General features: G+C 37.9%; 3 protein-coding genes across 31 annotated transcripts; 2 read left to right on the top strand and 1 right to left on the bottom strand.

Annotated features, from left to right (window-relative positions):
* The first annotated feature begins 15,302 nt into the window (after positions 1 to 15,302).
* Positions 15,303 to 24,338, top strand: LOC127383488 (histone PARylation factor 1). Its single transcript, XM_051616489.1, has 8 exons — positions 15,303 to 15,395; positions 16,522 to 16,681; positions 18,259 to 18,445; positions 18,938 to 19,036; positions 20,067 to 20,217; positions 21,627 to 21,714; positions 22,295 to 22,467; positions 24,127 to 24,338. Exons 1-8 carry the CDS (start codon positions 15,342 to 15,344, stop codon positions 24,256 to 24,258), a joined length of 1,044 nt encoding a protein of 347 aa, XP_051472449.1. The 5' UTR covers positions 15,303 to 15,341; the 3' UTR covers positions 24,259 to 24,338.
* A 1,835-nt stretch (positions 24,339 to 26,173) lies between these two features.
* Positions 26,174 to 92,358, bottom strand: CLCN3 (chloride voltage-gated channel 3). 7 transcript variants are annotated; one of them, XM_051616476.1, is made up of 15 exons: positions 92,263 to 92,358; positions 77,554 to 77,729; positions 51,230 to 51,387; positions 50,719 to 50,818; positions 47,641 to 47,828; positions 46,835 to 46,957; positions 45,399 to 45,605; positions 43,002 to 43,082; positions 41,282 to 41,827; positions 37,039 to 37,225; positions 35,330 to 35,728; positions 33,414 to 33,630; positions 30,941 to 31,016; positions 29,138 to 29,266; positions 26,174 to 27,092 (listed from the first exon to the last, which is right to left on the bottom strand). In XM_051616476.1, exons 2-15 carry the CDS (start codon positions 77,711 to 77,713, stop codon positions 27,030 to 27,032), a joined length of 2,634 nt encoding a protein of 877 aa, XP_051472436.1. In that variant the 5' UTR covers positions 77,714 to 77,729; positions 92,263 to 92,358; the 3' UTR covers positions 26,174 to 27,029. The 7 variants fall into 7 exon arrangements, with proteins under 7 accessions (XP_051472436.1, XP_051472435.1, XP_051472437.1 ...); XM_051616475.1 differs by lacking the exon at positions 92,263 to 92,358 and adding an exon at positions 91,677 to 91,789; XM_051616477.1 differs by lacking the exon at positions 92,263 to 92,358 and adding an exon at positions 91,677 to 91,789 and having other exon boundaries at positions 26,174 to 29,266.
* NEK1 (NIMA related kinase 1) lies at positions 91,881 to 139,936 on the top strand. 23 transcript variants are annotated; one of them, XM_051616451.1, is made up of 35 exons: positions 91,881 to 92,111; positions 94,655 to 94,803; positions 94,879 to 94,975; positions 96,312 to 96,409; positions 97,960 to 98,043; positions 98,506 to 98,573; positions 98,694 to 98,780; positions 99,879 to 99,933; positions 101,175 to 101,375; positions 103,937 to 103,997; positions 105,102 to 105,259; positions 107,292 to 107,351; positions 107,587 to 107,646; positions 107,793 to 107,840; positions 107,933 to 108,031; positions 111,599 to 111,774; positions 111,856 to 111,987; positions 114,740 to 114,842; positions 116,620 to 116,703; positions 117,241 to 117,324; positions 119,718 to 119,795; positions 120,831 to 120,926; positions 121,737 to 121,910; positions 123,499 to 123,564; positions 123,648 to 123,879; positions 124,966 to 125,121; positions 126,930 to 127,121; positions 127,705 to 127,825; positions 128,035 to 128,117; positions 129,049 to 129,266; positions 131,567 to 131,721; positions 132,540 to 132,751; positions 134,950 to 135,083; positions 135,335 to 135,467; positions 137,281 to 139,936. In XM_051616451.1, the coding sequence occupies exons 2-35, from the start codon at positions 94,687 to 94,689 to the stop codon at positions 137,292 to 137,294; spliced, it is 3,936 nt and encodes a 1,311-aa protein (XP_051472411.1). In that variant the 5' UTR covers positions 91,881 to 92,111; positions 94,655 to 94,686; the 3' UTR covers positions 137,295 to 139,936. The 23 variants fall into 23 exon arrangements, 21 of the variants coding, with proteins under 21 accessions (XP_051472411.1, XP_051472415.1, XP_051472414.1 ...); XM_051616455.1 differs by having other exon boundaries at positions 91,881 to 92,221; positions 107,933 to 108,007; positions 124,969 to 125,121; XM_051616454.1 differs by having other exon boundaries at positions 91,881 to 92,221; positions 107,933 to 108,007.
* Positions 139,937 to 144,179: the final 4,243 nt, after the last annotated feature.

The following is a 144,179-nucleotide window of genomic DNA, read 5'->3' as shown; positions in this document are numbered from 1 at the left end:
CTACTGAAGGAAGACTTCTACGGTTCCTTAAGCAGATCAGTCTTTTATGCAATGGTATAAACTGCTTTTCACAGCATTTGTTAAAAAGGCTCTTTCCTTAAAAAATAAGTACCCTTGAAATGTTAACTGAATAATAGATTCTCTATTCAAGAAAAACTGAAAGAGAAGGGACAGAACTCAGATTTCTTAACAAAGTTTTCTTTCTCCTTCCCTCCTCCCTTATCAGTCCATGAAGACACAAATAAGAGTAATTCATACTTTGAAAAGAGTAATAACTTTGGTGTGAAGGCAGAATCTTTCTAGCTCTGCAATTTGAACTAAACTACAAGACAGAATTCATGGACTGAACACTCAAAAATAGGTAATTAAATATGTCCATAGTATAAGCTTTCCTTTCTGCTGCTTAATAGCATGGAAATGGGAAAAGTTAGAGAAAACCATCACACACTTGGTTCACTGCACAAAGTTAGATGATGTCAAAAATGCTATCCTGACAAGTAACAGCCTAGTATTACAACAGAATTAAAACACTATTGTTTTAAATTCAAAGACCATTTGCAAGGCTTCACCACCATCTTTTACAATATTTACTGATAAAAATAATCCATCCTTTTCAACATCAGAAAAGAAGGAAAAGGCAAATTACGCTGCAGTTAAAATCATTCATTAGCTGGTCTGTCCTGGGGGACGTTTACCTCACAGCTGGGCTGCTGCAACAATTTATGTAGCATACATACCAGCTTTTAGTTCATTCAGATAACAAAACACTGTTTAAACAAGCTTTTTATCTGACACAACCATCCGTTCTAACACCCAAGCCTTTCATATTCCAGACTCAACACTGTACTGAACTGCTAATTTAAGGCTCTGATAAGAGTAATAAGATATCACCGCACAAACTCTTTTGTCCTCCAAGGAGCACATATTTGAATAAGGATAGCACAAAACAGATTCAATATTGATCCTGAGTTAAAGATCAATATGCAGGAATCCAATCCATCTGTAGGTGAAGCCAAGTCTTAAACTTCCCTTTGATTCTGTAAATACATAGGGGTCTTAGACATACTTTAAACACCCACTTAGACTACCTCTGCTGTTCAGAGAGACAAACACTTCCATACACAGGCCTCTGCTCTCAGAAGACAGACAATTTGGCTGAGTTTGTGACTGTAGATTTACTTTACACCCAACCTTCACACAGGCTGTTCCATGGATTGGTTTCCTTCTGCATAAAAAATTATGTAGGGAAGCAAACGCAGACCCTTTCCTCACACTTCCTCAGCATCTGTGCAAAAATGATCCTCCACTCTAGTATTTTCTCTTTGCACATTTTTTCACTAATATTACAGAATCACAGAATGTTAGGGGTTGGAAGGGACCTCAAAAGATCATCTAGTCTAAATCCCCTGCCAGAGCAGGATCACCTAGAGCACATCACACAGGAACGTGTCCAGGCGGGTTTTGAATGTCTCCAGTGAAGGAGACTCCACAAACTCTCTGGGCAGCCTGTTCCAGTGCTCTGTCACTCTCACAGGAAAGAAGTTTTTCCTTATGTTTACATGGAACTTCACATGCTCCAGCTTGCACCATTGGACATCACTGAGAAGAGCCTGGCTCTGTCCTCCTGACACTTGCCCTTTACGTATTTGTAAACAAGAATGAGGTCACCCCTCAGTCTCCTCTTTTCCAAGCTAAAGAGACCCAGCTCCCTCAGCCTTTCCTCATAAGGGAGATGTTCCACTCCCTTAATCATCTTTGTGGCTTTGTGCTGGACTCTTTCAAGCAGTTCCCTGTCCTTCCTGAACTGAGGGGCCCAGAACTGGACACAATATTCCAGATGTGGTCTCTCCAAGGCAGAAGAGAGGGGGAGGAGAACTTCTCTTGACCTACTAACCACAACCCCCCAAAACACCCCAGGATGTCATTTGCCTTCCTCGCCACAAGGGCACATTGCTGGCTCATGGTCATCCTTCTGTCCACCAGGACCCCCATGTCCCTTTCCCCTACACTACTCTCCAGCAGGTCAGCCTCCAGCCTACACTGGTACATGGGGTTGTTCTTTCCCAGCTGGAAGACTCTTGCCCTTGTTGTTTTTCATTAAATGTCTCTCCACTCAACTCTCTAGCCTGTCCAGGTCTCGCTGAATGGCAGCACAGCCTGCTGGTGTGTCAGCCACTCCTCCCAGTTTAGTGCCATCAGCAAACTTGCTGACAGTGCGCTCTCTTCCCTCACCCATTGATGAATATATTGAATAGTACTGGTCCCAGTACCAATCCCTCAGGGACTCCACTAGATACAGGCCTCCAACTAGACTCTGTCCCACTGACCACAACTCTCTGACTTCTTTGCTTCAACCAATTCACAATCTACCTCACTACCCCATCATCTAGACCACACTTCCTCAGTTTAGCTGGGAGGATGCTGTGGGATGCTGTCAAATGCTTTATTGAAATCAAGATAAACCACATCTACTGCTCTTCCATCATCTGTCCACCTGGTTATGTCCTCATAAAAGGCTATCAGCTTGGTTAAACATGACTTCCCCTTGCTAAAACCATGCCAACTGCTCCTAATGACCCTCTTATCCTTGATACGTCTCGAGACAGCACCGAGGATAAGTTGTTCCACCACCTTTCCAGCGATGGAGGTGAGGCTGACCAGTCTATAGTTAGCCAGGTCTTCCTTCTTGCCCTTTTTGAAGACTAGAGAGACATTTGCAGTTCTCCAGTCCTCAGGCACCTCTCCTGTTCCCCATGACTTAGCAAAGATGATGGAGAGTGGCCTAGGAATTACTTCAACCAGCTCCCTCAGAACCTGCAGGTGCATCCCCTCAGGACCCATGGATTTAGGGATGTCCAGATTGTTTAATTGACCCCTAACGCAGTCCTCATCAACCAAGGCAAACTCCTCCTTTATCCTGACTTTCTCTGGGGCCTCCGGGGTCAGTAAAGACAGAGAAGGCATTCAGTAACTCTACTTCTTTGTATCCTGAAATAAAATTTAAAGGAATGATATCTAGGGAGTTTGACAGAGTATAAGCCACTTGATTGGATTCACTGATGTGCCTCATGCATGCAGATATTTGACCAAAATTGCTAACAAGCATTAGCTTTGGAGACAGGAAAAAGGGAGTCCATCCTTTTGAAAGCCTCAATACACCTATATTTTTAGTGTTTTTACTTCCAGAAGGAAGGACAGATTTACCAGGGGGAACCAAAAGGAACTACAGGTCCTGCTGGACCCCATTTGCTCTGCACAGATTGATGTGCTCTCCAAGTCATGTGACAGGGAATGCATTGTTCTGTTCAATAGCACCCTTATTCACATCCTGGCTGCATCCAGCCTTGATGTATAGCAGTACTGTGTGAACAGATTGCTTTCATGACAGTTTTGAAACTCATAAGGAGCCACTTTGAATTGCAATTTTATTTTTAACCACCCTACAAGTGAAGAAATATAATATACAACTATCTCCAACATGGTACCAGTGTAAATAAGTGGACAGTTCTGAATGGTTGTCTTATGTACCTTTAAAGGGCAAGCCTCGACCCAGGAGAGATTCAGAGTCCTAGTAACAAATTAGCAAATAATCTTGCCATTTCTTTTTGCTTCCCACCATCTTTCTATTGTGGTAACTACATAAAAATGTGATGAATTCAGGAAACTGCTACAAAAACTAGATCAAGGACACACGTACAGCTTGAATTCTGGATTCCTGGATAACCAGAACAGTATCATTTGGAAGACTCGATAAGCTTTCCAATCATCTTTTCCACAAAAGTACTTCAAGTACTTTTTTAAACATTTCCAACTACAATTGCATTATTATTTTAGCACCTTTGCACTTACACTGTGAATTACTCAAATTAAACAAGAGCAATTACACATATTCTTTATCTCAAGTGCTATAATTGGCACTTTGGTTATGTATACACTGTGTAATGCAGTCTAAAAGAGATACCCAAGCTAACAGGAAAGAACATGATTGTGATAATTATTCAGAGCATAGACAATGTTGAAGGGAGGAGAACTTGGAACAAAACTATCTTCCAGATCAAAACCTTCTTTAGCTTCTACATTTGGGCTCCTCTAAACAGCTTTAGAATATTTTTACCAGTCATGAAATCAAAGTGCCATGCAGTAATTGTCTGTGATAGACTAGGAAAAAATGTTTGTATTGCATTATTGGATCCTACTAGAGCAGCTTTCCTTCAATCAACCATTTCCATGCTCCTTTAGGAGACAAAAGCCCAAGCCTTCCAGAATAAATGGCCACCTGATTACAGTTCCTTGCCCTGCTTGGATAGTAATTATCCCATCAGTGTTCCCATGACAACTTTCTATGCTCACAATGGACCCCAAGTAAACCTATTCATTTAAAGTGATAGGACACATTTTGGTTCAAAGCTAGATGCAATGAATTTTCACTTTCCATCTTACTCTGTCTACTCTGACAGAATACTCACAAGGCATTCCCAGCTTCTTTAGCCACATGTTGTATTCTCCACTAGGTTAAGGCTCCTGCAAAGTGCAAACCACTCTTCACTTGTGGAACAGTTCAATGAAATCCAAAGCTCCTGTAAGGACCAAATAGAAGAGAGGAAATAAGCAAATCATGTGGAGTTTAGATTACATGCACTGACTACATGCACGTAAGAAGTGCCAGATACCATATGATTTACCTACTTTTTCAAAAAGGCATGTGGACTCATTCAACAGCTGTGCAGAATCCCATTAAGAGGCACTGTAATACAGGCAGAAAGAATAATCAGCCTGGGGAAGGACTTCTGAGAAATGCAAGGAGTTAGCAATTAGTGACAAATTGCTTACTTAATTAACGAATAATAAAATTATGACACTAATTAATCTTATGATAATAGATTAAGAATTGCTGATAAGTACTATTATTAGTCAGAAATGCTGTCATATAATAGTATTTAATTTGCTTTTTAAAAGCTGAAATTGTAAGAGATTAATGTTCTCTCAGATTTATAAAAATTTAACTGTTTGCCTCCTGTGGCCACTAGCAGCCATGTGGTTAAATCACCTTGATTATTCTAAAGAAAAAAAAATATGTTTTTAATTATTTAAATTCTTACTTTCTCTCACAACAAAAATCTCTGTTTTGTGGACATTTTGGATTTTGTTTCACACTACAAAATCCACTTGATTATCCATATCATACTATCCGTATAGTTGCTGATACAATGAGTGTGCAGTGAACAGTAGGGTGAAGACAACTGTTCAGTTTTGTGCTTTAAAGCTCTTTTCAAGTGTACTACATACCATAATAAGCATGCAATAATTCTGCCTACTTAAAATTATGTTTCTGCTGGCTTAGTTGACTCCTGGATTTTTAATTCCACACCCACCCCCCCAGAAATGAAGTAAATTTAAAAACTGTTTTACAGAGAAAGTCAACCTAAATGTTCTGAAGTTACACATTTTGGGAGTGGAGAGGAGGAAATAAATATTACTAGCAGCACAGAGCAAAGCTAATGTATTAATGGTGAATACGAGAGAAGAAAACAGCAAAGTTAAACAATAGCTTGTTACAAAGTAGAGGTACAATTTTACACAATTTATTTACACATTTAGCAGAGGGTCAGCTCTTACATAAAGGACTAAGCACAAATCTTGCTTTGCATAGGAGTGCCTGCCTGCTCTATGAAGTTCAATTCAAAGAAATACTGAGAAGAAACTTAATGTAAATAGCAACATTTCCATGGAGAGCCCATTCCATAGATCTTTAATTTTCTTGCTGTTCTGAGACTCACTATGCAGACTGGGATGCACCAGCTACCACAAAGCTCTTAGCAGCCAGCACGCCCTCAGGACCAAGGTGAGGCCTACAAAATGGAAATCTTCTAAAAGCTTTAATGAGGTAGATTAGTTTCAAGTGGGTACTTCCCTCCACTTTCAACTCCCACCTGAACTGCAAGTCTGTATTTCTATGTTCTCCTTGGTATTGACCTACTTAGGAAATAATGCACTGCAGTTTTCTCAGTCCCATCTCTCTCCTTTGTATTCTTGGTTATCAGCCCAATTGATATTTTCATCAGAATTTGGTCCACAACAGTAAATATTGTCCTAGTAAAAAGTCTGTATAGCATTAAGAGTACTAATCTGCAATCTTTTTTTAGGAAACAAGCCTCATTGAACCAGTCCTCTTTGAAAGCAAAAAAAAATTATTGATCTTTCATTTAAAAAGACATAGAGAGCAAATGCTTTTCTGTGGGGTTTCTGAGATGTTATTATACAATTATACATAACCGTGGTGTTTGACAAAAATCATAATTTATTTCATTCAAAGGCTTAATGCTATCTGGTCAGATAAACTCACAAGAGTCTCTACACAACAGAACAACGGGTCTTCCTACAATCTCTAAAAAGTACAGGTGACTACATTTTTTCTTAGATAATTAAAAGTTAGTGATGCTAACATGTCACAATAAAGTATATAGTACAGCATTTTAAAATATGCTAGTATTAACTATCACTACTCAATGCATCTTTCTGGGATGTCTTATGACATTGCATGGACTCAAAACGTGGGCTCTGGAATATCTTATTTCTGGATGTGGCAATGATCTTTGGAACAATTTCTTGTTTAAGTGTACTTAAGTCCCTCTACTTAACTTCTTCAATTGCATGAAGCCTTTAACAACTTTCTATCATACATCCACAACATATTTATGCATACTTTTTGCAGTTCACATTTTGCCATGAACTTCTGAAGTCACTGGTTTGAAACTATTTAAGGCATCAATTATGTTATAGTTCACCATTACAGAGGATATCCCTTCCCTGTGTGCTCACAGCAGTGTTTTGATGATGGTCAGGGAAGTAAGTTCATGGAAGTCTTTCAGCAAAATATTATGCAGAGAAAACAGTCTTAGCATTTTGAATTCTGATAGGAGGCACGACCCTTCAGAACTAAGCTATTCAGACATCACAGTGATCAAAGTGTAATGAAAAATAATCACGTTTCAATGTTATTTTTTACTATTGAGGTCCCTGCCCAGCTTCTTTCTTTTCTTCTTCAGAGGGAATTTTACAACTGTTAACTCTTCTGATGGCCAATATAAAGGAGAAAGGATAAGTAAAAATGCTGGATTAAGTAAGGAAAAAGTATGGAAATTATGTAGGAAAACAGCAGCTATGGCAAGTTATGCTGTTATTTTGTAGGCACTGCAAATGCCTTAATCTATGTCCTGCTAAACAATCCAAAATCATAAATCTCCTTTTTCCAGTTACATCTGCTGAAAAGTGGAACCAGAAATGCAAGGGTTAAATGACCAGGTAGCAGGTACAGCTGAGACCCTGCAACCCATCAGCCAATGATGATACCTTGCTAATAGCACATCTACATAAGAGAACAACCCATAGCAACTTTGCTTCAGTCTCTTGATAAGAAGTTGCTTTGCTTTTCTTACAGTCACTGATTTTGGTAGTACTTTGGATTTTTTTTGCCCTGCAATGGTAAGAAGTTTCATTTAGAGTTGTTTGTTCTTTTCATCTGCTGAGATAAGTAACTTAATGTGAGGTTTTATTTCTTTTTGCTCTGAGAGTAGGAGAACTGAAGAGCTTGTCTAACGATAGCTGGTACTTTTATTTTCCTGCTGAGAAAGCAAGGAGTGCTGATTGGTAAAGAGAGGTGCTAGCTAGGTTGTGTTGAGATTAAGTGCTAGTCTAACTTCACTATGAAGTATGGAAAAAAAAAATACTTAAATTGTGAGGGAGCTGAGTTATAAGAACTAAGTTGCCTAGCTAAACTGTAGCAATTTGGCTCTAAATAGTAAAAAAATTGTCTTATGCATGAAAGCTTTTTTGTATATAGTGTTTTTGTGCTTACAAAACACTTTTTAAAAATAAAAAGGCTAATTATCAAATAGTTTTCTTGCTGCAAATACAGAATAAGAAGTAAAGGGAGTAAAGAGATGCAACCGTGTTAACTCTTCACCAAGGCAACTTGGAGATTCTCTTGCTGTTTGTTGCAAAAAGTGGAATTTATCAACTTAAGATATTTGGCTGATAGACTGGAAAACTGATCTCTCTGCATGCAAAGACTTGTATTTGTGTAATACCTGGATGAGACTCTTTATGATCTTGGCTTTTTGTGTGATAGTGCTTGTTTAGGATAGTTTATTTTTGGGTTAGTTTGAGACTTTTTAATGCTTTTTTTTGCTTGTTTGTTTTGGAATGTTGAGGGGTTTTCTTTTGAGAGGGTATTTTCTTTAAACCCATCTTGGCTGGCTGGTACTTTTTAACTCTGGAGTCCCTAGGAAGGGTTCCACACTAGCTTTCAAAACAAGAGACACATCTGTGGGTTTTTTGCAAATATATTATGAGAAAAAAAAAAAAGTTTAAAGCTTGTATTGTGCTGGTAATGAAGTTGGTGGCTTACAAAGCTGTTGTATTATTATGGGTAGGTGATGAACTGCAGTTTTAGCGTATCTCTGAATATCCCTAAGAACTGTGGGCGTTTGTACTTTTATACTTCAACATTAAAACTATGGCTAAGTTACTAACTTTTTTTTTTTTATCTGCACAAAGAGAATTGAAGTTACATAAGAAATATGTTGTCTCCTTGAAGATGAGGAAGTGTCAGTCTCTTCTTGTGGTGTGAAGGCCTGGTCTCCTAGGCATATTGTATTTGTAGCTTCCCAGTGGAGTCTGTAGTAATTCAGTTACTGTGCTGAAGACAGATTCAGCTCTGATGTGAAAGGGGTGGCAAGCCCCAGACTTGCCTTAGCTGGCAGGTGCCCACTAAGAATGGATGTCAGGCTCAACAGTCTTCTGCCACCATACTGATGAGAAGAGGGCTGTCTCCTGTTACTGGGTGTAAGCCTGTCCTGTCTCTGAATAACTAGGGGGGAAGGCTTTAAACATATTTCCCTCCATTGGCACTTGTTTATGGTAGCTTATAGTACCAAGACAGATGGAAATGGGATCACATAAAACAGAGCTGGACATATTGTTAGTGCTACTTCTGCTGTGCAGTGGCACAGCATAGCAACTCCAGGTAAGCATCATACTTGACTGGTTCTAGAACTGGAAACAGTAGAGCTGTGTCAAGCACACTACTGCACCTGAATGAATTAGTCATTAGACAGAAACCTAACTTATTTGGGAACAGACTGTGCTAACACTGTGAAGCTCTAGGCACTGAAGCTGTTAGCTGGAAGTGGCACACAGTGACAGTGTGCCAGGCTCTGTATTACTAGCTAGGAGAGGTCTGCAGCAGAAGTCAATGGTACTGTTGAGCTAGAAGCCACATGGAACGGAAACATCCAAGCATGTTTGAGCCAAGGAAAGAACCTTAAATATGAACACAATTCCAAAGTCAATATTATACTCTAGCACTGCCTCTAAAATTTATGCTAAATGAAGCTTCAGTTCCTTTTAACGTTTTGTGGTTGCCAGGGTGCCCAGAAAAATGCAAGAAGAAACATTTCTTACAGAAGCTGCTAAACAGAATTGGATTATTCACTCTAAGCCATATACTAAATCTTCAGATTTAGGGACTCTCATAGCAGTAATGACTACACAAGTTACTATTTGGTTTATCTGAAAAAGTAAACAACTGCCTCTCAGGATGTTAACGGATTTACCTGTTCCTAAAGGTGTCTTGCCAGCAAGCTACATCCAGGAAATTTCTGTCTCTGAAGACCAGACAACAGGAACATGATCAATTCACCTAGTTTTAGACTCTGAATAAAAAGGACAGAAGGAATTATATTGAGTTGTTTGGCTCCTGACTTGCTCTAGCCTAAGCCAAAATTACCTGGAGCTGCTATTTTCCACCCCCTCACCCCATTATCTTTTGGGGGAGGGGAGGAAACCAAGGTGTATGTACTAGATGAAATGCTCTAATCAGTGAACACTTAGTGAGTATGTATCTTCATTATCTGCATTGATTGTCTCCCTAACATCTGGTGACTGCAGAATGTGAGTTGCTCTGTATGCTAACCTGTTCCACAAAAACAGGTTCCAAATCTGAATATTGGGAGTAGTGTGTATAAACAGAAGTAAATATGAAAGAAGTTGCTAATGGTGAAGCAATGTATGCAGGGTTTGTCTTGATGGTAAGAATGTTTATCAAGTGATTCTTTTTTCATAATAAATATGTGAGGCCTCACAATGGGATTTCTACTAACAAGCCATTAAAAAAACTGCTGTTAGGCTACATTTTTTTTAAGGTGTAGGACCAGGTCTGGGTGGTTCTTCATCTGCTGCCTCCAGTGGCACCTGTTCAACCTTATACATTTTCTTTTCCTCAGCTGTATTTTGTACATAAGCAGGGAAAGGCTTAAAGTGAAAAGCTACAGGTTAAGAGAAGCACAATACCTACCCATAAGTGACAAAAGAGCATAACTGGAAAAAAAACTAATCTTGTACCTAGATTGCCTGGCTCAGAAAACCATCCTACTAGAAAGAAAATTGGATTAGAGGTTCTACCTCAGTGGTTCTACTTTTGTTGAGGAAAACACTTTTTTTGATAGGTCTTCACATTGGGAGCTCTTTATAGAAATAGATTCCTATGGGAAGATGCTGAACTTCGTGGGTTAATCCACTCAGCTGAACTGTGCCTTACTGCTGCTTTGCACATACACAGCTGTGCTTCCAACTTACTATGTCTATGACTATCTGCAAAACTTAACTGGTAGGTATGGCAAAGGGCCTTACCTAAACTGCAGTTCTGTACACAGAACTAAAAAGTAACTTAAACACAGAATAGCACAGATGCAGGGCTAAGTGTTTCAAGCACTAATATATTTGATCAGAATGTCTTCCCTATGTTCAAAACAGAGCTGAAAGACTGGCTTGCAGTAAAATACTATTGCTACCTTAAAATAATAGTCTACTGCTAGCTGCCATATCTAAATAAAGAGTGGTTAAAAATGCTGGATTACAGCAGCACAAAGCTGTGAGTTTATGTTCTTGTCGAAAGCAGTTATCACAAGGCTCATTGAATTGATGCCAAAATAATATTAGTCATTGTACTAAAATGTATATCTAACTTTAAGACTTTCACAGGAAGACTACTGTGTGTCTTCAGTATTGTATTTTTAACATTCACAATACAAAATAACATGACACCTCCAGGATTTCTTAGGAAATATATGTCCTGCAGTATCCTGATGAGTTTTCTTCCAGTGACACAAACTTCCGCACTCCCCCTCCCACGGCGTTTTCCCCCTTCATTCATGCTGATGTATATAGTCTTAAATTGCAGACCTACGAGGGGAGCTGTCAGGGATTTAGGACAACCTGTCAGCAGGGGCAGCAGTGAGGGGGTGACTCAGCAGAGACACTGTGTGTCTTTGCAGTCTGCTGCAGCACTGCCCACTCGCAACCTTCCTGAAGGCGAATCTAGTCCTTGACATTGAATGTGTTCACGATTTCTGCTCATCCTTAGTTTGATGGAAGGGAGGACATGGTCCTCCTCTGGACCTGAAAACACAGAGCTGTGCTACAGAAGATAATAACCCAAGGAACAGAGATCTGAGGATTATTTGAGATGTAATCTAAAAAGGCAGCTGGCAACTCATTAAGAACCAGATCTTCACTTCAACAGCAGTGTTAAAACTATTTTAAAATAGCATAATTTCAATGTATTTGTGCCACACGGCATTCTGTGCAACCTCAACATAACAACTGACATGCACAAAAATCCAGCATACTTGATACATATGCTGGGATTACTTAGAATAAGACTGAACTATCTGGTGTTTAGAAACAAGATGTCTCCTTTTAAGAGCTGTATTGAATGGTACAAAAGGACATCAATGTGGCCAGTCGTACTATTTTTTTTGTCTTTGTTCTTCGAACATCTTTTTTTTTTTTTTTATGACAAGCGTTTAAATGGCTCCCTCTTGTGGCAAGAAAAATCAAGTATTACGTTATTTGGCGCAAATCAACCCTGGAAATTGGAATTTACATTTATATTGCAGAATCTAGTAATCGGTATGTTGTGGTGACTGATGAGACTGCACACACCTATTCCTCGATGCTTAGGTACTCCTGAAACTACCTGAAAAAATACATATGCATAACTTACACAACTGAAAGGTAACAGTTTGTGCTGAAGGGTAGAGAAAAAGGGACTGTGAACCATATGTAATTGTCCCTCATCTAACCTGCTAATGCAGACTAGACTGTTGTCTGACAGAGAACTCCGTCCATAAATAGAAATTTCTGCAACATCTCAGCACAATATCTGGATAAAATAGCTTAATTTATTTCTGATGTTTTTCACAGGTGAGCAAATCTGAACCTTTTAAGGGGTGGGAGGAAAGCAATTAACTCTGACTCATTTATGCTCACTGCTTTCCTCCAGTGAATGGCAGCAAGGAAGCATAAATAGGATTTCAACAACCCTGCAAGTCATCTCTCCTTTTCAGTATCTACTAGCAGATAAAGCTTTCACCTAGGCAGTTAACTCATCTAGGCTTTCTTCACAATAATAGCTCTAAAACTCTGAAATGAAGAACTGAAATTTTGTTATAGCATGGAGTATGTTCTGGTAACTTAGGACATTAAGCAATAATCTTGAAAGTAGACACAGAAAAGAAAAAATTCTAGTGAAATACATCAAGGTCTTTATGAGCTCACGGGGCAAATTAAATGTTTATACAGCAAGCATTTAACGTAGCTTTTGAGAAAACAGGTCTGAAAAGTTTTGATTTCAAGACAACAGATCACAGTCTTGCAGTTTTTCAAAATATAGTTATGACTTAAAATATATAAGCTCACTAAAGAGTAGGACTAATCATAAATGGCTTTAAAGCTACTTTTTTGATTAGTTAGATAATGGCCATTTATGCTGATTCAGAAGTCTAATGGTACGAACAGGAGGCTATGTTTAATAGTACAAAGGAAGGGAATTGAAAATACTATATTGTAAACTGTATTCTGGTTGCTTATCCTTCTTTGTAAGAGTTCTTCCATGCTACAGCTTTACAGGTTCTTAACAGAATGAATAACAATATGCCTACCAATATCAAATTATGTATGGCTACTAAACCTGGGACTTGAGAAGTTAAATTATTTGGATGTAGATATACACAAAAGGAGTTACTATTTGTTCACAGAGAGGAAAAATTCCCATGCTGAACTGAATTATTATTTAATGTCTTACAGTTTTTATTTCAAGGGCTTGCATGGTGGCACTTCACACACTCCAGAGAAGAAATGGTGGGGATAGGCTTAACTGAATAATAACAGAGATGGTTTATCAAAACTAAAGTGTGTATTTAAGATCAGAAATGCTGTTCTGAAAACATCAGGTACCACATGGGACTAGATACAACCTCAAAAATACCCCTTATAATCTATCCAGCCATGCAAAGTTAGTCTTCTGAACATAACCACCTAACCACCATCACGATCTTAATGGAACCAAGCTTGCTGCTTTATATTCCAAGCCTGATGGGATAGGATGAAAGCATGCTTGGGCTATCCTTCCCATGTCACGTTTGCATTCAACTCGGTAAAACTGTAATGGTGAAACTGAAAATGGTTATGTGAAGGGTTTCTCTCACTAAAAGCAGTGAACAGGAGGGCATTGTAAACATCTGCAAAGCCATAGGCTTCCCTTGCAACAGGGGAAAAGCTTATCCTGAAATAGCAATGGGTGACAGAACTTAGCATTTTTTAGCTTTCATACTGAAAAGGGAAATATTGGTGCCTTTGGTGTCACTGAACCAATTTGCTTTGTGAGGCTGCAATTTGGGTAAACTAAGCTTGGGTGTAAAATGGACTTATAATGGGGGTTGGAGAAGGTATGCCTTTATTCTAAAGTGACCTACAATACTTTCCACCAAGCTCCTGAGGAAAATGTCACTGCTTTGGGTGACATTTTGTCTAGCATCCACTACAGTTAAAGTTTTGTGTACTAGAAGTTATGGAGTGAGGTTAATATTAGAAAGCATTTCCCAAAGAAACCTCAGGGCAGTACTCTTCATCCTCTTTGGGAGGAAAATTAGGTTTGTGGTTCGTTAGTGAGCTTTTGTACCCTGTTTCTGCTTAACTTCAGGTTATGAAACATAATTAATCCCTTAAGGTTTGGGTTTTGAAATTTAATATTCCTTCCTTATGTGTGCAGGACTTTATCAGCAAACAATTTAATGCATAAACTCATTAAGACCATTTTTCCAGCTGAAGGTTTGACAGTGATGGTCCTGGATCAGTAAGATAAACCCATGGTTTCTGTGAAGCACCTACTTGTTTTCCCATACAGGATTATTTACTGGTCAGAATTGAGCCTCCTGTGATGTTGCATAAAACTCCTGAATAGTGAATGGGGTAGACAGACTTAAAATCATCAGTTAGTTGGATGTCCATGTCATATGTGGTTGAAATGCACTGCAGCTTGGACCTAAACTTAAGTATTTACTGTGGTATAGATTATTATAACTTTAATAGATGGCAAGATAAAAACCCTACTGGATTTATGTCATATATGCATCTTCACTGAGCATACCGCACACCAGAAAATTCCTGTGGCTACTACGTTATTCTTGAAACCACTGCAATCTGACTTATAAACCTTCCCTTTTTTATATATATATATATATAACCAGCTTCCCATGGCCTCCTTCTGTGGTATGTTTTCTAGGCCTTTTTCTAGGTGAAGCATTTCAGCAATATACTTTAAAAAGTCGATATTGCATGTAACTGTGTTGTTCTGAACTGAGAAATGTGCCCCACGCTGCTGCCTTGATTCCTAACTTGAAGAGAAATTATGATTTTATATTGCTGGCAGGTCAAACGTTAAAGCAGATGCTCAAGAGATTGTTGTGATTTTTTTTTTTCTCTTTCTGTGTACTGAAAACTAGTATTACTTCGTCGATCTTATGTTTTTAACTCTGAAGGGAAAGACCACATTTGATTCAGGGAAGCTTTTTTTTTTCCCTATCTCATACCAATATACTACTTTAACTTGTATTACCGGAATTTGCACCTCTGTGCAATTAGGGTTTACATGTATTATTATTATTTTTTAAAGCCCGGGAGCCGTACACCGGCAGTGCCGGGTGAGCTGTCCTACCGCCGAGGAAACGCGGCTCTAAGCTGCCCGATGTCACCCGGCGCACGCAGCTCCAGCCACCGCCGCTCCCGCCACCGAGGGTTAATCGCGCCTGTTCTCCCGCCGCTCCCCCCCGCGGCCCGGGCACCCGCCCCGCCCCGCGCCCGCCTCCGAGGCCCCTCCCGCCGGCGACACGCGCGGACGGCTCGCGCCCGGCCCCGCCCACCGGCCGCTGCGGGGGGGAGGGCGGGAGGGGGCGGGGCGCGGAAGCGGCGGGGCGCGCGGGCGCGATGCGGCCGGCGGGAGCATGGCAGGTGGCGCGAGGCGGCGGCCGCGCGCGCCGGCCCCGGCCGGGGAGCAGGTGGCGTCACCGGGCGCGCGGGGCCGGGGGGGGGATCGCTGCGCGTGGGGGAGCGGGACCGTTGGGGCGGCCGGGGGGGGGCGGGGCGGGTCGGGTCGGGCTGCCAGGGCCGCTGTCGTGGTTCCCCCCTAGGCCCGGCTCGGCGCGCGTACCTTGTGGCGGGGCCGGGCCCGCGCCTCCGGGCCTCTCGATCTGGTTTGCTGCGTAGCTCTGAGGAAATACCCTGGGCCCCCTGTCCCCCGGTGCGGGAGCCTCTGCCCGGTACCCGCGCGTTTCCCCAGCGGCCGCCGCGTCCCGGCGGTGCTGGCAGCAGCAGCAGCGGCAGCGCGGGCTGCTCATCCCCGCCGGGGGCCCGCTGCGGGCAGCGGGGCTCGCGGGGCACCCCTCCGCCTCAGGCGTCATCTGTCTGCCCGGCTGCCTTTTCCTGACTGGATGAGAGAGCCCGCGCATCTTTAGCCGTACTCTTCTTCCTTAAGACAAAGGGGCGACGATTCCTCCCAGTGCTCGGAGGACCCTCCTGTGAGAACGAGGACGTTGCGGTTCCTCGTTGCGGAGCGTGCGGGATCGTTTCCTACTTAGCCTGTCTCTCCGTGTTACATCACTTTTTGAGACGAGCGTTAAGGTACTTCTCAAACGCCGTGCTGTGGTCTGCACCAGCTCGGGTGTTGAGTAGCAGAGCCGTTCAGGTAGTAGGGACTTGCAGGATTCTTGCTGTGTCGTTTAAGCAGGCACGACAAAATAGCATCCCTGCTTCCGAGTGTCCACAAAACACAGGAGTTTCTGGCATGCAAGCTGCTGTGTGATGGGGAATGTTAATTTGAAAATACGGTGGAACTTAGATTAAACTTTGATGCACTAGTAAAAGTGCTTCTGTTGGTTTGATTGACCCATTAATATCAAAGTAGTACTTTCCCATATCATGCGTGGTTATTAGCCCTTCTCTCCGAGAATGCACTTTTAAGCGATTCTGTTGAAAACAGATGTTCTAATTGATACATACTGGTTAAAGTAACAAGCATGACTTAATGGTCTTAGTCGTTGTTCCTCCATTGATACAGAAACTCTGTAAAATCCTTCAGTAGAACTGGCAGGAAGCAACTAAACAAAGTCGTTTTTTCTTCTGCAGTGTGAAAAAAATGGAGGTACCAAGAAGAGAAGGTCAGATCAGGCAGGTATCCCTGATAATCTTCGTCGAGAAGCAGAAACGTGCTATCGGCTTAGACTGCCTGAAGACTTCTATCAATTTTGGAAGTTTTGTGAGGAACTAGATCCTGAGAAACCAAGTGGTGGGTTTTTCAATGTTGTTTGCCTTTTCTAACTTTGATTCCCAAAAACAGCCTGAAGGCAGGCAAGCTGGAGGTGGTCAGGTATGTTCTAATGCTGCTTTAGTTTTCAGTTAAGATGCAGGACACTTACATGAGTGCAAGCAAGAATACTGGAGATAGTAAGTGTTGGTACACTTCAGGCTTTCTCAAATAAAATTAGTTAAATCATGTAAAACAAAATGACTAAGTGTTGTCCAAATGTGTCTTTTTTTGCAAGTACATTTAAAATGTTTAGCATGGAACTGAAGTTTCCTCATATCAATCCAGGTTTTGGCTTCTTCAAATTTATTATATAACAGAATGTGGCATCCCTGGATGCTCTAGAAATTATAATTTCTTTTTAGAATCATAGAATGTTTTGGGTTGAAAGAGACCTTTAAAGGTCATCCAATCCAGCCTTCATTGCAATGAGTAGGGACATCTTCAACTAGATCAGGTTGCTCAAAGCACTGTCCAACCTGACCTTGAATGTTTCCAGGGATGGGGCATCTACCACCTCTTTGGAAAACCCGTTCCAGTGTCTCAGCACCCTCATCATAAAAAAACTTCTTCCTTATATCTGGTCTAAATCTATGCTCTTTTAGTTTAAAACTCCTTGTCCTGTCACTACATGTCCCTGTAAAAAGCCCCTCCCCCGCTTTCCTGCAGGCCCCTTCAGGTACTAGAGGGCTGCTCTAAAGTCTTATGGAGCCTTCTCTTCTCCAGGCTGAATAGCCCCAACTCTCTCAGCCTGTCCTTACAGGAGGGGTGCTCCAGCCCTCTGCTCATCTTTGTGGCCCTCTTCTAGACTCGCTCCAATAGGTCCCTGTTTTTCCTGTGCTGAGGACTCCAGAGCTGAACACATTACTCCAGGTAGGGTTTGACTAGAGGAGGAGAGTCACTTCCTTGTCCCTGCTGGCCACACTTCTTTTGATGCAGCCCAGGCCACAGTTGGCTCTAGACTGCAACTGCACATTGCTGGCTCATGTTGAGCTTATCATTAGACATCACCCCCTAGTCCTTCTCCACAGCACTGTGCCCAATCCCCTTGTGTCCCAGCCTGTATTGATACTGGGGGTTGCCTCGACCCAAGTGCAGGGTCTTGCACTTAGCCTTCTTGAACCTCACAAGGTTCACGTAAACCCACTTCTCAAGCTTGTTTGGATCTCTGGATAGCATTCTGTTCCTCAGGTGTGTCCATGACTCCACTTGGCTTGGTATTGTCTGCAAACCTGCTGAGGATGCACTTGATCCCCCTGACTGTGTCACTGATGAAGACATTAAGTAGTACTGGTTGCAATGTGGATCCCCCAAGGGGCACCACTTGTTACCCGTCTCCATCTGGCCATTGAGGTGTTGACTTCGACTTAGGAGAAGTATAATAACCAAACTCCTGAATGAAAACTATCCAAACAAAAGAATGTCTCAGCTTTCTTTGTCTGGTAAACAATGTTTTACTGTTTGAATTTGTGGAAGCTTTTCATCTCTGAAAGACACAAACTTCTTGGCTTAGATATGCACCCACCAGAAAGTAAACCAGTTTATGCTTTGCTTTTCAGATGCACTTGTGTCAAGTGTTGGACTGAAGCTGGTTGGACCATACGACATCCTTGATGGAAAACACAAAAAAGCAAAATCAACAGAACTGAACTTCAATCTTCATTGGAGATTCTTCTATGATCCCCCAGAATTCCAGACTATACTTGTTGGGGATAGCAAAACACAGTATCACATGGGCTATTTCAGGTATTTAATATATGCTCTTGCTGGACTATAGTTATATGTAGCTTTTTCTCCTCTGTTTCCACAAGACGGAATTTGAGAACTGTGCACTACTGCCAAACAGGAATCTTTCCCTTCTGTAATACAATATTAATGGATGGGTTAGTACCTTTTATTAAAAGAGGTCAAAGATATTAGAGTTTAAGCCTAGATTTAAATATGTATTAAACTACCTCCCCCAACCATTCAGAGCACCTTCACTTATTAATCCTTAATGTTTGCCACAATATTTAAAGACAAGCCTTGTGAAATAAAGGGAATGTGTATTCTCTTTGCACGTATCAGTACAGGCTCCTTTCAAAGCTATGCTGTAAGATTTTAGAGCTTTGGATGTAGGGGTGTTTCTTGCTAGGTTTCTGAAGAAGATGGATGCATGGTTAGGTGGCAAATTAATTTAACATGGAAATAGAGAAATTGACACATCTTGACTATTTGTATGTACTTTTTCATTAACAGGGATGTGCCAGATGAGCTTCCAGTGTGGGTTGGTGCAAATGAAGCTAAGAAGGGCTGTGTGATTTCACAAGTTGGTGATAATGTCTTTGCTGCAGTCAAGTAAGCTTCATATTTATTTCTAAAAAGTAGAGTAGAAGAGAAACTATTAATTGGGAGATGCAGTGTGGAAATAATGCAGCTGACTTACTGTGGATTTCTTTCTTAAGGAACCTACACTTATTTTCTGTTCCTGCTAACAAATTTTAAGGTACTTTAAAAAGCCTTAAGGCTTCTTGACAGTATTTTACAAGTAAAATAGCCAAGTGTTAATTATATAATTATTTACATTTATTGGCAGGGTTAGGCTCTATAGAGGAAAAAATGCCCACTGAGTATGTCAAAATGCTTTACAAGTAAAGAAAGGACACCTCAAACAGTGGTGAAGAAATCTGAATATTGTACTAAATGAGTAAAATCTAATTGATGTTCTTGCCTACATAAAAATACATTATTTTGTACATAATGAATAACCACAAGGATTACCATTTCTGACCTGGGGCAGGCTAACATTTGTATGCATGTGTAATTCAGTGTATGTGAAGCTTTACGTGGTCCTGCATCAGGAAGGCAAACAACTGATTTCATGACCTGTCAGTTAGAAATGGAAAGCTCGGAATGACAGATGCATGTCAGTAAGTGAAAGCATACTGAAGAAAAGCTGCTTCAGTAGAAGAGCCACTGTGTAGTGCAGTTAAAGGAGGACATCTGTTTTGAAAGCACCACGATTAAACTTATAAATATTTATTTATGTGAATGACTTGGATGACAATGGTGTATACAGCACTAAAGCTGCAAACCGATTTCTTACGATAGAAAGATCAAAAGCTACCTAGTCCAGGAGAATCTTGGGCACCCATGGATTGCATAAGCTATATTGTAATGCATGTACAGATAGGAAATGCCAAAGTACTGCCTGCCAGACTTTTTTATTTGTTGTTGCTAAAAAGCTTGCATTCCCAAGGCTGTGTGTGTAAATAAACCTATGACTGCTAATCTTCATTATAAGATTTGGAGGTTTAGTGATCAGAAGCCTGTCCATTTCTTTGCTTTCTGTTAAGCTTTTTTTAAAACATATTTCTTCCATTTGCAGATTATTTTTGTCAAAAAAACTTAAGGAAGTGACCGATAAAAAGAAAATGGCTATTTTGAAAGACGTAGATGAAAAACTAACAAGAAAAGCAAAAGAACTGGGTTATTCTTTGGACCAAAAAACTGCAAAGATGAAACAAAGAGATAAGAAAGTATGACTTTCCTGATCCACTGGAGAGAACTAAGTTCTGTTAAATTTTTCGTTTATTTGCCTGTTTCTTTTATTTTTCATTTCTCCTCCTCCTAGTCAGTAAAGATCCTTCATTTAGGAATTTCCTGAGCTAATCGGTTCTCTCTATAAGACTTCAGGAGAAGGGAGATTGTACAGTATGTGTTACTCAGTGTCGCAGTGGAGGCAAGTGACAAGTGGTGATCCTCAGGTGAACTGGGACTTGTGCTGTTCAACATCTTTGTTGGAGACATGGACAGTGGGATTGAGTGTATCCTCACAAATTTGCTGACAATACCAAGCTGTGTGCTGTGGTTGACACCCTAGAGGGAAGGGATGCCATCCAGAGGGACCTTGACAGGCTGGAGAGGTGGGCCAGTGCCAACCTCATGAAGTTCAGTGAGGCCAGCGAAGGGCCATGAAGATGATCAAAGGGCTGAAGCTCCTCTGCTATGAAGACGGGCTGAGAGAGTTGGGGCTGTTCAGCCTGGAGAAGAGAAGGCTCTGGGGAGACCTTATAGCAGCCTTCCAGTACCGGAAGGGGCTACAGGAAAGCTGGGGAGGGACTCTTCCCCAGAGAGGGTAGTGATAGGGCAAGGGTTACAAGTTTTAAACTGAAAGGGGAGATTTTAGGGTAGACATCAGAAGAAATTCTTCACCATGGGGGTGGTAAGGTGCTGGAATAGTTGCCCATGGAGGTTGTGGAAGCCCCCTCCCTGGAGGTGTTCAAGGCCAGGTTGGATGAGGCTTTGTGCAGCCTGGCCTAGTGTGAGGTGTCCCTGCTGATAGCCAGGAGGTTGGAACCTGATGATCTTTAAGGTCCCTTCCAACCTTAACCATTCTATGATTCTATGAATACAAGTGTGTGAGATTAAAACAAAATGCTTTACTCTTGTAAACCATAGCTTGGCAGTAAGTTACGGGGGAAAAAAATGAAATTAGTCAACAAAGTAAAAGAAATGTGGAGTATTGGAGAAAAACTTCTTGCAAGTGAAGATTTATGGAAATGGTTGGCTTGGAATCCTAGGATTCTAGGATTTACTGGAAACGGGAACATTAAGGATGATCTCTATTAGTCATATAGGTTTTTTTGAATGCCTGTCAGAAATAATTATGGGAGGGGTGACTAAACAAATGTACTGCAGTACTATACAAGTGACTACAACAATTCTTGGATTTCAGAACTTGACTGAAATGGAGTTGCCAATGATTTTCAACTTCAGTACTTGAAAGTAACTGCTGTGTAACTTTTAACTAGGTTGATGTCCTGGAGCCTGGACACTTGTTAGGTTTGACCACCAGCAGTAGAGTGTTAATGTCATTTAGTGAGGTGCGTGGGTTTAGGTGACAATATTGACTTACAGTGCTATATTAAATTTTCTGTCTGTTTAGGTGGTGACCAAAGCATTTCATGGAGCAGGCCTAGTTGTTCCTGTAGACAAAAATGATGTTGGATACAGAGAACTTCCTGAAACAAATGGTATCTATCTCGTTTACTATATTCTCTTTTATTCAGTCATGGAGCTACTCTGCAAAAACCAACCAGCATTCTTATTTCCTACTTGAAGTGTATGAGTGGTGGGAATAAAAGTCTTAAGCATCACACTTGAGCTCAGTATGATAATTAAATAAACCAGATGAGAATCAATGAAACATGCTAAATCTGAAACAGTAATTCCTTAGTAGTGGTTTAGATGACCACCTCTCTTGTACTGGTGCAGTCTTGCAGGAAGTAGATGGAAAAAAAAATGACCTACATTTAGGGATTTGTGGGTTTATTTCTTATCCGTCCTCTTCTCCCAGTGTTGTTCTAACCCAGGTTGGTTCCTTGTTGCAAATTCACCACAGAAATGCTTGTCTTTGTTTGGGGAACTGAGACCAATGGGAATGGGGCAGGAATGAGTAGCAAAGGGGGAAGGCTTTTTCACCACCAAGTTAGGGTGTCCCTGCTTATGTCATCATGTAAGTGTGACGTACACGTTTTTTTGCCATAGACTACTTCTGTACAATATTAATTTTCTCTGTTAACATCTGAATATTTCTGCTTTTGTTTTTTCCAGCTAATCTTAAAAAAATTTGCAAGGCCATTGTTGATGCTCCTACTGATGATGAGAGACTGAAGGCCTTTGCACCCATTCAAGAAATGCTCACCTTTGTGCAGTTTGCTAATGATGAATGTGACTATGGAATGGGATATGAACTGGGTATAGACCTGTTTTGCTATGGATCACATGTGAGTACTGCAAAATTATGCATTATTTTATGCATGGACTAGGAGTTGTCCTGTATTCGCTGCTAGAATTCACTATCACAGAATTCTCTCTAGGACTCATGAAAGTCTGAGGATGTTCTTAATTCATGAAGACTGTTAAAAAGTCACACGACACTATTCCACGTTGAATTTAAAATGCCTTGTGTGAAAGCACAATCCTGAATTTGGAAGCATTTTAAGCTGAAAAAGTTTGAACCTAGCTACCTGTATGGCTGCAAAAAAGGCCTCTATGCCAGTGTCTCTTCCTGGTTGTGTGTTAACAACAAATCCTAAATAAGCTGCTTGACTTGCTAACGCTGACTCACATACAAAGATTCTACTTAGCACTTTTTGTTCTGTATTTGCCACTTTCCTCTTGGCCAAAAGGGTCATCTCTATCATTTAGTATCTGTGGCTAGGAAATATTATATAAAGAAGCTTCAGTATGAATGGATGATCATAGAAACACCCATGCAAAATAGCTGCCTTTAGTAAAAGCAGTATTGTCTAAGGGGTGCTCCAGTGCATCATGTAGAACGATAAAAATACTAAATATAGGCTCAGAAAAGTTGTGCTAAACATTCGTTCAAATGTTTAGCTGCTGAAATGAAGAAACACTCACTGCTCTGTTCCTACACTGGTAAATTGCTAATGTATAATTATAAATTGCTAATGCATATTGTATAAAATCTTCAATTTCCTGCCCTGATCTCTTGAAGGCCATACAGCTTCTGAGAATGTGTTTGTGTTTTCCCCAATACCCTGCTTATTAGGACCCTCTATGCTGCTTCAGCTGCTTAATCCCTTTCCAGATCTGGAAGGCCAGTGAAAGGAAATGGCCCACTTCCAGTTGGCTGAGTAGGGAGAGGCAAACCCCCATTTTTGATGCTTTGTGCTTCTCAGCATATGAGATTAACCCCAGACAAAGCCCTGCAATGAGTAATCATGTCTTTACAAGGCTGTGACATGTCCTGATCTGTCTTATGCAGCTATTTGAAACAGCTGTAATTTTGCAGCTGTGTTCTAAAAATAGAAACCTTACTTCACATTCCAGTGTAGTAAACAGCAAAAGAGTGGCTTTGCACATAAATTACGCCAGGATTTGTTCCTTGTATTTTTGCTTGTCCGTAGATGCTTTGAGCTTCTTTCTGGTTCCGAGTAGCCTGGCTGTCCCCTGGCTTACAGAGCCAGAACCAATGCTGACACTTCAGTTGTTGTCCCAGACCTGAAAAATTACTTACATCTCTTCCTCTTCCTAGGGGAGATATAATGGGCCTATGTGTACCCGAGCCATCACAAATGCTAGATACTGAGTTTTTTGTATGTTTGAAGCAGGCAAATGGTGACTTAAAAGTACCATGACAAATCTCTTGAGCTGTGGTGTGACAGGACACATGACCTGAACCGCAGGCTGGATGTCTGTGCCTCAACACTCGTTCTCTCTTGCACTGCTGAGAATGGGTGTCCATCCTGCAGCAGCAGTGCGGGTGTCCCCGCCTGGCCTTGCTGTGGCGGGGCAGGGGCGGGGGCTCAGGCCTGCCGGGGGTGGCTGTCGGAGCTCTGCGAGTGGGTCAGAGCCCGGAGCCTGGGCTGCTCCTGCTGCATCCACGGGGCTGCTCACGTTTTCCCTCTCTCCCGCAGTACTTCCACAAGACGGTGGGCCAGCTCCTGCCCCTGGCGTACAGCCTGCTGCAGAGGAACCTCTTCGCGGAGATCATCGAGGCCCACCTGGCCAACCGCCGGCAGGACGGGCTGGACCAGCTGCCCGCCTGAGCGGGACCGCGGCCCTCCCCGCTCCTCCCCGCGTCCTCCTGCGGGGGCGCCCCCGCGCTCAGTAAAGCTTTTCTAAGGACGCACCCGCCTCCGCCCCCTGCCTGCGCGCGCCCGCCGCGGGGGTCACGCGCCGCTGCTGCGGCAAGCGGGGGGCGGGAATCGGCGCGGGGGGGGCGGGGCCCGGTCTCCCCGCAGCACCGGCGGGCGCGGGGCCTTCCCTGGGGGCCGGGCACGGGCAGGTGCGGGTGCTGCCCTGGCTGCCGGGCTGCAGCGCCGCGCTGGGGCTGTTCTCTCTGCTCCTCTCCGTGGCTCAGCCTGGAGCTGGAGCAGGCGCTGTGTGCGCACTGTAGCTTGACACGGAAAGGGCGGGTCACTCTTCTGCACGCCTGTGTGAGAACCTGTAGGCACTGGGGAAGTGATTGAGTCGTGGGCTTGTTTAGTGTAGCTGAGTTGCAACCAACTTCTTACTTACACCTACCCAACTCCATCTCCTTGGCTGTTTTACTGACTTTCTGCATTTCCTCAGGTCGGTCCCACCACGTGGGTAAAAAAGCAGCTAAAGCAGCGCTTCCCCGTTTGCATTGCAACTGCATCTTGTCTTAACCTTGTGGATCTGGCTGACTTAACCAGAAACAAATAGGATTAAAACCCAGCTAACTGACATTATAAGATAAATTACAAAATCCCCTGCACTTCCTTCTTTATTAGATGAAGTCTGGACTTAAAAAAAATAGCAAAGGGATTTTTGTTAAAAGATGCAAATTGTTTTCAAGTTCATTGGTCCACTGCTCTATTACACTAAAATTTTTTTCTTTCTCAGGCAAGGCAACTGCTTGAAACAACAGTCCAGAAAGCCATGGAAAACAACAGTTGCTTTTACCAGGCTTCCCACTGTACAGTGGCTTGACTTCTACTGTAGTAATTAGTGTCATTACTAATGACAACTGTACCGCTAAGAAACACTATAGGCCACTAGCAAGATGCTCAAATCTCTAAGCTGTCCCTACCTTTTAGTAAAGGTCCCTTCCAGCATGAACCATCTTGCCATGTAAATCAGTGTGCTTCAGAAGTTTATCTCTAGTTTTTAAATCAAAACAGCATTTGCAATTCACAGAATCCTATGCCACATCTTTTGTAAATGTGACACCTCTCTCCCCCTTTTAGGCAGCATATGTATGTTTCATTGATTCAAACATAGGCACAAGCATACAGTGACTTTTTCATGGGACCAGAACTTTCTTTTACACATAAAAGAGGTAGCTTCTTGAAAATTCAGTCTCATTTGCTTTTGCTTCTTAGGTTCCACATGGAAGAGACGTTCATATTAATGCCCTGTAAATCGTATAAGTAACAAAATATTCACGTCTCACACTAATTTAAATTATGAACTTAAATCTGCAAAAAATGGGGACCTTAATGTAGTTTTTTAAGTCTTATCTATTAACCTGTAACTGAGCAGGAAAACTAACACCAACTAAAAAAATACTGAAGTGCTGTACATCATTAATACACAGTATCAAAACATCTCTAACTTCCCTTTTTTTTTTTTTCAATCCAGAAGTATTAAAAATGTATTGTGTAGGAACTATATATTCCTGGCTTTTAAACACTAAAAGCATAATCTACTTCTAAATCAGAAAGCCAACTATTCCATAATTATACCATTAAAACAGTTTTTAAACTTTGGAAAAGTATCTGCTACTGGTCTGTGTGGGCTGATTTGGCTAGATTTGTAGCCAAATACAAATGTGGCTAAATGGAGGCAATATGAAGACTGCATCTCCGAAAATTAATTATTTTCTTTGTTATCTGCTTACTAGTGCATATCAAATCCCTAGGTGTTTATTTTCTCTCAGGGAAAAGAAATACAAAAATGAACACATTTTGAAAACAATGAGAAAATGTGACAACAATAAATGGTCATACAGAAGTTTTTAATGTTTGATTAAATCATCACAGTAATCAGAATTTTTACTGTAATGATAGGCAGCTCTACCACACTATTATAAAGAAAAACATTAAGATCAATATTAAATACAGCTCTAGGCAACATCACAGATTAACAAAGATGCATTCTTCATGAACCAGTAATTGAATGATTTCTTTATTTTTAAAAAAGAAAATAAAAATGCTGACACTTCCCCCTCCCATCACCACTTTTTTTTTTTCAAATTAGTCACTTGAGTAAGGCGCTGGATGTTTCACGTTAGAAATTTTTTGTTTCACAGCACAGGCACACATACTTCATTATCAGAACCTCTAATGTATTTTTACCAGAAGACATTTTAAATGTCAATAGGGAAAGCTTAGCAGGTAAGAAGAGCCAACAGCTGCACCCACAACTTGTATGTAGCACTCGGGATCCATACTGAAATAAAAAACCACAGCAGGGTTGTGAACTGTATTTTAATTCAGATGGTACAGGCTGTAGAAGTTGGTGCAAGTTAATACAGTACACACAACAGTGGATTATGACAATATTAGAAAGGGCAGGGTTTCAAACTAATGTAAAGCCATTTTATATATGTCGTGCATTTATATTCTTCCACTACAGAAATAAATTAGACAACAGAAATCACAATCACAACTTCCAAAGCTGTCTTCTGTAAATGGGCCAAATCCTGCTCTCTGTGAAGTTTCTTCAGGCTTACACAAATAAACAACAAATTTTCAGCCACTAGCACCAACCTTTCATGGAGGAATACAGCTAGATGCTGCAACACTCTCATCTTAACACAGCCCAAGTCCCTGTTCCAGTTCCAAACCTGTTTTTAATACAGGGGCTGATCACCTGGAGCCCATTGGCACCTTTTGCTTTCTACTGGTTCCAGTTGCTGCAAGAGATGAGATGATGAGATGTGGGTGGCAGTTTGATACTTGGAAAAATCAGTAAAAATTCAGCAGAGCATTTAAGCACAGACATGACTTTGGAGCTTGCCCGAAGTATCAGATTTTTAAGATAAAAACATACTGAGTACTTGGTGAATGAAGACATTTGAGGTAACAATCATGAATGCCTTAGAGATACCTAGTATTATTATCTTAGACTTTTAGCATTTATATTTTTGCAGTCCTGTGGGGATAATGCTTGAAAGAAGGAAATTGTATCTAACCTCATATTAGAAAGCATGACTTTTTGTCAGCCAGATTGCTAAATATTTTTCCATCCAAACCGTAGGCTTATAGCATTTTGCCTTTTTTTTCCTCTACATGTGTTTGTAGTGGTTTGATAAAATGAATATGAAACAAATAAGTGACTGCAAAGAAAAAATTAAAGTAGTAATGGATTTGTCAGTTCACTTCCTAGCACATATGCTGCTGCTGAATTTTCAAATCCTGCCAACTCTTCAAGTACTGGATTTGCTTCTGCCCTGCTGCTCATCTTATATGGCTATGTATCATTTACACCCCTATATACTTGAAAAAAAAAAAAAAAAAGTTGTCAAAAGCAATCTAATAAGTAGAGTAGCTTTCTTTCTCTTTATTTTTAAAACCCCACAATTTTTTTAAAACAATTTCAATATTACTGTTCCAGTTATTTGCTTGTACAGGAAAAAGTAAATCTCAAGGTAATGGCAGTGAAAGTTGCATTTGAAAATGATCTTGTATGCATGTTGGATCACAAAAAAACCATTTTGTTTAAACCCTTCATCTAGTTGTAAACATTTGCTAATCCTCCATTACTTGCAGAGGATTATGAATTATTTTATAAAATCACATTAAAAAGGTAATTAGTTATGTGAGATATTAACTGATTCACATTTAATAGATTTTTTTAATCCATACAAATATAAATAAAGAATGGTAAAACCTCAAGAAAAATAATATACATTTAGTGCAAGTTATGAATTACATTTCTTCCTACCATGTCAGCAGTGGAACGTCTTTTGTGGAGAAGAAAAAATAAAAATTACCATTCTCAAATTTTACAGAGGCGGGGGGGAAAGATCTCCAGTGTTGTAGCATGCAGTTTTTACCAGATACACGTATACAGAATTGTTCCAGCTCTTAACTAGTAGAATAGCAGTATTTGTCCTTGTACTGCACAACATTGGTATATATCATAGTGTTTTCAATAATACAAAAATTGCATAAGACCAGGTCACATTATTGATATTTCCTGCAGCAAACTCATCTTTTTCTTTGAAACCCTAGTTTCATCTGATTTTAGTTTTTCTCATATTATGACAGCACATGGGCTGAAACAAGTCTCACATGGTTCTTGCACAGTATTACCTGTTGAATCTGTTTTTGTCGCAGTGGATCTGTACCGCCCTAAGCATTTCATGATGTACACACATGTTTAATGGCACAAGAAAAATCTCCCTTCTTGTGATCAAACCTCAGTAATTCACAGTACATCTCAATATGAGAAACAACTGCTTCAAAAGGGCACACCAATTTTAAAGAGGCTTTGTTACGGCTCAGGAGAGAGAGAAATAAAGCTCTTCTGGAATGTAGGAAGGTGACGTGTGATAATTAAAGGTTTCATGAGTTAACACAACAGTTTTCAATGGTAAAAAGGACAAGACCTTTCTTTCAGTCTCCATAAGATGGCTCAGTTCAGAGTAATCCCTCCAGAAACAGGGACTAATACCACACCTCTTCAATGCTGAAGTACCAGGCTGGGGCTGGAGAACTGCGCCACCTCGCAGGGCTCGCCCACTGCACTATCATGGCAGACCTGACGTCTCGGGACGCATCCAGTGCAGGACAGCAGCTCTCCCTTCCCACGTTCCCATCAACCTTCCTCCTTGCCACATATTCCCCCAAACCAGCTCCTGATTCCAGCAGCACTGTTACGCAAAAAACCCAGCTCTTGTCTCTGCTTTTAGAAGTGTCCCCCAGACTAAAGTGTTGTGCTATTCAACAAACGAACCTCTTCTTCTGTTTCCTCTCTCTCCTCAGCTATGGGTTTCAATTGAACATTATTGAGGCGGGGTCTTGGTTTGCCGTCTGGGCCATATGCCGGAGGATATCTTTTTTTGTTATAATGCCAAGGAGGCGCCTGCAAAGGATAAACGCAAGACCGAGATTAGTCCAAGCTGGAAGATCATAAAGCAGAACAAATCTGTAGCCAAGTCCTTTTTGTTGACAGGAATAGAGCAAAAGTAAACAGCCTGATTTTCTTATTTAAACAAAAACATTTTATTAATAAAAATATTGAGGAACCTCCAGTTTATTAAGACAGCAATGCTGAGACACCGTACTGGATGGTCTCTGACAGCTGCAGTCCATTTTAATGAAATACAAGTAATACAAGTAGAGCCCGTGACAATTTTTATTTAACTTTTTGTTTCTACAAAAATGAAATTTTGATTAGCGTATGCCAACAAAAAAGTAACAAAGAGGGACAAAGAAAAAAGAGGTATGAAAAAGAAGTGATATTGATCCCGTTTCATAGGGGAGGCATGTTCCAACCTAGCCATCAGAAGTGACGTACCGCTTGATGGCCCAAAATCCTAACAGCAAATCAAACTCCCCTTCGTTTTCAAATCTTAAGGATCCTTCCAGTCTGACACACTGGCTCAGGCTGAATGTATTCATAGGAGCACACTGTATTGGCCATGAAACTTTTGTTGAATGAACGATAGTTGACTAGTTTTTGGAGTTCACAGCTTTAAAAAACAAATAACTAATAATAAAATATTTTTGTTATTTTCCAGTTTAGATACTGTGCTCTTATGACAGGGTCTTCATGGCTTTTAAAGTTATAACTCTGTGAAATAACAAAAAGGGTGAGACTGTCCAAAAGGATAATATCACAGGAGAAGCAAAGAGCAGAATGAATGAGCTGCTGCCTTTGTTATTCTGGTTAGTACATTTCATTTGGTCTTATTAAAGGACGCATGAAATACTTGTGAAATATTAGCATAAAATGAGAACATAATTAGCATGTTTTGCACATGAGCAGCTAAAGTTGGTGGGTAGGTTTAGTAGAAGTAACTAGCAACCCATGTCCAAATTAAGACAAAGTCTACCCTCTATCTAAGGTTAGTTCACAACATCATGGTTAAAACAGTATCTAGATGCTGAAGTCAATATTCAACATAGCAGTGTGCCACGTGGTGGCTTCGGGTATCACTGATCGTTTTGTAAAGGAGCACATTAACTGCTGTAGGTAACAGCAGCAGCAATCAATGTAAAATCACAGGACATTTTACTAAGAGTAGTTTTAAAAAATCACATTAATAAAGAGGCATTACAGGGAAGATCTAATGCTGTGATACATTAAAAACATGCTTGGCTTTGCTTCTCAAAAGACGTGATACTTACTTTGCTATATAACAGCTATTTAAAGCTGTTGAGATCAGAAAAGGAAATTGGCATATATTAAAATCTTAATTTGCATTAGGAGGGGAAAACATATTTCTAGCCACGTGTTTTCCCATCTGGGGAAATCAGCAGGTCAACTAGATGAATCTGTGTGATCTCCAGAACAAAAATATCACAAAGTCCACTGTTTACTTTCCTTTAATGTTGTGACTAACAGTTCATCCATATTAACAGTCTAATTTATACTAAAGGTTTTTGCACATACTGTTTTATGGTTTAATATAATTTTTTAGCATAAGATGATTTCATTGTTCAGCCCATGTCATAAAAGCCCTGAACAGTTCACAAGTTTCATGCTTCCTGACTTCTAATGTGTCTAATTATGAGATCTGATATATCTAATCACCAAGGGTTCGACGTGCTGCTTTAGTTGCTCGAGATGCTCTAATATGTTCTTCTTTGTGATGATCCCCAAGACAATCCTGAAACAGATCATGTTATGCTAATAACTGTGTGTGAAATCAAATAAAAAAAAAGTTCTAATCATAATGAAAAAGGATTAGAGCAGAGCAAAACTAAAAATAATGAAAAAATGGTTGCAGGAAAGGTAGTGAGGTAAGTAAATGAAAAACTATTTCCAAGTCTGTACCCTTTCTCAGACATTGCCTTTTTTCCTTTTCTCCCAAAATGCTGAACACAATTGGATCTTCAGCCACCACAGAGCAGTATGTTTCTCATTTCAAGTACACATCAGGGAAGCATACTTCAATTCCTTCTCCCCATATTCATGTGTCTTCAGGTTTTAGAAGCACTGAAACTAAAATCTACTTTATTTGCTTTGTTTAATATTTATTTCTTCTCACACATACAGATCATGATTCACATTTTAACAAGCCACAGTAGATGAACAAAGTAATTACTGTGTAAAGTCACAGCAATTGAGGTTTGAGGTTGCACTGCAGAGCAGGGTTATCTGGTGTCCCTAGAAACAGTAAAATTCAGACAAATTTCTCATTCATGACAGTGTAAATCAAGAGCAACTCCCTGGAATGGATACTCTGGTGCAAATTAGGAGGAGTGAGGCTCAGTCTTTACATAGCTCTGCATTTGTCATGAGGACCAGTTTCTGCACACTTCCTATTCCAATCTGCAATGGAACCAGGAAATCAACATGTGTGTTGATGCGAGTATACTCAATTTGCAGGAAATTTGTCAAAATACTGATTAGACCATAATGTCCACATGGCTATATGCCATGGCTAAATACCACCAGTACTAGTATCCACTGTCTGATCTTTTTGTAATGGACAGTGTGCTCATGGAATATGACAAGTTTATAAATTGAAGTAGGACAACAAATATGAATGTCTGAAAATAGCGAATGATTAAAGCCATCCATCCATAATTGCTTCTGCTTTATAATAAAATACATAAAAATATAGAGTACAGTTTGATATAGTTTTGCACTATTAAGCTTTCTTAATTGAATTTTTAAAAATTTAAAATGTCTAAGTTTATTTTTATATCCATATAAATGTTTGAGTACTGAACCACAACAGAAATCCTCATAGTAAATCTTCTTCATTGAAGTTCTATCAGTTCAAATTTCCCTCCCAAAACAAGAATACTTGCATGCCTGCACTGACTTCTAAGGGTCAGATCATTATGTCCTTTCCCCATCAGAGAAAGTTTTTTAGAGTTATTTACACTTCTGAAAACATCTACTTGCTGTTCAATACGGGGATGCAATGTAGGAAAAAAGGCAGGAGAATGTTTCAATTTTTATTTTTTTTTTAAATACATCTGGAAAAATAAACTTTTAAACCAATGAGATATTTAAATATTTGCCACTTATAGCAGCAGTCCTTCTGACCATAGCAAAACACAGTCATTTCCACTCCTTTTTCAGGTTTCTTGGGTTTTGTCCCATGGACATTGATCCTAAATAACATGGATTAGCAGACAATGTTTCACTCCCCAGGTGCCTTAAAAGACACACTAAAGAGAAAGCAAAAGACTATGGTAGGAGCTGCAATGTTGTGTGTCAAGTGTTTTAATGCAATAGATACAAGAAAGCAGAATGTTAAAGGAACAGCTACACAGAAAAAGAGCATGTAAAAAAAGGAGCAGTTTAGATAAGAAGTTTGTTTATAATTAACATTTAAGTTACAACGAGCATTTACATTTCCATGCCTAGGGCTGATTTATTTAGTGGGTAATCACACCACCACTCCCTACATTCTCATTTACAAACATCTGAAAATTTAAAATTACTTTCTTGAAATATTCTGAAGTGCAGAAACAAAGGCTGCAGATCGAGGTTCAAGAACTAGTAGCAGTTACTTAATTCTTAGTATTCCAAGAACAAAAGCTTGGTGGTAAGCACCATCACTAAACTACAGAGTAGGAGATACTGACTGGGTCATTTTCTCCCTTATTTTTTATGAACCCAGATATCTGTAGATGTTCAACAGCTGATACATTCATTGCACATTACCAGAACATATGTAAGAAAGGAAGCACAGGCCTCAGACTGTGCACCACATAAGACTCAGTTTCTGCACAACAAGTTGTCTCCTCCACATGAAAGTTGCACACAGAAAATGGTTGCTGAATGAGAGCTGATTTTTAAAGGAACATCTTAAAATTACTCAAATCACCTGTCTGCTTATTTGGAATATAAGGGAGGAGTAAAAATTGAAGAGGTGCCACAGCTCAGCACCTTCTTAACAAACAGTTAAGGGTCCTCACCTGCAGTACCAAACATAGGGATTCAAATACCATGATCCTGGAATATATCTTGGTTCAAATACTATGATCCTGGAAGTGAAAATTACTGTATCTAACAAAATGAACATCATTTCTGCCACTTTACTCACCCGTTGTGTGTTACAAGGCACTGCCTCAGACCCAGCTTCCGGAAAATATCCACCACTATTTCCATTGGTGTGTGGTCTGTCACTGTAAAAGGGCTCATATCAAGTATGCTTCTAAGCTTCAATGGTCGAGGGCTTTCTGCTGGAAGCGACGGCGTGTGCTGGGCAAAACAGACCCTGGAACTGCCAACAATGCCTTCCTGTTTCTTTCTAGCACTTTCTTTAAGAAAAAAGGTAGGGGTCAGGGAACAGGAGAGCAAGAAGTATTTACATTCTTGGAATAAGATAATTTAGTGCAAACAGACATATTAGTCAACACTGCCAGACTCTAATGTTATTCTCTAGATGCTGACATTCTGATATATGCTATTTTGATATGTTTCCACAGCCACTGCATTTATCCCTAACAAGTGTTTGTGCAGAAACCACAAAAGCCATCTATCTTAGTTTTAACCATTCTTTGGCTACTACCTTTCTCACTCCAATAAATAACTTCTATTTACTATAAAGAAGTGAAAAGACTTCAAAACATACAAGAAGCACATAGACAGCTGCTGGAAAAAAGTGTCAAGAGAAAAGTCAATTACAATTTACAGTTCCCCTGTTATGACTCCAGTGGCTGTAATTACCGTTGGTTTGAAACCAACAAACTCGCTTCTGATCACTCTGAAAATGCTGTCTTTTTGTTTACAATGATTTAGCTTTGTATGAATTAGATCCTTTCCTCTTCATGTCTTCACCACTTAAGTAACATCAGCACCCCTCCCTGTACCCTGAACTGTTTCACACAATGACTCTCTTTAAGAGCAGCCAAAACCCAAGACTAAGCAAGTTGCACTGTGCAATCTCAGGAGCTGAAATGAGTCTTAGCTGTGAAAGTGTATTATTAGAAGAATGGTCTGTTATTCCCCTATTTACTCTTAAGTAAATGCAATCTTAAAACAGTGTGATGTCTATTATAACTTCCGAGTTTTGGACATTACTCTAGTCCTACATCCTACCCAGTGTAATACCAGCACACACAGTATAAAGACCACAGGGAAAAGTTTTACTGAAATAAACAGTGATCTGTTCACAAAACATTTTTTAAAAGTTTCAGGAGACTTTTGTATCTCTCAAGTGTCTTTGTTAAAGAGATACTTGTCAATGTACAATCTTGTGAATTATTAAAAAAAAGTACTTTCAGATGCAGCTTCCATCATTGGTTTAATGCACCAAATGTTACAGTCTTGTAACATTTTCTTACATAGTAATTATTTTTTCACTTGGTTATGATAGTATCCTCAAAATCCACAGAATTATTCTTGCCAATGCACAAAGCATTGTCACAAGTATCACACAAGTTCTAATACTCATCCAGAGAAAGGGAGCTCAAATAGGGCATGTGTGCTCAGGTGCCTAGGGATAAATTTCCTATTACACAAATAAACTGAAGAACAGAAACCTAAAATAATATTTCACTTACTTCTCCATATTAAAATCTTAACTGTTATTACAACAGTAAATAACATACCGTCACAGAGAAGTACAATATACACTTAAATTTAAAAATGGCTTGGACAGTAATTCTCATGGAATCCTGCTGTTCTGAAGTAAAAAATACTTAATTTTGAAGAATAATGTCAGTGTAGTACCACTTGAGGAAAAGAGATACTAACAAAAGCCCCAAAACAAACAAGATACTGGACTAGATGTTTTGACCTACTGCTGTATGACAGCTCTTGTTTTTATGACAGGCATTTTTTCCATTTCAGAGCCTGCTACTGAAGTTAATCATGCACTTCAATGAAGGAACAGACAGCCTGTGTGAGGTATCTGAGCCTGAAATAGATCTAGAAACACATAGAGTAAATTCTGTTTTAAACTATAAAATAATTTAAATTGGCACAGATAGTCATGCAATACTGGAAGATAATTACCTATTGCAATAGTTAAATCCCTTCTTAGAGCAAAGCCCACTAGTCTCTGTGATTCTTTTGACATAATAACAGGAAAACCATTATAGCTGGTTTCATTGATCAAGTTTTCTATGTCTTCAACTGTCATATTGTCCTGTGTCAGAACTGCTAAAGGTGGATCACTTCTTCGAGGTCTCATGACGTCAGCAGCCAGTGTTGTGTGAGTAAATTCTTCCTTTGCATCCAAGAAAGGATATCCATTCAGTCGGATGTGTGCCTCATAGATGCCTTCCCGACCAAAGGCATCTCCTACCCACTTACTGGTCATGACTGCAGCCATTAGGGGCACAATATATTCCAGCCCTCCTGTTAGCTCAAAGACAATAACTACCAGGGACACAGTCATCCTTGTCACACCACCTGCAAGAAAAATGGTAGTCAGTAACGTTCTAGTATCAGAGAACAACGAATTTATAATTTCCTGACTTCTAGTTGAGAACTACAAACATAACTTTGCCATTAAAGGTATTTCGATAAACACCATTCTGTATAATACAACAAGAAGCAGACAGGAAAACCCACAACATTTTCAGAAGTAAAAGCAAGCTTTGGGGAAAATTCTAGAAAGTCAGAGAATTTAAAAAATCTGTGCAGTTCTTCCATGTAAACTAAGAATAAAACTGTATTTCTCCATACCACACCTAAGTTAAAAATATGAGTGCAAGAAATTCCAGTAAGATAAGAATATAGAAAAAGAATGGACCTAATGCAGGCAAGTCACAGGTAGCAATTCAACAGATGTGTTGTCCAAAGGATTAGCAATTTTATGCTGTTGTTGAATCACAAAAATGAGAATTCTGAGCTGATGAAAGCTGATTTCTTGGACAATGGGAGAAAACAGGGATTATATTTCTTTTTTTGTTTGTTAGTATTCAAGAAGGGTTTTTTTGCCAAGGTTTCTGATGCCATATCTTCATTCAATAAAAGAACATGATCTTTCTTTCAATGGATTAAAAAGTGATGAGAGTTAATCTATTCCAAAATGTAAATTTGTAATGCTACTCTCTTTGGCCACTCAAATGCATTTCTCCTTAAAGAAAATACCTACTTTTTTGCAGAATCTTTACTAATAGCTTTCAAGTCTAATTTCGAAGACAATGAAGTTATAAACTAGAACAAGAAAAGACCTCCAAAAAACTTCACCTACTTTAGGTGACCAACTTAAGCCTCCTTCCATGAAACCGATTTTCAACAGTTTGTAAATCAGACTTGTTAAAAATATCTGAAGCTGAAGCTCAAATCATCAGACACTTGCAAAAGCTTTGTCTGGATTATGAATTTCAATAACATTTTTTGCAATTCATGTAGATGTGGCAGCTGATCATGTCACCTCCTTGTAATAATTTCAACAATACTTGACTCTGCAAATACTCTACTTCATACATTTCAAGAAACTGTTCTGACTGATACAGTATTGACATCTCCTAATACCAAAAAGAGAAAGTGTTACTATGTAAATACTTCTGTTTCTCATAAATTTAAATTTCACATAATCACAAGGATCTGACAAGTCTCATGTAGAGATCTGAATGTATTATTCTGAAGAGAAAGAAGTCCATATAAACAGATATACCAGAACTGCACGTTTATATCTCAACTTCATTTTTAATCATTATTTTGGCAACATAGAAGAAATCAGGTACTAATTTACTTTGTTGTATTTTAGTTACCTAAGCATGCAGCAGCACCAACCATGGCATAAAGACCAGGTGTAATACAGTCAGCTCCAACTTCACACCACTCCTTGAAAATGAACCAGTCATGATGGTAGTAAGCCAGCTGCTCCACTGCAATTCCTACAATCCTTCCTGCTATTGCTCCAATTGCCATACTAGGTATGAACAACCCAGACGGAACCTGCAACAAAAACAGAACAACTGCTGTGATGTTGATGACAACACACCTGATGCATGGTTTTACAAGTAAATTTTAATTATATTTTTCTTTTCCCAAAAGATATGCAAATGCTCGAATTGTTATGCTAAAAACATGTAAATTGACATTACAGGATAGTAAAACTTAACACAATGCTATTGCTACCTCTGATCATCAACCTGGTTAGCTGAATCTGTTTTATGAAAATGTTTCTTTATATTTTACTGCACTTAAGACCAAATCTATCACCAACACAGGACCACAAGTTAGACTCTCAGTGCCAACAGCACAATTTTTACCATACATGTGTGCAATGTGAACTGCCCTCCTCACTGAAAAGTCTTCCTCATTATTACCCATCTCCCTTACTACATGATCCTGTGAGTTAACATTCACTTACTACACATGCTTTGCACATAGGACTGCCGTGCCGAACTGCTTCCTAATACTGCTATAGATTAGATGGCCAACTATAACAGTGATTTTTTTAAAAAAGCTTTCTTACTATATTCAGTTTCCCATACAAAGTTGTGTATACACAATGCTAAATACAGTAAGAGAGAAAAAGGCTGGGCAACTTCCATTGCAAAAAGTAGATAACACAGATTACTGTAAAAAAAAAAAAAAAGTTCCTAATGCAATTTCAGTTATTTAAACTGCTTTTCTGTTATTAACTCAAACCTGAAAAGGCCACACAGCCTTGTCATACCAACATGGCTTTGTAAAATATTACTGCAAGCCTTGGTTTTATCAACAGCTTCAAAAGGAGTGAGGGTTCATCCGAGAAACTGCTGTTGTGCATCTTCTCTTCAGGAAGCTAACTGTCTTTCCAAAAGACATAGTAGTTTCTAAATGTCTCATTAAGCTCGAAAAATCTGCTGCTGCTCCTCCTCACAATAGTTCTTACTATCAAAATATTTTCTGCTATGATGGAGGTATAGATCTGGCCAGATATAAGTAGCAGAATTTTTACTTTTTGTTTAAATGCACCTAAGCCCCATCTTGTCAAAATAACTTCATTTAAAAATTGCACTCCTGGTGTAACAGGATACATTAAGTTTATGTTTTTCCACCGGAGAGCTGTGAAATTTCAGTACTGTGCTATTTCATAACTATAGACACTGACATGAAATCCAATAACTGGTGCAGAACTATATTTCAGAATCTATTTGCATCATCACAATCAAAATTTTTATTAGTATTATTACCAATATTTATGGTGGCAAAGATTATTTATAACAGACAAACCAAGGACAAACAAACATAGCAAGCTTTGTGTTTGAAAGCCAGCAGCACAGGCTTTGGGGAAAAAGTTTAATAATCCTTCATCCCCATCCTGAAAATTTTAGTGCTCACAGAGGTAACTATTCAATGCTATCATTTTAGTACAGTATCTAAACTGTGCATTTATACCACTAGTGGTATTTTGCACAATTAATCACACATCTAAATCCTTTTCTAACTGTTAAAATCCAAATTTTATTCTTGAGTGAAATTCCTTCTTGGTGAACAGTTCAACAGCATCCAAAAAAAAAAACATTTCAGATATAAAAGTAACTGAACACATCTTTGAAACTGCCTCAGATTCTAGTCTGCTACAGCAGTATGCCACAGAAATTCAGTCTCCTCTTAGAAATTACATCCAAATTGTTTCTGGTCCTTTGTTAACATACTTTTTTAAATACATCTAGCTTCTTCTCTTCTTTCCATCACATGTGGATAATGGATAAAGTCTAACTGTAATTATGATTCTACAGCTACATTTGTTCGCATAAGCCTCTGAATCACATGACACAAAATGGAGAGGAACCTTCACTGAGAAGAATCAAAGAAAACCAGTCAGCTTTCTTCTCCAGTGGATGCCAGTCTAAGTCAAGTTATACTACAGAGGAAAATATTTATTCTGTGGCACACGCATCACCCTTGAACAAGCAAAGAATCAGGATATGGATGTAACTTCCCACTTCTTTGGTAGAGCAGTTGCATACCAGTCAGGTTCTGAGGCAAAGCTGTAATCCCACCCCAACTGTTGATCTTCAGCCTTTAGACACAGTAAAGAGTCTATTGGTAATATGCATTACAGTATACCTACAAAGGCCTGAAAAAAAACAACAAACCAAAACCAAAAAACCCAAGCAAACAGCTTCCAGATCAGCTTCCTGGTGGTGCTTGTTCATGGGAGTAAGAGCAGCAGGGATCACCGTGTCCTGCAGGCAGCAGCTAAGTTGCTTTGCTTACCCCACAGGAAAACAGCTCCTGTGGGGGAGACTTTTGTGTCTTGCACATGGCTACAGCTCAAGGGATAGACCTGGAGAGCCCAGAGGATCCTTACTAATTATTTAAATTACAAAGTTGTCTTTTATAAAGACTTTTAAAAATTAATTTTCTCCTCCTTTCATAGAAATAAAGCTTGACATGCAAATAAATACAACATTAAAGTGACATCCCCTTCTTTAGATCTCCAGATACTGGCTGATATTCTAACCAGCCATATGCTTTAAAGCTTCAAAGAAATGCACATAGCACAGTCTCATCAATGACAGCACCATTATTCTTTGCCTGTTGGCAAAGTGATAAATATGTTTTTGCAATTTCACAAAAATAATTCCACCGAATTGCAGATGCTGAAGTTATGAGAAAACGAAACCAAACAAAGCACAAGCTCTACCCTTCTGTAATCTAGTGAATACTAATACACAAAGTGTGATCCTGTGGTTACAATCCCATGAGAAAGAGCCAGGTGCACACAAACACACAAATAGTAAGAAATCTTGAAATCCTCAGAAGGGCAGTGCCCTAGATATAAGTAAAACAGAGTAAGTGAATACAAAAGATTGGAGCAGTCATGTTTAGAATGATGTCTGAAATGTTGACCTATGGAAGACTAGCATTTAAAAGATCCACAAGGGATTTCTCTTACCCATCAACCAGTTATGTGGAAAATAACTTCAAATAACAGGCTGCAACATCTTCTAAAATAGCATAACATCATCTAAAATAGCAACACAACAAAATATTGTTCTATCCCTTACAGAAAGGATGAGGTTGGATGTGACCACTCCAGAATGTCTATTGCAACACCTCAGCTCAAGCAGAGTCAGCTACAGCACATTTCCCAGGATTGTATCCAGTCAGGCTTTCAGAATCTCCAAGGATGGAGACTTCCCAAGTTCCCAGGAAAACCTATTCCAGTGTTCAACCACCCTCACATAAGGAAGTTCTTATGCATGCAGTAACATGGAAAAGAAATGTAGACTGAAAAGTGAAAGCCAATTTAAACACAAGTCCTTCTTAGTGAACAATACATTTGTGTTAAGACACAGCTGATAATGTTGTAGCTGCAAAAACCTATGAAGGGAGCCTGACAAGACAGAAAATGATGAAGGTATGACAGTTAGATGTCATTCAGAAAACAGCCCCAGGTTGGAGAGAAGCTGATGAGAGCTCCAAAACAGGTTTATGAAATGACCAGAAAAGACAAAAAATACGCTGCTTTGTAATGGAGAAGAAATTCTCATTACAGCCATGACATGCCAAGGTGGAAATTTCAGGAAAGGTGTCATCATTAGCTCCTTCTGACAGTCTGCACTAACTACATGTATGTGATATTATAGAGAGGGGATTTTAAAAAACCCAGCAAGTTGTTCAAGAGGTACAACCTTCAAGTTATTAAAGTCTTTTCTTCTTCCATGTAACAGGACTAGGGAACTTGTGTGGTTATGTTTGAGCTCAGCTGAATGCAGCTCTTGGAATTTTAGAATCATCCTTATTGTTGAATCAGGCCCATAAAAACAGCCATCCACCCTCACAGTTACTATTATTCAGTGGAACAAAGGGCTAGTTTGAATTTAATTAAGCTTGATATTGTTTTTTACAATAATTGCTTATTAATTAACACTAAAAATACCTTTTTTAAAAACAACTACACATCAAAAAATTCTACAAATAAAGCTGCTAGCTTTGAGAAATGGAAAATGAGAAAGGTAATAATAAATAATCACAGCAGATGATGCAGCCACCGCATACACACACACTTACCTTGATACCAAAGGTGAAGACTGTCATGATTATTTTAAATATGAGTGCTAAACACAACTGCCATATAGCTGAATAGACTCCAGTGCCTGCTGGACGGTCAGGAATATCATCTACTATTTTGCTTGCATTCATATCATTTCTGTAATCACAGAGGGAGGAGGATTCTAATGGCCCACAGTCTGTGAAGAGCTCTTTAATAAGCTCACTGGTGTTTAGCCTTGTATATGGATTAGGAAATGCAATGACAGCTGTTATTGCTGCAACAATAATAACCTCGAGGACAGGATACTTCCCAAATTTCGTAGATTTGCGTCGGCGACACCATGCAATGTTTGCTCGGATGAAAAATGCTCCCCAGAGCCCACCAAATACTCCCAGAAGAATAAAAGGAAGCAGTTCAAAAAGGTACCAAGGAGTGTGATATTCCACATAAAAAAGAACTAGGCGGCTATTACCAAAAGGATTGATGGACCTTAAAACAAATGCAGCTACTAAAGCAGCAAAAAACGATCTCCATAAAGTTTTCAGTGGGAAATAGTAACTGACCTGCAAAAGGCAATGCATTAGAATTATTAGTGGTTGAATTAAAAGTACTGAGAAAAAAAAAGTACTATTACATTCAGTATTACATATCAGTATTATTCCTATCATTTGGAGCCCTGGCAATTTAGCACATACTATGTTTTTACAAAGCTCTACAACAATTCATACACATATACATATGTATGCATAATGTACCTACTCATACATATATATCAGTTTAAAAGACAATACTAAAGCAGTATTGAAAACACTGCTATTTTAAGACTGTTAGGAAATAATGCATAGTAATTTATGTTTAAAAGCTTCTCTGTTTACAAGTACCTCTTTCTAGGTATTCATAAGAACTAGACTATGTACTAGCTCCTCTTTCAAATTTCTTACTAGTACTGTTTCATCTCCATTCAATTTCACTGAAAGACTCCTGACATAAGTGTTCTCTTTATGAAGTATGATTAAAATATTTTTAATACTTAAACCCTACTTAGCCTTGTCTGAATTTCAAGAGAGTTTTCTTCTGAGTTGTTTTTTTTTTTAATTTTTTTTGGCAACAAAAGAATTCGTCATAATCCCCTAATGATATAGCAAAATTATACATGAAAAAATATTTTGCTTCTTTTTTTCAATTCAGAGATATTTAGGTTATAAAAAAATGCTAGTGACCTAAATAGCATTTGTATGTATTTTGCAACCAACTAATGAAAATGTATTTAATATGCAGCATTTCTTGGAAAAGTTTGTTGCCTTGGAAGTTAGTTTTATAGCTTATTTGCCTTTAAAATAATTAATGTATTGAATTGTGTTTAGTGTCTGAAGCCTTAAGTAGTTAAAAAACTTGTTTCACAAAACTGTCAAATAGGTTTCTAAGGCCTCTTTCAGAATGAAAAACTTTTTTTTTTTTTCTTTAAGAATACACTTCTAGACTGAAAAGCTGCTGTATCTCTATCTGTATGTAAACTGACTCAGTCCTTTTCCAGAAAAATGTAACTGAGAATAAAGCAAGGCTGACATTCATCCAAAGAAATGAAAAGGTATGTTTAGGAGTTTGCCAGTAACAGCAGTCTTGGTTTGAAATGTGGGTCCAAAGATAATTTCCTTCCTTGGAAAGACTCCACAGCTGAAAGGATTCTGAGATTATTAATTTTTAATATCTATCCTTCAGTGCCATCTTTTGACATACCTCCTCCAGACTGAAAAGGACTCCACCAATTGGGGCACCAAAGGCTACAGATACTCCTGCTGCTGAGGCAGCTGACAAAACCTGAAAAAGAAAAATGGTGAGGGGTATTTTTGCAGTCTGTGATACATTTCAGACATGAAGAACAGAATCTAATCGCAGTTATCAGTTTCTTCTATGTTTCTATCAAGGACACACAGACTTGCTAACAGAAAAGCATCAAGTAACTGTATCAAAATGCTCATATGACATGGCCAGTGACCACAGCAGCCACCGACCCGTCCTAGACATGACAAAGTTGCCAAGGATGCTACTCAAAGCCTCTGCAGCAAGGCACTCAGAGGCGTTTATGCTTCAGTATGAATCTGCTGATAACTCATTTTCAGTAAATTGTAGTAAGCTTTCTCTGTGCTAGATGTGTGTGATGGAGAAGTCCACCAATCAAAATGCTATTCAAGGGACAAAAATAAATGACGGACTACACAGCTTTTATATCAGTTTTGGAGATCTGTGCTCAGTAGTCTTCAATCAAGAAGTTGCAAAAAGATCTGAGGTGAACTGAGATTAAGGGAGAGATTAAGAACTGAAGAGGGCCCTGGTCTTAAAGCATCATGGGTGAATTATGTTCAGTAAATGAGGATGGTTAAAATGCATGTTAATTATAACAATATCTTGTAAATGTAACAAATTATTTGCAAGAACATTGACACCCAGGTAACAGCCCTTACACATCTGTGGAAGAATACACAGGAAAAAAATATTATCCTAAGTAGCTAAACCACAGGTAAGTTAAATAATTTAAGACTATATAGCTCTGAAATAGGAAGTGAACCCAAATTTCCCATGTCCTACAGTCTCCTTCTAGAAGTAGAACCTGAGCCTGAGAACTGAAGTACAGCTGGACAACAGCCTTTTTTATTTTACAATACAAACATTTTGTTAAATTAATAAGGATGTTAAATCTTGTTACTTAGTATGGCTCTCTCTACTGGGTTTAAGTGACAAGGTTTTGGTAGCAGGGGTGCTGCAGGAGTAGCTTCTGCAAGAAGTTGAGAAGCTATGTCCATGTCCAATGCAGCCAGTCCCAGCTGGCTCCAAAATAGACCTGCTGCTGCCCAAAGCTGAGTCTGTCAGTGATGCTGCTGGTGCCTCTGTGATAAGATACTTAAGAAAGGGTAAAAAACACTGCATGGCAGCTGTGAGAGAAGCAAGAAAAACGTGAGAGCTACAACTCTGCAGACACCCAGGTCAGTGAAGAAGGATCGGGAGGAGGTGCTCTACGTACCACGGTAGAGATTACCCTGTAGCTGGTGGTGAAGACTATGATGAGATAGTCTGTCCCCCTGCAGCCCATGGAGAACCATGGCTGAGCAGATCTCCACCCTGCAGCCTGTGGAGGGCTCCACAGTGCAACAGGTGGATATGCCCTGAAAGAAGCTGCAGCATGTGAAGAGTCCAAGCCAGAGCAGGCTCCTGGCAGGGGCCACAGCCTCTGGAGAGAAGCCCATGCAGGAGCAGGTTTTCTGGCAGGAACTGTGGCCTGTGGAGAATCCAGACTGGAGCAGTCCATTCCCATGGCAAGGACTCATGCTGAAGAAGTTTGTGAAAGACTGTCTTCTATGAGTAGCACCCCACACTGGAGAAGGCAAGAGCATGAGGAAGGATTGGCAGAAACAAGGTGTTACAAATTCATCGCAGCCTCCATTCCCCATCCCTGTGTGCCACTTTGGGACAGGAGAGTCAGGAGTGAAGTTGAGCCTAGGAAGAAGGCACAGTTTGGGAAAGGTGTTTCTAGTTTTGTTTTTATTTCTCACTATCCTACTCTGTTATTCATTGTCAATAAAGTAATCTTCCTCAAGTCTAGTCTGTTTTGCCTGTGATGGTAATTTGCTAGTGATCTTTCTGTCCATATCTTGACCTACATGTTTTTCATCTGATTTTCTGCCACTGTCTTGCTGAGGAGGGATGAGAGGGCAGCTTGGCGGGCCCCAATGCTAACTGACCACACTCTCACTAACAACAACAAACTCAAATAGAACAGAAACACTGTTGTCACCAACACTTTTCCAGGAGTAATTTGTTCATGAGTTCAAAAGTCCTCTACTATCCTCACAAGTGAAGACACTCATCACTACCAAAATGTAGAGCCAAGAACAGGAAGAATATAAGTAAAATCAAATGGCTTGTGAGGTGGGAGAAACACAAACTTACTGTGACACAGAACCAATTTACCTTGGAGAATAGTAGGGATAATACATTGTTCTTAACATGATAAATAGCATTGGTAATCCAACCTTAAACACTGTCCAAAAGAACAAATATAATAATAATAAAAAAAAAAAATCAGTGTAAATGCATGGATATTCAATACATTCTGGAAATGTTTTTGCAAGAACTTACCTCTCTTTTTTTAGCTTCATTTGTGCTGTACTTTGGAAAGAGGTAGGAAAAAATATTCCCACAGCAGCAGGCAACATGTACCAAGGGACCCTCTTTTCCTAAACTCAAACCTGATGCGACAGCCAAGACTAAAGTAATTGTTTTTATCATCAAAGTCCACTTCCCCAGGTAACCTCTGATGATGAAGCCACTCAAAATAGTTTTTATCTGGAAGAAAGAAAAACATGTACTGTTCAGATTGCTACACTGAGTCCATCTGGTCTCCAGAGGGTTTCTGTTCACAATTGACGTCTTACACACTGGACAACAACATACAACAATATTATCAAATACATTTAGTAGAAATTTAATCTGCAGTAAATTATGATGTATTATGATGTAAACTATCAAGTGATAGTCAGAAAACTCCTAAAGGAAAAATAAACCCGCAAAAACTATACTCAAGTTCTTCTATTGCAGCAATATCACATTTGCACCAATTTTACCCCTCTCTTCTTTCTCTTTATGTTCTACCATCTCTACATAAAAACATAACAGTAGATTTCTTGACATAAAGATGGACAAGGTCTTTTCCACTAGAAAAGATGTGCCACTTGCCCAACATACTACTTTACATAATAGTGTCATATTATTAGTCTGGAAAATATACTCATAGATAGGAAATAATATAGTTATCACAGGAAAGGACAACATGTCTATAAATATGATATACACAAAACTTTGGGCAGCTGTGTCTAGAAATCAAAAATTAGCTAAATTTGGAAACTGATTCAGGATGAGATCTCTTCTGGAATAATGGCACCAAACTATTCCAGCCTTATTCAGAGGAAGGATTTGTTGTTCAATTTCTGCAGTACACATACATCAAGAAAGATTTACAGAATGACCAAAAAAGTGAGACTGACCAGACTTTGACTTTGGGTTTTTTCCTCCTGTTCTGTTTACAGTATCAGACAATTATTATAAAATGCATGAGTTTTTGAGGTATCAAACATTTTACTTTGTGATTGTCTGATGGTTTATGCTTGTTAAGGCAATTAAAGCCAGTGCAACAGAAGATAAACTGCTGTATCAAAGGACCTGTATTCTGTCAATTAAACACTGCTCTCTTATCACCATAGGGAAGGTGGGGATTGAGGGGAGCTTTGGAAATCACTCTGCAGAAGTCTACTCTCTTAAGCTAAAAGCTTCCTTAGAAAGTAGTCCAGCCAGAAGCATGCAGCAAAATCTACAAACTGAGGAAATTCTTCGAAATTTGGGATCTTTTTCTCAGCAGCAATTAGCACAATTACATTACTGTAGTTTGAATACTTGGATTAATGTATTTCATCAAGGTCACAAGGCACTCCCTCTTGCCTTCCTCCTGCTCCTATAAGAGTAGGAACTTTGACATTACTATGAAACATCTATAATGTATGTACTAGTTAAAACCTCACCTCAGGTATCCCTGAGCCACAGGCATAGGGAGCAAATACCTTCACCAGAGAAACTGCTAAGAAGGCAAAGCCCAAAGCCCAGAAAATGTACATTATGTAGTTCATTATGTATGAACCTGGACCCTAAAGGCAAAACAAAAAACAACGTCAGAATATACATTTGATATAGGAGCAAAATCACTACTTAAAATAACCCCAAAGTATTATTGCTGCAAATACACTTATGCACACATTTTGAAGGACAGTAATTACTACCAAGCCAAGAGAGACAGAGTTTTTTTTTAAGGGATAAAGTCATGACACCTGCACATCAGCAAAAACTGGATTATACAAGGCAGAAAGTGTTGTAATACTTCATCTTAAAAAGAAAAAATAAACATAGAGCAGATAATTTTTTGAATAGCTATTATTTGCTAAAATCTACTGAATACTGAGTAAATTTTCTTCAATTAAAACTTTTGTGGCAGAAAAAATAAAATGTTCTTAGTTATTGGAAAACACCAGAAATTTCATTTTATTTTTTTATATATAGCTATGATCAGGAATAGAAGTTCTCATGTTACTAACAGTTCTATACTCTCATAACTTGTTACACCTGCAGCACTCCTCGCAGTGCACAAAACGTTTTTTTATTACACTGTATTTTAAATTTATTACACTATAACCTATTAATTAAAATGCTGACAAATGGAGTAGACAGTTCAACCAAAATCCTTGTTTAGTACCCTAACCTTAAGACCACTATTTTATTTCTATGTTTAGTTTAGCCGTTGAGCAAGACCATAAAAAAACGGGTATATACTTACTTCTGCTTGCCCAATTATTAGTTCTGCCCATGTTTTCCACTGAGGACATTTATCTCTCTCTTCAAATGTAGTTTCATTTGAACCCCAACAACACTGTTCATGGTTAAACCACAAAGCACTAAGGCAAATGCCTTCCTTTAAGTCAGTCATCCAGTCAGCAGCAATGTCAATTAATCCTGCCAGTGCCCCTGTTGTAGAAACAGTTTTGTGTTAACACTCTGGTAAATATGAATAAAACACAACTCAAATTAAGAATGTGATGGTATTTACTGATGTACACTGAAAGTACAAAAAACCTAAAGAAACAGACATTTAAAATATTACCTATTTCCAGGAATATATCCTATTTGAAATACAGTAAGATTAGTAGTTGCTGAATAATTTAGCATCTTGTATAGTTCTCAAGTTAAATGAATATTTTTTCTTTTTTTTTTCCTTTCTTTTTTTCCATGCTACAGTTCTCCAACAGTCCACTGAAACTAAGAAGTGTAAAATCAAGAGGACCCATACATTTTTGTGATGAAAAGGACAACAGACCTTCTGACAAAACTACATTGTCATGCCTCAGAGAACTAATGAACTATTCTATGTTTTGTTCAGAATAACAAATTTGGAGAAAAGAATTCTTACCTTGCCAACAACAGTTTTAGAACAACGGAAGTAAAACACCAAATAAACCCTGATGACATTCATGTAATACAAATACAAAATTACTTAAGTCTGTAACATGTTTAGCAAGTAAAACTCCTGCTGCAGGTAGCAAACAGTACACATATCAAGCAGCTCACAAACTTAAAGCTTTAGAGGGGTTGTATGTAACTACATGCAGAATACTTGCTTAAGAGTCCTCAAAACACAGACATTACTTAGGAAATTGCTTCAAACTATTAAAAAAAACCACAACAAATAACACCACCTCCTTTATTTTACAATAGCAAAATCATTTTCCGTGGTAGCATTATACTGAAAAACTACTTCTAACATCAGTATTTTTGTGAACATGTACAACTGTTAATTAGTTACAATTAAGTACTTTTAAGGTATTAATCACTACCAGAAATAGCTGTCTAGAGACAGCCACAATTTACTTGTGTAAATTGGTCATAAAGAATTAATTTAAGTTTACTAATTTGTATTTACTAATCTTTACAGACCCTCAATTTGAGATCCTGGGCCAACCAAAGTCAAAGTCAAAGGCAGTATTTCAGTGGAACAACATTTCAACCAAATTAATTAAAATTCATAAATGTAACATCTCCCCATTACTGAAATCATGGTTGTATAATCTAAGATTCACTAGACACATATAGAAAGCAATTGAAACAGAAATACCTAGGAATATTTATGGCCAGAATTTGCTCATTTTGTTGCTCAGAAACACAGTAAAGCAATTTTAATTTACATAGCAGCTTTGGGGGATGGAAACACAACACTACACAATTCCCGCCCAAATGATCACAGGCGATTTCCAGTAATTATGCACTCCCAGTTTGTACATTGAGGCATATGAACACTCTACAAACTTTGCATGTATGTTAATTTTTGTGATTTGTTAAAGTGATTATGTATATAACTAAGTAGTAATTATACAGTTACCCTGCCTTTTTAACAGGCACGGTCATACTCTGCAACTAATTCAAATTTTCTGGCATTTAATCTATGACCTCTGTTTGAAATACTTTTTGGGGCACAAAGTTAGTGACTTCTCACTCCTGCACATTTTGGACTCCAAACTAAGCTAATAGAAAGCAGCACTGCATGACAGCAGGGCACAAGCCATCAGATGATGTTAGCTTTAAAACTCATCTTAAAATGTATTTAAAGGAAAAGACAGTTAAAGTAGAGGCAAACAAACTACCTGTTAAAAGCCAGTACTTTCTGTGTAACAACCTCTAAAAAGGTATGACACAAATATACAGCTATACTTTGTTCATGTGTAAACATGTGTTTTAGAGGGAAGTGATAATGGAATCACAGAATGGTTTGGGTTGGAAAGGACCTTAAAGATCATATAGTTCCAAACCCCCCTGTGTGGGCAGGGACACCTCCCACTAGATTTTCCAATCTAAGTTTTTCTGTGATTCTGTGTCTATTCTAACACAAATTAGCACCAGAAACATTCTTAATTTGCTTTTAAGGTCTTGTTTTCCCTAGTTTAGTACTTTAAAATATGACACAGCAAATTTACAACTCAACACTGGGCATAATTTCACTGACAGCAAATGATTTTCCACTGTCACATTTGGAACTGTTCATTTTAAGCGAGAACTGCTACATGCTTGTTTTAGAGAAGGCTCCATGTTTTTAGACTGGGAAGGGGAGATTTTGGATAAGCAGGGAAAAGGACAGAATCATAAAATGGCTAGGGTTACAAGGGACCTTAAAGAACACCTACATCAAACCCCTCTGCATAGGCAGGGATAACTCCCACTAGATCAGGTTGCTCAGGGCTTCATCCAGCTCAGCCTCGAACACTTCCAGGGATGGGGCTTCCATAACTTCCCTGGGCAACCTGTTCCAGTGCCTCATCATGATCACACTGAAGAATTTATTCCTAACATCTACTCTAAATCTACTCTCTTCCAGTTTTGATCCATTACCTCTTGTCCTCCTACTACAAGCCCTTGAAAACAGTCCCTAGGTAAAAAAGAAGAAGAAAAAAACAACAAAACCAAAACCAAACAAATTCATAGCAGAAAAATCATCTAGCACAGTCAATTAATACACTTTCACAAGAAATCCTATGGGGAAAAAAAGCAAAATTAACAGAAAGGAAGAACACCAATCTCAATCATAGGATTAAAGAATATTGGTAGCTCAGTAGGTGGAAGTTCAATAACTCTGAGAAAACTCTCCCTAAATTCAGTGAGGATTTTGTTTCCCATTTGATCAGTAAAGCATTCCCATAAAAATGGTGAAGCCTGTAAATCAAAATAGCCTAAGTTTTCCTTCCCTTGTGGAATTATGGTAGTGGTACGAACCAGCTCTTACCCAGGTTGGAGGATTAAACACAAATGAAAAGCACAGTAACTATACTTGCTGACAAATTTAAGAAAGAAATCCTGTTTTTTAATTTACCTGATGCTAAACCAGTTAGTGTGACTACTAGCCATCCTGACCATGCATCGTACAAACTTTTTGTCATTTCCCATGCTGATTCTTTCTTCTTGCTGTTAATCTGCAAAGAGAAATTGTTATGTATGCTGGTACATGTTTGTGTAATATGAATAGGAAAAAAAACTAAGTATGACATTCAAACTACATGATGGAAGCTGCAGACAAACACACCCTCTCTTTAAATTACAAGTATTTTCCTTGTATTTAGTGCTTTACATCCAAAACATGTAATTGTAAAATTACTTCTCTCCTAAATCTTAAATTAATTTTTGTTGAACCTTAAGTAAAATACTAGTGTGCTACTGGTAAACTGCTGCATCCAATCCATATTCCTAAACTTCTATTTATTTTACCTTTAGACGAAAAACAATTTAAAAAATGAAAATAAACCCCAAACCTGGCTATCTACTGTGTAATACTTCTAGACAATTATTACTAGTGACATCTAAAGTTACTGTAATTAAAAAAGTACCCGTCTATGCCTTTCTCTGTCTTTGCACTTCTCTCGAACCCAGTCAATGGTATGGAAGTCATCGTATGTTCCTACTCCAGGAATTGGTTCATCCAGAAGATCCAGTAAATGTGTTGAACTGTTGATACTTCCTCCATTTGTCATTGTATAATGAGTTCCTGTGGCAGAGGAAAGACAGAAGTGAATTCTGCAATAAATGAAGTATTCTAATGTTCATGATACTATGGCATACAAAATTTCTGAACAAGTAATTAAGACACTTCCCATAACATGCGTATTTTACTTTGTTTAGGTCTCTCAGTGTTGCACCTCATTAGTTTCTTTCTGTAACTCATGTGCAGGTTACATTTGCATGTTAGTAACTTTGTATTTCCATTGGTTAAATATGAATGTACCAGTCAAATTGTTCTGCTCTGTGTGCAGACTCCAGCGAAACTTCAATAAAACAAAGCAGAAATCATTAGCAGCTTTGACAGACATTTAATTTGAAGTTAATTTCAGATTATGAACTACCAGAGGAAAATCTGACTGTAAAGAAACAAAACCAGATGCTCAGATATAAAATTCACAGCACTTCCAAAAGTTACCAGTAATTTTAAAATATGCATACCATTGATTACTAACCTCTCCCACATATCTAAACCAAACCTAAATTATCAGCAGATTATCAGCACAGATAAAAAAGTAACAGAAAGCCAAGCAAGTACATTAAAAAAAAAAAAGTCTCGTAACTCACGGAACAACTGATCTGTCATCACTAGCCAGTTGTTTCACAAGCAGCTTGCATAGCAAGCTCCCCAAAATCCTCAGTTTCAGTGATCAGAATAAGAAGAGGAAGAGGAGTACTGAGATTTTATTCCTCTTCACAAGTCATCAATAAAGTTTTACTTTTTAAGCTTTCACTTGTCATCAATACTTGGCTTTTTAAGTTCTTGTGGCATACTTACAGAACCCAAGTATAATTTTATCCTGGATGGCTGCCTAAATATAGCATGGCTATAAAGGAAACACTTATGAGGTTAATATGGACAATGATTTAAAGTGTGATTATTCTTACTTGTTTGACTATGAACAAATTAATTTGGGCAACAGTACCACAATAATGTCTATTTTGGCCCAAGTTGGCCAAAACTTCTATCAGTTTAGTCAGGCACTAGAACTCATTTCACTATGCTGACACTGGGATGGTGACTCAGGTGGGGTTTTTTTGAGTTGGGTTTTCTTGATTGGTTGGTTGGCTTGTTTGAGGTTTTTTTAATTGCAAGCTCAGCTTCTTAGTGTCATCAGAATTTCCAACTTCTAAAAAAAACCAACCAAACAAAATACACACGAAAAACCGAACCACAACAAAAACACTTCCAAATGCTACAAATGCTGAATTCACCAGCCCTCACATCAATAACTAACAATTAGATTAGTACATAGGTAAAATCTGTTTTTTCCCTTTAAATTTGTGAAGTCTGAGATCTAGCAGAAGCAGTGTGCACCTGGCATTATATTCAGACACAAAGGCTTCAGCCATCTATTGTTTGAGAACATTTGTTTGAGCCTGCTATATATCACATTTTTTATCTGTTTTTTTTTCTTAGCTGTGAAAGACAACATAGAAGAAAGTAATTTTAAAATCCTATTAATACAAAATGCAATCTAAAATTTTCAAGATACACAAACTGCTATTCATGACATACACACAATACATATAGAAATGCTTAAAACTCTATAAAAATGTTACTTTCATTAAAAAAAAAAAATCTTCAAAGAAAATGCTAATGCAACTCAACAATGCTAATACCATTCTCTCATGCTGGCCTTGCTGGCCTCTTTCTTCATACTGTTTTTCGCCCAGTCTATGTCATATTAAATTCTCTCTCATCTATTCACTGTAGCTAAGCACTGTAAATCTCTTCCTAAAGCTGCTGCTAGTCTCTCTTTAAGGCAGATGTAAAGAAGCATTACCTATGCTTCCATTAATAAAAGGCTAACAACAACAAATTAAATCAGATTTGCTGATAAGAGGGGACTGTGAAAACCTTGTTTTACAATAAGGGATTCAATTATCTTGCTATTCCCAATTTTCATAACTAGAAAGTAAGTCTAAGTTACATGTCTGGCTAGCTGAAAAGGCAAGAAAGAAAAAAATTCTCACTGTAATGATTATTTTAGCTCTCAAAATTAAAAGGATAACAGAATACATTAAGAAAATGTTATTTTTACAGGAAAATAATGTCCTTCACAAAGCAAGGGGACAAGAATTAAATTCAACCACAGTTTAGTTCTTAATCTCTGACAAAGTTACAATATGTTCAAGCAGTTTCCTGAACCTGAGTGATCACAGTAGAACAAAAGCTTGTCTTTGCCCCAGGGGGATTGGTTTTATGCCCCGCACCACACAAGGGAAAGTAGAGTTATAAATGTATCACCAACAGTAACAGATTATTTTCTGCGTATCACAAGGTGCTGACTTGGAATGCTCTCCAGGGAAACCATCTGAGATGGCACCATACTGAATGCACCAGACCCTAAGCAGAACTTGAAGTAAACTACAAAGAATGGTCATTGCCTGGATACAATAAAAATCCCAGCAAAACTGTGTCAGGTTCCTACTTTGCCAGCATTTGCTGGCACACCAAATATTGAAGGCACATTATTATTGTATGATAGGAAGGAGACATGGGAATGAGATGTGCAAAGGTGGTTTTGATGAATACAGAGCTGCTGTGAACACTTGATGCAGCTGAATAGCTATCTTGTACCAAGCGTGACACAGCGATACCCTACATTAGTGTCTGGTAGAATGGTTGCCCTATAGAGGACCATGAAGAGAATAAACTGTTCAAAATCTGATGTTCTGTATCTAAGATACATATGTCTGACAGCAGTGGCAGAGTTCATTCTCCAGAGAGTATTATAGCCTATGTAGCATGTAACTCCTCTAAGGGAGAATTTAGAGAAATATACCTTTGCCAGTACTCAGAACTTTTCAAACTTCCCTTTCTTCCTTTCCTTCTCTAGCATTCCACACAGTAAGATGCTCTTTCGAGCTATGACAATGATTCTCATCAGCATAAACACATGCAAATTCTCATCATTAATTGCCAGTGTCATTGAGGTGTTATTAGATTTATTTTCAACTCAACAGATCTTGTTAAACCCCTTACTATAACACAGATTTTTCATCACAACATTCTAACCTCCAAATCATCATTATCCTTAAAATTTGCAGCATTTTGCAAATGCAGACTTCCAGACGTTCCCAATGTTCAGAAAGTATTTCCCCTGCCTTTCTCCTCCCTTTATCCCCAGTCCTCAAGTTTCAAGACTCAGGCTACAACTCAAGTGCTTCTCATCAAAAGATGCCTTAGTCTTAAAGGCATCATCAAGTAGCCTTAGTCTTAAAAACCGTAGCAAGCACTCAACACACAAGGTATATAGGCTCAGCCTCTAGCTATGTTTTCCATACGTAAACACCCGAGCCATTCTGCAGCTGTAAGGAAAGTAAAGCCTTCTTTTTGTTACATGTGAGTTTGCTTAAGGTTTTATTAGACTGGGAAGCAGATGGCAGAAGTGGCAAGCAGAACTTTTATTATCACTGTTATTCCAAACTAACCCATGTTACTACATGGAGATAAATACCCTCTCAGAGGCTCAGTGCAACTCACAGGAATCCTTACAAAGCAAATTAAACAAAATGCTTCCCTACATTGCAAAACTAAGGTATCTAGCATTGCTTTATTAGCACGCTTTTCTCCAACACCATCTTTAACAATCCTGCATTCTCCACACACAGACAGTGAGCTGCTGCAATCACGGACTGCAAGTTTGCAGACAGAAAGCTTCTAGGCAACAAAAGCAACACGCTTCTTCAGAGAAAGGAGATTGTCTTTTTTAGGTGATTCAGTCACTTTAGGTTGTCCCTGAACTACCTTCCAGGAAGGCAGCTGAGTTTTGTTATCTTTCTATGCATGCAATTCCAAGCCTTCAGCACAATCCTTTCTCAGATACAGGCTCTCTGGTAGTGCTGAATAACTGCTTCACCTGAAGTTGTTAAAAACAACAACACAAACAAACAAAAACCCAAACAACAACAGCAAAAAAAAACAACCCAAAACACAAAAAACCCCCCACCAAAACAAAAAAAAGCCCCACCACCAAACAAACAAAAAAGCACTTAGAAAAATCAAACACCAAAACAAACTAATACAGAATATTGCATCATGCTGAATGAAAAAAACCTGTAATAAGCATTAAAGTTAACAGTAAAACATTGTACTTTGGGACACCAGAATGAGGTACAGTAAAAACAAACAAAAACACCACACAGACAAAACTGGAATAAGAGAAGAAGATTCCAACACCATAAAAAAGCTCCCATCTAAAGGAGTGGAGGTTTTGTTGGTTTTTTTTTTTCTATGAGAATGAAAGAAAATACAGCCAAGTCGCTGGAGAGGACACTACGCCTGATAGAAAAAGCAGTCCTTAGCATATTGGTGTCCATTTCCTTCTGAACATGAGGTTATACTGAATGGCTGTTACCTCCCAGCACTGATAAGCCCTCTTGCTTTGCTTAGCTAGTCCCTTGACGTAAAGCAGAAACAAATTACAGAACTAATATTTTGCTATAATGGCACAAGTTGTTTTATACATTACAGATTCCAACTTCACTTATGTGCCCCCTGAGACAAGGAATATCTCTTTCTTCATGTTCTGTATATGTGCCTCAGAAAATCAGTCTTCAGTCTTGATGTTGGAACTGTGACAAAAATGACTGTTGAACTCATGCTAAATTAAGTCACTTCTGCCAAGCAGTTTTCAGTTTGCACAAATCTTAAATGTTTATACAATTAATTCCAATATTCCTTTAATCAATTTATTAATCTAAATATTCCTACAGTTAGTCAATTTCTACTTTTAACAATGACAGAAAGTTGATTTATGTAGATGAGACACAGCATTTTTCAGGCACAATGCAAACACATAGCTCCTGAAAGTCATGTCTTTTTAAAGAAAAATACCTGGTAAGTTTTTAGTTTATTCATTTAAAAATAAAAAGATCATGCCAACAAGCATGAATACCTTTAAAACATGAACAGACCATTAGTGACTATTCAGTGTGGTACAGTTAAACATTCTTCAAGATAAAACATTTTAAAACACTACCAAATCAAAATGTGAGTTGCCAACATTCATAAAACATTGCATTTTCACTTTATGGATCTCTTGGAACAAATCCCCAGTGAAGAAACCAAATAGACCATAATGATCTTCAGAGTGCTGCCATCCTGTCCCCGGTATGAAGAGATGTCTGCTATCAGACAAGAAACAGAGCCAGCGCAAGAGCAAGAGCCAGGAATGACAAGCATGTTCACCCACTTCCACAGCAATGAACTGTCAGACTTGTTATACTGAAATACAGAAATGCACCCCTGGGGTCTTGTTTTGTTTAGATCTTTCTACATTTTAGTTACATCCTTCAGTTGGAAACAATTAAAAACTTCTATATAAATATTGGTATCTAGCTACTATAGAGCAATATCCATTTCACAGAGCTCAAAATTCCTTAAGGTAGTGTAATCCCCTGAGCAGTCATCCTTCTGGCTGACAAGAGTGCAATGTGTTTCATTTGTGATACTACTTGCAATGTAAAAGCAGGGGAAAAAAGAGAAAACACACCTCTGTGAGTGAAAATTAAGTTCATTAGTTTGCACCAAAGGCTAGAATGAGCTCTCCCTGACATGACCATCCAAACTTGCTGAGTGCTAAAATCAGCAGGTACTGTAGCTTTCTGGAGGCCAGATACTAATCCAAGGCTTTGCTTCACCCATGTGTCCTTGGGTATTAGGTGACAAGGGGAACGGAGGCGGGGAAGTCTGAATAAAATACACACCAGAAGGATCTTTTACACTTGTAACAAAGAAGATTTGTACACACATGATATGTGTTAGTGCCTGAGTTTCTTTTTGTCTCCATATTCAGACCTCAAAATATTACACTTTCAAAAAAAAAAAAGAAAATAAACAATTGTCAGTTTATTTAAATTTGTCTGTAACCACTCAAGAAGAGTCATTAAGAACTACTGTCTTTCCCTAGCTAGAAGTAATTCTTAAATTCAAAAATCAGAAGCACAGCATGCCATGCCAGAGTGCTATCATTCGCTGCTGTTGATGACCAATGATTTAAAAGTTTTTGTAATCAAGTAATATGTCCCTCTTTGCATGTAACTGAATTTTCAGCCTGTTTCTTCAGTTGGCTCTTCTAAACTGCATCAAAGGCTTAAAAGCACAGCTTAATTTCTGCATTACAATTAAAATGCATACATACAAAAATGACAGAACTATATATACACTAACTGAAAAAAATCAGCTAGAAAAAATCTAATAGGTTGGAAACAGGAAGACCTATGCAAACTGCAAATGCATAGGAGTCTGAGAAGAAGGCAGAGGTCAAATATTGTTCAACTTGAAGAGCATAATTAACAAGAACAACATAAATAGCTTTGTTTTTATTAATTTAGGTGGAAGAAACATTTCTGTTTCCATGTCTCAGCATTAAAAAATTGTTTTATTATTACGTATTTCATAGAATTCATAGAATCATCAAGGTTGGAAAAGACCTTCAAGATCATCAAGTCCAACCATCTGCCCTACAACCCCTAACCACTAAACCATCTTCTGAAACACCACATCTACCAGTTTTTTTAACACCTCCAGGGATGGTGCCTCTGCCACCTCCCTGGGCAGTCTGTTCCTCACTTCTTTTCTTGTAGTCTTAAAGGCAGAATGGACTATATTTATTTAGTCTATATTTATTATGTCTATAATGAATAGGGACCTGGATGGGGCTTTCAGCAACCTGGTTTAGTGGGAAGTGTCCCTGTCCATGCAGGGGGCATTGGAACTATATGGTCTTTAAGGTTCCTTCCAATCCAAACCATTCTGTGATTCTATGATCCTACAATTCCAGATCTGCAAGTGAAGAGTTACAGGGAGTCCCACACTACTCAATCTACAACTTAAACAGAACATGAACGGTGTAGGAAGATGAGAAAATAAAATCTATAAAGATATACAGTTAGATAAAGCAAGCATTATAAAAGTGAAGTAATATATCATCTAATGATGGCCAAAGCAACAAAAGTCAGAACAACAGAAATTTAGATAATTAGATTTCCAAGTGCTGCTGCTGCATGTATGTAAGAGCTACTTACTCATATGTTATTTTTGGAAGACAAAAATGCCACCAAACCCACATTCTGCTAATATGATTATGCCAGTCAGGCCACATTCAGACCCAAGGCGGACAGAATCTTGGTTTGTTTATTAGCTTTCTAATATGTCAGATTACAGTACATCTCAAAATGATTTCCAAAATGCAGAAACACATGCCTGATAAAGAGCCTTATCAGAAATACAGCACATATCGACAGATAACCTGGAACTACCTACAAAGAAATGTAGTTCTATCTCATGGTACTTTCTGTTAATCACCAAAGTCAAATATGCTGAACTCATAATTGGACATCCTTATCCCCTTTTTATACTAGGAACCTTAAAACAAAAATTCAGTGCCATAACCATGTCAAATTTCTCCAAGTAATGCTTCTTCTCAAAGCACTCCATGTTAGACAACTACAATCATCTTGACCACATTTACTGTCAGAATTCTCTAATTACTCTAAAAAAAAAATAAATATTACTCTCCCTCTGCTACTAGTAATATTTCAGGGTCAAACTCTAGCTCTGAGCATGTGTACACAACTTTCACACCCATTTACTTCAAAGGTCATGCTGATAATTTCAGTCTCTAATGGCTCCTGATTTATCTACTAATTCTCAAACAATAAGAGGCCCATACACAGAAATGCAGCCTAAAATACAAAAGTAGAATTTTTACCACTCAGAGCATCTGAATTGGCTCAGTATGCACCTGACTCAAACTCTTCCTAGGATATTATCAGCTATCTTCTGACCCATACCTATGGTAACAGGTGAAGCTGGAGGGGGGGCAGAGAGGTTTCCCCAGCGTTACTGATAAATAGTATAGTCTAAGCAATAGGAGTAGCACCTACTACAGCCGTGATTGGTGCACAAGAAATGGAACTATGAGCTATTTTATTAAAAAAAAAAAAAAAGTTTTACTAAAACTAAGTCATCAGGAAATTTGGTATGCTCTCTATATAAGCAATTTTCACGTCTTCTGGCTACTGACTCAATTGCAGATTATTAATGGTACAACATATCATTAATTTTGCTTGAGAACTTCCAAAATCTAAAATCTAAGATGTGCTTATGTAAATATAACTAATAAAAGAGTTAACAACCCTTGTGCTTGCTGAAGCTCAAGCTTTGCTTCTCGTAGCCTGGCCACTATATATCTACTGCTATTGCTCAGATTTCAAATTTTTAAAGAATGGCAAAATTAATGTTTTTTTAGGAAAAAAAATCTGGGGAAGGGCCATCAAATACTGTGAGCGTGTCTATGAATGGCTGGAAGACAAGCAAGATACTGGTAACATAGAACTTTCAAAAGGGTCCAGATAGTAAAAATGATGCAAAAATAATCCAAGAGCAAAGAACTGAGCAACACAAATAATTTACTTATACAACATATATTGCAGTATATATTTAGTTAAAAAAATAGTACTTCTAAATCTTTTAGTTACCAGAGACGGTGGTACAAGTGAACTGGGTTCGTGCAGTTTTATTTCAGTATACCAGGGACGATAAGGAGGTCTGGAATGATGTATTTGGTACCACAGAACAAGTCTCAGAAAAGAGCAAGTCAAAGGAAGTCCTGATAGCAAGTATTCAGTAATACCTGTATTTTTTCCAAGCAATTATGATAAGTAATAAAAATTAAAAGATAAAAACAATTAATAAATACATACTTTAAAATCTTTCCATTGATATTTCACAGTGCATTTGCACTGAAAAAAAACATCATCTTAATACAAACCAATGTGTAATAATAATAATAATAATAATAATAATAATAATAATAATAATAATGTATTGTTATATTTCGTATTTCATCTCACTGAACGTTAGTAAAGGCCGTTAATTAAACGTAAAAGACCCTTAATGATTTAAACAGTCATTTCATCATTGCTGAGGTACAGGCACTTTGAGTGAGCCACTGCAGTCAATTAGTCCAACAAATGCTTTGATGATACAACGCAGTTTTTCATGACGTCAACATTACTCTGCAGGACAGATGAGCTGTCAGTATGAGAAAAGAATAATTCCACAGGCTTTAAAAATTAAGCTTGTTTTCTCAAAATATCTTTATCCATTTTCTCTTAGTTTGCTATTAAAATGCTCTGAAATCTACATGAGAGAAAAAAAAAAACACTTGGTAATATCCTTTTCTAGACTCACAGATAAAAGATCAGGAAACATCAAGAATTTAAATTTCTGATCTTGTCTATAAGCATTTTAAGCCTTAATTTGATAGCTAGATCACAATAACAGATTACCATGGTACTACAAATCAGCAGGAAATACACACAAATTTTGATTAAATCTATGGAGCAAACTGGTTTGCAGACTCAATTTTCTCATGAGTCTTAAGTACTTTAAAAATTAAAATTTCAAGAGATGATGGTAACATTGCTGGGGTTTTGTTGTTGGTTGGTTGGCTTTAAAGTCTCTATAGCAAACCAAATAAACACCAGTAACACTGGTGTTGAAATACAGCGTTAGAATATAGGAAGTACGAGCCCTAACAGAATTCAATGTAATTTCAAAAAGTGACAAGTCACAACTGGGGATTCTCTTGCTGGTTCCTAACAGTGTCACCACAATGGGAACACCTAGTCCAACCCTCAGCTGTTTCCACTGTAGTATTTGTGAATTGCATCTTTAATACTCCAATGTACACTGCAAATAGCAACATTTTTATTGTAAAATCAACTAAAATCTGGTCATTTCCTAGAATATACAGATTATTACATTTCAATGTCTAACTGCAATTTGCAGAGTTTGAAAGCGTAATACTAGGGCTGTTTTTATCTTTAAAACTATCTACAAATCTACACTCACAGAATGGCTGAGGTTGGAAAGGGATCTCTGGAGGTCATTCGGTCCAAGCACCCTGCTCACCACCTACAGCCAGTTTGCCCAGGACCATGTCCACATGGCTTCTGAATATCTCCAAGGAAGGAGATTTAACAGCCTCTCCAGAAAACCTATTCCAGTGCTCAGTCACCCTTACAGTAAAAAACTGTTAACTGATGTTCAAAGGCAACCTGCAATATTTTTTTTTGTGCCTGTTGCCTCTGGTCCTGTCACTGGGCATTGCTGAAAAGAGCCTGTCTCAGTCTTCTTGTACCCTCCCCTCAGGTACTTATATACATTGGTAAGATCTCCAATTGACACCTCGCGAATATTTTAAGAAAATATTATCCTTGATTTCACACAAGTGATTTTAAAAACTGACTTAAAGATCTACCACCTGTCATATAATAATGATCTGGGCAGAGAAAAATTTGCTTGTCTTAAAAATACCCTAAGCTGTACTAGAACTTGTTGATATTATTAATATATGCTGAAAAACATTCTAAGAACCATAAAAAGACAACAAATAACCTTTTATGTAAACTACTAAAACACAGATAAAAATGCTAGATTAACATAAAAAGGTGTGACCTAATTTACTTATAGAAATAAGAGTTTACAAGGAAAGATGAAACAATAAATTAACATGGAGAGAAAAAAACAGTCATATTATGTAAATCATATGTTAATTCTCAGCCTACATTCTCTCTAATGCCATCACCAGCAGCCATAAATATTGGCAACTTTCTAATTTTAGGCTAGCCACTTTAAACAAAAGTGAGAATTTACCACTTGTTTTTAAACACCCAAGTGTAACCATCAAATCCAACCAAGAAAAAAATACAAAAAGGCATAACTTTTAACTTCTCCTACTAGATCTTCTCTCAGTACAAGACTGAATCTTTATATCATGTATTTTGCTTTAAATTTGCAGTAAGAAACAAAAGGCAGGCTCAAAAGAGGATGTTTTTTCTGAACATTGATAACACTGTTTTCTTTTTAAATCTCCTTCCTTGCACGCAACAGTGTAAAGAACCTACCACAAAGCTCCAGCTTCTTAAAGAGCTCATCAATATTAGCTTAACTGACATGTTAGAATTGTATAGCTTTCCCTTCACATGTCAAAGATGTCAAATGAGAGACAATGCTAAAAGCACGTAGGGAAACTTCAAAGCCAGACAAACACTATTCCTATTCAAGTTATTGAAAGGCATGAATATAGCCTGCAGAATAAACTCTTGCCAGTTTGGTCATGGTCGGTCACAACCACAATTTTCGGGTTTTTTCCGTGCACGAGATGGCTTTATGGATAAAAAAATACAATTTAAAAAAAAAAAAAAAAAAAAGAGAGAGAGAGAGAGAGAGAGAGAGAAAGGAAAGACTGCCACATATCGAAGATGGAGTCACAAGCCGATGATATGTGAAGCAGGACTAATCTGCCCCCAGAGAAAACAATCACTGACAGCACAGGAACCAGCCAGAACTCAATCCTCCTCCTACAAAAGGCACCAGGCTGGCAGAACAAAGCAACGCAGCAATTAGCGAGCCTTTACACCTCCGCTTCAGATCTGAAGAGCAGTCTCACACATCCAGATAGGCAGACAAGTAACTCAGACGTCAGTTCGGCATACCTCGTTTATGCAACTCCCGGAGCGGAATGCCGTCCCCTCCCCCCCCATCGTAGGGCAGATAGGGATCCGAGGAGACATCCATGGACGCGACGAACCCTAGGCCCGTCTGCCGGCTCAGCAGGGCCGCGGCATTCCCTACGCAAGGGCGGCCGCGGGGGACGCTGCCATGTTTTCCCGGGATCCGGCCTGCTCGCCGCTGCCGCCGCCTCGGCGCAGGAGCCGAGCTCTGCCCTGCCGCTGATGTCAGCGCGGGGCGGGCGCGGCCCCGAGGGACGGCCCCGGGCGCGGCCCCGCTACCTGCGCCCCGCGCCGCCCGCCACCCCCGTGGGCAGCCACCCATCTGCGCCGGAAAACCAAGCCACGTATTCAGCCGCTAACGGGAAGCGGGAGAGAAGGGCCCGCTTGTAACTTACGGGAGAGACACGGCCCGCGCGGCGCGCAGGGCGCCAGCCCCTCTCCCCGCCCGGGCTGCCCCCGGTCCCGTCCTGGGCGTAAGCGCCAAAGGGAGGCGTCCCGGGGACAGAGGGACAACGGCGGGAGAAGGTCCCTCGCACCCGGGGGGCGATCAGAACTGCCAGCCTTTTCGAGAAGCGAACGGCGGGTGCAGAGCAAACCTGCATCTCGCTGCATGAAAATGAAGACAAGAAAGATACTCGAACTTACTTCATTCTCCCTCCCAGAGCCGCAACAGCAGACTTTATAAAACGCTGCCATCACGTTTTATTTGGAAGGGACAAAAATAAAAAATAACGTATTGCCCCTCGTGCGGGAGGAAGCCCGTCTCCCGGGCATCTTACTGACTCTTTTTCAAACATCAAAGCGATTACCACTGAGGAAGAACAGTGTAACCTGCTAAAACCAAGCACTGTGCTCCACGGGGATCGCTTACCCCATCTTCACCTCTGCAGTCAGGTTGCAGAACTTTTGATTCCACAGAAGTGAAAGTCAGATTTGAACATGTGTAAAACAAAAACACATGAAAGCAAGAATTAATTAACTATCTAATTTAAATGGTCTGGTGTCTCCCTTTTTTTTTTTTTTTGTTATTATTATGATGATACTACAACCATATAATATCCATATTCAAATTAAAAAGCTCTGAGGGAGGAAAAAACAAATGGAATAAACACAAGTCCATACTTATGCTTACATTACGTTACACATTGACAAAATGCTCCCAGTCCCATAAAAGTCACAGACTCGAAACAGGCAACAACCCACATGAATGCTAACCAAGGCATTCACATGATGCATCTATTAAAGAGTGACTGCTACAGTTTTGGCAAAACCCAACCACTTCAAATCACCAGTATCTAAAGACAGGAAATCTTAAACTGACTGCATAATTGCTTGCATTTGAAACAGATGTTATATATCGTACCTATGTGTTAGTTTATGGTTACTGTATGATCTTGTACTGGTCCTATATTACTGATCAGAAAACTACTCTACATTGATTTTCCACAGCTAGTTCAGATGTAACAAAATACTTACTTAAGATGTGCATATTGTTTTTTCCTTTTTTCCTCCTCCAGTAGGTAATATGAAATTACTGTTCCCTGATCTATTATTCTCAGTTGGTTTAAGTGCTCTGTTTCTGTAAAATGTGTCATACATTAACTACACTATCACTTAAGTCACTGATCCATTTTTGTCAAACTATATAAATGAAAAAAAAATGCTCTCAAGAGCTGAAAATGCATATACAAATCATTAGACATACTGCCTCAGTGTAACACTTTAATGTATCTTGTACACATGTTTGTATATACACAAACACATGATTTATGTAACTAATGGGCCTAGTGATATTACTGAGAGACAGACCTTCACAGACCTGCCAATATATTAAATTTTAACAACAAGGCTCCAATACAAACAGTTAGAAAATACCAGTATCTCTACAGATGGAAAACAAGTGAGAATGAAGGAAGAAAAAACAATATAGTGTGTATAGCAAAATATATTTTAAGACCTTAAGCACTATCTTATCTCTAAGACAAAGGGAACCCTTGAGCCACAGATGCTCAGCTCTAAAATACTGGTGTCTTCTACTGAGTTACAGGGACATTGCCATTTGCTGTCATCTACATAACAAATGCTTTCTGAACATGGCCTCCACAGGAGTGACCTCCTACAATCACAATCACCTTTTCAAAAAGAGCAACTGAATCTTTAAGACCTTGACTATCAAAAATTGGTGTGACTTTCAGAACTATTATGCATTCTCACCATTTATTTTTGCCTGTGAAAAATTAAACTTAAGCACCTCTGAACTTGAAATCATCCAGATTACTTTGCTTTAAGAAGTACAACAGAAATCCCCAAGCGCTCTCAATTCCTTAGATGAACAGCACGTGGAAAGAGTCTGTATCTTACTGCAAGGCTCTGAATAAAAAGTCATTCACAGCAGAAAGAAAGATGACAACTTTTGTAACCTGAAGAAATAATTATTACAGAATGCATTGTTAATGCATTTATTATATTGATTATAGAAGACAACTCTAAAAAGTCAACTCCATATTTTAAAAAAACATTAAATAGAAGATATTTATTACTTGTATTAACATGGTCTGGAAGAGCACCGCTAGTTTAAGAGTCTGATGTGGTTACCAAAGGCCTGGAATGTCTTAGAACTGATAATAATAATAAAAATAATTGATCACAGCAAAGAAATGGCAAACTTGTTGGCCTAAATTTGTTCGCTGGACTAAGGAACATGCAAAATTTCTACCGGAGTCTAAAGTTTAGCCTGAGTTGGAAAAGAAAGGGTGTAACTAGTTGGTGGGCATATCTGATAAACTTTAGATACAAGGGAAAGTAATGACAAGTCATCTGCAAGGCAAAACAGATACAACTTCGTATTTGCTACATAAAATTTTCAAGAGCCTAACAAATTACATTTTAACTGCTCTTCCAAGGTCACTTCTTACACTGGCTGCCAAATACAGTCCTTTCTTTGTCTAGTCTTCAAAAGCAGAACAGTCATTTTCCCTTCTCAATTACCAGCAGCTTGTGTTCTCATTGTTCACAACACTACTACTGTATGCATTCCCCTTCCTGCAGCACAATGAAAAGTTTTTTGGTTTTGTTGGGTTTTTTTAAGCAAGAGAGAGGCTAATAAAGACTAGTTAACTCAATCGTTTTTTTAATATCTAAAACTCTTTACAATGTCATCTTTCCAAATTACTCTTTTTCTATCGTGTTTGAAATAGTGTCTGACTTGAACTATGGTTTATATTCAAAAGAGTATGACAGTTATTTCTGTTGTGAAGTTCAGCAAATTCCAAAATTGTAGTGAGTTGAAATGGCGTCTCTAGTTAACTAGGTATTTTGGGTATTATGGAGTACATAGCATTATGAACACTTTTAAGGCCTAAACTTAGTTTTACAATAGCCTTCTTTTCAATGACCAAGACCTCCTTAAAATGGCCAACTTAGTACAGAGAACATCTCTCATGTAAAAAACAGGTAGGTACAGCAGCTTGATTTCAAGGAGGTTTCATCACAGTAATTATAGACTAAGGTCTCAATCCCAGAAATCCTCCATGCTCAAATAACTTTACACATCTCAGTGCTCCCATTGTTCTCAACTGGCACTGACTAGTTAATCACCATTTAGATGCATCTAAGGGCATTAAGTCCATTGTTCTAGAAATATCACAATGGGGCAACCAGAGATATGAATACAGGCTGGGGTAAGACATGCTAGAAAGCAGCCCTGTGGAAAAAGACCTGGGGGTACTAATGGATCAAAGCTGGACATGAGCCACCAATGTGCAACTGCAGCCCAGAAGGCCAACCACATCCCAGGCTGCATCAAAAGAAATGTGGCCAGCAGATCAAGAGAGGTGGTTCTGTCCCTCTACTCTGCTCTGGTGAGACCTCACCTGGAGTACTACGTCCAGCGCTGGGGCCCCCAATGCAAGAAGGGTGTGGATCTGTTGAAGCACGTCCAGAGGAGGGCCACAAAATTATCAGAGGGCTGGAGCACCTCTCTTATGAAGACAGGCTGAGGGAGCTGGGGCTGTTCAGCCTGAAGAAGAGAAGACTCCAGGGGGACCTTACAGCGACCTTCCAATTCCTGAAAGGCTGGCGGGAGGCCTATAAGAATGCTGGTGAAGACCTGTTCACTAGGACAGGTAACACTAGGACATGGGGTAACAGTTTCAAGCTAGAGAAAGGTAGATTTAGGTTGGACATTAGGAAAAAGTTCTTTAATATAAGGGTGGTAGATCATTGGAACAGGTTGCCCAGGGAGGTGGTGAAGGCCCCATCCCTGGAGACATTCAAGGTCAGGCTTGATGGGGCTCTGAGCAATCTCTTCTAGTTGGAGATGTCCCTGCTTATTGTAGGGGGGTTGGACTAGATGACATTTAGAGGTCCCTTTCAACCCATGATATTCTATAATTCTTTATGTGTAGCATAAAGAATACCTTAAAGCATACTGAGAATGAAGAAAACCACCTTAATCCTCCCTCCACACTTTATCTTTTCCCTTTTGGGGAGAGAGAAGAAACACATTCAAGATATAGCATCTGAAAATATAAGTCAGAGGTTAGAGAAATTGGATACACCCAGGGAAAGGTGTTTGAGGCAACAGAACAAGGCCAATGAAAAGAAGGGGAGTATCTCAGAGGTATGATGGCTTGCTTAACCAAGGCTGGAGGGAGAACCTTAATTCTGCAGCACTGTTCCACTATTTTTCTATTAAAAAGTAAGCTAGATTTAAGGAAGATAGCCAAGCACCTTATTACATATAAACCAATCAAATTCTCTCAATTCCCTCAATTACTTGGTTTATTTTAGTCATAGAATATGTAATTTTGTTGCACTAGGTAATGAAAATTAAAATTATGCCTTTCATGAAATTCCAAATGCAGGACTGGGGATTTCATTAAAGTAACATGAGATGCCAAACATATGTCTGATAATTACAAATATTAATGTGACTGATACAAAAGATTTTGGAAACTCTTAACTATAATTTTCTGTTCTCCAAAACTAAAGCTTCTCCTTCACCAGAGCTAGAAGATAATTTCTCTTGAAAAATGCTACATAATAGAGCACTCCTCAAAACAGCTACCGTCTCCAATGATTTTGAAAAAAATTAATTTCTATTCACCATCAACTGAAGGTTGGGGATGAAAGCATCCATTTACACAACAGGCTGCCCAAAGAATATACAAAATGTCTCAAAACCTACTGTGTCTCATCTCTCTTCCTTCCATTTCTTTCCTTTCCAGCTTTATTCTCCTGCCTTTTTTTCCAATTTCTTCCTTCATTTACCCTTTTCACAATCCATGTGGGCAAATTAAGCCCAGGTCTAATTCTTCTATCACCTTTACTTTTCCTAAAACTTAACTTGTCTCAGTTTACTGATTTTGCATACCCTTCAGTCTGACTTTGTTCATTCCACATAAAATTACACAACTTTCTCATCTGGGTCAGAATCAGCAGTGAGAATGCTAAGGATGATAAAAGATGGACAAACACCCTTCTCCCAATTCTGGTACCCAGACATAGTCCAGGATAAAATAATTCAAAGATGCAATAACAAAAAACGGAGGGGGGGGGGGAGGGGAGAGAAAAAACAAGTCCAGTTACACATAGCTTCAGATTAATACACAGTAAAGCTGAAATCTTTTTAAAATCTCAAATTACAGTCTCCAACTTCATTCACTCATCAGCATTACACAGAACTCTGCTCGATTGCAGTGGTGTTAGTAAAAAGCTCTCAGCTCTTTATCAAGCTATACACAGAAGACTCCATTAAGCTGTTTTCATTGCCACCATCAAAAGCCTCTATGAGGTGGACAGACAATGACAGGAAAAACTTTAGTCCAAATATAATGTAAAAGTACAAGAAAATAAATTTATAACATATGCTGTTGGGTTTTTCTGACTCCTGTTTTCTTTAAACCCCATCTGCCATGAGCCCAAAGGAACGTGCTAGCAGTAAAACACAGTAAGATTTTTTTCTATTTGTATTCTATTATACAGAATAAAAATAGCCTCTTAATCATAGGGGTTTTTTAATAACCATTTGTTTCCCACAAATTAGCTACTTAATTTTGCTCACAATCATTTCCACCATCAGAGAACACTTTATTCCAGGATCTAACCTAGTAAGCTTGCTCTCCTTCACTGGCCAACCACAGGTTCTTAAATTATGCTTCTACAGTACTGTATAATTTCCAACAGTGCATTTACTCACTGTCCAGACACGGAAGATGGCAAAGGAAGTCAAACCCAAGCAACAAACAGAATGCAGTAGAACAGGTCATATAGCCGTAAGCACGTTGCATAATCAATTCTGAGACTGACTTACCCCCAGGGCAGCTGAACCTTCACTGTGAATCAGTGAACTACCAGTAAATGCTCCCCACTGCCATGTAAAACTTTAGGGCAGTGGAAGAAGGAAATAAAAAGAAAAAAAATATGGAAATGCAACATTAATTAACCAAAAATAAACTGGAAAAAAAACAAGTGTTTGGTCCCTAAATACTGCTTTGACATCTTGGCCCAATACACTGAATGCAAGACTCTTCAGTTTTCTTTTCACTTCTTTCTGGAGTTGTCCATAACCCTCTTCTTGATATATAACCCAGTCATTCTAGAATAAAATCCTTGTGATTAACAGACTGGATAGAGCTACCAGCTGAGAGACGTGGGTTTTTTTTAATTTGCTTCCTTTTTTTTATTTTTTTTCATTAGTCAGCTTTACTCTGACATTAAAAATATCTACTGTTATTGTACTAATCACGCAGGGAGGACTTTTTAAAAAAAGCAGGCTATTTTCTGCAAACCAATTGCTCTCTCTGATTTTCTAAGAGCCTCTGAACTACCTTTTTTTTTTTACTGTCCTTTTTCTTTACAGAATAGGCTTTTACTAGGAAAATCAGCCCTGCTGCATTTCACCCTTGCATACATGTCATTTCCTCACACTCCAATGTGCTAAAACTGTAGTTATAACTCATCAACAAGAAGACACAGCATCCTTAGCAGGAAGCAAACCTGACTTACTTAGAAGCTTTTCTAAAGTTTTTTTCTTTTTCTGGGACCAGCCAAAATTCTGCTACCAAGATAGTTCTGGTTTTTCTTTTTAATTAAATATATATAAGGAAATAGGCTTTATCTGCTAGATTGCCCTTATGCTGGTTTAGGGTTATTTAGTTTTGGCCATTATTTCCAACTTACAGTTCAAAGTATGTGCAGGGGATAAAATTACAGCACTAACACATACTGCTCCCTGGATATGCCATATATAATAATCTAACTTTCTACCTTCAAAAATATTACATCTTATCCATACACACATAAGCTGCATGAACACAGTACCAACAGCAATTCTCTATGTTGTTAATACATAACACTACACTATGCCAGCCAAATTTGAAAGCATCCAAAACATGGGACAGCTGCAAGGTCCAACTGAGCAAATCAAAAGTCCTTAACCTGGAAAAGAGAAAACTGAGGAGGTGAAGAAATAGCTAGCTATGGAAATAACATTTTCACCACCTTCTCTAGGAAAAGAACTCTAAGGATAGTAATTGCTTTATAGGATCAAGACCACCACAAACAACAAAGGTAAGGACAACAAATGTTTGTTACTGAGCATAAATTGTATACAGGTGTAGCAATACGTAAGCTGTAGTTTGGCACCTCACAGTGATGATTAATACACCTGCTCACAGATTTGCTGTGATTAAATCACTGCATGTGAAGGCTTGGATGGCTTCTTTTTCGTGTGTAACTTGGGACTTTAATCCATGATTCTTTTACTCTCTCCTCTTAAAAGTGAAAGAAGGGCATTTCACAACACCATGCTACCTGTGTGTTAATCCTTGTTAGTTTCTAAACACATGTGGCAAATGCATGATAGACCTTATCAGAGTATGTGTATTTGGCATGATAATCCAGTCATCCTATTTTCAGGTCACCCTGTCCTAGTTTCATATCAAACCTTTTCCTACCAACAACAGTTTCATTTCCATCACCTAATAATGCCCCTAAAACCCCTGTGTATGATCAGAAAGGTTTTTTACAGCTGCAACTATCAACAACAAAAAAAAGGGGCTTAAGCATTTATGCTGTATAAGGATGAGCATGTAAGTTCATGCTAATGCATAGGCTAGTGTTAGCTTAGGCAAGACTGGCAGTTACAGCTGGTTTCGGTAGTATTTTTACCTGGATTTAGGCTCAAAATAAAGAAATTAAGGTGGTTCTTCACACAAAATGTAGCTAAGCTGTTAGAGCTTGACAAAGGATAGTGTGGGTAATAAAGAATTGCTCAAGAAAGTCAGTGGAAGAAAAATCCACTGATAAGGACTAAAATTCTAAAAACCATCAGTCAGTTGAAACAGGCCATCAGCCATACAAAACTGGTGCTCAGGTACTCAGATGAACTATTACTTACTCTTCCTTAGCACTGACTTCAATCATGTCAGAGACAGGATGCTCACCTAGGTGTATTTGTGGGTTGACTTAGTACAGCTGTTCTTGTGTTTCAGGGACATCATGATATCCTCTTCCAGAATAACATTTCTGGTTAATTGAAGCAGATTTAAAGCTTTCACTTTAAAATGTATTTATTACCTAGTAAGCAAGAATATTCTCAAAGGTAGAAAGCAAAAGTGCAGCCTGACATCAATTTGGTTGAAAATATATCTGCCTCCTTTGGCTGACTTGTGAGAAAAAATCAAAGGTAAAAGTAATAAAGGGAATATTTTTAAAGCTCTAGTTAAAATTGTTTATTTAGTACCTAAAGACTTTACCATCATATTAGACTTATTTCATTGTATGCTTCAGACTCTTCTTTCTAGGTACCTACATATATGACACCATATGTCCTCTGCTTTTCATTCCTTCACCTTACACTATTCATACAGCACGCCTGGGTGGAAATACTTAGGATAACACTACACCAGGCTGTCAAGCCAGTAAAAACAGCCTCAGCAGCATCTGTTAACAAAGCCAGTGTTCTTAAATCACTTCAGCAGAGCTGAAGAAGGAAACCAACAAGATTGTATAACAGAAAGATGGAGAGAATAAATTACTAGTACTATGATTCATCCTTCTTCCAGAGTGTCAGGCTGGAAATGCATTTTTTTGTGTTTTGAAAGACTACCTAGTTTTGTAAATACTGCTTTGGCAGGAAAGACTGGTGAGACCATTCAAGGACTATCGGTAGGGTTATGTTCTGAACCAAACATAATTCTCATATCCTATAAACAAGTCTTCAAAGAAATGGCCATGGCATTTGTAAGAAACTTAAATGGTCAATATTTGTTTTAAAATATTTAAGAGAACAAGAAACTAATTGGTCACTAAAACTCTACAAAAACTCACAACTTCTGTCCTTCATAAGGTCTAATGCCATATTGATCCAATTACAGTCTGAAGGCTCAGACTAACACTGTAACACCATTACAGGCTGCTCAACTAAAATTACATGAAGCAAATTTTCATTTTGGACCATATTTATGTTTTAAAAAAACAAATCAGAGTTCAGGAAAATCACTATCATGATAAACAGGCAAGATGCAAAAGACATTAAAAAACCTACAACTCACTTATTCAATAATGACATCCAATAGCTAAAATAACACCTTTTCCCCCCTAAACTTAAGAATCTTCCACTTAGTTTTGTATTCATTTTCTGCCAGGATTTTGCAATCTTTGAAGTAATTAATCTTTGTTAATTAGCCCAGTTAGCCATGTAAACATCATTATGTATAACAATTTGTGTTCCAGACAGATGAACAAGGTTTACTTCAAGCATTACTAATCAAAAAGTAAAAGAAAGCATGGTTCTGTATTGTCAAATATCCTGTGTTTAGCTGTATTTGTAGTATAAAGTACAGGCAAAATGTGTGCAGCTTTAACTAGAATCCACGAGAAAAAAGATAAATTATAACCAGCTACTGACAATTTGACTATTCAAAATAAAATAGCTGTGCCTCATGCTTGCCCTTTTGATCAGAGCAAGTCATGTTATATCACGCTTCCATCTGTATAGCATCTTTTGAGAGCAAATATATTCCTTACTAAAGAAGAACAATGAGTCCTTTAATGGAAATACTGCTAATGTGGAAGATAGGTTGTACGTAACTTAGGAGAGAGATCTGTCAAACTGTCACAATGACTGTTCAGTCGAGCTAGTTTTATGCCACACAGGAAGAATCTGTAATTGCAATTTCCACGCATAAAGAATATAACAGGAACTTAAGTTCTTTATGCAGTTATTTATAAGTTACTTCACACTTTTAATAGTATATTTTCTTTACAAACTGTGATAGCTAAATAGAAAGAAGCACACGTGTGAAATGATGTTCTATTTTCCTCAAGTAATGCCATACTATTAGTTCTCTATATCATATTTTTAATGTTGGTATTCAGGGTGCTGATAATGGGTTGGTTTGGTCTCTCACTTTAGGCAAAGGACCCCAGCTCATGCGTAAGGGCATTTTAAGAGAGCTGCAGTGTTTTACACCATGACCTGCTGGCATATTCTTTGTTTTTAGTGGGGCTGCTGTCACTGCAAGGAGTTAGTGGCAGCTATAGCAGCAGCTTTGGAATTTCCAGTTTACAGGTTGTCATATTAAGGTTAACTATTGCCAATTTTATGTTCACACCATATGCCAGACTGTAAACTGTCTCCACACTGAAGTCACAACGTATGCAACTAAGTTCCTTCAACTGAAGCAGGAATCCCCATAGATACTGAAAAGAATACCAAGCTCATTCAGCAGTCTGACTCCCACAGACAGATCAGAGTACCTTGAGATGTAAACACCAGTGAGATCATTTGTTTGCAAACCATTTTTACGGAAAATAGTGTTTAATCATCTGATTTCAGTCAGTCTTGAAAATTTGCAGTCTGATAACATTACAAAAAACCACTTCCCTCTGAACTTGCCCTACACAAAAACAGTCAAAACTGATTCAGTCCTCTTTTGCATCATATAAACAGCCTTCAATTAAGAGTAATATTATGGCGATCTGTAAGTTTTACCTCATTAGTTTGCTAAGCCTGCATCAGAAAAAGATAAAGTTTGAAGTTTTGAAGACTTGTTATACCCTTCAAACCCAGTCAGTAGCCAAGAATTGTGTCTCTCTCAAACTTTAAGAGACAGGCAAGGCCAGCCAGTGCTGAGAGAAAAAGAATGGATTAGACAATTCACTTTCACTACTACTTGATCTCCATAATGCAGCCTCTAAAAGTTTGAAATTTATGCCAAGAAAACAGACACTGGAGAACATAACAGACGTATTATATACTCTCTCTACACATAATTACAATATAATTATTATACACATATATTTATACATGTGTTTTGTATAGAATATTACATATTCACAATTTCTGTATCCTTCTCAGATGACACAGTGAAGGACAGGTTATGCATATGCTTTCAGATGGTGTTAAGAGAAACAAGACTGTTGTACAGCATTGCTTTAAACATAATGGGGAATCCTCCATATGGAACCTGTCAAAAAATATTTGAATTGCAAATCAGAAGTGACAGCAAAAGGTAAATATCTATCAACCAAAACTACCTAAAAGTCTAGGTGATAACACTTTCTGGAGATGGATTCCACTTAACATTCACTTGTCTAGCCACATATAATATAAGCAATTTTCCCACATAAGACAAGTAGTATGTATAATCAATATTCTTCCCCAATATCATTCAATTTCCACATGCTTTTAACAGAAGGCATATTCACCACTGAATAACAGCCTCAATGGCTTTGTAAGCCTCAGTTAAGTGCTTAAGTATGAGTGGTAACATGAATGGCAGTACTGTGCAGGCTTTATAGAATTGCTGTTAAGAAACTGCTGATAAGGGACTTACCAAACCTACTGAAATGAGCAGACTTCTTTCATTAACTTACTGCCTTCTGAATGAGGGGGAAAGACTACCATTAGTTTAGAATTTTTGTATTGCTAGTTTTTTATCTGCATAATATATGTGCAGGTTATGGTTCAATTTTCATTAGTCAAAAAAAAGAGTTTCTTATTCCTTCATTTTGTCCTCATGGCATGGCCTTGATTTTTCAAAATCTGTAATTCTGTATTTTATTACATAAACAGTAAAATTACAATGAACACTTTATTGTCCTTGGCAGCTTATTCTGATTGGGTAAGTTCATGTCTGCGCTTATTTGTACTCCAAGCTTACATTCTGCACCTATGCAGCTTTTAATTTATCTACATTATTTCCACAATAATGTTAAGTATAGATTTTATTGCCACTTCATTCATGTTGCTAAGAAACCAGGCTCATAAATTCTTCCCACCCTACAGACTTAAAACACAAACTGTATGTTTAAGCAGGGCTCCTGATTTTGGCTGGGCTCACCAGCCAAGTACAGAGGTAAACTTAATGCCTCTGCATTCACATCATCCTCTGGAAGGCCTGCAGTGTTGAGAAATGTGGGACCTTCCAGCTACTAGGATGGTTCTGCCCTTCTTCAGGAGGTGGGACAGAGTATGTACAGTAATTTCATCTGTATTTAGACTTAACAAAAGAAAAACACCTTAAGAGACAATTAAATGATAAGATTATTTAAATAATTCTAATTTAAACAAACAAACAAAACAGACAGTTGATGTTAAGTGGGTAGCAGAAGACTACAAAAGTGCACATGTAGTCCAGCAAGAAAGTGCTTTTTTGGTCTTGTCAATGACATTTGGAGAATTAAATACATAGAAGAAAAACCACCTTACATATTTGGATACCTAAGGAATGAGAAACACAGATGTTCACCTCCTGCATGTAAGTTTATTTAAAAATTTTTTGGAAGTATGTTCTTACCAACTTGAAAATAAAATTTATACCAGATTCTAATCCACTGCTAAGGTATGTTCTTGTACAGTAAAACACAGTAAATATTTTCCATGCACATAGACACATAAATCACCATTCACTTAAATAATAGTGCTTATTACTATTGCTGACTCTTACTGGGAGACCAGAAGTGTGGCAAGCACATACACCATTTGCAAAAAATTTAACTCCAGGGAAGAAAACTCATTACTATTTATGTTCTAATGCACATTTTAATACTTCATTGTGAAAATGAGATAGGAGCTGCTGGCATGTGCAACAATTAGCATTGCTTTCAACAGTGAGAAAAGAACAACTACTTTATCTGTTTGGACTGGATTTATGGATCTCATTTCACAACAAATAAGGGGCAGAACACTGGCTTTGAAACTTATTTTACTGCAAACTTATTTCTCCTTAAAGCTTGAAGTGATGGAGAGGATTTATATAAACAATAGCCAGAGTAGCTTTGGACTTTCAGTTCAGGTTGCAAACACTGTTAGACAAGCAGGGCACCCACTTCATTAAAAGTGCCAGATACTCAGAACAAAATATTACACACTGAAGCCAGTTGTTCACTTCATAATTTCCTACTAGCAAGTGCTTGACTTCATCATGCTGATGTTCTCCAAGTAATTTGGCAGGAGGAATTTTTATGTTGACTGAAGATGTCCTGGCTCTTGAGACCTGTACACTCAAGACCTATGTCATTAAACAAGAAGGAATACAGACGAGAAGGATGCTTATAAGGATATGACACAACTATCTAGTACAATGCCAACATCCAATGGCTGAGTGTGGCAAAGGGAAAATGCATAAGGAAAGAGACTCTGCAGGGACAAAAGACAACTGAATGGGAAGTTATGGATGCCTCCTCCCTGGAAGTGTTCAAGGCCAGGTTGGAAGAGGCTTGGAGCTACCTGGTCTAGTGGGAGGTGTCCCTGCCCATGCAGGGAGGTTGACTCCAGATGATCTTTAAGGTCCCTTCTAACCCAAACCATTCCATGATTCTATGATTAAAAAAAAGATAAGAGGCTGAATTTGATCTTTAACAAACTAAGAGGAAGTGAAAAGAGTATATATTTAACCAACTTTACTACCTTAATCAAAAATCTCTCTCTCCTTCTGTTCCCCTCTTTGACCATTGCTAAGAGAATGTAAATACTTTCTCTCCATTCACTTCTTTGTTAATTAAAAAAGAGGAAGATCTTCCCAGTTCTTTCTTCTTTGTATTACTTAGTACTTTTAGCAGCCCTCACAGTAACAAGTTTTCTTTACCATTTTTAATGTAGTCAAAAGCTCAACTCTTACAGTGTTTTCTGTTCCTTCTAACACCTCTACTTAAAAGGTTTTTTGCCTCTTTTACAAATCTGAAATTAAGCCAAGCAGAAACAGATTTATCTCTAAGAAGTAATGAGTAAAAGAGACTGTGCATTTCTGCCCCAAAGAAATAATTAAGACAGTGAGACATGAAAAACCCTGCTACATCTAGGAAAAACCAGGTAGCTGTAGAATAGCCAACCTCTTCCTACTTGACAGCAAATTTGATATTTGCCAGAAGTAAGTTAGTATCTGCATTGTATCAGAAGTCATCCCGTGTAACTAACTGTTAAGAAAGCACACAGAAAAACCGTTCAGCCACTTTTGTCTGAAGGACAGATTAGCTACAGAGAAGCACTAATTAGTTATGAAAAAAGGCTTGGAGTTGTTTATTTAAAGCAATCAAACAACGCCCGCCCCCATCCCACAATGCTAAGAAAATATAACCCAGAGAAATTCTGAAGCTGAAATTAACATTAACTTACCAATCGATGCATCACCATCCAATAGATTGTCATCTTCAGAGGTCTGAAAGTCCATAATTACACCTGCTCCATCTAAAAGCTCCTCATCACTGCTTGCACTAGTTATACTGTTGTAACTGTTTCGGTAGTAGCCTCTATGAAACAGCTGCTCAGACTCCATTTAGCTGCTTTATAACCTATATAAAGAAAATGAGTTATTTTCTATTTGTATAGGAACAAAAAACTGAAAAGGTTCTAGCAAATAAAACAAGTGTATTTCAGGATTTGGGGAAAAATATTAAGGTCACAATAGTACAACTTACAAAAAAATGTAACAGTAATACAGAACACTTTATATGTAGAACATTTTACATTTACATTTACATCTTCAGTGATTTTTAACTGGATGATGATTCCTCATTCCCATTCTTGAGCTCTCCTTAGTTCAATGTTATCAACATTAAAGCATTTTACTTTCAGTACTGGTAGATGGACTGTGCATGCCTCCTGCATACAAATGTGCGTTGCACCATGGAGATGGTACAAAATCCAGCCATTGTTAAGGTAAAAAAATTAGTTTTAGCTGTATCTTTGTATTGTGTCTGCTTGGAGTGAAATAGATGGCAGGCTAAAGTTGTAATTTCCTGAACAACCCTGTTCACGTTCTTTTGCTCAGAAGAGTGACCAAAAAAAAGCAGAAAACAGTTCAAAATATTCATACTCAGATAAAACTTTCAAAACCCTTACCTGTATGTCTTTTGTTTGGTTATTATTCTATTTTTAAGCACAATGATGTGTCAGCAACACAATCAGTGTAACACTACACCGTATTGTACTACAATGTAGTAATACATTCAGTGTAACACTAACACATTAGGCTTTCACAGACTCCGGCCATTCTCCTTTGCCTTGCAGCGTTAAATCCACTAAAACAACTCTGCGATAGGTGGAAGAGAGGACGAGACATGATCACACTGGTTCCATGCTCATCTTTATCCAAAGAAAATTTCATGTTTATCATTTCTCAAACATCATCACTCCTTATTAACACACAACAGCCCAATATGTTTTCTTCAGCAGTAAGAAACCTTTCATTCCCTCCAAGCAAAGGAGACAACCTCTCAATCCATCTCCAAATTTCTTCTTTACACCCTTTTTCCCCTGCTTATGCACACATTCTGTATCCATGCACTGTAACTGTTACAATGCTGTATGTACTGTAAACATCCAGCCAGCTGGCAGCAATAAAAACAGGTAACAGGACTTCATAGTCAGATCACTCTCCTCTACTCAGCTGTTGAGCCTTGTGAAGTATAGTCAAATTGGTTGGCCAATATCAAGCAGAGGTCAGACAGACAGATCTTCCTTATTGGCAAACAGTTCAGCCTTCTGAGTAACTTAGTTACCTACAAGAAGGGGTGAAAAATGAAGCAACAAGGTTTGCTGGACAGCTGCAAATGGAACTCTCATCACTGTACAGCTGGGTGATAACATGAGACAAAATTCTGTGCAGATAAATACGAATCATGTCACATGGCAAAAGAGCAGTGGAACCAACCCCAACTTACCGTATAAAACAAAGGGCTCTGACCCAACTACTACTGTTCACAAATGTTATCATAAAGTTACAAGAAAGAGGTCAGCATGCATGAACAGTCCCCAAACGAATCTGATACAATTATCAGTTAAGAGAGAGAACTTCATTAAGTCACTATATAAATCCACACCTTCAATACTTTACAGAGTGCCCAAAGCCCAAAAGATTACAGAAGAGCTGAAATGGGCTACAAAAGAGCACAATGATGATGGAATACAAAATAGCTTTCCTTCTGCAGGGCAACAAAACAAATCAGGACTCTTAAGTCTGGAAAAGATGTAGCATAGAAGGCAACACAACAGATGTAAACCCAATCAAAAGTGGCAGGAAGAAAGAGAGGACTATCCGTTTTTCAGTAGTCACTACACGTCATAGTGAAAGAAGGTGACAAGCAGAGAAAAAAAGGGCAGATTCTGCACACAGCATTCAGGGAAGTGGTGGAATTCTTTGTTTGTTGTAGAAGTATGCAGTAGTTCATGAAGCAGTCTAACAAATTCACAGAAGAAAGCAAACTATCAAATGCTATTAAAGACAACACCTCTGGTGGAAATGTCAGAGGCTAGGAGATCATCTTGGAGATGTGCGTATGCTTACTCTGTTCTTACACTCTTCCCTAGTTATCTGCTATTGGGCAAGACAGATCCCTTCGGCTTTACTCATTCTTATTTCCTTAAAAAGTTATTTAGAATATTTACAATTTAACACATACTCTCTCTTCAAGTAAGTTTCTTCCATTCATCTTTATGTGAAAATCCTTTTTCCTCTTCTACTATTTTAATGCCGGTACTATTATAAATAGAAGCCATACAGCACAGCTGAGACTGGGACTTCATAGAAGTGTTTCCATTCACTGCATCACCTTCCTCCACCTGCTCCATGCACCAGAAATTATATTCTAGACTTTCATATGCCATTTGGCCTCTTGTTTGAGTGAATTCTCTGTTGCTTTTACATTAATCTGATTTTTCCTACATCCTGATGAGGTTTCCAAGGAGACAGAAAACTCTCCTGTCTCATGCATAGAAGTAGCACTAGAAGATGAAAAGGACAAAGAGAAAAACCGCTCCCTGTAGCACACTGTAAATTTTAGCCTACTGCATTATCTTCCTGCCATATATCTATTTTATTTTTTTTCAGTTATGTAGTATTCCTTATTACAAAGGAGAGAAAAAAACAGGCAAGAAAAAGATCACTGTTCAGTTAGCAATCATACAGCTGTTTGTAAACGCCTCAAAACAACAAAGGTAGCAAAATCTAGACCCCCAAAACACTACTAATTCTGTGTAAAGCCCAGGCCTCTGAACTCTAAATTCAAACTACTCCAAAAGCTCTTGAAGATCCTTACTGTTAGTGTGTAAAAGGGAGACTCTCTCCCTTCTAAAACACAGGCAGAAGCACAACTAACAAAAGCAATTACTCCAGCACAGCAGGAATAGATTCTATAGTGTTAACAGACACAAATGAAGGAGGCATGAATAGTGAATTCCGTTATTAACACTTTTTTGTTATGTTTGATGCATACTGAAAGTCTGCAAAAGTCTGGTTAGTCTTTTAATTATTGTATCAAGTTTGGAAGCCAAATACCAGTTTTCATCTAATGAAGATATTCAGCAGAAATATTTATTGTAGTATAAAGGTGTAACATTGTACATATGTCTTTTTTTTAAGAAAAAAAAAAGAAGACTAATTTATTTATATTAAATTCCACAGCCTCGGTTAATCTTACTACAAACCTGTTATTCAGAACAAAAGAAATAACTCTCCCTTTGGATATCTTTTTAATAACTTCAGAGAAATGTCAGAACAGTGGATGAAAGATGTTAAATCTTCCAATAACTGAAAAATGCTTTCAGCCTGCACTGCAATGGAAAGAAAAGTTTAATCAATTATCCAGGAACTGACAAACAAAACCAACAAACTTTCCAGAGTCAGACCAGGCATTCTGTGAAGAATCCCTGCATTATCTCTGCATACATGTGATTCCACCCGCCAACTCCTGTGGCACATAGATGCTTACAATTACATGATAGGCATGATACTACAGGCCTTCTTTTCATGTTATGAAACACTACATGTCTCCTGATGCAGAAATACTGCTTTTAACAGACTTCTTCAACAGTCAAGCAAAAGCTGTAACACCAAAACCATTTGTTTTGAGGATCCTAATCAAGATTCTTAAGGACTGTACATTAATTCTTCACATTTCAAGTCAAGTACCACAATTGCTCCCTATCTGACACTGTTACAAATACTGTCTTACAGCAGCATGCAGCAGTGGTAGGAATGCAGAAAACTAAGACCATGAGAATCTTAACAGTTCAATAAGCTTCACATAGGACTAAAATTTTACTTCTTGTGAGCATGTGAGTCACTGATTTGTCCACCACTATCTGCAATTAATGGGCAGGAAGACAGCTTAGGTCAACATACAAGAAACTTCCTCGTGTGCCATTAAGAAAAGGGTTTATTTAATAAACTAGGAAACAAAGTTAGGAACAGACTATCTTGAACTGTGTTAAATGTTGAAGACAATTTAAAAACATATGCTCATGTGACCTTAAAATACTGTTAACAGGAAAGAGATCTGCCTTGCTTGAGTGAAGGAAACTGAGTATCACAGAATCATCACAATTAGAAAAGATCTCTAAGATGACTGAATCCAACCGTCCATCCAGAGGAAAGAAGAGAAGGGAAAATGGAGGAGGAAAAAGAAAAAAAGAAAAAAAAAAGAAAAAAAAAAGTGAGGAAAGATGCAAGTTACTCAAGAGAAACTGCAAATGAGAAAACACTGTACTGGCTGAATGCTAGCGAAACCCAATATCCTGAAAAAAAACCACACCAAAAACCAAACCAAAAAATCCTACACTGGATCCTACACAGACAGTGCAGTTTAGTACGTCAGGCACTTTTCTACTCTCAAACACCAGACATCCTGCTGATCATTCACACTCTACAAACAAAATGTCAAGCAGAGAAGTGAGTCAGCTGAGGGAATCACTTCCAGTGCATAGAAGTGTCTCTGGAGAAGACTGAGTAGGACAGTAAGAAGTGTGATTTACAGGACATTAGTTGTCAGGTGATCTCAGTAATCTGTATATCTCCACTACGTGCTCTGTTGTCCTATAAAAACACATGAAAACACTGTCTCAAAGGGGTGGCAGGAAACAAAGGCATAATAAATTTGTCATTTCCATGGAAGGGGGTGGGGTGAAAACTTCAAAGTCTTAATCTTAATCTTCCAGATTCCAGATAACAAATCTGCTTTAAATAGTTTAAAATAAAGGGGGGAAACAACAAAATATAAAACAAACAAACAAACAAAACCCCAACAACTGATCTTGATAAACCAATAATCATCAGATTATCAAAATTTTTTGTTCAGCACTAAAAGCTAAAAGGCAGTAATCTGTCCCCTACCTCACAGGTACCTTCCTGAAAACCCTATCCAAGGACAGTACCTGGTGAGAAATGCTATGCAGATTTAAAAAAAAAAAAAAAGATTAAATTACAATTCTTAATACAATATTTACATATAAGTCTGGGTTCTGCAGTAGAGGAAATGCAATTATAACAATAGAAAAGTAATTTGCTGAAAGTTTTTTGGAAAAAATATAGGATTTTGAAGGCTTTAACTGATAAGAACCATCAAAAGTTATTGTTACAATACAGTCAGAAAATCTACATATATGATCTTGTTTTTAAAACTATTCAACTACTATACGCTTTAAGAACAGATAAATAATATGTCAGAAACATTCTCCACACCCACACTTAAATTAAATTTTTAACATATATACCACACATGCAGAAATATGCCCAAAAGATGGAAGCAGTCAAGAACAGCTTTGAATGCTTAATTCCAAACTCCCATATTATGCTGATTTAATATAGTGCAGTGTATATTTTTTAATTTTTTTTCAATAAACCTGCCCTTCAGAAAGGAATATAGAACTCCAAAATTATAAGACTTTTACAACAGTTTTAAAACAAAGGCCATGTTATGACCACTCCTTCATCTGTAGTCTCACCAGAGTCAAATTACATTCCCATTTTCATCATAGACCCAGTATATCTGCCTCCATTTATTTTGCCTGTCACATGAAGATAGTTAAGCAAGATGAGAACATTGCTCATCTTCCAAACTTCAGGTTGGGAAAAGGGGTGAATGAATTGTGAGAAATTTCTCACTGTAATTTTTAGATCACTAGCAGAACATTTCTTCTTAAAAAGGCTCAAAAAAATCTTACTGTTCAAATCAAATACGGATGGGAAGATGAGCAAAATAGCAGCTTTACTGAACTTTATAAAGTCAGCTTAGATCATAAAAATTATTATTCAATAACCCAAATTGCTAAAAATTAGAAAACACATACGCTAATCTGACAAAAATAAATACACAGAAGAAAATTCTCTGCAGCATTAAAAAAACTCATCTGAAACTAATTTAACTGATCTCAGGAATAGGACTGCTCCTAGTATATTTATTTAGTAAAAAAGGATCTTGGTACATTTTTATGTCATTTTTAGAAAAATAAAGTCAGAAAGGAGCATTGGCAGTTAACTGAATCTTTTGAGGTTTAAAATATGTATTTATATTTATCTGAGTTTATTGTTTTGGAACAGAAGAAAATGTCAGTTTCCAAAAATGTACATTGGTAAAGTTTAGTTTAGTTCCATTCATAGCTACTTCAAAAATAAAGTCAATGTTCATGGAGGAAAGAGACACAATCAAATATTCTTTAAACAAGAAAGAAAGCAAGGACAAGAACACAAACACAGACATAGACAAAACTACATGGAAAGATAACACTCCTAAAGCAGCATGACAATCTTAGCTTCAGAACTGTAACAAAAAAACAGTAATCCCTATCTACTTTCTAGATTCTACTGAATCTTACCACTCTTAGATATAAAAGCTTAATATAACATCACAACAGCCTTAAAAGTTTATTCACTTTTATGATACATACCTATATAGAATATCACCACTGTATCTGATCTTTACAAAAACAGAATCAACAATAAATACTAATTTTCTACACCGCTTTTTATCTTCTCAGCTTAAAAAAAACCAAACAACCAAAAAACCCCCAAACCTTCCAGCCTGATTACAGGATGAATACTGAACTCATGCTTCTAGTCATATGATTCCAAACATTAAGTGCATTGTAGTTTGTGTAAAGTATTCAAAACTACTCATCTCCATTCCTTAAAATGTCATAACCACTGAGTCTATGGGTACCCAACTTGTGACAGCTGAAGACTTGCATTACCTGGCACAAAGATATTGGTCTACTTGGACAGGATTGCTTCTTTCACCAAGTTACTAATGTGAATACTTTTTAATTATTTTTAATCAAAACTGGCTGTGCCAGCTGCAAATTCAGACTTAAACTTCCTAAATTAACATCATTTATTGATCCATTAGAAAAAACTCTGATATCAGAGTTCAAGAGTAGTCTCCCACAGAGGCACAGTAATAAGCAGCTACATGACTAGTAAGGTCTTTAAGGGGTGTTTAGTTAACAATTTAAAAAGAAAAAAGAAAAAAAGCAAAGAACATAATTCCTTAGCATGTACTCAAACTAAATATAAAAGCAAACATAACTCAAAAGCTTAAATTTCACAGGCAAGTGTGTCCATGACTGCCACTTCAGAGCAAGACATGGAAGATGCAGTACTACTTTGTTAACTAATGGGCCAACTATATCTGCAAATATTCAATCCAGGAAAAAAAAAGATGGAGAGTTCCCCTAGCAAAAAAATCTCCGGTGTTCCTTCTGTGATCCTACTCAGATGAGAATAACACTGAAATTTGTTAAGAAAACTGAAAGGTAAAACATATTCGTCTTTTGAAGGGCAGGAACTATGACTGTAGGTTCCACTGTAGACAACACTGCTTTCGTCTGTTGAAGCTTTGGGCATGATGTTCATTTTCTGTTTTATGAAAAGACACAGCAACTTTCTCTTTATAATTTTTGAAGGATTTTTCAACAAAAGTCTGCATTGACAAAGAACAGTAATCTGAGGGATACACAAACAATATACCCACCACCAGAATGACCAGAAGGCATTATTTATACTACTTAAATCTTTGCAGAGAAGTGCACTGGACAATCCATAAATTCGTAAGTTACGTGTCTTTCAGATAATTTCATTTAAGTTCAATGTGTTTGCATGTGAGTGAACTGAAAGTACTCAAGGAATTAAAAAGAAACTTTAATATAAAGGAAATAAGAGATCACCATAGAAAAGAGGCTTTGTGGACCAAGACAAAGACCAAGAGTGCACTGACTCCAGCAGAAAGATAAGCTCATAAAAAATGTACATTTGCCTTGACAGGCAAAAATTATAGTTCAGGGTTGTCAAATTGGAATGCAAAAAAGCACCATTACCCATAGTTTGAAGCATCTTCCTGATAACATCAGCTACCACCAATTTTTAAGGTCTTTATACTGAATTCCAATTTACTCATCAACACAAAAAAGCCCATGAGATCAAGAAAAAAATTACAGCACAGACAAAGGACCAATGCTTGTGAAACCTTGTGGGGACTTCTGGTGGTTCCTGTTTACTCACTGTCCCTACCTCTGATTTTCCAAGTAAAGAAAATACCACCTAATGAGGAACCCATTCGCTGTATTCTGGTTAGAAATAACAAGTCTTTGGTCATCAAAAAATAAAAAAGGCCAACAGATAAATTGACAGATGCACTACATAGAGCTATTCAAACTTCAAGGCTAGGAGCCCTGACAATAGGCTTGCTCTTTTTTCTTGCTCTGGATCCTCTCAAGTAGAAAGGTTAGATAGGGATGTATTTGCAATCAACATCAGAATGTGGCTCATGGCTGCATTTATTTGGTCTAACTATATAGGAGCCACCTACCTCATTTTTGGAAATACAACACATCCAACCATTACAGATTGCCATTCTGGTCTTTTTCAAATGGTGAAAAAAAATAAAAAATCTGTTAAAAGACACCTGTGAAGCTCTGATGTTAATAAATAAGATGGTTAATGGCTTGTTTCTGATTTTTAATAAAAACATACATGCTAGGCAAAGGAGGGAAAAGAAAAAAAAAAGCAGTGATTCCCTAGATGCACAAAGACCAGCAAAAGTGAAGTATTCACTAAATCAAGTATGTTAGCACTTCTGAACGCACAGCAAGTTCCCCTCACCTGAATATCCTTTTCTCCAGCCTTTAAAACTTAGTTGGCTGGTTGGCAAGTAAACCTTTAAAAATTATGGGTACTTTATCAGGGTCTACAAATGGTAGACCATTTTCTGGCAAGAGAGTCTGGAATGAAATTACCACTAGTAAATAGTAGTATCAAGTTAAAAGCAAGAATTAAGGTGGATATTTTATGAGGAAAAAAAGATAGTGTCTTTGTGGTAGATTTTTAGTTTTGAAAATTACATAAAAAAGGTTCAGTGATACTTCACTAAAAGGCTTCTAGTTCACAGGAAGAACAGTTATCTTACCCGTGCTAGTTACATAGCCACAGAGATGAGATCAGTTCTCTGGGTTCAAAGATCAGATTTATTAAAAATAAGACATCCCCTATCCAAAGAACTCCAGGTGCTTGTTTTTTAAAAATTTGGTGCAGAGGAATAAATGTTGAGATTTTTGTAGTTGTGGTATTACATGAATACTCAGTACACATGTTGTTAGATCTCCTCAAATGTTCTGCAGAACCTTTTAAGTCTTGTTGGGTAATTTAAAGGAATACTCATGTCTGAGCAAACAAACAAACAAACAAACAGAAGAAAACCTGTAAGTCTGTAAGACCAGTAATACTTTTAAGTGTTTACTTGTCCTTGCAGTGTTCCACATGAGAAAAAAAGTTTTCTGCAAGACAAACAGCAAAACCTCAAATAGTGATTAAAAAAATCCTTAATTGTCTTTCCTATATATATCCCATTTGGAAATCTGTAGATTGACTTCTAAGAGTCAGAGAATGAGAGTGTCTGGAAACATATGGAGAACTGCATTTTTATTTTTTTTTTCCAACACATACACAAGAGACAAATTAATAACAGAAATCTTAGGGGAAAAGCTGCAGTAGATCAAGAACTGCAGATAACACATCAAACCCAACAAATCTGGCTGAGAACACTAATTGGGAGATAAGAGTAGAAGGAACTCAAACACAATCTTATCTTTCAGGAAAACAAGTACTTGAATTTTAACTGGCAGACTGACAAAATATTAGGTCATTTCAGTAGCTCTATCTGTGATTTAGACATACTACTGAAGTGAAATTACATTTTTACTATTTCAATTTGGAAAAGTTGTTTTTTTATATACTATAGTGCAGTATGAACATCCAAAATGCACATTTGAGTACTTCTTCAATAAAATTCTCTAAAAAGCTCATTAAAATATACCAAAAAAAAGAAAATCAGTAACAGCAGAAGTTATTTTTATGAAAGGGTCAGTGCTTTAGGACTGAACTTAACTCACTTTTCTTTTACTGTTCCTCCTTGCCTTCCCAAAGTAAGCACTGAGTCTACTTCTGTAACTAGAATGCCTAAGCAAAATGCTTAACACAAAAGCTGAATGTCTAGAAGTTCAAGGGGAAATAATGAACTAGACTACCTGCAAGTCATTTTTAAAAAACACTGGTACATACTATGAAATTATAAATTCTCTTTTTTAAATTAATTTCCAGGAGTAAGTACCCAAGACTACAGAATACAAACAAATAAGGATAATCCAGTTGTAAACAAATTTAGAACTATTCTAACAGCTTTGTCTAGAATACTCTCTATTATGCATGAAGATCAGGAAATACTTTGTTGATTCTCCTCTCTCTGATAATAACAACTATTATCAGTTCATTAAGTGTAACCACTACCACAACATTTTATGTTGATTTTTCAGTTTCTACCTTTTTAAAGCAGAGCATGTCCCAGCAAACATTATTTTTACAGTCTGTCTCTTTACAACCCTCTCATCAGAACCAATTTAAATGAGCATTTTTTGTCTAAATATTACCCACTCAGATCATTTTATAACGGCTACCAAAATTAAAAAGCAAGTTGCAAGTTAAACAATTATAAAATTTATAATTATCAACTTCCTAATATTCCAAGCATCTTCAGTTTCTGAAGCCTGGCATATTAACTAGTACAAAGTGGTGTAGCAGGGCCTGGAGCTGCATACCTCATCCATGAGAGCATAGGTAAAATGACAGCCTGACACCTGAAGAGCTTTAAGAAGTTTGCCAACACAGAAGCTTTGCTTTGAACTTATGACAGAAGGGAAAGACTGACACAGGGAGCACAACATCAGGAACTTGCTCTCAAAGACTGGGTTACTACTGCTTCCAAGAAGGTGCCAAAGGAAGAAGCTGCAGAAAATGCAAACTAGAGTCTACGAATTAGGAAATGAACACTTCATACAACTCAAACACACACTATTGCACCTCGTACAAATTTCTCCACTATTCTATTCCACTTTTTAACATGACCAAGTTAAAAATATCCCTACTGCCAAATTATTATAAGACTTTACTCTGAAAACTTCATCTGCACAGTAAGACCTATCAAAATACATAGGAAGTCACATAAATGGGGGGAGGGAAAAAACTCTAAATGTTTCTAGAATGCCTTTCAGCAACGATTGAGAACTTGAAACAATTGTCCCAGCTTTACTGCTTACGTGCAAAGAATTCAACTCTGCTGTTCAAATACCAAGGTAAGACATACAGAGAGAGCACACAGAGCCCCAAATCAAAGTGTAGGGGGAAAAGTGCCAAAGTGTATATCCAATGAATACCAGGACGTGCCTTACACAGCGATACCCAGCTGTTCATAGAATAACCAGCACACAGTAGGTTCTCACTTGCAGGTTACTGAAGCATCAGTTTGTGACAAACATTAAGTGTGGAAGAGAGCACAAGAGGAAGCATAAACAAAATTAACAGAAAAAAATGCAGGCAAATTTAGAAAATAAAGTGGCTCAGAACAATACAGTCTTGTGAGGTCGAAGATCAACAGCTTCAAGTGTCTTTTGTGGTTGAGGATTTGTATAGGCTTGTTCCTATATTCATTACTAAGGAGGGGGGAGACAAACGAGGTATACCCCAGGACTACTTAAAGTATGTAGCACAGGGAGAGCAGTGGTATTGTAAACCACTCACAGATAGGATGCCATATAGATTTGGGCAAAGACAGCCTATTTCTAGAAATATTGCAATACATACTGTGCACAACATCTACTATTGTCAGGCAAAGATTTTCTGACTGACATACCAATACTCAACAGAAGCAAACAAGAAAAAAGCTCAATTTTTCTGGGCACTATATATCTTTAATTTTCACAGGTGTTGCAGAGAGATGCAAAGCCATTTTGTTTCAAGCTGTGATTTTCAAGCTTACTGAAGATTTCTGAGAGCAGAACTGCTTCCCATTTTAATAATTCAGAGTACTGACTAGGAAGTTTACATATGCCTGCCAGCCAAAGAGACAAGCCATCAAAATTAAACCAATTAGCCAGTGTAAGACTTATCTTAGAAAGAACGATAGTGACAGTTGGTGGGTTCTCTAGAGACTTATTTTACTTCACAAAGGCAAATTTCCTATAATACACTTTTTTTTTTTTTATTTTACATTACAGAATATTGAAGTTTCCTTAAGTAGAGAAACAGTACTGATAACTATCTGCTTTCAAATCTGTCATGCCAACATGTCCTTCATTCAAATAGCTGGTTTTGAAAAAAAGCTTCTCTGTTGCCAAGGGATACAGAACATAAAACCCTTCACCAGTCCATCAAGAAGAAAGGCGTCTGAAAGCAAAAATATCACTACATGTGAAAAATACTCATTAACTTAATTTCTTTCACAAACTCTGGACTATAAACCTGGACCTCAAAAAGGAGGTGCATGTCCTAAAACCCAAATGATTACCATTTAGGGATATCTTTAAGATGTTTAAAAGTCGTCTAGATCTGGTGCTTGGGAATACGGCTTAGCGCTGGACTTGGCAGAGTAGAGTTAATGGCTGGACTCGATGATCTTGAAGGTCTTCTCCAATCTAAGTTTTTCTGTGATTCTTTGTCTATTCTAACACAAATTAGCACCAGAAACATTCTTAATTTGCTTTTAAGGCTTTGTTTTACCTAGTTTAGTACTTTAAAATATGACACAGCAAATTTACAATTCAACACTGGACATAATTTCACTGACAGCAAATGATTTTCCACTGTCACACTTGGAACTGTTCATTTTAGGCAAGAACTGCTACATACTTGTTTTGGAGAAGGCTCCATGTTTTTAGACTGGAAAGGGGAGATTTTGGGTAAGCAGGGAAGATGACAGAATCATAGAATGGCTAGGGTTAGAAGGGGCCTTAAAGAACACCTAGATCCCACCCCTCTGCATGGGCAGGGATACCTCACACTAGATCAGGTTGCTGAGGGCTCCATTCAACATGGCGTTGAATACTTCCAGGGATGGGGGTTCGGGTCCTTTAGATGGTCATGAACCTGCTCTTTTCTTACAGTGGGGAGACCTTTCTTTTCAGAGTCCATGCCTTTGCCTTTTATTAACTGGGATGGTGTGACCAGAACCCTTGCTGGTGAAGACTGAGGCAAAATAGTGACTTGATTATATGAAAGAATTAAGTCAATCTTCAGCTTTAACCTTGCTGACCTGCACCCTCCTCATTTAATTAAGACGTTCCCAAGAAGAGCCCATTATCTCCCTCTCTTGTGTAACAGCAGCCTTACTAACCAAACCTGTGAGCCAACATCAAGTGAGCAACACAAGCAGAATGATACTTCTAACACTGTTTATGTGGGGAGGAGACTCCGGATCTTCCAAATGCGTAGATTTAGGCTAGACATTAGTAAGAAATTCTTCACTATGAGAGTGGTGAGACACTGCAGTAGGTTTCTCAGGAGAGTTGTGGATGCTCCCTTCCTGCAAGTGTTCAGGACCACGTTTGACAAAACACTGAGCAATCTGGCATAGTGGGAGGTGCCCTGGCCCAAGCAGGGGAGCTGCACTAGAGGATCTTTAAGAACCCTTCCAACCCAAACCATACTATGATTCTATGAAGTTGCAGAGATCCTCAGTTTTCTGTATGTAAAGGAGAGGTGCCACAGAAGAACAGCGAAATCAGGTGACAAGCGGCGACCGGGTGTGTAAACACGCAGGGTACTCCCCCTCACCTGGGCATCCACCCTTTCGCGGGAGGAGGACAGTCAAGCTGAGGGGTCCGTGAGGAACCACCATTCCTGTCCCTCCTCGCCCTCCGCCCGCAGGACGAAGCGCTCCGGCTGCCGAGGGCGCAGCAGCCGCTCCGCGGGCGGGCCGTGCGGCCGGGCTACCTCCCCCTCCCCCTCCTCCTCCCTCCCCCCCCCTCCTCGCCGCTGTCGGGCCGGAGCCGCCACCTTGGCCCCGCTCACCCCGAGGCCAGCGGGCAGGACCCAGAGGCCCGCCCGCCCGCGGCCCCGCCTGTCACGTCCCGCTGCCGCGTCCCCGGGCCGCAGGGAGGGGAGGCAGCCCCGCCCCGCCCCGCCCGCCCCGCCCCGCCCCTACCTGCCGGGCGGCCCCGCCCGCCGCTCCGGGGGGCGCTGGCTCATCCTCCCGCCGCCGGGCGGGCGCGCGCAGGCCGCGGACACCGGCCCGGCCCAACGGTCGCTCCGCCAGCGGCCCCGCCCCTCGGCCTGGGGGCGGGGCTTCCTGCCGGAGCGCCGGCGTCAGCGTCCCCACGGCCACTTCCGGTTCCCGCGGTGCTCTGCCGTCACCGGTCCCCCCGGTGGCCCCCCCCCGGCCATCCCGGGAGGAGGGGCCGCTGGGGCGTCCCCGCCGAGCGCAGGGCCTGGGCCGGCGCTCCGAGCCCGCCCGCCTTCCGCGCCGGAACGGCTCCGCCGAGGCGGGAGGCCCGGCTCGCTGCGCAGAAACGGGCGGTAACGGGGGAGCGGGACACCCCCGCGGTGCAGAACGGGGAGGAGCCCGTTTCCCAGGTTACAGGTACCGCGCAGCCTCGTGCCGCTTCTGACCGAGCCGCTGCCGGCGGGGACCCCCCGCGCCGAGGCCGGCCGGGGCAGCGTGCAGGCCCCGGGACACAAGTGCCGTGGCAGGTTAGGGGCGTTGGTTTTCTCAGGGAAAAGGGATGACTTACTATGCTGGCAGGTCCCCTGACGCCAGAGCGCCCCGCGGCTGACGCGCAGCCCCGGCGGAGCCGCAGCTGCCACCGGGGGCCCCGCTGCTCCGGGCAGCCCCGGCCTGCCGCGCCAGCCCCGGGGGACGCCTCCCCCTGCGGCTCTCCCGGGGAGGCCCCTGGGCGGAGGGCGCCGCCGGTGCCGGGCTGCGCGGGCTCGCGGCCCGGGGCTGGTTCGTACGGGCCTAGAACGGCTTCATGGTTTTTCCCCTCGAGGCCGGTAACCGCCCGCGCCGCGGCTCCCGGCGCCGCGTTACCGGGGAAGCGCCGCTGAGGCGGGCAGGGCGGGCGGGCGAATTGGCCGCCCCGCCCAATGGGAGCCGAGCGAGCGGGCGGGCGGGCGGGCCCGCCAATGGGCCTGAGGGGCGGCCGGGAGGCCCGGCGGAGCGGGCGGGCGGCGGCGGCAGGTATGCCGGGCTGGGGACGGGACGGGACGGAGCAGGCGGGGCCGCCCTGCTGCGGAGCCGGCGGCAGCGGCTGTCCGGGCTGGGTTGGTGATGGGCTCGCTTGGTCGCCCCAGGGCGAGGGCTCCTCGGCGCGCCTCTCGCCCGCGCCGGTCCTGCCCCAGCCGTGCGGAGGCGGCGGCCGGGCCGGGCGGGGCGGGCTGAGTGAGGAGCGCGGCCTGGCCGGGCAGCACCTCCTGCCCGCGCTGCGGCCCCGGGCACTGCGCTCGCTGTCCGCCTCGGGCGTGCCCTGTGCGGCTCGGGGCCCGGCTTGTGTCCCGGCACAGAAGCCGCGTTCGTGCGTGTCCGTGATGGATAAAATGATTCCTTGCCTGGGGCTTGGAAGGCCAACGCCCTGTCAGCGCTGAGATCGTTTCTCAGGAATTCTTCGCCATGCCATGGTTAAAAATAAGCCATCTAACTCGTACAAAATTGTCTGACGGCACTGTGCCTTCTTACGCATAGGCGATCTCAGCCGCTTACATTTGCGCAGCCCTAAGCTACACCTCATGTGGCTGGTGTAGCTGTAGTACAGCACAGGTTATTTCATAAACAAAGCAGTCGTAGGAAGAAAACTTAGCCAGGTGAAGTTAAAATTGTGTCCCACCTGCTATGCTTTACCGTTGCCTTAGAATACTGTGTTAATACTGAAGCTTTCCTTTTTTAGGAGTGCAGCTTCAAATTAAACTATATTTCTGTAGGCAGAAATAACCCTACAACAAGACATTACAGACTTGTCATTTTCACTTTTTTCTTTCCTGGTAGTTATCCTTAGTCTTAGTTTTTTTCCTAAGTCCTATTTTGCAGAAAAGATTGCTTTGGTTCTCTTGAATTTTGCCTTTTTATACTAAACAAGCTTATTCCTATTAGTCAGTTTCTGTGGTATGGGTCCTTCACCTTCCTGAGATTTTTTAGCAACATTTTTGTTTGGTGTATGGTAATTCTATGGCAAAAATATTTCCAAATCAGGGAGATCTTCATGTGAGATGTGTGTAAAGTATGAATCTAAGCTAGCAGGGTCTCCTGTTGGAAGGAAGCTGGGTACAGTGAAGTGCAAATGCTGTCAGTGCCCTGAGGTGAGGCTTGGGTGCAGAAAAGCTTAGGCTTATGGAAACTTTCTTAGGGTATGGAAGTTCTTTCTACTGTGGAAGAAAATTACCTGTTAGTGCACCATTAATTTATTTTTATGATGATCTTTTTGGTCTTTGTTTTTCCAATTCTCCTTGCTTTTCTGGCACCTCTATATCATCACACCTTCCTCAGCTCACTAGCATCTTATTTTTGTCAGTGTTTTTTCATATAGAGCCTTAAACACCATCAACATCACTGAGTAGTGATTGATCTCCAGAGGTAGTCAGGTGGAAATAAACTTTCAGTAAGAATTAAGCTCACACCTTTCTATATTGAATAATTATTCTAAAGTTGATGGGGATCTCTTGAATTCAGTCTCATTTTTAGTAGTGACTAACTTACAAAATACTGCATGTAGTGCTTCTTAACAAACAACATTTAGGACAACATTTTTCCCTCTTCTATCATAGTTCTTGCAAGTGAAGCTGAATGAAAGACTGTTAATCAAGGCCTTTAGCTTTATATGGTCTTCACATACTAGCTGAATCAGATATGACACTACTTTATTTAAAGATAAAAAATGCTTTTTCTCTACTATCTGTGAAAATGAGAGATGAAAACATTTTAACCAATCTATCCCTTTTTCTACACCAAGTGAGCTAACTGTATCAAAATAGAATGGAGATTTAGAGTAGGTGATTTACAGAAAAGCTACAAAACATGTGATGTAACTGAGGAGACAAATGCATCGACATTTTGAGGAGAAAAAAAAAAAAAGTAACATGACCTGGCAGGCTAGATGACTGATTATGGCTAATTAAATCTGTTTTTTTGCCTAGTGCTCAAGGAAGGATGCCTTAAGAAAACAACTATGGATAAATACATTAAAGTGCGAAAGATTGGAGAAGGCTCCTTTGGGAAAGCAATTCTTGTCAAAGCTAAAGAAGATGACCAACAGTATGTTATTAAAGAAATAAATATCTCTAAGGTGAGCGATTATTATTAATTAATGATTTGTTCATTTGTATTCCTGTTCTCAAAAATCATTATTTTCTTTCTGAAGATGTCAAATAAAGAGAGAGAAGAATCAAGGAGAGAAGTTGCTGTATTGGCTAACATGAAACACCCAAATATTGTTCTGTATAGGGAATCATTTGAAGGTAAGATTAATTCATAAAGTAGAACCTGAAATAGTGATAGTGACTGTCTATGCATGTATTTTAAAAGTCCATGGCTTTCCCTCTTTATCAGTCTTTCATACCTTTATTACTTGCTTCAGTTCTTTTAGTTATATTTTTTTCACAATTCCCTTGCACGTTTAAAAAGAATAGTAATAATTTCAGAAGCGCAACAGTTAAACAGAAATATTCACATCTCTTCCTTACGTGCTGCAATTTTGATGCTTAGATGAGAGGTTTATGTTCTTTTGTTGCACCAGAGATACAAGTCTCAAGTCTCCTTGAATGCTTCCATATACTCAAATGACTTGAATGCTTAAGTATGTTAAATATGAGTATGGTCTATATTTGTGTATTGATAACCTAGCAAGAACAATTTTATCTCCAAGTTTGTGGTCTTAAATGCAGTCTTCAGTAATTGCAATCATATAATTGCTTTCAGAGCTGGAAAGATAGATGGAACTATTTGCTTCCTCAAGCTATGGAAGAAGGAGCAATATAATTCTACCTTGTTTTCACAATGAACGTCTTGAGAAATGAACAGAGCACATAAAAGATGCCAAGAGCCTGTCACATGCATTATAATGCTATTTAAAAACCTAATAATATTTGATACACTGTTTAAGAACACTGCTCTTTTCTCCTTACCTTCCTTTCTGCTGATTTTCCTATGCCTTTTTATCAGTGGCTTTTCTTTTTTTTTGTATTGGTTAAATTCTAATTTTGTGCTGTAGTCATATTGCACAGCCACAATTTTCTGATTTGTAAATCTGTGGTTCTGTCTTCTCTGTAATAGAGACCCATGTTTTTAAGGACCTTTTTCTCATGATGTAGATCCTGTAATCTGTAATTCAAAAGACTACATGTTGCATCTTTATTAATAAGATCTCTTTATTAAGAGAGCTCTGTTTTTAGGGTATGTGCCCTATAGGATGTTTGAAAGCGGATTGAAGAACAGTTTTATACTGCATTCATAAAGTGACTACTCTTAATTTCATAGTGGTTTTCAACCCCATTTGGGGGCATTGGTTTTACAGGTGTTATTTTTTTTCTCTCCGTATCAAAGTAGTCCAGTATTAACAGAAATGGGAAGCTTAGGTTGTGAAGCTCAAAATAATAAAAGCATATTTGCTTGAAGTTTGAAAAATAATAATAGATTAATTCAGCTTCAGACATAATAAATTATTACGTCTGAAGCTGCATGTGAAAAGGTGATTTTTTTGCATGTACTGTGAGCGCAGTGAGGATGCATGGACAGTTATGTTAAAGATGGGTCTTTTTTTTTTTCTTTTTGAAATACTTTTTGCCTTATTTTCAGAAAATGGTTGTCTCTACATAGTGATGGATTACTGTGAAGGAGGAGACTTATTTAAAAAAATAAATGCCCAGAAAGGAATCTTATTCTCTGAAGATCAGGTAACAGCAAACTGCTGCTGCAGTGTTTTGTTGCATGATACTTTTTAAGTGAGTTTTAAGTTATTTTAATTCAGTTTGGTAGATATGGTTGCTTATGAAAAAGGGGTTTCTCAAATTGTGATTCTCGTTGGCCATCAGTCACAGTAATATCTTTAAAAAAAAAAAAACAAAAAAAACCCACCAACATAGCTGGAAATCCTGGGTATGTTAATAGGGATTTTGTCTGTATGTGTAAGATGCTTCTTTTTAAAAAGTTGATTCTCTTGCAAAGTAAAACAAATCTGAGAAGTGAAAAATACTGTGACTGTTTTGAAACCTTTGAAATACTTCTGTTAAAAAGATACAATGGCATAGGATTTTTGATTTGTAATACTGATTTCTGCTTATTGAAGGACAAATTAAGATACTTCATAAATATATTAATATGAAGTACAACAGTGCTAAGTTTACATAATTTGAAAGTTGAGTTTTTCATTAGAAAAAAAAAAAAATTTTATTGGAAGTATACCAGCAGATTTTTTTTGTTCCATTTTACGGGTTATAAAGTTATTTGTACTGTGGGAGAATCTGGAATTAATGAGAGGGTTTTGTATACAGGTTTGATTAAGTTAAGTTAAAATAGGTTATGTAGGATTCTTTTTGTTTGTTTGTTTGTTTGAACTGATGTATATTTCCTTGTTTATAAATGGTTTCTATGCTTTTGTGTCTGCATCTAGTAGGATCTAAATTCACCTGTGGCTGGAAAGGCTTAATAGTATATTAGGTCTAATGATGGTATTTAGAATAGGGTAAAATTGTGTAAATAAATTGTAAATATTTTCATTTTTCTAATTTAAGCTCACTATTACAAGAAAAACTTACAATGGGGAAAATTACACCTTGCATTATGCTGTAATTTTGACGTGTACGCACCTTTTAAGTTGGGAATGTAAACCCACTATTAACATGGAAAAGTTATTGCTTTTAGTCCTTTTCTTATATTGTGGTTTTTATAAATTTACCAAAAAAATGTATTGACTTGTTTATAATCTTCTAGCTATATGTTGTTAGTTGCTTTTCTTATTTAAATCAGCTTTGTACTTTTTTGTTTTTATGGTAAAATACATAAAATTACTGGATGATAAAGTGCTTCTGTAAACATCAGTATGGCTTTTGAGGACTCGTATTGATTGACTTCAAGATGACTTATGTCATCTTGGTGTATTGGTTACAGCAAAAGTGCAGTCTTTACGATCCAAGTTCCATGTTCCATTTTAGCCAATCAAATTCATATTGCATAGTTTTGTTAGCTTTAGAATAAGCAGCGAAAGTAGTTGTCTCGGGCTTAATATCTAATCTGAGTAATAGGCTTCTTTCATGAGAAAGTTTGCACTAGTGACAGTACTGTTAGGTTTATATTCCATGGTATAAATGAAGACAGGTTTGTGGGAAGAGAGTGAAGTCTTGTATTATTATAAAATCAGTTTTATAATTATAAATCTTCAGTTATGTAACTGGGGAAGCTTTCAGATAAATACCAACACTGATGTTGCATTTTCTTTTATGCATAGATTCTGGATTGGTTTGTACAAATCTGTTTAGCACTAAAACACATACATGATAGAAAAATCCTGCATCGGGACATCAAGTCACAGGTATGTAGGTAATTATTTTTTGACTAAATTACTGCCAATGTGATTACAATCTTCTGCTGTAAGTTGGCAAATTATGAAAATTAGTCTTTTCATGTAAATACTTCTAATACTGGAAACACTTTTTTCTTCATAATTGTCTGAAAGAGGTTTATAATACGATATTTGTGCAAACACGAGGCTATTTGATGAAGCTGCTTGAGTATATTTATTTAATATCATATATTTATGTGTGGGGACAGAAAATAGTATTTTTTAGAATGTGTAATCATTTTTTCTTTAATTTTTATTAAGTAGTACTAGCATAAGTCTGATGTTTCATAGTAGTCAATAACAATACTGCTAGTGGCTTCAGAGGGATTGAATGGTAAAAATCTTTATTCTTCCCAAAACATGTTGAGAGCAAAGAGTGTGCAATTGTACGACTGTTTTAATTAACAGACTTCTTAAAATTTCTATATCAAGAATATATTTTTGACGAAGGATGGAACAATACAGCTGGGAGATTTTGGAATTGCCAGAGTTCTTAACAGGTAACTCCTTTGCCATGCTCTTTTCTCTCACTTAATCTAAATTGCTTTAGTCTAGGAAAATACAGTGTGTGCACTTCATGTGAGTTAACTAGTTAACATTCGTTCTTATTTTTTCTTTAGTACTGCTGAGTTGGCTCGCACTTGCATAGGGACACCGTACTATTTGTCACCTGAAATATGTCAGAACAAACCTTACAACAATAAAAGGTACTAATAAGCATTCTATTAAACGATTTGGGTAAGGAGAAGAAAGTGAGTTCTCCAGAAATATGAAGCTATCCTATTCATATGATGAACCGCCATCGGTTCATCTCTTACCGGAAAGGTATGGAGTCTCACTGTACAAGAGGGACCCTCGTCGTTCTGTGCAGTACAAAACTGTACGATGGAGAGATGACATAGTTTAATGTTCCCAGTTATAGATCCAGTTGTATTCTAAATCGTGGCACTGCTTTTGCCTATGTTGTACTGCCTTAATTTATGCAGCGTGACTGTGAAACTGTGATAGAGATGAAATCACAAACACAGTAATTGGGTTCTCTAGGCACATGCGTAGATACATGGATCAGCTTGCTTCAGATAACAAAGTCATGCAGATACTTTGCTTATACGTTTGCTGACCTAGTAGTAGGATGTATCTGGTAACAGCATCCCTAATGTAATTGACATGGTCATTATCAAGTTAACTCTTGATGCTTCACTCAGCTGCTGCATCCATTGCTGTGTGTGTCTTATGCTAAATTAAGAGTTTCTTATAAGAATTCTTAAGAGTTTCTTGTCCCTCAATTTCTCCTACAGGGGATTTATTATCCAATGTTATTCTAACCAAATTCTGTAATCCTATAAGGGAGTAAGGTCACCGCTAAATGGAGTAAATTTGCTTTAAGAATTTTATTTGCTGAAGTGGGTGGTGGTTTTAGGGTTGTTTTTTTGTGTTCATTTAATTCAAAGACCTCAGGCAAATGTATAAAACTGAAGGAAAAAAAAAAAAGCTTTTGTCCATATTCTAATCTAATTTCTCCAGCTGGTGTGGTTCAGATTAAAAGGTCTAAATAAAAACTTAATTCAAAATAACCCAACCCCATCTGGTTTTCAGGTTGGTTTTATTTTCGTTACTGAACTTTTTTTGTTGTTTTTTTTTTTCTGTGTCAAGGGGTTGTGGTTTGGAAAGAGGGAGGGTACGAGGGACCTTGTACATAGTCAAAATATACAACCTTTTATTTTCAAGCAGAGACTCCTCAGGTCTAAGTTACTTGCCAATGTTACACCTAGAACTAATACTTCAGTATGTTTTTTTTGATACAGTGATATCTGGGCCCTTGGCTGTGTTCTCTATGAAATGTGCACGCTTAAACATGCCGTGAGTAGAAACTTCTCACTTCTTTAAAAGAATAGTGATTTCCATCAGGCATTTTTCATGATGTTACACAGATGTGTTTCAGTTGATAGAAGACATTCGTTCTGACTGTTTAAAATTACCTTCAATGTTTTAATCTCTTAGTATACTGACCAACATTTTCCATCTCTGTTTTGGTTCATTCATGCCAATCTCTCCAGAAACTTTTGCACTGTATAGTTTTGAGTGAAGGTTTTTAATGAAGTATGTTAAGTGAGAAAAAAAATTTTAGGTGCTGTAATAAATGATACTGTGAATGTTGTTCCTTTCTTTCCAAAAACTTTGTTTTCATTGAAAGTCTGAATTTGAACTGTCAGTTTGTGTGCAGATGGATTAATGCATTTGATTTTAGAACAGAAATAGTTCTTTGAAAAAAGTCCAAAGGTGTAAGAGCTGCCTGTGTGCATGTTGCTTTGAGTAATACGTCTTTATCATCAATTTTCCAGTTAGGAAAGGCAGAAAAAATAGTTTATATTTTTATTGTGGTTTTTTTAGTGTTGTTTTTTTTCAATAGCTATTTTTATTAAAAGAAAAAAGATTAAAACATGAAAACTGGAAGAAATTGTCAAGGGATAAGGATTTCACAACAAGCTTTTGCAATTTCATGTTGCTTGGTCTTTTATGTGGCAGCAGCTCTGACAATGTTTCCTTTCTGAGAGTTGATGAGAATAGATTTTCCATGAACTGGGTGATATGGTTGTTGTTTTTTTTTTTTTGTACAAAGGAATTGAAATGATGTGCTCTGCTTCCTGAGATTAAGCCTAAGTCTAAGCATTCCTTTGGATTTTACATTGAAAGAGTGTGAATGCTTTACATTCTTTTAGTTGAAATTTAGTTCATTAAAAAGGGGCAGAAGGCTTGTGATGATTGAAAGTGTTTGGGAGAGGAGATCAAGCATATAATTATTTTATCCTTAATTATTTGTCATTGTTACTCTGGATCTGGAGGGAAATTATTATTTGTTAGTCAAATTTATATCTTTGTAGTATGAAATATCTGTATTATGATGTATTTATAATCTGAATACTTGGCAGCAGATTATTTTAAACTACTGATACAAACTGTTGATGGCTTTGAACATTTGTTTTGGTATATTGAGGCAAGGGAAGGTGTATTGGTTTTTTGTTGTATTCTTCGTCTTTCTATATAGCTTTACATGGGGACAGGAGTAATAAGTAGTAACTTTTCTTTCTTATGTGATGCAGTTTGAAGCTGGTAACATGAAGAACTTGGTACTGAAGATAATCTCTGGACCTTTTCCTCCCGTTTCTATGCATTACTCCTATGACCTACGTAATCTTTTATCACAGTTATTTAAAAGGAATCCTAGGAATAGACCATCGGTAAACTCCATATTGGAGAAAAACTTTATAGCCAAACGGGTTGAAAAATTTCTCACACCACAGGTATGGGGTTAGTTTGTTTTTTGCTAAAAATATCACAGTACTTTTCTTTATTCTAACTTTCGTGCACAACATGAGAAACTGGAGTCGTGGTATTTCCTAGAGCTTTTATAGAGACACTTTCAGTTGAGGAAAACAGTTCTGTTCATGTCATTTGACATCTATGCATGTCCTTTGAACATAAATCTAGTGAAAAGAGATTGAGATTGACAAGTGAATACTAGTACAGATAAAGATACATAGGAAATGAATGCAAAAGGACATCTCTCTAAGTATAAAAAATTCTCATGGATTCTAACTCACAACTAAAAAAGCTTCACAAGAAGGCAATATGTCATTGGAATGTCAATCGTATATGAAATAGACTTTCAGCTAATAATAGTTCATACTGAAGTCTAAGTTAAGCTAATATTCTAAAGTCTTTAGAGATGAGTTTGTTCTAACTTTTAAAGCCGTAATAGTTTGATCGGATTTTATTTTCAGTAGCTAGAATGGATATGAAATTTTTATTTTATGTCAGTGGAAGTTAATTAGTAATAGACTGCTACCACATGATGGTACTAATTTTTCCTAGATTGAGTATGAAAACTTGCACATTGTTTTTCCAACTGTATCACTAACAAGTTTGAGTTGCTACCTTATCTTAAAATAAGTAAAACCCCCACACCCAGAAAGCACCTTTTACTGAATGTATCAATCACTGGTACATTTGTCTTCATCCAGAGGTGGTCATTCTGTGACACAGCTGTTATGCCTATTTTCTTTCAATTTCATCCATGGCTAATCTTGTTGTCATCTGCTTTCCTTAGTCTAAGCTTAAGAGATCTTCTGTAGTTGACACCTTCAACATGCTGCTACTGTTGCTGAAATACTGCTCTTAAATTACAGAGAATCAGTCTTCCAGTTTTATATACATTATTTTCATAGTTTTCATAGTTACTGAGTTACAATAAAGAGTGGATCTGAATTGGCATAATTCTTAAAAAAAAAAAAAAAAAAAGAGGGCTCTTGAAAGGTACTGCAGAGTTGTGTTTCTTTTCTGTCAGTTTTCTGTGTAATTATGGAAAAATCAAACTTCAGTTGTTACAACTTGCCACCCAAATAAAAGCTTGAAGATCACTGCAATACCATTTTTAGGCAACTGTTCTCATGTGTGACTTCTTGCTTACAGAATCTTTTGATGATGGACTGACTGTACAAGTTGAAAAGTTTCTAAACCATCATGTGCAGGCTAAGTTCTGCGCTTTGGTTCTTGGTTTTTGGTTTTTTTCCATTTTAACTCCTCAGCATCTGTTACAACTGACAGGTAGCCTCTAAGCAAGTAAAAATCATGTGCCTGGTTCAAGATTCTAATAAACACTGTTCTTTAAAACCTGGTAGTTTAGCAACTGCTTTGTTAAAATTGCTGTTAATTTTTGTCAGATCATTAAGTAACACATTCATGGCGTTCTCCCTCTGTAGAAAGGTGGTCTGTAGTATGGCCATTGTCTGTCTTCAAGTAGGTCTACTGGTGTTAAAAATACCCTTGCAGTTCCCATCCTTTGAATATGCTGTATGGGTAGCACCAGTTGTGGCACACAGATGCAGCAAGAAGTTTGAGAGCAGGGTGTTGCAAGTTTAGTAGTCCTCAATAGATATCTCATCTGTGAGCTCATCTGATTTCTCCTGCAGCCTGTTTAAGTTTTTATGATAAGTAAGAACTTTCACAGGTCTGTTACTTGTTGCAGAAACCTTCCTCTCTGTTCATTTGTACCCCACTTAGCATTGGTATTATCATTTGCTGCCCTTGTGTCTTTCTCTGCTTCTCTGCGAAATCGCATGTGGTATTCTAGACCTGTCACTTTATATCTCAGTCATCTTTTTATAGGCTAAAGAGCAAGCTTCTTTATTCTTTTTATTGAAGCTTCTCTACACTTTTAATTATCCTTGCTGTTCTTTTTTGAATGTTTTTCATTTCTGCTACATATTTTTGAGGTGTTGGATTCAAAATTACATACAGGATTCAGTATGATGGGAGATAATGGCCTATTCATGTTTCAGTGAGCGTTCTTTGTCTGGAATCCATTTTTTTTACTCCAGTAAGGCTGTTTTCCACATTTTATTGTGCTAATTTGATATGCCTGACAGCACATTGTAGATGTTGTACCTAGATAGTCACATATGTAGTCATCTTCCCATTTTGAAAAGGACAGAGAAACTAAACACAGCAAACATTTCTAAAGGATTTTTTTTATTTTATTTTTTTTACACAAGCTGTCTGAGAATTTGAAGTGAAATTTGGGAGCTATACAGAAATCATAGCTATGTCATTAATGAGGTAACACGTGCAACCCAGACTAAATGTCTGTTTTAAAATAATTTGAGTAGTTATGCCAAGAATATCTGAAAATAGTGAATCCAGCTTCATAATAATGTTAGTGATACTAAATAGAATGCATAAAGTTGAGTATTCATTTAAGTTACAGTAAATACTATTAGATAGTGCAAGTGGCACACCTCTCTGAGGAGTTCTTTCTAGCTTGAGGTGTAAATGCTGTTGGCTAACTGTTCAGCTTTTTGTTTAGCTTATTGCAGAAGAATTCAATCACAAAATCTTCCAGAAGATTGGATCACATGCTGCACCAGGTAAGTAAGTGTGTACAGTGCCTTTGCTTTCAGCTCTGGCAAGATGATGTATGTGGCTTTTTAAACTTTACTAATTTTGGCATATTGTTATACCTGATTCTAGAAGTTTCAGGAAAAAAGAGAGGGAAGCAATTTTCCTATCTGTCCCAGGGAGCTGGGTAACAAGAGTGCAAAAGATTCAAGTATAAACTAGTGCCCTGTAATACTTCAGGTGTACTTTTTTCTCTTGCGGTATGCATCACTTCCAAAATTTAAGGAGACTTTGAAAGACTTCAGCTACTGGAAATAATGTATATGTTGTTACTGTACTTTTTTTTTTTCCTTTACTAGTAACATCAGTAATAAGAAATACCATTTCATGCAAAAATGGGAAGTTTTGTTAGAGATTCCAAATTAAGTCCTGACTTCTGTGCAAAGCAGTAGAAATTCTACTACTAGTAGCAAGTTCATGGTCATCTTGTCAGGATGATCTTCTTTTGCTTCATTTTCCTGCATTATTTTACCCTTTTTTTCCCCAGATTTTCTTCCCCTTTATTTCCTGTGACAAGTGCTTTGGTGTCTTTGGATAATGTTAACTGCTGCCTTGCTTTTCTGTTGTAGCAGAGCCCTGCTGGCACAGAATCAAATCCACAATATTGGCATATTTTCAGAAACTCTACAGGGAAAGCAAAATCCCTGAAGGCCACTGAAGCTCTTCCAGGATTCATCTGCTGACATTAATGTTGCAGGTTGCAGTCCAGTGTCATTAGTGGAGGGAGGCTTGTCTCTCCATTCTATTAGGAAAACTTTTCCCTGGGTCCATGACAACTGGGTAATAAAGCATGGCAGCTGAATTAAGTTTCATTTCTCCAGTTTAAAGTGAAATGTTGAGTGTGAGAAGCTCCGGGCTTGTGTTCTGCTATTTCTTATCAAGCATGAGAATTAGATGAGCTGTTTTGGACATCTGGGGATATTGCTCTTAGGCATCATCTCCTGTGAGTGAAATGTTAGCAGTTCACCCGTTTTCACCCAGCTTTGCTTTTTCAGGACCTTAGGAAAGGGAAACAATGGCCAGCCTTTAAACTATGTTTGGTTTTGATTTTGTTGTGGTTTGTTTTTTTTTAGCTAAAAGACCAGCTCAAGAACAAATACTGACTTCAGTTGCACCAGCTCAGAAAATTACCAAACCTGCTGCAAAATATGGAGTGCCTTTAGTGAACAGGAAGTCTTGTGATGCATCTAAAAAGCCAAGTGAGAAGAAGCTCTTGGCTAAATCTAGACAGGTAAGAAGCTAAGTTACTTAAATTGAGCTCTTTTGCTCATATCTTATTTAAATGCTATGAAAATACTATGCATTACTTTTCAAAATGTCTTTTATGTGGACACATGGATCTGCAGAGAAAGTAGTTATAGCTTAAGTGCTTGGCTTGCTTCATTATTGATTGTTTTTAGTTTGTGGGTTTTTTTTTAATTTTGGTTTGGTTTTTTGTTTAGTTGGTTCTAATAAAATGATTTTTGGAGACTGCTCCCTTAGGTTTGGTTTTTAATTCCACTGCTGAATTAGATGTGCTTTCTGTGTTTTCAGTTCCTTTGTTGGTATTGACCATTCAGAAATATTGGATGTCTGTCAGGTATACCAAGTTCGTTGACAATGAATAGGAATCTTTGCATCTTTCTTCCTTGTTCAAAAGTAATCTCAAATTTTGAAAACAGAGAAAACTTATTTAGTTGTTTTCTGAAGTGTCGTCACTCAGAGAAACTGTAATTGAAAGAGTTTCCCAAACTTAATTCCATAAGCTAATGAGAAATAGTCTTCTGTATACCTTCATACAGTACCTTTGATTTTTATTCCAGTCATCTTCTCTATACGCCTTATTACATAAGCCTGTTTTTCTCTCTCTTTATTCCTTTAATTATTACATGACCAGGCCATATTATGATACAGCTAGTTGTTTTGAAGTATATCCACGTGCCAAACAACCAGCAATCAGGAAGCTCCCACTTCAGCAGGAGTGCTTACTAAAATTTTGTTCTGAATGAGTAGTATTTTTGTTGTGGGTTTTTTGGTGGGTTTTGGAGGGTTTTTTCTTTCCTTCTCCCCCTGACACTTCAGGTAACATAATACTAAGTTCTCTATCCATCTGTCAAATTTGAAAAGTGGATGGAAAATTATCCCTGAGGTATAACTTACCCTTGAGGTTCAAAAGTTAGTGGAGGTTTAGGGAAGAACTCCTTAATCACACAAGCCATGTTGGCTTGTGTTACATGGTTTGGAAAAAGAGCAAGAAGAAGGGAACACACAGGCTTCTTGTGAATCATTACGGGACTATGTGGTTTTTATGTTCTAAGGCTCGGTTGTGGGACCATCTTCTAGTCTGCTGCTCTTTATAATCAGTTTCATCAGCAAGCACCAATCCAGCTTACACAGAGAATCAAGTGACTGGGGAGAGACTGCCCGTAGGGCATCAGTAATGCTGCAATTCTAAGACATGTTTTTTGTGCAGATTGTACCTAGTGACAAGGGATAAGGAGTAGGATAGAAACAATAGCTATTCATCTCTTTGCTGTTGTTTCAGGGTAGTCTGAGCTTGCAGCTCTCAAGTGGCTTTTTAGAGTAGCATGTAACAATAATCTCCTTTGTTTAGTGATACTACTTAATTCACTCTTGTTGAGCTATGTTCACTGAAGTCTCTAAAAGCTTCTGTCTTCTGCAATACTTGACTTTAAAGTACTCATTTGATAGGATTCTTTGTCATCAAAATAAAGTACTGTGAAGCTCTGTGTTGCATGGTCAGGAAAAAAAAAAGCTTCAAAAATAACCATCACTTTTTAGGGAAGGCTGGAGTAAGCAGCATGGTTTATTATGTATATTCTTTACCAGGTGTTCCCATAGTGTTTGAGTTCTCCTCTTCTGTAGGTGACAAGAATCAATAAGCAAAAAAGCCTAAGAATAATGTAACAAATCTGTCCTCCAAATAAAATATCTTAATATCTAGGGACCCTAAAAGACTCATAATAGGAAGAGATTGTAATGTGGAATGATATTGCCAGAGAAGAAAAATTATGACAATAGATTTAAAAATTACTACCTTCAGCTTTCAGGGCAGAGCTTTTAGTAGAGAATAGACAAGTACCAGCAGCATTTTCCCTAGATTCTAGCAGTGCTTTTCGTTTAAAACTTTCTAAGGAATATATTTTTAAACCCCATTTGCATCTACTAAGTTGTGGATTTAAGATACTTTTTTTTTTATGATTATAATTTTTCTCTCATTCTGGCATCATGTTGTCTAATTTGAAGTTTCGTCTTTTATCCAGGCCTTTGCAACTCCAAGGAAGAAAATGAATCCAGGAGAAGAAAGGAGGAAAATGTTTGAGGTATCATGAAATCATCTGTTAATTTTCAAACTAAGCAAAAGAGCAGAGCAAGAAAGACAAAATAAAACCTTCAAACTTTTCCTCCTTATCTTTTTTCCCAAACTCTATGTGATGGTCATTTTAATTTTTTGTTGTTGTTAATCTTCATGGAGAAACACCAGCAATCGGAGCGCTAACCTATCTTGACAGAATAATGGCCCAGTAGTAAATACCAAATTGTATGCTTATTTTTCAGGAACCTTCAAAAAAGAAAAGGTTAGAATTGCCTGAAAAAGAAAAACGTCAGAGAGATCAGGTAGACAAGATTTTTGAGACTTACTTTTTCCACCCATAGTAATTTTAACGAAGTATCTTGTCGTGTAGTGTGTTAAATGTTGTGTAAGAATATGGACTAGTTCGATTTCTCAGTTATTGTACATGTTTAATCCTTATATGTTGCAGATCAGTTTACTGAAGGCAGATGAAATGAGAAGATCTGAAAAAGAAAGGGTAAAATATGTTTAAAATATGTTAATAGTGAAAATCAATCTTTACTTAGTGATTCCTTGAATTATGTTTTCCTGTATTGTTTTCTCCTTCAGATGGAACGAATAAACAGAGCCAGGGAACAAGGATGGAGGAATGTGCTTGGTTCAGGTGGAAGTGGTGATGTTAAGGTTGGCAGCAGATGCAGAAATCTGGTGTAGTCCTCACTACTTTCTTTATTTGGCATGATCTTTTCAGAAATACCTGCTCTCAGAGGTCAACTCTTGGGGCTGCCCATTATTAAACTGTGATTAATTTAAGAGAAGCTCTGTAACAGACTCTCATCCCTGGCTTTTTTGAAATCGTGTGCAATTTTCATTTTTTATACTTCCTAAATTTCTGAATCTCTTTCTGCCAGCAATGGTTTTCATACCCCACTTTCTTTTTTCCACTCCTGCTTTTGCTGCTTTTCCTGTGCTTAATCTATGCATGAAGAGCTTCTTTTGCATTCAAGTTTGTTCTTGAATTCTTCTGTTGGAATCTTTTTCCAGGTCGTCATATTATGATAGTGGACCTCTTGCCCAGTGTTAAGCACCTGCTTCTAGGCATTCTTTGTTATTTAGCAACATAAAAGATAATGCTTATATCTACTGATAAGTTGTACAGGAGGGGGGTGAAAAATCCTGAGTAAATCTAATAATTGTTTTTTCTGAAGGCAGTAAACTCTTAAGCCATTCACATCTTAAATAATTTAATCACATAATTTAATCTGATTTCTGTGACAGTTTCTTTTTGCCTGTTTGTGTGTGTCACAGCTCCATGGAAACGTAACAGTTCTGGGCAGTAGTTCTGTGAAGTTGTTTGAATATAAAGGTCTGGGTACTGTCTTCAGATAGAGCAAGTACAGGAATTTAAGTACTGCTTTGGGGTAAATCTGGCAATAGGCAATGGATTAAAAACACAGCTAGCTGATGTGGTGGTAGTGAGACTTACAAAAATACTTGGCCTGAACGTGTTTAGTAGGGTTTTTGTTAACAAAAGCTGGCTGAGCTGTAGTGTCAAAATTAATAGAGGCTTTATTTTCTGTTTGTTGTACAAGAATATGAGTTAACACACAAGGACTTGAGCAAGTTTCAGTAACTGCTTATTAAGTATATTATTTCAGAACAGACATAATTTTGATCTGTGCCACACATCATACAAGTAAAGCTTAAACATAAAAGCAAACTTAAGCATACCAGACTTAAAAAAGTACTAGGTGCTGATTTAGTGGAAAAATCAAAAAACATTTGGTTCCTGTGCAGGCACCAATACAAGCTTCCATACAACACAATACATCAACATTACCATGTTTGGATCAGAGCTATCTATATTCCTGAAAACAGTCATGTTTGTGATCAACTTTGAGAATTTTATTGCAAACTCCTGAGATACTGCAAACATAAAGTGTTCTGTTTCAGCTACGGCTGCATCAGTGCCAGTATTCTCAGTGATCTAGGGAAACAGGTTCAGTGGTTGTGTATATCTTCACTAACTGTAAGTAGCGTAAAATGTCGTGGCAAACCTGCTTAAAATTCATTTAAATGTCTTCTTCAGATCGGATAGTTTTGTACAAATCTTTCTGTGGGTTTGTAGGTTCCTTTCACTTCAGGTTTTCATATACTATATGAAAACTATATACTATATACATATATTACAGTGTTCTTTTCTCCAACACTGTAAACAGTGTATCCAGCAACTGCCTGACGATACTGTTGATTAGCATTGTTTAAGCTTTCCAATAATACAAGTCATATAGCCTCTTACAGAGGCACAGCAGGGTCATGCACTGTATGATTTTCTATTCCTGTTATCTTTGGGGTTAGTTGCTGGCACCTGTTTCTGAGGGGAAGTAGGGATTTGGTTTTGAGATTGTGGTTCTAGCAGGGTCTGTAACTGTTCTGCAGACTATTGATGAGCATCAGGTTTATAACATTTGCCTAGAGATTGATCATAGTATTTCTGTAAATAAGTCATGTTAAAACTGAGCTCTTACAGTAGCTGAAACCTTGAATAATGTCTAAATCAAGACTTGGCCTTCTATTTCTAGGAACTATAGTGTTGTGTTGGGGTTTTAACCCAGCCAGCAGCCAAACACCACGCAGTCTCTTGCTCACCTTTCCTCATCCCAGGGGGTGGGGGAGAGAACTGGAGGGGTGAGGGTAAGGAGACTTGTAGATTGAGATAAAAAACAATTTCATAACTGAAAGGAAATAAAATTAGGATAACAGTCATAATAGTAATAATAGAATACACTAATTATGCAAAATGCAGTTGCTCACTGCCTGCTAACTAGTGCCTAGCAATTCCAGAGGGTAGAAAATCCTGAAACCGCAGTCCTTAAAGAGAGCAAGAGAACTTCCCAGATGACCCTCATCTATATACTGAGCATGAAGTTGTATGATACAAAATATTTCATTGGCTAATTTGGGTCCATCTCTCTGGCTGTGTTTTCCCCCACCTTCTCGTGCATCTGTATGCTAGCAAGACATGGGAAGTTGAAAAGTCCTTGATTTCTTAGCAGCAACCAAAAACATCAGTATATTATCAACAGTCTTCTCATACGAAATCCCATACTGAATCCAAAACGCAGCACTGTGCTAGCTACTGTGAACTATTAGCTCTATCCCAGCTGAAACGAGGACATCTTGTATAGTAAATTATTTTCACTCAGATGAATAGCATACCTGCATGTCTATTTGAATGCTTGGAGAAATCTTTCAGTTAATATTCTGTCAAGGATTATGGGGAGCTTTTGATGGGTGTTGAGCAACTGAAACTCAGAACGTGAGCTAAATACCATTGTCAAAAATAATCTGCTCAAGGACAGATGAGTAAGCAATCTTAAATCTGCATTCACCTATTTAAATGTATTTTAAATACTTAAGACCACTCTGGAAGGAACATGGACACTATTGTTAAAGCCAGTTCCATAGATTGACTGCCATGGGCTACTTGATTGCTTCTACCAGGTTTAAATGGAACATTTTAATGCATGTGCTGACAACCTTAACCTTGTTTTGCCAGTTTCACATTTTTTCTGCATCCATCCTTGGCTACTGCTATCCACAGCTGCTTGCAACTTTTTTTTTTTTCATGTGAAGGTTCTGTAGGAATTCTAACTCTTTGAGAATAGCAGAGATAATTTGCATAAAGCAGTAGCTTGTGGTAGATGAGCCTCTGATCTGAGCTTTAGTAGAAATGCATCTTATTTTAGTGATGAAGCCAAACTATTGGTTGGTAGCAATGGGGATTCTCAGATAAATCTGCACTTAATGCCACAGAGCGACCTTAAATCTATGTTTAACTGTTCTCAGCTTCACGAAAAAACGGGTGTTTGGCTACAAATCACTCATTAGTACTTCAGTTAGTACTGCATCACTGATAGCTTTTGTGCTGAAGCTTTGATGTTTGGCACGTAGAAAGAACACCTATTTCCAGTTCACTTATGTGGAATTGTTGCTAATAATTTCCAAAATGTGTGACAGATATCTCATGTATAACTAGACTATTATCAGAGGGAAGTAAAATGCTGTGTTATTTTAGAGTGCTAACAGAAAACAAAGGTTTTAATTTAGCTATCTTGTCGTTTGTTGAAAGAGACATGCCAGGAGTAAAACTAGGACCAATTCAGAATTGTTGCAGGGCAAACTAATGTTTTTATTCTGCTTAAGAGGTGAAAATTGGAAATGCTTGTTAAAACCAGTATTTGAGATTTCCGCTCTATCCCTTCTGATTTCCAGGCACTATATTATGGCGGTGGAGGTGGTGTTGGTCCTTCTGTGTCTTCCAGAGGACAGTATGAACACTATCATGCCATTTTTAACCAGATGCAACAGCAAAAGGAAAACATTAGAGTAGCTGAAGAGAGGGAAGCCAAATGGAGGATGAAAGTACAAAGCCGAGAAGTTGTTGAAAGGTATGGCTACCTTCCATTAGAAGTTGCTGTGGTCTGCTTTAGATGAAAGTAATGAAAGTTACTGTACATATTTATCTACAGAGGAATTCCACCTGGAATACGTCCAGGAGTTCCTAAGGGACCTGCAGGTCATCACCATTTACCTGATGCTGGTGCAGTTAGGAAAAAAATGAAAAGATTGAAGGAGGTGTCTAAACAAGCCAGTGCAACCAGGTTGGACTATGATAATCCATAACTCTGTCCCTACATGTTAGATTCTTGTTCTGTGTCTTGTTTCATTTCGTAGTTGGACATTTCTCAAAATCACTTTTATCCATTGGTACTGTGCTGTCTGTTTGCGTGTTAGTCCCTCACAGACGACAATTCTTTTAGAACCAATGGAAAACTTGGCTTCCCTCATAGTGGAAAAAGCGGTTTACTAACAACTGTAACTAAATTAAATTTCAGCCAAAATTCTTGGCTTAATGCAGTTGCAGATAATATTATAAGCCTCCTCCTTTGTTTTTTTCATAGTTCTACTTTCTGCGTTATCTGCCAAGATGCTTCCTTCTCCTGTCATCTCATTCTGACTTGCAGAATTTGCAGCAATAACGTAACGTGTTAAACACTGATACTACAATTCTGCAAGCTACAAAGTGTATTTTATTTTCCTTATACTAGTTGGGCTATGGTGAGCTAAAAAAAAACATCCTCCTGGTTGATGCAATCCACTACTGGAAGGTGGATTTTCCTAGCTGATGTAGGTGCAAATTTCCATCCTTGTCTGTTGATTCTCAATGCTTTGCATAAACCACCACAGCCTCTAAATCTTTCCCAGGTTAGGAAACACTGCCTCCCACATTTGACAATATTAAATGATAGTTGCCTACACCTGGGTAAATGGTTGTAAATGTGTTCAAATTGAGAGGAACTATAGTAGGGGGCTGCAAATTATGAGGAGTGTGAAGAGAAAGTAATTCAGTATTTCTCAAATACATTAACTTGGAAGCATTTAAGAACCAATGGAAAACTTGGCTTCCCTCATAGGGAAGAAGTTTCAAAGCAGGTAGATATCTTTTTTTTCTATTTATAAACTGAATTGCCTTTAGCTCTAAATTGAGGTGCTGTTTCGTAGCATTTAAACTGTAGTATCTGTACTTCTTTATCTAGGAAGAATTTTATTATCACAGCTAGTTGAGCACTTTATTTTCAGCTGGAGGTGAAATGTAAAGATAAGTTCATGATGTTGAGCTCAAACAAAGAATTCAAATAATTGCAGCTTTCTTAAGGATACATAATGTAGAGCACATATTAAAGAAGCTGAGAAATCCTCAATCTGCAATCTTCCCGATTACAATGCCATAACTAACATAAAGCTAAGTATGTTTGACATCAAAAACTTGAAAAATTGTTGCTTGGACAGAAATGCTGCCCAGAAGAAATGTAGTTGAAATGTTTTAGCAAAATGTGTCACTTAGCCTTAGAGCAGGGAAAACCATTTCCCTAAATATCAGTTGAGACAAGTTTTTCCTGTCAATTTGGTTTGGGACAAATAGGCTTGCATTGTTTTTTTGTTTTGGTTTGTGTTTTCTTTTGCTTGGGGAAGCAGCTTTTCTCCAAAACCAATTGATTTCATATGTAATTAACAGTAAAAATCTTGTAGAGAGTTAAATACATGTACACAAAGATTACCAAGTGTTTGTTTCTTTACCAGTAACACCTAGGTGGATCATCTTGCCTTTTCGTAGCAGCTACAGTGTTTGTTTTATTGCATCAAAGTAGTTTTATCTCCATCTTCCTCCTAATGTACTGTAGCATATGGCAAGATTTTATTTCCTTGTTGCTTGGGGCAGGGGTTAGAGGAGAGGAAAAAACAATGTGCAATAGCATGCCAATTCATTTATTAATTACTAGCAATAGCTCCTGTATTGCAAAATGATTCTTTCTTTAACTGCCTCAGCCTGATGGGTTATTGCTATCAACTTATTCCAATTTCTTCCTGCTTGTTGCTGAACTCTCAATACTCAGTCAAATGCAGCTATAGGACCTTTGGAAAGAGGTTTGCCTCATCATTCTGCCATTTGTTAGAATACTTTACACTGTTTCTCAGTGTGTTTTTGTTTTGTTTTGTTTTTTAATAGAAAGCTTTATTTGACTTCATTTCTAACTTATTTGTCAGAAACTGGTTCCTTTACAAAACTATCATATGTATGTACTAGAATTGCCAGATGCAGTTGCAGTACTTCTTGTCTTCCTCAGCAGGTCCCTGACTTGGGTGGAATAGGTGAAAAAACCATCTTGTTCTGGCTAATTCTAGTGTGGTCCCTTTAAAAACAAAGAAAAATCTCTCAAGATCCCCCAAAAGGACGAGAAGACCCTGTGGAACTTAAAAATCAGTGCCCACCCTACCAAACTCAAACCTACTAGGCCCATCCTCCAAAAGGAGTTGTCAGAACACTCAGACAATTACTAGCACTGTACTAATTACCTAAGTGGTAGAAACTCCTATTCCAAACCTGGGTGAGTCTTGAAAAACTGCTGCAATATTGACCTTGCTGACTGGCTCATGCAGTGAGTTCTTGCACATCTCTGAAGGGAAACCTTGAAGGAGTCTTGTTTTTCCCAAACAAAAACAATGAGACAAACTGAGACATTTTCAGAAATCTCATTAAGATTGTGTTTTGACATTCATTTTTTGTTTTGATGACCAGGATCCGGAAGTACAACATCATGTTTTGTTTGGTTCTTTTGTGTTGTTTTTGGGTTTTTAAAAATTATTTTCTAACTTAGGTGAGCCTGTTTTCCTCCATTTTGTAGAAGTCTGACTTGTATTTTGGCTGATAAAAGGCATTTTTCTGAAGATGCCTTATTCATAGAAAGCTATGTTTCTCTGTGTGCGTGTGTCCTGGTTAGAATAAATGCAGGGTGGGTTTTTATGAGTGTCATATTTGAGACTTTGATCTTGCTATGTGTTGCAATTACTCAGGCAAAAAGGATGGATATCTGCAGAGAGAGCAAAGCAAGTTGAAGAATTCTGGCAACGAAAGAGAGAAGCCATGGAAAACAAGGCTCGAGCTGAGGGACACATGGTATGGAATCTGGTCTTCCTTTTTATGTTACTGTTTCAGCATGCTTTTTCAATCTTTGAAGTAGCATTATAACAATGAAATACAGACTAAATGTTTTCCTTAGGTATTTTTTTAAAAAGAGAATGGAAGGTGGGTTTTTGCGTTTTGTTACTGATTTTACTAGAATGTAACAGAATTGTGCAATACATTTCTCATGACTCTTAAGTTAACTAACAAAGGAAAATACCTTTTTTTGCATGTGTCTAACTTGATATTACAAGTTCTAGAACATTCATTTACTCTTTTTTTCTGTTCAGAGCTTTAAAGTTTTGGTAAAAATGAAAATTCATATATTATTCAGTAGCTTGAACCTAAAATGAAGTTTAGTTAAGCTGATACAGCTAATGATCAGATATAGTGGTGTGTTTTACAAAAACAGATTCCACTTTTTGAGAAGATGTTTTAAATGGATCTACCTCTGTTAAGGTTGATGTTTCAAAGATCCTTGCTTTTTAGAGATTAACTAGCGGACAGTGTCATAAAATATTCTTTTTCTTCATGTTTGCAGTTCTAAATTGCAGCATTCCTTTAGGAAGTTTGTTTTACAGTAAAGATATCTTGGACATTAGTCATTTGCACTAGGACTTTGTGTGGTTTGACTAGGGGTTTTCCTAATGTGGAGAGTTTGGCTTTTTGGGTGCTTCTCATATATATATGATATATGTATATGTATATTAATCATATACAACCAAATCACAGTATCACAGTAGGCTTCTGCGATTAAACTGGCTGTGCTGGCGTTGCAGTGAGATGAGACCAATTGCAGATTCACGGAAGCATCTCCTGAGTTATATCTGAGTATCAGATCATGATCCGCAGCCTGATCTTTCTTGCAGGGATTGTTTCACTTGTAGTAAGCAATTCTTAGATACTTAGATTCCATGCTTTGATGGTGAAATATCCTTAGATTGATATATGTGTTTTAAAGCATGAGTCTTCCTCTTAAAAAACATGGTTCTGTTTTTTAAAAGACTAGTAAATAATGTTGAAAAAAATTAACAATTCTTGTTACGACTGTCTCTTCTTAGAGAAGTCCTTAGTATTACCCATTTTGTTCTTGACATTGTTGGCCATAATTTAAATGTATGAGATCAATTAATGCAAGATACCCAAGTATTCAGGTCAGTGTTTCTCTGCTGTATTCAGCTGAGCCCAAATGTTGTATTCTTAACTGGCTGCCATTGCCAGCAGAAGTTCTCAGCAGCTTCCTTTTATTTATACAGGAAAATAATTTGACTAGCTGGCAGTAGTTCTCTTGCAGGGATGGAACTATTGTCCAGATTGTGATGATCAGAGAGGAGAAATCAGTAGGAATCACCAACTAATATGCAGCTCTTTGTTGTATAAAGACTTGTAAGTCAAATTACTTGCAATTTAAATTTTCAAGTGAGTCATGTTTGACTCAGTAGTTGAGATGATACGTTCAGTCATCTCTAAGCTGCTGGCCTGATGTGCTACTTCACAGTAGGTAATTTAGGCTTTCTAACATAAGATAAGCATAATTGCAGGGAGACGGCAACTATATTCTCAAAGCTCCAATCTTTTATCTTTGACTACTCAAAATTTGTAGTTATTACTCTCATATTTTGTGAAAGAGAAAAGGGGTTATTGGTTAACTTCAGAACAACTGCAGACCATTGATGGATTTGGTTTCTTATATGTGAACAGTTATTGGATAAAGCAGATAACTTTAACTGCCCTAGACACTTTAAATTTCATACCATTAAATGGCAAACAGGGTACACTGCAAAACGCAGCAGATACCTATGGAGGCAGGCCCATTTCTGCAAGAGGAAGGAAATCCAGAAACAAGGAGGAAGAGGTATGCTTGCTGCATGTTTGCCACGTTGCTCATCACACAGGTCTGACCTTGACTGTGCCTAGTTTCCCTGCATGGTTCATCTGTGTAACAAAAAGAAAGGACTTTATAAATTCGTAGGAAATTATTTACTTTATGAAGTTCTATATGTTGTCTGTGTTTGTTGTTGGTTTGGTTTTTTTTAATAATCAAAATAATAGTTGCCTGCATCAATTTGTCTCAGAGGGGTTCTTGAACATGCACACAGATAGATATGACTGTATATCTTATTCCTATAGTGATAAATATAACCATTTCTATCCCTCAATGATACAAAATGTAATGATAGCTTAATACTGTGAAACACTGCCTAAAACTGAGAAAACTGTTCCAGTTTTCTTTTTCATTAAATGAGAATTTTTCTGGAGATAAGTAAATGCTAAAGTGGTGATAGTAATAGTGTGTGTGGGAGGCTTCACCCATCTTATTTTTTTGTGGAATCTTATGTATTTTAAATTACTGGAGACAGTAACTGAAACTTACTTCCTTTTTTTGCCTTAGGAATATTTGGCAAGATTAAGACAGATCCGGCTACAGAATTTTAATGAACGTCAACAGATTAGAGCAAAACTTCGTGGAGAAAAGGTTGGTTTGAAAAATAATCTGAAGTACTTCTGGAAGCTGGCTATGGGGTATAATGTGTTATCACTGCAGGAAAACTTTTCTCATAGGCAGTTTTATGCATTGACATTTAGTCCATCTCTTCTTCCACAAAATACTGTTATTTCAGTGCTAGAGGTGGAGCTTCAGTGCCTGTAATCTAGCAATGTTTAAAAAACATAAGATTACCTCTGAATTTGACTCGTAAATTTCCCATCAAGCGCTAGCATGTGCATATTTATTTGCTTGTAGTTGTGGGAACTTCTCCAGAATTAACTTTTTGACAATGCTCACAGAGAATACATATGAAGTGATTGTTTTCATACATTCTGTAGGTGTGTATTAAATTTAGAAATGCCTGCTTGAGCTCAATTTAATCAATACACTTTTTTTTCAAACATTGCTTTTACAAAATATGTTCATAAAGCAACAAAGCCAAAAGAATATTCATAAAGTAGATTCAGAATGAACACTTCTTAAGATGTCAAATGAATAATCCCAGGCACCTTTGGAAGCAAGCCATTTACTTGCTTTAAAAAAAGTTTGGTTTGAGAGGCAATCTATGTAATAAATACGGTCTAGAGTTTGTTTCCATCTTTTCATTAACCTACCGTGTTACTTGTACTCCTGTCTGTTCTTCCTGTTCATGTCCATTTGTTTTAAGCATGTTTGGGTATCCTCAAATGATTACCTGATTATATATTCACATTGTACTTGGTGATAGAAAATTGGATAAATGTACCTCCACATAAGCACCCGTATTAAGTGCTTTTGTGCATCTCATGTATAGTAAGTGGACATACAAGGCAAGAGCATGTCCAGTACCACTCAGTTTCTTAGACCACCATCCCAGCTGAAAAGTTCTGCATTACTGCTGATTTGTTGTGTTTTTTAAATGAAATACTGTATTTTTTTTCCTGTGTTAGTGACTTCTTTTGAGTAGTTTTCTTTATTTTTAACCTTGGTTTCATCTCCCTGGTGAGACATGAGGGTCCCAAATTCAAAAATTTGTTTGAGGTGCAAAACTTCTTTAGTGCATTTAAGAGGAATCCTTGCCCCTTTAAATCTCAAATGAGTGAGCAAAAGACAACTGTGTTTCTACCTGAGAAGGCTATTCAAAATAGTTTCTACCAAGAAGACTATTTATAAGATATGCTGGTGACTAAGTCTGGCATGGAACTAGTGTGGACCATTCTCCAAAGTTTATCTTGAGCAGCATGAGGAAAATCAAGGTCTTCTGAATATGTGAAGTTACCATAGAGGCTGATCAGTGAAGTTTTAACACTAGCACTGGCTCACATAAAACACTAAGCTGATGCATCATAACCCCATAATCTCTTAATTTCATTTGGTGCTAATTTCACTCGTAACTGCTGTTTTGGACAAGCTTCAGAACTTGCACTGGGGCTAGTCATCTCTCTACACAGCCCTATAAAGTCTTACTGTCTCCTGAGTACCCTTAGAATACTAAGGACAGTGCTAAAATGTTCAGCATAGAGTCATTGCTGTACTGCACTGTTTCTTTTGTTTTTTTCATTGAGCAGCTGCAGGACCTTCTCTGAAAATTAGGAGCACCCACACCCTACATGCAGTATGGGTGCCTGCAGAGCTAAAGGTACACTCCAGAAACCTTTGCGTTGAAGGCCAAGGCTGTAAAATCAAGTGCTGTTACTGTGACTGTGACAGCAATTCTCTGTATGGATTACTAGGCATATCAGGAACCTAACTTTCTCTCCCAGTGGCTGTACCTTACCTGGGGCAGTGTTGTATGCTGCCTTCAAGTGAACAGGGAATAGATGAGTATGTTTCCATGAAGTATACCTAAACTAATTTTCAGAATTCAGAGACCCAAGTTTAAGAGGTTTATTTCTTGATGACCTGTGGACGCAGACTTCATTGTGATTGCTAACTTTTACAGGAATACCATCTCAGACCAAATCTTGTCACAGATATGTTTGTTTCCTTACTGCATAATATTTTATACACAATAGATGAACATATATGTATTCATTTCTTTGCCTGTGAAGAGTGCCAATGAAGTTTTCCTGTCTCCAGTACACCTTACTGGCAGAGCATGTTAGCAGTGATGAGAGGTGGCAGGTGAGAGCCCAGCCTCATTAGGTCACTTCCCTTGCAACAGCAGGCACGTTACATTTTTCCTAGCTTATGAGAGCTTTGTACTTTAAAAAAAAAAAACCTCCCACAAATCTCTAGAATGGAGTTCTGTCCAAGTAGACATTGCATTTGGTTGGGAGTTACCTAGTAAAATTATTACTTGTGTTAGTCACACAGTCAAAGTGATCTGAGTAGTCACTTATATTACTTTTCTTTTAAATACATTAATTTATTACAATTTTCTGAGGACTCTTACTTTGCAGAATGAAGCTGCCAGTTCTGATGGACAAGAATCAAGTGAGGAAGCTGAACTGAAACGCAAAAAGATCGAAGTCCAGAAGGTAAGTGTTGGGAGGGAGGAGATGGAACTTGCTGTTTTCAGATTTGTTTCATGTTTCATTAAGTTTTGTACATTTCATTTTGCTATCAAGAATTTTTTCATACATCCACTACAAGAGGCTTTTATTTTAACTATATTGAGGTAACAACTTTGTTCAACTGTTTTATTTCAGTGATTTTGAAATATGTTGTGACATAGCATAGCACGTCAAGGATTTTTGTGGTCCTTGCCTTTGAGATTTTTCTCTAGGTTTCCTTTAGTCCTAAAGGCAGTTTGGTATAACTAAGATAGCATTTTCATACTGAAAGGGAATGGAAGATGTACCTTAAAGAACAGCTTTATTTTAGTTAGTAAAGGAGGGCAAAATTCCTTACATGTGCTGACATAGACTACATGTGGATTCAAAGGTGAGGTATATACGCCTGTGATGAAGTACATTTAAACCAAATGTGTTTCATAGAAATCCAATGTTTGACTGGCACTTTATTCCATGTGGTGTTCTTATGTCCGTATTTCTACTGTATGATACAAAGCAAGTATTACTTTGTCTAGTCTGTGACTTTTTTCCCCCCATCATCTGCAAAGAGCACTGTAAAAACTAGCTAACATTACTTGAAATTAGAGGTCAAACAGCAACTGAAGTTTTTTGTGTTTATGTTGAGTAAGTATGTAAAGTTTAAACTGAATATTTTATATTTTATTATTAATGCGTTTAACTTCAAAACTGATTTTAAGTAGAGATTCTGATTTTACATTGCTCTATTTAAGATTACTATGTACACTAAAATATAACCGTAGACTTAAAAAACTGTAATTAAATTTTAAGGAGTTGTCATTAAGTCAACATAGAAGATCGGTTGTTATACTTGTTGTATCAGTGATTTTAATTGTCAGTGGAGTCTTCGCTTCACAATCTGTACAGTAGTAAGAAAAAGCAAGATGAAGTAATCCAAGAATGTCTTTTAAAAAATGTTCCATGGATCCTAATGGCTTTTGTGATTTTAAGTTGGTCTTTCTGTTTGTTTATTTACTACAGGCCCAAGTAAATGCTCGAGCTGCAGTTCTGAAAGAACAGTTAGAGAGGAAGAGAAGGGAAGCATATGAAAGAGAGAAAAAAGCCTGGGAAGAACATGTAAGAAGACTAATCTGTTACATGCAGTTAAAGTGTGTAGTGCCATGTTGTTGCAAAATTAAAACTTTATACTGGTATCTTTCAAGCTTAGATAATTTGTCTTCTGAAACAGAGGAGAGCACCAATCAGTCAGAATTCCCTCATGAGAAACCTATTCCTAGGTATACTTGAATGAAGAATTTGGTTCAAGAATTTAAGAACATCAGACCTAAGAATCATTAGGATTACCTTAAGCATTTTCTTAACGATCTGTAACTTACCAAAATGTACCTAATCTTCTTGTGCTTCTGTGTGCTGTGGAGTATTAAGTCCAACTAGTAAAATACCACTATAAAGAACAGGGTGTTGTGAAACTGATAAATTCAAAATAATTTACATCTGCCATTGGCAGTTGTCTGTTGTATGAAAATATGTGGCATTATTGTCCTTCTTTAAAGGTTTATATGAGCCTGTTTCAAACTATTGTGTTTAACGTGCAAAGTCTTGGAAGTTAATTTTTACATGGGCATGTAGTGGTAGAACAAGAGGGAACAGTCGTAAACTGAAAGAGGGTAGTTGTAGGTTAGATTAGGTATTATGAAGGAATTCTTCCCTGTGAGGGTTGTGAAACACTGGAGAAGGTTGTCCAGACAAGTTGTGGAAGCCCCATCGCTGGAAGTGTTCAAGGCTAGTTTGGATGCGGCTTGGAGCAATATGGAAGGTGCCCAGGCCTTTGCAGAGGTGTTAGAACTAGATGATCTTTAAGGTCCCTTCCTGCCCAAACCGTTGTATGGTTCTAATTTTATTCCTTTTATTTATTTTTCTATACAGCTGGTAGCAAAAGGGGTAAAGAATCCTAATGTGCCTTTTCACGTGGGAGCTTCAGAGCACAGTCCTTTGCATGGACTACAAGAGCTTGGAGCAGATCTTCCTAAGCATCAGCTTCCAGTGAAGCCTGGTACACCAGTCATCTCCATGACTTCTGCTTTGAAGGAAGTGGGTGTGGTAGGTACTTTTTCCAAGAGGGTAAAATTAAGGAAAAAAAACCCAACTTATTTGAAACAGAATTTTTAGAAAAATGTGTATATTAGGTAGAAAAAAAATTGTGAAGTACACTTGTTGCTTCTAATTAGGGAAGGAAAAAAAGAAAAAAAAAGTACAAATAAAAAAAACTTTGGAAACTGTTCAAATACATCTGTGCGCAGAAATTCAAATTCAGTCAGTTTTCAACAAAATGGATTATTTATGATGAACCCTAGGCTGTAATTTCAATTTTGATCATTTGGTCATGATTAGTGGAAGAAGACCTCGACTAACCAGCATTTTCATCAGACTTTTGCAGAGGGGAGTTAAGGATTTTGTAACCTGGTGGAAGAAAATAAATTTTGAATGATAGAACTCTTTTGTATTAATTTTTGTGTTCAGTAAGATTAAAAGTATGTGCTGGTTATAATAGAGAATATAAACTTACTTAGAATTTAAAAGAATTTAAGAGACTTGAACCTGAAAATGCTGTCTCTTCTTGTCTAAAACAGTATTGGAGATTTCCTGATTACTTTTTCCTGAGCCCTGAAGGCAAAGACTGTGGAATATAGTGAAGCTTAGTGCTACATGGTGTTTATAAAATGTAATGTACTGAAAGATGTCAGTCGGTAGCTGAAAAAGTAAACAAATAATGTTTTGACAAATATTCAAATAATTAACACATTTTTTCTACATAGCTAATTTTCCCCCCAGTAATACAAAATGGTGATTATAAGTGACTAAAAATTAGGACAAAGAGCAATTGGAGAAGACAAGCCTTGTACACAAAGATTCTAAGTTCTCTGTTTTTGTCTTCAACTTCTAGTTTTATTATTTTACATAGTTACTGTTTCACAATTTTGAAGAGTAAATCTGCTTTCTAAATGAAGTTGATGTTGGTTGCTTTTGGAAGCCTGGTAGATCTTGTGCTATCATTGACATTTTCATTGCTCTCATAATTGAGGCACACTGAACACAATGCAGAATGTTTCCCTGAAAAATGTACCACATGATGGAATATTTGCCTTAGTTTACTGTAATTGTTCACCTACCTAGACTAAACTGGCTTAATCTGGGCAGGCTTTCTGATATGCTTTCATATAGCAAGGAACTACTATTTTCTTAGTCTTTAACATATGCTGTGATAACTAAAGTTGTCTCTTCTTGCTTCTCCTTTTCTTTACAGGTGGTCCTTGACTTTGTCTTTGCCATTTTTTTCATTCTCATAGAGAATTACTCATTTCTAGCATTGCAATTTGGTGGCATTTTTCTGTAGAGGCCGTATTTAGCTTTATCTCTAGATGTTTTGTGTGCTGAACTTCCACTTGTCTGCTTAAAACTGAGCCTGATTCATGTGCTCATCCCTTTCAGATAGTGAATGGTTCAAAGATGGAAGCTGCCCTTGAAATTGTCTTTGGGAAGCCCCATAAAAACATTCTGTTTCAGTATCTCAGCAGTTTTCAATTAAAATATTTTGGAGGTGATTTTTCACTCTTGTGTCTATCAGTATTATCAAGGGTTTTTTTTCTGACATATTCTACGTTGTTTTTCATGTTTCTTGGACTTTAAGGATGAACATGTGACTGCTATCCAGGAAACAGAGGAAGAAATTAAAAAAACAGATTTTGCAATGCAAGTATGTGAAATTGTATTGTTTCATTTACTTTTTCTTTTAAGAAAGGTATCATTTTAAGTGATACGTATTGCCCCTTATTTCAGAATAAACGAGAAATACTGAGAAGATTAAATCAAAATCTTAAAGCACAAGAAGATGAGAAAGGAAAAAAGGAGTGTAAAAATATCTCTGAGTCAGTTGGGGCTGAAGATGGTAAGGAGCAACAAAAAGGTGACCATCCCCTTTTAGATCGCAAAAAATGGGAATCTGGGGCATCTGAGCTGGTAGTTCCTCTAGCTCAGTTATCAATGGAAGATTCTCTCTCCACAACAGATGGTAAGTACTTTTTTGTCACCATGATATTAGTAAATCATTTTACCATGTGTAATGTCTGTTTTTATAAAGCAAATACTCTTCATTATTATCAGGTTATTATCTGTCATCTTGTTACCGTGCCATCTGCTTCTAAACAGCAAGTCGTTACATATTCCCTTGGATAAGGAATAAGGCACAGGCTGAGTAATTAAGTGGCCTGCAGGAGACTGTGCAAATAATTTCCTAATTTCAACAAATAGCTACCTAATTAAATGCAGGGTTACTTTCTTTGAGCTTTCTTCATGTCTTTTAAATAGGCACTAGTTTAACAGAAGGAATAAAAAGCACTTAAAATATATGAAAGTTTCTTGATCCTTTTAAAATCCTTTTATGTTATCAGTAGAACAATTCCAACTGAGGGTTTTCTTGGTTTACATTTGTTAACATTTATTGCACCCTTCTTAGCTTTTTTCCTTTTTTTTAAATCAAGCCTGTCTTTTCAAATTTTCTGTCTGCCTTCTCTGGTAGAAGACCTTTTTCCTGGTTTCAGTTTGTCATATTAAGGGTCTGTCTTACATTGTAGAAATAAATAATCACGGAGAATGTGACAGACTTACTTCATAGCAGAGTAGTTTTACACAACTAGGATGCTAGAAGATCAAGAAACTTCTTTTGCTCTGTTCTTCTTTGTTGCTTTATGTACTCTGTTTTCCTTTGAGGGAGAAATAACAGAAAAAAAATACCAAAGGATATCAGGACAAGACACTTTCTAGTTTCCCATTTCTGGTAAAGTTAAGATGATCTCGTGCCAGTTTTAAACATTCTTCATACTGTTTTCTTTTGGAGTGCTTGAACTGCTGAAAAAATCTCCTGCTGCTATTGACTTGCAGATGTTAACTGGCATTGAGTAACTCCTGTTATTAGAATTGGCAGAACAAAAACTCACTTTTGAGCACAGTTTTTAGGCTGTCTGGCTTGGGGTGAGGTGACATGAGCTCTGGCTTTGTAGTTTTTAGTTTTGTTGAGGTTGGTTAGTTGTTTATTATAAAGAAAGTAAATAAAAGTTTGTAATATCTAAAAAATCCTGTATTTGTGTTTGTCTCTCAGCAGGTCAAACTCTGGGTGAAGTAATTAGGTTAGATAATAGTGAACCCCACAGGAAAGTCTGGGGCAAAAGCCCTACTGATTCAGTCCTGAAGATCTTAGGAGAAGCAGAGTTGCAGCTGCAAACAGACTTACTGGAGGAACTAGATGTAATAAATGGTGAGCACCGCTGGCAATTATCTGCACTGCAAGTGTAGGAAGTGAGAGATTGCCAGTTCATCTATGGAGAACAATTGTGAAGTCATAAAAGCATGTTCTGTCCTCGCTTTCTTTCAATTTTGGGGTGTTGCTTCAGTTCTAAATGTTCTAAATGTCAGCACAAGCTGATACTGGAAGACAGGAAAATATTGTGAAATCAGTGAATTGCTAAGAAATCAAGAAGAATGTGCTAAAAGGCAAGGGTCTTCATTTTGCTGAAAAGTCTTGGACTTTGCTTATTGATAGAAATTAGTCTGTTTTTTAAAAGTATGTCATTGAATTAATATTGTATTAGATAGATCCTGTAATCTTCTTAGCATGTGACTTACCGTATCAGTGGAGTAGGCAACCTACCTGAGCTTTTGTCTCAGAATTATACCTACCATCACCTAAAAACACTAATAGAGAAATGGCCTAAAAGGTCCAGTTCAAGGTCTTAATTCCAGGGAAAGACCCAACAAGTTGGGAAACTAAATAGCCCTTCTTCTGCCAATAAAAAGAAATCAAAAAGCAAATAAAAAAGATGGCAGGGGGAGGAGAAAGGACAAGATTCCAATGCAGAAAATAAAAATGATTGGCAGAAAAATGATTACCAGTCAGGCCCTAAAATTCCCAAATCTCCAAAAGACTGGCAAATGTGCTAAGATTAGTTAAAAATGGGGACTTTGAGCTTATCTGTGCTGTTGGGCCAAAACGTTATCCTGTAACATTTGTGGTAGACACAGGAGCACAAATTTCCACACTAAAAGCTGATGTGGCCAAGCAACGTGGCATTAATTTGTCTCTAAACCCAATATTTGTAAGTGGTGCATTTGGTAACTCTGCTTTACAAAGAATGGCTAAAGTCTCTTTAAAACTGCCAGGAGAAGACAAATTAATTCGGACTGAGATGATTGTGGGTGACATTCCTTACATTTTATTAGGGATGGATGTTTTTATGGGCCGAGCATGGAGAGATGAAAACGGCCCTTATTGGAAATTTGCACACCCACCCTAAAGGTTAGATTGTTACGCTGTGCTCCCTGCCTGCCACAAAGCAGGATGACAAATGTGCAACAATATTCCATTCTTGTTGCTGCCAAAGAAGGCATTAAAGAAGTAATTTCTGATTTAAAACGAGGTTACCTGTCTTTCTCCGTTTAACTCCCCAGTTTGGCCTGTAAGAAAACTAAATGGTAAATGGAGAATGACAGTCGATTCCAGAAAATTGAATGCCAATACAGATGCACTCACAGCTGATGCACCAAACGTTGCTGATCTGGTGCTAGAAATTCAGGAGGCAGCACACCCAGTTCTGGACTCACTTGATGTAAAGGATATGTTCTTCCAAATCCCTATTGACCCTGAGGACCAAAAATACTTGGCCTTTACTTGGGATGGGGTAAAGTACACTTTTACAAGGTTGCCCCAGGGATATAAACATTCACCCACCCTGGCCCACCACATGCTTGCTCGTGGAGTTTGCTTAGTCTTTTGTGGGGGGGAGAAGACGGGCTGTTCTCCACAAGCTCCTGGATTTGATCCATTCCAGTGACAAGAAGGACTTATGTTTATTCCAAGTTTAAACTTGTACTAAAAATAATATGGCATTCTAATTTCTGTATTTCTAGCTTTCCTCTTTGTAATAGTTATAATAAAAGCATGCAAACCTTTCTATTTTATTTTCCTTTAAAGAAACAAAAATTCTCAGTTTACTGTGTAGTCACATGGTAGTTTATTATCAAACTGTGTCAAAGCAGTGTTTAAATAGTAGAATAATTTTGTGTTAGGTACTGCAGAGCTCCTTGAAGGAGATCATCGGTCCTTAGCTGTAAAAGAGGAGAAGGAAGAAAAAGCTTTTCCTACTATTGGAGCCAAGTCTTCAGTACTGGTTAGTGCAACTGAGTCTGACACGACTGTACCAGAAGAATCACAGAAAGCTGGACCTACTGAGGTGGAGAGCAAACCTGTTACACTGGATGGTAAGTAATTTCATTAGTAATTCTAATTTCAATCTGTTTTCCAATTCAGTGAGGGCAGCTAGGGTCCTTGGTACTTTTATATGTTCCCATAAGTAATGTTTGTTTTTTACTAACACCTTTTAGATAGGCCCAAGTGCTTTCTATGTCTGTGTTGTAATTTGATTCACTGAGGTATTTTGTGAATATCCAGAAGCCTTTTCTGTGTGCTTACAGAAAACTCTCTAGAATACAAGTGGAATTTTAAAGGGCTTCAGATGTTTTTTTGTTGGTGTTTTGTTTCTTTCTTCTCATCAGTTGTGCTAAAATATTTTGCCCTATATGATATCAGCACCCTGCTGATATCTGGGGGAATACTACTGGGGTTTTTAGAAGATATAGTTGGCTGGAGCTTTAAGATACTTTTCTTTTAGCAGAAACAAAATTTAGCTCTGGGGTAACAAAACTTCATTTTTTTTTTTTTTCTGCAAAGTGCAGAAAATTATTCAAGCTAAAGTATTTATGTGTAATCTTAATATGTATAGCCTCTCTTGCCTTTTTGTTTGTGATTCGTTCTTAATGAGACATATGACTTTATTAATTTTAGAGCTTGATGATTTAGAAGAAGAGGTGTTAGAAGAAACAGAAGATACGAAGCACCAGAGTAAGGAGAGTAAGGAATTTCCCATCACTGTTAATGAAGTATGGGTAAAAGAGAAAGAGGATAAGTAAGTGTTATTATTCTTATCCCTGTCTCTCCAGTTCAAACAACTAGCTTTAACTGAGTAGGATTTAGATAAATCAGTTACAATGTTCAGCTTAGCTGAAGCTTCATTACTTCTCTGCCATGTTTGTTTTACTGCACTTGGTGACTTCTTTCTGTAGACTAATGACTGGTTTTATGTGGTGTTTCCCCTGGTGTGGTATTTTATAATAGGGCACAACATGACAGCAGAAATGAGGTAGCTTCTCAGAAACTACTGCTTGACAAGGGGCAACTGCAAAAGGAACCCACAGAAGGTCAGTTAAAGTCTCGTTTTGTTTATTGTAGCTGGAGTACTTGAGCCATCCCTTCTCACTTCTTCACTAACCCCAAAAGAACAGGTTTTCCATTTTAATTTTCTTTAATTCATACTTGTAAAAAGCAAATTTTTGATGGATTAGGAATACAAAATGTGGGTGTTTTATTTGCCAGTTTGTAAGAAAACATATAACAACAAAGCTACATTATGTATAGAGCAGGGCAGTGGCCCACGCTCATACTTAGAAGTGAATGTCAAGTTTCTGAATGTCACAACTCTAAAATTACTATTTTAAATGGTATGAAATCTGATTATTTTACTTAATCAAAGTGTTTCTTTCTAGACATCTCAAATTAACATTGAGCTGCAGGTTGGATAAAAAAAAATAATTATAATCTTACTGTTAATGATAATCTTTATTGCATGGAAGAATTGCTTGCTCTTGGAGGTCTTTGAAGTAACTTCAGAAGGTCTGCATATTTTACAGTAGAATAGAAAACACATCAGCAATGCTATCAAGTATCATTGGTGATACTGTTGCATCTGTTTATGGATGTTTAAGCAAACAGTGTTGTTTAATTATATTGAGGTATCTTTGAAGAAATCTAGTGTTAGGCAAGAAGCAACAGATGACAATGGATGACACTATGATTTCAGGCATGTACTGGTTAACAAGAAACTAGAAGGCATGAGAACAGAACAGACTATAGCTATATTCTCAAAAAGTTTAAATGGGAGAATTTCACATTATAATGTATTTACTAAAATAATCCAAAGAGATTTTAATACTTCTACAGTGCTATCTATTTTTGCCTTTAATTGTACAACAGATATGAGTTAGTTTTATTCACTTTAATTATTTTCTGCTTAAGAGCTTAGTGTTTTTAATCTATTTAGCTTTGTAACTGAACTTTCTTTTAACATATCAGAAACTTGTTCTGGTGACTCTCTGCAACCTGAACCCTTATTCCAGAGGGTAACACAGCCCACGGTTGTACCAACTGCCTCACCAGTTCTGTCAGCTCAGTCTTCACAGGAAGAGCCTTTTGTACCTCGTTCACGTTCCATATCACCAGCAAAAAATAAAGGCAAAAGTTCATTGTTGATTGGACTTTCTACAGGGCTTTTTGATGCAAACGACCCAAAGGCAAGTTTAAAAAACAATACTTGTTTTCCTGCAGTAATATTCTTATTTTCCTTTTGAGGCTGAATGAGGCCGTAACAGATGGCATAACGGCATAACTATTTCAGCAGGTGTTCATATTTGTCTAGCCATGTCTGCCCTGCTGTATTACTGTGCTGAGTTCATGGTATCAGGAGGACTTGTGCAGCAGTAAGAGTCTCTGGTTGCACCATTCAGTAGCCTGTGTCCAGGTGTTTGTGGAGGAATGCCACTGCTTCTCTGAGACGCAACTGCAGGAGTTCATTCCTAACTTCTTGGATCTGCTTTCTCCCTTTTGTGCAGTTTTTCAGACTTATTGCTACTTAGTCACCATAAACTCAAACAGTGAACAGATCAACAAAGATACCTTGTCATTTCTGGCAACCAAGTGATTGAGATTTTTCCTGTAAGATTTACCCAGCTAGCACAGGTTCTGGCTGTGAAGCAGGAAGACTGAAGAAGAGTGAATGGAACTAATTCCTTTTCTGGAGGCCTTTCCTGACCAGCTACATGGGGTTAAGTAGCAGCTCACAGTCTGTGAAATGAGCATAGGATGGTGCCTTATGGTTTTGATGTGAATTTAAAAAGTTTTAAGAATAGTTATGGAACTAGTATATGAAACAGACTTCTTAAATTATGTGCGATACTTGGCTAGGTTCTGAAGTGGAAAGTGCATGAAAGAGCAGCTCCTTTTTGGAGAAACAATGGTGGCAAGGGTTCTCTGGAAACTTGCAGAGCTGCATTGCATTCAGTCAATATGTAGTAAAGGATTTCCTAGGTGGTGGAATGCCAGATAAGAAAGAATGTTTCTTCTTTTGACTCCCAGCCCTTTTTTGTGACTGCATGAAAAGAGTTGCACTATTGATGATACTTGAATGCTAAATACTATCTATTGGTTTTTACATTGCTAGGACTCATAATATCAGGGATAGTGCCATTTGCATCTGTGGGAAAATAAGGCTTCTTGACAAGCTTGCATTTGGGTTCACAGATCCATATATTCACATAAATGGATTTATTACTCTAATTTTGATTCCTCGAGAGTTAGTCCATCATTAACTTCCATAGTTTATGAAGCTGTTTATCTGGCAGTTGGACAATGATTATAGAAAAACTAACTGTGAGTAGAGGGAAGATGATCATTCTTTGTACCCTTACCAGATTTGTGAAGTAATGGAATATGCTTTATTATTAATTTCTTCAGTGGATCACTATGAATCACTTCAGTATGTTACTGATGACTGCATATTTGGCATGTGTTTTGGCCACAATTTTTAATGCAGTACCAGATGAGCTCTGCGTAATAGCAAAGAACTTGGAGAAAAGCAACAGATGTGGTGGTGGTGTTTCTGCTGCAGTAGACTTGATGCAAGAGAGCAACATATTCACTTTCGTCATCTAGTTGCACCAAGAGGATTTCAGTAGTTCTTTGCAGTATCTACAAACATAACTTTCTGGAATTTCCCAAATACACCTCTGCTGCAGCTCTTACCCGGAAACTAAGGAAACCTTTAACAAGAAGCAGGGCAGACAGAGTCAGTGTCTTATCTGTAGGCAGATCTGTATACTAACAGGAGTAGGCTAATAGGAAAAGTAGCATTTTTCAAAATACCTTGAAATTTTCAAATGATGGGGTAAAATGAGTCTTCTAATTGTTCCTTCACTTTGGTGGTAGTGGTCCAGAAGAGTGGTTACTCCTTTGATGTCAGTAATATTCTGGCCATGTGCTGACAGGTGTGATATTAAGCATATGTATGAATACACTGGCCTGGTATACATTACAGCTGAGGAACGATTTAGTTCATTAAAATTTAGGGGGGTTCATCAGGAGCAAACACTGAACAAATGCGAATAAAAGTTACTGTTTTCAGTGACCAACCTAGAGATATAATAAAATGCCATTTTCAAAAATATTCCTTTGTCAGCTACTTAAAATAGTTCTAAGCTGTAAGTCATTGACATACACACATTGTAAACAATTGCATATATATTATTTATCTATTGCAGTGTTTCTTTTCTTTAGATATCTGTCAAAGGTATGGAACAAATAGGCACAAATCAAGGCTCTGTATGTCAGCTGATGTTCTTAAAGCTTTCAGTCACTGTAACGCACAAAGGCAGAAGCAGTGCTTTCTTTTTAGCTGAGAGGCAAAATTCAAGATGTTAGATTGTTCAACAATTGAGTATCTGTGCTGGACACATCATTAATTTTGATTTTAAAGTATTTTGTAACCTCAGACTGTCTTGGGGATTATTGCCAAACAGGTTTTCTGTTACCTTTGCAGATGCTGAGGACATGTTCACTCCCAGATCTTTACAAACTGTACAGAACTTTGGTTGATGTTCCCAGTGTAGCAGATGTACAGCATCAGCATAATCTTGAAACAGATGATACAGAAGATGAGCAAGCCAAAGAAGGACCCTCTGATTCTGAGGATATGTGAGTGTATCAAGTTTATCAAGTATTTCAACAGGCACCTTACAGCAAGGGTTGTTTTAGTTAGATGCTAACAATTACACACAGCATACGAGCATGCATTTTTTACCCACATTTTAAAAATCCTGTATTGATTCAGCATTTACTTTGAGTCTTGTTCCAGAGAATTGAGAAGCTAATATTGCTTAAAATAGCTGTCTGAATTTCCTCTCCAAATCCCATCCAAGCTGTTACTCTGTCTGGCTTCTGCACCATGCATTCTGCTGAAGCAGATCAAAGCTCTTCTAGAAATAAAGATTTCTGTAGTATTTCCTTTCTTTGCATGTTCTGGGAATCTTGCCATCTTTCCTCCCTACTGTTATATTGAGATGTCCTTCAAGTCTCCCAAATTCTTTCAGGGGCTTCAAAATCTGACCCTGGCTCTGATGCCTTGCAGCTTGGGTAGTGTGGAGATGTAACAATCTGGTGTATCTATTCTGATGACATCTAGATCTCTCTGCTCCAGACACGTTTTTACCTTGATTGGGAGTATTGTATTTGCCAGGGCTCTATAGTAGTACGTGAATACTAAGATTTTTTTTTATTATCTTACTAACAAAGTTGAATTGAGGACCTGTCATCAACTTTTTTTGAAAAAGTCTGGTATCTGTTTAGCTGATCTTTATTTGCTGTGTCTTGCATGATAATATAATCAGGGGTATTTTTTTTGTTCCTTCAGTTACATTGGCTTTCCAGTTTGTTGGCTTAACAAAATAAATGAGCTCTTCCTACAGCATTTGTCTCGTAAAGAATGATATAAAATTTATATCTCTTTCTTCTAGTATGTTTGCAGAGGCAGATACAGATTTGCAGGAACTACGGGCCTCAATGGAACAACTGCTTAGGGAGCAGCCTAGTGAGGAATTCAGTGAAGAGGAGGAGTCTACTTTAAAAGCTAATGTCGTCAAATGCATAACAAATGGTACAGAGCTGGATGAAGGAGATGAAAATAACCCCAGCAGTGAAAGTGCACTTAATGAAGAATGGCAGTCAGGTATGATTTCTATTATACCTGTTTTATAAGTTATTTTTTGATGTTAACAATTCAAACAGGGAGTAATGTTTTTGCATTGTAGACTTATAATGAAATAAAGCTCTTATTAATAGATTTTATACAGAAGTTTAAAAAAATCAGATAATATTTAAACTTTCTGAGTGTTAAGGTCAACATCTAAGCAACCGTGTTGCAAATTAATGTTGGCTATTTTGTTAGGCAGTGGTTATATGTCACTTTTTTTCTAGTTGCCTAAAACTTATCTTAAAGGAAGATCAAAGACTCTGTGCATATCGTATATTTTGAATAATTCATGACTGCATTGTGAGAGTGAAAAATAGCAATTGACATGACTAGATTATCTGGGATCCAGCTTACGCTACAATTAAGTAATTTAACAGGCAGTCAAAAGCAACATGAAATTATCAACCTTGTCCTTAGTCCAAAGTAGCTGTTAATGCAGTCAAACTAAAAATGAGACAGAAAAAAGTATTATGGCTTTTAGCATTTTGTATTAGCTATACACAGTGGTGTCTTGAAGTCTTAGTTCTGTTTTGTTTTTTTTAATTCTGGTTGAAATAAAGTATTTTACTACTGCTGTAAAATGAAGTGCATTTAGAAATATAGGTATAAAAAGATGCAGAAAATCAATAATCTAAAACATAGCTTTTTGTGTAATTTTGATTTGTTGAAGACAATTTTAAACATGAATATACCTGTAAGATGTTATCTTCGTGATACATTCCAGTAAGTATTCTAAGGTAAAATAAACTTAGGCAACACCATTTTCTTTCATTTTTTGACAGTGCTGATGTTATACACTGATAGCATTCAGTATTGTCTGTTTCTCTGATTCTGTTGTTGTTGCAGGTGTTAGGTAGTTGGCGTCAGTGTCCCACCCTGTAGATTAATGACATATCATAAGAATTGCAGTTTTCATTGTTGGGGGCAGGAGGAAGGCCTTCAGAACTCATGGGGACAGGACTTGAAACCAAATCTGTTTAAGATTGAGAAGTTAAATACAGGATTAGAATTCATCTAATGAATTTTTAAAACAGATACAACTTTTCTTTCTTTTTTTTTTTCAGTGGTAATTTCTTATTGATGTGACTGTTTACACTATCGTATCGGGGATATTATTTCATGAGGATTATAGCTTACACTACTAGTTATACATAGGAATTGAAAATAATAGAGTTTTAATGTTAACTCACAAAGTTTGTGACCTATGAGGCAATACTATGTAGGGGGTTTTTTAAAGATTGCCTCCTGAAATCTAAAAAGTTGTATATTTTTTCCTGGGCAAATAAGCCCCTTCATAATTCAAATACTTTAAGTAAGTATTTTTCTTAGGCAAAAACTTTGTGTTTTATTCTAGGGTAACAGGAGACAGGGCTCCTATACTAGGACATAGGGATTCTATTTTGTATTTTTAAATAGATCTCTTTTTTGTTAAACTTACCTAGTGTTTGACTGTTACAAACCTGTTTGTAACATTTCTGTCACCTGTAAGAAAAATCATCATGATTTCTGTTGCACATCGTATTGTACCAATTGGCATACTGAATTTGCTACACAAAGAAGAGGCACACATCAGAGAAGGAGGAACTTGGTGGCTAAATTAGTACAGGGTTTTTTAGACTTGCTCCATGGAACAAGATGCATCTCAGTGTAGAAATTAAATCACTGATTCTTAACAGACATGTCTTTGTTTTCTGCTAAAAGACAGCTGCTTCATTTAAGAGCTCTTTTCCCTACTGTGGGACAGCCACTGCACCCTACATCACTTCCATCTCAGAAATAAGTGGAATAGTTATATGGAACATGACCTACTAACGTGGTTATGTGGAACTTGACCTACTAACATTGCTTTGCTAAAAAAAAAATGACTGCTTTAAGACCATACCTTGTTTTCTTTTGGTATGAATAACCTATGGATAACTATCAGACTGAGGCTTTAGAGGAGCAGCTAGATGTTTCCCATTTGGGATTTAGAATGTCTTTGCTGTCAAGAAAGGGACTTTTCCTATTTCATTGCAGGTTGTTCAGACCATCTGCCAACATGGATTAGTGCATCCGAGCATACCTGCTTTCTTGACATTTCGAGGTCTGTGTGGATATCAAGTTTATGGACATAGAAACAACATGCAGAATGTAGGAAAACTGAGGGGGTTTTACTGTTGTTTTTTTCTTTACAGATAATAGTGATGGAGAGATTGCCAGTGAGTGTGAAGAATGTGACAGTATCTTCAGCCATTTGGAGGAGCTGAGATATAACCTGGAGCAGGAAATAGGCTTTGATAAATTCATTGAAGTTTATGAGAAAATAAAGGTTTGTGGAAAAGATTTTAAGAAACAAGTACCTAGGGCTGTTTACTGTACAAGTAACTAATTGCACTGTGTGACTAGAATCAATACTCAGTCTTTTATTCTGTTTCTACACAATAAAATATTAACAGAGAATATTAACAGTGCATTAAAGTGGAAAACTTGCCGGTTAACCATGAATTGCATTAATTAATTGGAACTATTTAATTCTGTAACCATTTTAACTTGGGCAACATGGGTTGTCCTTTCTCCTAGGCTATACATGAAGATGAAGATGAAAACATTGATATTTGTTCAACCATAGTTCAGACTATTCTTGGAAATGAACACAAACACCTGTATGCCAAAATACTTCACCTGGTGATGGCAGACGGAGCCTACCAAGAAGGTAATCTCACTCTGTCCTGGCAATGATGGCTTTTCTTATATTCCTTTTCAGTCATATACAATAGGTTCTAATATATTTTTAAAACATATCTGTGCTTTGTGATATTTATTGGCTATACTGAAAAAATACTTCTTTTTCTTTTCAACAAGGGATATTTTCTATTCCTGCAACAAAATGTGGCAAACTTTGATTAGGCATGCTGACTGCTCTGGTTGAATAGTATGTGCACAGTCAACTGTAACAATAGTTCTCTTGTGAAAGGTGCAGTATAATAATTTAATTTCTGTAAAACACATAGATTGGGAATATGGGAGTCTAGAATAAAACTTCAAGAAGAAAAAACAGTTTTATCTTAAGAATTAATGAATTTTTAGCTAAAGTAATAGTTTTCAGACAAGTTGTACTTGTCTGAAAATAAAATGTGACTCTTTATCCTGTAATTGTAATTTTTCAGAAGAACTTGATGTGGGGGTTCCATCAACTACCAATCATGTACAAAATTTAACTGCAGTTATGTAATTTTAGATTTCTAATGATGAAAGACTTGAGAGGAAAAAGTAATCTAAAATTGGTATAAAATCAGAAACATTACATACTGCTTTTAGAAATATGTACAATGATCACTATTTAATGGATTCAGATTTTGAAAAAAATATGTTAATAAACATCTACTTTCTGCATCTTTTAAATTCTTTTACAAATGTGTTGCAATAGCAGTGAGTAGAGGGTCAGATAAGATTACGGCTTTTTTGATTTTTTTACATGAAGGCTTGGGAGGAAAAAACATCTTAAAAATTAGTTTTAACAATATAATAACTAAAAAAGTAATTTCTAATACAAATAGGTTTTCCCAGTTTTCCCAGTTTTTCTTTCCTACTGATATAGAGCCAACTCAGTAAGAACAACCAGTACCGTATTGTTTTCATGTTGCATTAAAAATGATAGAAAATTATCTGAAAAATATTTTTTCAACCACAGTTTATTGACTTAATAACAGAATTTGAAAGATACATTGTAGTAGTTCATTTTTCAAGTGGACTGACAATATAGAACGAGAAGAAAATGGAAACTGGGATGTTACAGTTTCTTTTCCTTGCCACTTAGTCTTAAGCATATTTTAAACCTAGTACAAAAATGCCTAATGACAATTTGCTGAATGTTGGCATATACATTGCAAACTGTTGTATGAGTCAATCCCATCAAAATGAGCCAACTTTGATCTTGCAAAATGCTGTTTAACAAGTGGCTATTTTTAATAACTTCAGTTGTAACTCCGTATTTTTCAAATCTGTGATAGACTTCAAAAATGTAAAGAAAAAGTAGTTCTTTACAGTTCAGATACTTAAAGTACATGTAGTACTTAAGTACATAAAGAACTATATTTAAAGTAGTTCTTCAAATTTCAGACATTTAAAGAAAAAATTCTATGCTAATAAAGGTGAATAGAGGACAAGTGACAGTCAGAAGCATGTTAATAGCTTCTGTCTCAAAAGATACATACTCTTCAAATAAGAAAAGCTATAAAAAAAATCTATACTGCACTTTACTGAGAGGACTGTTCTATCTGAAGCAGGCCTCTCGAGTTGAAATGATCTTAAATTCACTAATCCAAGAAAGATGATGTGTTGTTCATTGTTTGTACACATCGTGCTTTCAAGGCAGTTTTGGTAATGGTCAAATCATTGGTGAATGACTTAGTGAATTTTGTCCTGTTGCTTACTAAAGTGCAGTTTCTAGTTGTTTTGTAACCCCAGCTTGATGTGGTGTGTGTGTTTGCTCCTTTTCACCCTGTCTCCCCCTCTCCTTTTTACAGATAATGATGAATAAACCTGACTCAGGAAATTCATTAATGCTGTACTACATACCAGTGTTTGAAGTCTGCACAGCTGAATAGCAAATTGTAGCAGAGAATGTAATATGGGGCAGGAGAAGCAAAACTTCAAAAAAGAATGTTGATTGTATGAAAAAGAGGAGGAACATGCCTTTTAAAACTGAGATACACTTCTCTTGTTTGTGTACTTGTGTATGTGTTCATTAAATATTACGTGCCCAAAGTAAAAACCCAAACAAACAACAAACAAAATAAAACAACCTCCAAAACCTGTAATCTCTCAAACTCCAAAATAAATATAGAAAGGAATACTTGTAGATGTTCTGATACAAAACTGAGACCTATAATACCAAACAGAATTTCTGTCATAACAGCAGTTGGCTGGTGTGGATGAGCAATTGGAAGCATTACTTTGTTGTGGAAGAACCCACATATAGCTATTCACTTACATACTTAAAATAGCCTCTCTTTACATAAAGACATTACTTCATTTTTATTGACCCTCATTGTTATATTTTAATAGCATCTTAATCTAGTGGCCCAATTTGAGTATTTTAACTTTTTTCTTAATTTAAAAAAAACTGTTTTAAAGTTCAAGGCTACTGTCACTTTTGTACCAGTGTCATCTGAAATATCTTAGTGGTGTTTCTAAATTAGGGAAAACTGGTACTGCAGTCATCAATGAAATGTCTGGAATTTTTTGAGACTGTAAAATTAATTTGGAGGTAGAATACTTTTTTCAAATATTTTTTCCTCTTCCTCAACCCCTTCCCAAGATCACAAGTGTTTAGTTCTTTTGTATTTTGTAATCTGGTCAATGATAATATGGTAAGTATACTGTTGAATTGAAAGGAATGGTTTTTTTCCAGGTTGTCCTTAAATTCTTAGTGTTATGCTCATGGCTCCAGCAGCCACGGGGGAAAATGAAATATTGCAGGCACAAGTGCTATGTAATACTTCTCATCTTTTGTCTCATATTTTGTAGCTTTATTTCCACCTCCCTGAAAGAAAAAACAGGTTTCTCCTGACCTGCGTTCCCTTTTTCCTCCTGTCAAAGTAGTACTATACAGCACAGACATTAGGTGTGCTGCTCTTTTCCAGTCTTCATTTCTGGAACACATTTATTGGCTTACCTACACAGTAAGTCTCTTCTTAGAAATCTAATGAACTGTCAAACTTTGAGCTGCCCTACTGGAAATTTATTTATTTTTTTTTTTTCAGCTACAGCCAGTCACAATCTAAAACTGTCAGAATGTTATTTTGCCACAAAGTAAAATCAAGTATACATCTATATCTTATTTAGAACTATGAAAATATGTACATGATTTTTGTATAAATGTTTTATGGTGGTGTTATTAAAATTTTGCCCACTGGAAAGTGTTATTTTTTTTTATTACATCCAGTTATTAAAGATAGATTAAACTTACTTTATTTCAGCTATATCTTGGGAACCTGTGATGAGAATAAAATTAATAATCATAAATGCCTTTAATATATTAAATTTTGTATATCCTTGTTTACTTGATAAATGCCTCTTGCTTGATCTGATGAGAAAGTTATGGACATTGTTGGAAACAGTGCTGTTTCTGTCCTATGCTGCTTCTCTTTTTCTTTTTTTTTCCCACCATAATTTTTGAGGCTTTTCACTAGGCTTCTTTTTCCATTCCACTTAACCACTGCTCAATAATATGATCCTCATAAGAGATGATACATCATCCATGAAATTTAGCAAATACACTATAAAGACCTGAAGAAAGAATCAATCTGCATTATTTTCCTTTTTCAGGTTTGCTTTTCGAATCACACCTTGCTCACATTTTGGGGGAAGGGAAATTGGTTGAGCATTTGATTTGCATTCATAGTACATGCACTGTAACAAATTTTCTTTTATAATCCTAGTAGCAAATTGAGATGGTATTTTTGGAACAAAACATACTCTGTAAACTTATTTCACATTATATCCGTGTCCTCAGTCTTTCCTCTTAACCCCTGAAGCCAACTATAGTTCAGATGAGGAATCTTCAACCAGCTAACCAACTACAAACAAAAAATCCACCTGTACACCCTTCCCAAAACCTGCCAAGAACACCAGCCCCGTAACCCAAACCCATAATGTTCTATTGTGCTACCTGCAGATATGTCTGTAATCCACAGAACTGGACTCTCCTGGCTAACTGTGCTATTCATAGCTCTCCTGATACCTTGATGCCTCCTGGCCTCTGGCAGGAGTAAGATGGAGTCTTGGCTGTTACCTGGCTTTGTTTTCAGCTGAATAGGTACAGTAATCCTACCTCCAGTATTTGGTGCCTGAAATATTTTTTGAAGAACAGAGTCTGAAGAGGCTGTTTCTCTTCCATTTGCTGAACTTTGAGTGCATATTTGACCTTGCCACTAGAAGGTATTTCAGGACAATTTGTTACCTGGTTGGGCAAGGTGGACCAAAACAGATCACAAAGGTGTCTGGGGTCTGGTAAGTGAATGGGTGATTGAAACAGAGTTCCAGTGTACCATATTCCTGACAAGCGTCTCTGTGTTCTTGTGACATCTACATCATTTGTCAATAATTCTCATTTCAGCTTTTAGTGCTACATCTCCATCTTGATCTGATTTGCAAATAAATCCTTTATATTTATTCACACCTGCATTCTCTACCAACTGTTGTTTTCTAAAGCTTTACAGCCTTGCCTATATCTGCTGAAAACTTACAAAAATGTTTTGTAAGATTGTTTGGAGGGGTTTTGCTCAGTCACATCTGTTTGCAGGGGAAACCACACCCTTTCAAAACTCTGACGGTCAGTTCAAGCGCTGAACTGTGGAGTTCTTAGTGTTTAGAACACATCCCCAGGCCGCCGGTGTGTCGGGGGCGGCGGTACCGCCCTGCAGCCGCCGGGGGGCAGCGGGGACCCGCCGGGGAGCAGGACCCGGGGCCGGGGTGCCTGCCGGTCCAGGCCCCCTGCAGACCGCACTTTGCTGGGAACAATGTGGGGCGACCTTAGAGCACTAGGTAGGGTCCTGAAGCTGCTAGATAGTGAGGGTGAATCGCCACGGAAATTCTGAAATTCTGTGATTTGTATTTCCTTGTATGATGTCACATTCTGAAAACCCTACATATAAACACAGAACTTTGTTTACAAAACGTTGTAATTCGCATATAATTTACAAATAAAAAATACCGAGAAATATGTAGATAGAATTCACAGGCCTGGGCAACAAGCCTTTAGATTGAGAACAGTTCCCCAGCTGGTATCAGCCACCCACTCCTCACGGGCCTCTTCCTGGGGCACAGGAGGAGAAGATGGCACAGCATGTCCAGTTTCCCCAAATGACTAGATGCAAGTTTAAATAAAACAAAATATAACACTTTTAGCACTGTTACAATGTTGTGTATGGTTGGACTCTATATTGATCTTTCCCTCAGGCAGAGGTGGGTTAGAAGCAGGCCCCTGACTAAATTTCTGATTGGACTTCAGCCTTTCCACTAAAAGCACCTTATTAAGGCTCATATGAAGTTGGGCTCTACATAATTTTAATAACTGGGATAAAACACAGACAAACAATAGAAATTTTATTTTTTCAATCCTTTATTATTTTGTAAGAAAAACATTTTAATGTGCTCAAATTTTAACACATTAATTCACAACTCACGTAGACTCAAATTTAGCATAGAATAGAAACAATTTCTAGAACATTTATTTTTGCTATTTTTATCATAGCAGTTTAGACTGAGCAATTTGCAGATTTTAAATACTGAAGTTGGCAAAGAGCTTCTTCCTTTAATTTGTGTGTTAATGCAATATACACTTCAAATGCACTTCCAAGTTCATACGTTTTCCAGCTGAGCTGATGAGTTCATCAATTCAAATAGCACTTTGAAGGCTTGGCTTGTGCAAGAGTCTTAAAAACACTTCTTCAGCAACTCAAACGTTAATTGAACTGCTTACATAAAGACACATTAATTTGTAGTTACTTGTGAGACACATACGTAGGAGTTCACTTGCTCCTGCTAAATTGCTTGCCTTGAGCACCTCTGATCTGGTGCACTCTTTCAGATTTTATTTCCAAGGCATTTTTAAACCAAGATGGGATTTAGCTAATTCCATTAACTCTCCTTTTAACAGTAGGGTTTGAAAACTCACAGAACCAAATACTTGGAGAGTTGTTGTTTTTTTTCACAGTAGCTGCACAACAGCCAAAACCAGGTGGGTGTCACGGTGGGGAAACTCCAGCAAGGTACCATTTGCTTAGTTTCAGGATGTCTGTGACAGTTCTCTTACAAGTCATCCCTGAGGTTTGACTGTATCAAGTGTGAGACCGGGGTGTTGCATGAGTCACTTCTGCTTGGCTGATGGATGTTCCCTTAGGGACTGCAGTCAGCCAGGAGAAAATACTGCTCAGTTTTAAACAGCACTGTGGCTCAAGCTGATGCAGACATGCTCAGAGGATAATGGAACCATAATCAGGTCCTTGAGATACCCTCATTTTTGCTGTATCCTGCAGACAGTCCTGACAGTATTCTCATCTCTACGGGAATGGATGAAGTATGCATTTTTGCTCTACTCTCACTATAAGGTAAAACTTCCTCATAGTCAAATTTTTGACAAAACCTCTGCAGTTCTAGCTCTCTTAATAAAAATTTTAAATCTCAAGCAATACTTTAAGGATGATATTTTTTCCTTCTATCACCCTTCTGATCAGCTGTTTTATTGCTGCTAGAACGATTCTAAATGCTGTCAGAGTAGTTTTCCAAAAGTTATTTTATTTAATTTTATTTTATTTATTTTATTTTTATTTATTTATTAAAGTTATTTGATGGGGATACAGAAAAGACAGAAAACCTAAGATGCCACTTATTAGGAGCTAGAGCTCTACCCGTTGTGGAGCTATATCGACATGACCACTGCTTAAAGGGTTGGTCAGTCTCCTTTTTATAAACTGCTGTAGCTGTTATACTTCCTCTAAACTCTGCTTCTTTCCTCTGTACTGAACTGTAACAGCTCTTGAAAAAGATGTCTAAAAGACAGTAATAAAATGCATCTAAACTGCCATTATTGTAGCTCAATTAGTTTTCTGATAAGTTAAGTGGCAGTTTGGAGTATTTGAGTCTTGTTCTTCAAACTTTGTAAGAAGAAATCAAAAGGTAAAGATTATGGCAATTGAGCTTCTTCAAAGAGTAAACTTAGACTTAACACTTCCACGATTTTTTAATTCTAAGAAATCTTAGTATATTTTTGGTTTTTTCATGCTTAATAGTTTTAAAGTCTTATTTAGTAGTATTTGTATTTCACTGATAGTAAACAGAGAATTATTTCCACAGCAGTAAAAATCTCTAATGTGATTTCTAGCTATTAAAAATACAGCATTTTTTTCAGCTCTTGAAAAGCCTGATTGCACTGAATTGTACATCCTGTTCCACCATGGACTTTAGTACATCAGTTAATGATCACAGTGCCCCAAATAACTTCATTCACTGTATTCACTTAATTCACTGCAGGGCCTCCTTTCCTTGGATGACCACTATTGCAATCTCAACATTGGCAAATCTTGCTTGTCCAGGAAGAGACTAGAGCGAGTTCTGACTCTAACAGGGGGGTTAAGCATTGCCAGCTGAGAGAGTGAGCACAGTTCCATCCTGGCCTGTGACCTTTGTTAACCATGCAGTGATAATAGAGCAACTACAGCTTAGATAAGTAATGGTCAGATTACCCACCATAAATACCCGTATCTAGCCATATATACGATAGGGAAGCATGGATGAGCACGGTCATAAGGCCTCCCTCCTCCCAGTAAAACTTAAAGAAAGCTTTAGTCAAATGACTTTGTGATCTGTTAAGATGCTCCTGCTCTCAGCTGTCTGTTCTTTCCCTCTGCTGATTACCAAGACCAGCAGAACGAAATGTGTGCCCATCCTCATGCCTCGGCACAAAGCGTAGCGGCATTGATTAGACTGCTGAGAAGATGGGTTTGAGCCAAGTCACCAGACTCTGAGCTGCAGCTGATGAGGGTATGAACACATCTTCCATTCTGCTTATTCTGCCACAATGAAAGCAATCCCCATCAGAAGGATGGGGTGTAACAGATGGAGCTCTAATTTAAACCACTTTGTAATAGTTCCTAAAGCTCATCTCTCAAGGGTGGTGCAAGACTCCTTGTGCAGTGCTAGCAAGAGAAATTTCTGTATGAACATACAACGTGAAATAGGCCTGCTGAGGAGCAAAGGCTGTCTAGTATATAGTGTTTATTTTGCATTAATTGAGTCATAAGGTACTTAACACTATTTTTAGTTTAGCTTGCTCCCCACAGATATTGTATTCTGCCTTACAGCAGTTAAAAACATGAGAGAGGTCTAACTAAAATAGTTTAAAAAAAACAGTAATTGTGAAATTGCCAGTTCTATCCTCTGATAAACCATGGGGGCTTCTTAGAGGGATCACACTAATCCATAGTATGAAATAGGTTAGATCACTTTCTACAGTCACTAGCTTTAACAAATCTGTCTTTGATATCTCAGCTCACGTGTTACAGAATCATAGAACGCTGGGTTGGAAGGGACCTCAAGGATCATCTGGTCCAACCTTTCTATGTACTACTACAGTTTGCATGCAAGGCTTGTAAGATGTGTGTGTCTCTCCTGCCTCTTCATTCTGCATTTATATCTTAGTGGTGTCTGAAAAATACACTGCTTGCTCACAGTTACACTGATGTTAATGAAAATTGCAGGTACCTCATTTCTGCATATCAAGCCCTGATGCTCTCTCAGCCATAGTGAACTATATTTCCTTGCCACAGGATAACAGAGAGGTCAGAAAGGCTTATGATCCTTGGACAGAAGACTGTGTAGAATAATAGAATGAACTGTGAAAAAAAAAATAAATGCTGAAAGC

Source organism: Apus apus, chromosome 4, assembly GCF_020740795.1.
Source record: "Apus apus isolate bApuApu2 chromosome 4, bApuApu2.pri.cur, whole genome shotgun sequence".
In the NCBI taxonomy this organism is placed as follows: Eukaryota; Metazoa; Chordata; class Aves; order Apodiformes; family Apodidae; genus Apus; species Apus apus.
The sequence above is the reverse complement of the archived record's forward strand: the minus strand, read 5'-3'. Positions and strand labels throughout refer to the sequence as shown.

Bases quoted from the DNA above. Each gene is read 5' to 3' on its own strand.
- LOC127383488 (XM_051616489.1), top strand. From the start codon at position 15,342: ATGGCAGGTGGCGCGAGGCGGCGGCCGCGCGCGCCGGCCCCGGCCGGG. The intron at 20,218-21,626 runs GTATGACTTTCC...CTGTCTGTTTAG, and splicing joins TGAAACAAAGAGATAAGAAA to GTGGTGACCAAAGCATTTCA. The intron at 22,468-24,126 runs GTGAGTACTGCA...TCTCTCCCGCAG, and splicing joins TGTTTTGCTATGGATCACAT to TACTTCCACAAGACGGTGGG.
- CLCN3 (XM_051616476.1), bottom strand. From the start codon at position 77,713: ATGGAGTCTGAGCAGCTGTTTCATAGAGGCTACTACCGAAACAGTTAC. The intron at 46,958-47,640 runs GTAAGTATATAC...TTTTGCCTTTAG, and splicing joins TAATAATTGGGCAAGCAGAA to GGTCCAGGTTCATACATAAT. The intron at 45,606-46,834 runs GTGAGGTTTTAA...TCTTTCTTCCAG, and splicing joins GTGGCTCAGGGATACCTGAG to ATAAAAACTATTTTGAGTGG.
- NEK1 (XM_051616451.1), top strand. From the start codon at position 94,687: ATGGATAAATACATTAAAGTGCGAAAGATTGGAGAAGGCTCCTTTGGG. The intron at 105,260-107,291 runs GTAAGAAGCTAA...TCTTTTATCCAG, and splicing joins TCTTGGCTAAATCTAGACAG to GCCTTTGCAACTCCAAGGAA. The intron at 135,084-135,334 runs GTTTGTGGAAAA...CCTTTCTCCTAG, and splicing joins AAGTTTATGAGAAAATAAAG to GCTATACATGAAGATGAAGA.